Genomic DNA, 144,179 nt, shown 5'->3' on the forward strand with positions numbered 1-144,179 from the left:
AAAGGTAGAATTGTTCCATAATGATCCACAGGTCGGATTATTTTTGGAAGATCGGCCAAAAGTGGGATTATTCCTGGCAAATTTTCCTTAAAACGATAGAGATGAGTACTGGAGTTGTTGACGAGCTAAAACTTAATTCATCTTTCCACATGGAAAAAGGACAATAGAATTTAAAAAATCCTCTTCATTTGTTTTTGTTCCAATTTATAATCTAAACGAGTCAGACATACACCCTAGTACATGTTACATGGCACTAAGGGTATCCTCGAAGCGTATGGAATTTCGTCACATTTCTGAATGGGTTATCTTGTGTTTCTAATATTTAATCATTTGATAACTACAGTTAATCTTAATCTACGTTCATCCATTACAACAAAATTTTATAGCCAAAACAATCTTTCAGTTACATATTATTTCCCATCTCTCATGTTATAACTAAACAAGGAAAAAATTAATCCCATTGTTTCCTTGTGCCTCCCACTGAATTTTCAAATACTCTAAGCGCAGTAGCTAAACTTGTGATTAAAGTTGGTGCACCATAATAACTGTAACTCCCGTCTCCCTATATGAGAACATTCGCAAAATAAGTTTTTTGAATAAATAATCTGACCATGTAATTATCATATAATAATTAATGGTCTCAGCATTTAGTACCGTGTCAATTAAAAATTAGCCCATGATTATATTTTCCTATAATTCTTGACAGAAAGCACTCCATATTTGTTTAAGTTGTATCCACTCCTAGAACACCATCTTCGCTATTGCATGAAACTCATCCATGCACAACCCCATCCACCATTGCACCGGGAACTCTGCAGGCTCCCACTGACTGATTCACGAAAATGTTCAAGAAGCTGCAAATGGCCTCATCAAGGATCTCCATTGCACCGGGAACTTTGCAGGCTTCTGGAGGCTCACACTGATTGATTCACGAAACTCTTCAAGAAGCTTAAAATGGCCTCATCAAGGATCTCCATGATACCATGCTTCAAATTGATAGCCTTGTCACCACGCAATCACAATTCGGGTTTATCCCACAAGGCCAAAAATGCTCCTCAAAATGCCTGCAAAACACATACAGGAAACAAAGCAGTACCAAACCCAGAGTAGATAGTCGGGCCACAAATTTCATCACAAATGCGAGGGAAACAGCTGTAGAACCAGATTAATCAAGCATAATAAGTTTTAGGACTTCGCTTGTCTGTAGTTTTAGTACTTCGTTTGTCAGAGATGCATACTATACCTAAGCATAGAATACTGAATGTTAGCAGTAACCTCTCAGCTCAGAAACATGTAGTAAAGGTCAATCAACATGAATGAGTATAATGTCAGCTAATTCGAATCGTTTAATGTTTTGTAATAGACCAAAAGATGTGTGGATCACTTACAATCCAAATCAGTAGACACCAAACATATAGAAACTCCACTTTCCATGAAAAAAAACACTTAAGCTTCTCAAATAATTAGTATACATAAGGCCACACATGCAAGCTCATGAATCAAATGAATATATCCTCACAAGAGGTCAGAAGATCATACAATCACTCGTGTGTTTAGTAGGGTTATGTGTTTCACTCAAATAACTTCAATAACAGCACACTACAATAGGCTTGCAAACTCCCTTCATTTCTACTAGTAGGACTACCTGTTCACTATAGGTTATAAGGTCTTGGATTGATTAAGAGTATAAGGGGCACAGGATATGCGGTGGTCGATTGGAGAAGTGAAGCACACTTATTTTCAACGATAAAGCATATGCGAGATCAACACACAGCTTCAACTCCCTCATAAGAACCAACTATGCATAATTATTCCCCAATAGACTCTCCCTTTTATCAGCAAAGACCTGCTAATCTTCACAAAACTTTTTTCAATATTTTCTTTTTCCGGTTTTTTTGTTCTTTTTCTTCTGTTTAAAAGAGAGCAACTAAAAGCGAGGGGACAAAATTAGAGATGGAGCATTAGCGATGGGGAAGAGTACACCTTATGCAACCAATGGGCCAAAAATAGAGATGTATATCCATACCAAACGACCAAGATGAACCACCAAAGCTACCCAATTCATCCACATAAAAAAACAACAAGTCCCAAGTTCCTAAGGTCATGGAAGTATAATTAAGAGGTAACGGAGTAGAAGAGTGGGAATGGTTTTAAAACTCGATGGGATCAATAAAAGGGGATATTAATGTGGGTGGCTTTTGGCTACGTGGCTAAAGCAAATGCAATCTTCAACCCTCCCTACACTGCACAAGTGTCTGTTTAGCCTCGAAATAGAGTGAATGCAAGTTCTAGAGTGAAACCATCAAGAAGTAAGCACACATGCAACAAAAACTAGAATTGACGAAATTATGTCACTCATAAGGCTCAAAATTTCTCACCAGTTTTTGCCTATTCACGCTCATAAATTTGTAAGTAGTGCCACAAATCTAACCAACTACAAGGATTTAAGAATGAATTTTCAAACAAAAGTGGAATTTTCTCTATGTTTGGCTAACTCAGCACATCAAGGGGATTTAAATAAATGATATCATCATAGCACGAGAGCAAAAACTACTGTGACATACATCAGTGAATTCTAAAATATAGAAGGAAAGGCCGCAGATTCCCTGCTTTTTCTCTTATTTCTTTTTAAGGGCAAAGGTTAAGGAAACTCACCAGAGCAGTAAACATTAAACACTAAGAAATGAATATAGAACACACCAAAACATTACATTCTAAATCGAAAAGAAAACACTCCTAGAAACCTAATTACAAAACAAAAGCGCTCAGTATCAAACAGACACAGGAAAAAGAAAATCCTACTCCCACCAAAAGAAGACCCCATCTAACTACAAACTACCGAAAAACAGGCTAACTTACGTGCAAAGGATGGGGAAGAAAATAGGAAAGTAGGACAACTAGTTCCTAGGAGGACAAGGTGCTTGATCATGGGGTTGTGGGTAGTGTGGGTCAGGGTATGGTAGAGTGTTGGGGTTGATATGCCCCTGCTGGACATGCCAGCTGTATATGGGGTAAAGCATTTGATCGAAGTGGTCTAGGCGTTGGTTCATGTATTGTTGAGAGGTATGAATATCTTGGATTCCAGTACGGATGGAATCCAAGGAAGCTTGCAAGGCAGCGAAGTCACAGGGCCGAGGCGAGGGCCGTGGAGTGGGCTTGAAGGGGGAACCACCAGCATGTCCATCATGTATAAAGAGAGGGGAGGGGTTAGTTTGGTTTTCTCTCTCATAGTTTTCATCATTCCTCTCTTCCTCTCCATCAGTCTCCAAAGTTTTAGAAAATTCCCAATTAGCCTGGTTCCTCACAGTTGTGAGGTCAGGATTAGGCAAAAAGAATGTGGGTTTCTTATCCACTATCCACCTATACCTATCACCATCCTCATGCAACCAACGCATAACCACAAGTTTTGGAATATCAAGGGTGGGGATAGGACCAACCGATTGGATTTGATCCAAAGCAAACCCCAAGGAAATTGCGATTGGAGTAATGAGCCCACCAATAACAATCGGGCTCTTTTTCTTGGACCTCCCAACAGCATGAAAATGCCGTGCTATGTAAGAGGCAGTACTCAAATGCACATCAGGAGGATACAACATGGTCTGTATCATTTCCACTTCCCACTCCCTTACAGTCCCTTGACTATCATGTCTCCCGAAAATAGTACTTGCCATAAGCCTTTGCAAATATCGAAACACGGGGTTATGAATCCTTGAAGCCTTAGCAGATTGAGGATAATAATCACTACACCCTGTGATTTGTCTCCAAATCAAGCTCGGATCACTATTATAATACATAACACTACCACCTCTCGGCAATCCATAAAAGTCCCCGAATTCATCTAGAGTTTTATCAAATTCCTGGTTAAACATCCTAAACCGAACACCCGGTACCTGTCCCTTAGGAATCTTAACAGTATTTTGCTGAAACGAACTCAAAAACTCCAATGTAAGTTCCGCAAAGGTACGATGTTGGTTCATCATTAACATTCTCCACCCGACACGGTCGAACAACCATTCTAAATCAGACTTTATACCCAAAGCAGTAATACATTCATCACTTATAAACCTAGTAGCTACAATTCGTCGGACCTTTAAACATTTGAAGCGACTAAAATGCTCAATGTCACGAAACTTAATATGTGGAAAATCCTCATCTTGAAGCTCAACTTCACAAGGGTTACCTGCTGGGTTCGGGTTCGGGTCCGGTTCTGGATCCAATGACGGCTCCCTATCCCGTGATGAACATGGTTGTACACGTGATTTTTTGCTCTTCCATGATACAGACATTTCTGAAACCTTCAAACATCAAAAAAACGAGGTAAATACACAATATCACAAAATCTTTATTAGAAGTTAATGGAATTGAAGGGAAAGGGTTATCTACCGGAACCACTCCTGAGTTCGGGTCCGGGATTGGGTCAGGTGTCGGGTCCTGTTGAGGGGATAAGCTTGGATGTGTACGTGCTCTTTTGCTCTGCCGTGTTGCAGACATTTTTTTAATGGGTATTGTAGATCAGGAGGTTAAGATGAGTAAATTGAAGGTTTAATTTAGTTATGAGAGGAGAAAATGGTGGAAGTTTTAAAGAAAGGTGTGATGGAGGAAGAGAGTTTTGATGAGAGAGAAAGTGAAGATGCGGGAGGTGAGTGATGACGGCCGTGCAAAATGAGTGGGAAAAGTAGGTTTATAGTTATAATCTGAGATGTTGATTATAATTAGTTCGTTGAATTAGCTAATAACCTTAAAATGTTTTAGATGAAATATGTGATAAAGCTGATAAATGTGTTCCAAATGGAGTAGAAAGAGGAGATGAATGCTTTTTTTTTTTTTTTTTACAACAGGTAAAGACATTGTCATTAAAATTTGAATAACATAATTTGCATTTAGCCTTTTCCTTGCTTCTAGTGCTAATCTATGCGTTATCTTTATATATATCCCATTCATCCTCTATATTTTCACCTATTCACACAAAGAAGCCCAAAATCCAACATTATCTATTACTATATTTCTAATTGCTACTGGGGTAACTCCATCCATTTTAAAAAGTTGATTACATTTACAGACTCTATGCTAATTCTAAAATTCGACCCCAACTTGCATGATTGTCTTAATGCTTGCAGAATGACTAAGAATTTTATTTGCAGAGGCGAGTCAGACCACACTTTTCTATTCTTGTGGAATTCTTTATCGCCATATCCCCGCGCACGCAATGGCAGCTTTACTTTGCCTCACGAGGGCTTTTTGATCCATTATCTTCCATGCTTTGTCTGCTTGTTTGTCAACAAGTCCATGACCTAAGTCGAAATTTCCAAACGTCCAAACTTCTCCTTTCTCGAGCGCTCCTTGCTTCATCATCTCTTTGTTGCCTAAAGACAGCTTGCTTGAATCCTTAGAAGCATCAGCCGCCCACCACCTTCCCAGATTTTCCTTTTCTAGTTGAAGAATCATAAGTGGATTGCATTGATAGTTGTAGAAATGACCTACGCGATGACACCAAATGCTCCATAGTACAACCACAAAATGGACATGAAGCTTGTTTTCCCGAGGAATAACATGTTATTCGACACCTATTGGGAATGCCTCTTGGGATTCAACTCTGAGTCCTAAGTTTGGAGCTGCCAAGACATGTTTTGCAATTGCATGATCATGGAATAGGCGTCCATTGTTTAAACCCCTCTTAGGCAGAACTTACACATTGGATCAACTCGAATGCCACAATTCTGTAAAATCTGACTTTTCATAATATCTTATAATTTGAAAAATATTTATTAAAAATTCAATTAGTTATTAGAAACTTTTTTTTTTTGGCCAAATGCAGCCCTTCAGAGTGGTCACTTTGTTGATTGCTACCTTTTCATTGCAATCTCGTCAATTGCAGCCTCAAATAAACTACACTATTTTAAGTTGCAGCCTAAATCCAACCTATCTTCACGCCTTTTAGGCTGCAACTTAAAAGTGTTTGGTTTATTTGAGGCTACGTCCTTCAAGAGATTGAAATGTATGGGCTGTAATTAACAAAGTGATCAATTTAAAGGGCTGCATTTGACACTAAATTCATGAAACAATTAATATATATTAAAAATACAATTAATTATCAGGTGTAATTAATTGAGATTTTCGAAAACGAGCTTTGAAAATGCAATTATTTATCATGATAATTAATTGAGTATTTTAAAACTGGGCTTGGAATAAATAAGTAGACGTTATATTCTCAATTTTGAGCTTAGTTTTTAAGATTGCTCTTCCTTAAGTCCACACCAATTAGGACGAATGTATATTTCATTATAAGGTACTAAAATAGGGAGACACAATTATGTGTTTACATAGTGCTTGCATCTCTTCTGAGCTTTCCGTTTTATTGAATAATCTGGAACATTCCCCACAAGCAAGCAAATTAGTTATATTAACAAACCAAGGAAGTTCTTTATCTTGAACGACATACAAGGTATCTTCTCTCAATGAGTATTTAATAGATGGGTCATCCTCACATCTCTACCATTGTGTTAACCAAGATAGGTGGTCAGCTACATAATTTTTCGATCCCTTCTTATCATCCCTTATCTACATTGAATACTTGAAGAAGAAGTATCTACCTAATCAACCTTGGTTTTGCTTCCTTTTTGGACATGATATACTTCAATGTTGATTGATTGATTTACACAATAATCTTGGAACCTATTAGGTAATTTCGGAATCCCTCAAAGCATGAACCATGATTACACTAGTAGAAAATCATCGTATTGCTGTTGTTTTAGCTATATGCAGCAATAGATCGCGTAATAAAAAAAATATTCAAAATACCTATTGCTACAGTTTTTTCAAAAAAAACTGCAGCAATATATTAAAACATTGTTTTTTAGTTTTCTATTGCTGCAGTTTTTTGTGGAGACAGCAACAATAGGTGCTTGGTTAGTATTAGAACTTGTAGACACATAATCGTGTCTCCCCATTTAAGGATCCAATGATGAAACATACCGCGATATTAGTCGGCGCGATCACGAAAGAGCAGTCTAAAGAACCACTCTAAAATTGTGTTTCTAAATGATATTCTAAAGCCCAATTAATTATTCATGACAATTAATTGTACTTGAGCCCAATTCGTTGAAAAGCCCGATTGATTGATAATAAATTGATAAATTTTAATAAACAAATATTTTCAAAAGATAATTTTTACAAGAAAAATTCAGATATACGTAGTCAAAAGATAAAATAAATCTTCTAAAAACGTGTTTTACATAATGCTTCCAAAGGCTCGCCAGGCTGGTGCGCCTGGCGCAGGTCTGTTCACCTATGTCAGGTGCATTAATCTACACCTGACACGTGGATTCCTGACTCATTTAGAGTCTTGCATCAAGCGCAGGTCTCTACGTGAGTCGCGAAGTTTCTTTTTTTTATCTTTTTCAAAAGGTGTCCCATGTGTATGCTTTTTACTAGGCATGCCGTGTCATGCCCTTGACACGCCAGTTGTGCCAGGCGCAGTAGGCGCGTGAGGCGCAGTGTCATTCTGCTTATAAATACTCGTGATTTCCCGAATCAAAGGAGGGTTTTTATGATTTCTTTTACGGATACAAAAAAATCCTTAGGAATACTTACAAACACAAATTGTCTCAAAACACTCAAATACTTTCAATCAATTCTTAAACACACTGCGTTCTTAGTTCTACGATTGCTCCGCCTAAAGATCATTGTGCCCTTCAATCTAAACCGCAAAGGTATAGTCTTGAAGATTCTTGAATAAATTCTCTATTTTTATATTGACCTTACTAATTGTTTCTTTCCTGATGTAGATCTTTAATTTAAAAATCGTGCCTTTGTACATTCTAATCCATTTTTTATACTTTATTTTATATTCATTTATTCATGCCTTTTGTGTTCATTTATTCATGATTGTCCTGCTTCATTGCTTTTATCACCCACGTGTTATTATTGCTAAATAAGACATAAATAATTGTTCTAACATTAATCAGATTAATGTGAACAACCTGCTAGGTTTCCTGTAATATTATATCACTAAAATAGTCTTTGTATGTGTAACCTGAACTAACTTTGGCTAAATATTTTTAGGGTGTTTAAAACATTATATGATCATTTTGTGGCATAAAATCTATAATGAATCGATATTTAGTAGAGGCCAACTTTCGGCGAATCTAGTTCATTATGACTATATTTGTAACATTAATCAGATTAAACGTGTTGAAGTCGCCAAAAATTCTTTAAAGGAAGAATCATAAACCTAATTGGATATAGGCAAATCGTAGGGACAAACTAGGGACTTATCCAATGTATATTTGACGGGAAAATATACATTGGATAAGTCCCTAGTTTGTCCCTACGATTTGCCTATATCCAATTAGGTTTATGATTCTTCCTTTAAAGAATTTTTGGCGACTTCAACACGTTTTCAATACAAAAACTTTTACAGTGAGGTTGTCAAATACAATTACGCGCTCATCCCGCGGCAAAATAAAAACACGCTTATAGAACTTTTACGGTTATAAGTTTCGCTGAGTTAGTATACCAGGCGTCGTTTTACTTTCATCATTAACATCCTCTCTCTCTCCTCTCACTCTCAATCTCTCACATTCTTCTTCTTTGCACCTTGCACCTCTCTCATCTCTCATCTCTCATGCTTTTCTGTGCACCTCTCTCAATTTTTCGCAACTCTCAACTCCTAAAAACGCATCATCATTTTTTGCCAGCTCGACTTCGAACTCGCATCATCAATGAACATTCTCGTCTCACATCATAAATGAACATCATCTGCCGTCATCATTGTGCAATAAGTCTGCCGTCGCCACCCGCACCAAGTTAGTCGTTGCCGTCGCCGCTATCTCCACCAGGTCCGTAGTCACCTCGTCATCATCCTCGTTGTTGTATATTTACTTTGAGCTACATTAAGGGGCTTGGACATGCACACTAGTGGAGAAAAATTTATATGACACAAGAAAACTGATCCGGTTCTTCCAAAATCGGATCAATGAATACATGAAATTATGGGCGCACAATTTTGGGCCAATTAATTCGAATTCGGTTAGGAGGAAAACCATATTAGTTTTTATTAACTGATCTGGTTTGTCCTAACCGGATAAGTTATGACCCCACATGGTAGGCGCAAACGAGCATTCAACTGCTCATCTCCCCCAAATAACCAGCCCATTTCTCCCAAATCACCAACCCATTTCCCTTAAATCACCAGTCCATTTCCTGTTTAGTATATCAGCCCCCTCTAAAACTCAACCCCCTATCTCTCACCCTCTCACCCGCCTATTTTTCCTCCTAACTCCCTAATCTCCCTAACTCCTCTGATCTTCTCACCCTAAACCAACCAACACAACCATTATTCACCTCCCCTTCATTCTCCTCACGAACCTCCTTTCTCTCTTCTCTCTTTCCTCTCTTTCAACCCTAAAGCTTCGATGAACCACCGTTGAAGCTCCAATCGTGCCACCAACTTGTATAGTTGGGACGTGGATTCGCAAGAAGCTGCCCCAGTTAACATCTTGGCTAGTCGTCGAAAATCCGGTTTTGTTCCTGTCTCGTCGTCGCAGATCGACTTCTTTTCCAAATTCATCGTCTTCTCTCACACTCGTCATTGATTCGCTCGTCATCATCTCTTCTCGATGATCTTAAAGCTCTCATCATGGGCAACAAGTCACGCCGTCGTCGCGTTTAAGTATCCTCTTGCCGCCGTCATGTTTAATTCTTTGCTCATCGTTGCCTTCCCCTTCGTCATAGGGTTACAATTTTTGTTTTCTTTGTAATTCAGTTTTACTTATGTTCGGATTTTAGGGTTTTAGCTTAGATATAATTTTTCATTTTAGTGTTTGGAATAAATTCAAATCAGGCTTTTGTTTTTTCTGGTTAGTTTTTGTAATTAGGCTTTTCGTTTTTTCGAATATTCTAAGAACTTTATTTTTTTTTTAGGGTTTGTTTCATTTTTCGTTTTTGTATTTAGTTTCAATGTTTGATTTTGTAATTATTTTAATTTTCTATTCTCTCTTATGTTGGGATTTTTGTGTTAAAATTTTTGGATTTTCTTTTTTTATATTTTATGTTATTTAGTGTAATTCATGTAATATTATTTATGTAATAATTTTATTCGTTTGTATATTGTTGGTTTATGAATTTAGGTTAGTTTGTAATAACAATTGTGGTGGTGTTGAACTTTATTGAGTCGTTGAGTCGTTGTAATGGAGGATGTTGCAAGCTGCGGATATCGCAAGCTACAATATTTTTTTTATAAAATTTAAACTTAAGTTACTGATCCGGTTGTGTTGTAAGAACGAATCTGTTAACCGAAATAAATGATCCGGTTGTCAACCGGAGCAATTAACATTTCATAACTGCTACTACCCTAACCGATCAGATCAATTTCTTGATTAGCTATGCCCATTTTGATCAAATCAGTTATAGTTTTTTCACTAGTGGTAGTATATGACATGAAGATTTCTATCCATTGTTTGCCCAAGAACCGCTCCTATAGAGCGATAACTAGAGTCACACATGAGCTCGTATGGGAGCTCCTAATTTGGCGCTTGCACTATGGTGGTTGAGATGAGAGTGTTTTTCAACTAAGGCTTCCAAGCACTTGTTATTGGACACAAAAAAATTCGGTTTGCTTTTTAAGCAATGTTGTCAAAGGGGCTTGGTACTAAAGGAGAAATCTTTGATGAACCTTCTATAAAATATGTCATGCCCAAGGAATGATATCACACCCTTCATTAACTTTAATCACTAGTGGGCAAAGCTTCTCAATTACTTTAATCTTTGCCTTGTCGACCTCTATCCCCCTGTGTGAAATTTTGTGCCTCAAAACATGTTGGAACATTTATGGTTAAATGTATCTGTTGGGTTTATATGATGATATTACGTTTCAATGTTGTGGCATGATAGGGTTATCGTGCACCTGTCAAATAATAAATTTAGCAAACCTCCTAACAATGTAGTAAGATAATTAAATAGATACATGGAGATGGTTATTTTTAGTTCAGTTTTCAAGTTTGGAAAAACTAATCAAAGTCAAGGATTTGGGATTCAAGTAATTAAATAATAGAAATGATGATAATCAAACAAAAAAAGATCTAGGGCGATGATTCACCAAGTTTCTAGTTCACAGTCAATTAATATATCATCAACAATTTAATCAGTCACATATTGAGAGCAATTGTTAATCCTACGGTCGGATCTTATCGTCTCAATTCAACATATGTAGTCCGGTCGCTAACATAATCAAGATTGCTAATTGTAGATAAGCCTCTAAAAATCCGATCTTTCGATTCTATCCCTCGTTAGCAAGATATAGGCGAACAATTGATCAGGTTGCAAGATTAATAATAAAAACCTAATGAATTATAGATATGAATGACCATTAGATTATCAATAAATATTATTAATTATTCATAGTATAAACATAGATTCCCAAAACCTTAGAAAATAAACTAATCGAACATAAATGAAATAATGAAAACTAAATATAGAAACGAAATAATAATTCAAAGCAATAAATAAATACAAAAGAGAAAAGAAGAAAATACATGTAAAGATTTCATTAAAGGAGAAAAAAAGAAGAGAATGTAAAACTATTCTAAAGGAAAATAAAGCATAACAGAGAAAATAAATCCCCTTTAGAGTATTTATATTTTCCTCTATCAAAAATAAAAATAAGTAAAAGAAAACAAATAAGAAAATAAACTAATACAAGGAAGCTATATGATTGGTCAATTATAAAAATTAATGATGTTTACCGACAACAAAAAAATGCACGACCATTAGTCGACAAAACGAACCCAATTGCGTGCACAAGGCTGGGCATAATTCCCATTGGGTGCTTGTAGGTCAGCGGGCTAGGCAACACTACTGTAGCAAGAGCGAAGATGCAACCCATTAGGTGCTCGGTCATCTTTCGAAGGCTATATCGAGATGTACGTGGGCGTGTCAGCTCTCGTTGTGAAGCTCTTCAAGTCCAATTTCCAACTCAACTTGAATCACTTCAATCATCCGATCCGTAAAACTCAAATTATGATTAAAAGAGTGAACATGTGTCAGTTCTTATCACTTTGCAACTAATGATTTCTTCATTTTCAACTCAAATTCACTCTTGAAGGATATGTCGCGATACTCATGTAAGCTACTTCACTTTGTACGATTATAAGGATCAATAAAAAATTCATGATCATATACTCATCTATCAAAAATCGCAATTCGCTAACTTTCATTGCAAGAATTATCCAATTGCTTGAAAGGAGTCCAAATAGCTATGAAACTATCTGAAACATTTAGAAAATACAAACGAACCGTTACAAAGTAAAAAAATAGATAATTTATGCTAATACACCTAAAATGTCACTATATGAACTAATATGCTCTAATAATGGAACCTAAATGTGCCTAAAAACTTTATATGAAATTAATTTATCAAATTCCCCATAACTAAACCATTGCTTGTCCCTAAGCAATAAGATACAAACATTGAAAAAGAAAGATGACCTACAAAATGGGACTACGATAGGGTCAAACCCTTAATCAAAAGCACGAGAGATATAATCACTACACAAACCAAGCATCGAAACAAACCCGAACAAAGCCGCATAACAAGTCATGTAACACAATCGACTCTCCAACCATACCTCAAACCATCTCCCCCAAGCCGGACATAACTAAACTTGAAAGACATCACTATAGTTATATCATTCTAATCTCTCATGCATGTGTTTAAGGTGTAAACGATGACACACAACTTAAATCAAGTCGACTCAGATTAAGTACGTATTTTTTAACTTTGACTTTTTGACTCATTTTTAATTTAACAACACAATAAACAATCAGTAAGAGGAATGAAAACAAATATTATTAATGATTCATAGCATAAGCATAGATTCCCAAAATCCTAGAAAATAAACTACTCAAATATGAATTAAATAATGAAAACTAAATCTAGGAATGAAAACATAATTCAAAGCAATAAAGAAATACAAGAGAGAGAATAAGAAAATACATGTAAGGATTTCATTAATGGAGAAACAAGAATTAGGGTCATGGAGGAAATAGAAGAAAACGTAAAACTATTTTAAAGGAATATAAAGCATGAAAGACAGAGAGAGAGATAGAGAGAGAAAATAAATCCCCTATTGAGTATTTATATATTTTCCTCTATCTAACCTAAAAATAAGTAAAAGAAAACAAGAATACAAGAACACTAGATGATTGATCGATGATAAAAATTAATGATGCGTGACAACAACAATAAAACCGAGGACGTTTGGTCGACAAAACGAACCCAATTGCGTGCACAAGGATGGGTATAACTCCCATAGGGCGCAAGTAGGACAGTGGGCCAGGCAACGCCGCTGTAGCAAAAGCAAAGAGGCAACCCATTGGGCGTTGGGTCATCTTTCAAAGGCTATATCGTGAGTTCTAGATTTCTATGCACGTGCCAACTCATCTTGAATCACTTCAACCCAATACGTACAACTCAAATTAAGATCAAAAGAGTGAACATGTGTCAGTTCTTATCACTTTGCAACTAATAATTTCTTCGTTTTCAACTCAAACTCACTTTTAAAGGATATGTCATGATTCCCATGTAAGCTACTTCAATTTGTATGATTATAAGAATCAAGAAAAACATCCATGATCATATATTCATCGATAAGAAAATCACAATTCTCCAACTCCCATTGAAAGAATTATCCAATTCATCGAAAATTACTTCGAAAGCATCCAAAAAGCTTCGAAGATCGAGATTTTCTTAGTTTTTCATCGAAAACGAAGAAGACCGAGAATGTCAACGTGATGCAATGGCAATTACAATGGGAAGCAAGGCTGTAAGGCGGAGCGAATCTAGAAAGATTGCCTCAGTTTGGAGCGCTTTTGCTACTGAGAAAGCGAACGGTCAGCGCGAAGGTTAAGCTGTGAAACTACTGAAACATTAAGATAATTTATGCTAATGACACCTAAAACGCAACTATATGAACTAATCTGCTCTAATAATGCGCCCTAAATGTGCTTAAAAAGTTATATAAATTTATTTTGGCGTTAGATGAAACATGGCTAGAAAGAAACGAAAAGAGCATGATAGGGCGTTTGGGGTGCCCGCACCTCACACACAATGGTGTTCCTGCACCTCACACAATGGTGCACTTGCACCTCAGACAACGGTGTGGCCGCACCAACGATTTTGGAACTCGAGTTTTTGAATTAGTAAGGCTGGTGCTCTCGCACCATATTGGACTGGCGCGCATTTTCACTAATCAATGTGTGCCTCTTCGTGTGAAATGATGCATGATTTCATTTATTTCTTTTGTAATTCTTCCATCATATATATAGGAGGATGTCACATATGGAATGAGGTTAGATTCATTCAAATACTTGTGATGCAAGAGCATCTACTATGAACCAAGGTCTTCTAGTTCAACAAGAGAATCAACGAAAAATGGTGAAAGAAGTCCAATTCTTAAGCTTAACAAGTACGGTTTTTCAAAAAGTACTTCTTAAGCACCTTGATTAGGCTAATCCTTTCTAATCTCCCTTTAAGCAAGCTTAATTAATGCTAATGATACCTTTAATCATCATTAAGTATTGTTAATCAAGCTTAGTTGGTGATAAATTAGTTTAATTAGGGCGATTAGCTAAGCTAATCTCGATTAAGCAAAGCTGATTGTTTTTCCTAAGAAATTCAGTTTTGTTAAGGCCTTAAGGAAGCTTATTTCTTAAAATTGAAGGCCACCTCATGCTTGAGGTGACCTCATGGATGATTAGAAAGGCCATTTGATCTTTACATGGGCTTAGAAGCAATAGCAAATGAGAAAGGAGAGCTTAAGGTTGAAGAATGCTAAACTGCAGGCCAGGTGCCACACGTCCTAGCAACCTTTCTTTTTTTAGCCCTGTGCAAGGCTTTTCCCTTCATCAAATAACTTGAAATTGTGAAGATATTTTATTTAATATATGTATTTTTATTTCCTATAGGCCATTTTTCTATATTCCAACGTCCTATAGGGTAACTTAGCTAATGATTAGGAGAGGTACATAAATAATGTTCTTTTATGCTTCTCTTATTTTATTGCTTTAATTAGGACAACAAATGACGTCCTTTTGAGCTGAGTTTTGGACATGTTGTAGCTTAATATGTATAGTTTGTAATTCAGTTGGAATTAGATCATTCTAGTGAATATTGAACCATTTATGCTAAGTTTACTAAGTTGTGTTCCTAGTGTAACTCTTGGCCAGTTTTTACCAACTCTTAAACCTTTGCAATTTTGATCATCTAATCATTGAAGTGGTGATTAAAACTCAAAGTATACTTAAAAAAGAAGCTCATTGTTATAGTTTAGTCTTTATTGGTGGTACATTGGATTGTGGAAGTGGTGGTTGTTCGTTCATTCGAACCGGTTTGATACAATTGTTCTTTCATTTGTTCTTTGTAATTTCGAATGCTCTTGTTGTATAAATCTTTATGTATTATTTGGTATCCGATCTTGAGTTTGTTTAAGAGCATTCAAATAATACTATAAACATCCTAAATAGATCCCATAATCCCAAACAAAACCACCCCCCAAAATCGAACCTATTCTAAGCCTAAACACACTTCTTTTCTTTCTTTCTAGCCATAATTCATTTTGGTTATATCAACCCTGAGTAAAGGTGAATAAAATCAGTTTAGGAGAGGCATGAAAATGAATGAAGCAGGGTTGGTTGGAGTAGTGAATCAAATGGCCACCTTTTCTAAGCAAATGGCTAATATGATGGTTGTTCTTAGAGATGTGGGGTTAAGAGGGCAAGTAAGAATGAGAAATGAGGAGGATGAAGATGTGGCGTATGATACTAGTGACAAAGTCATCTCTGAAGCTTCTAGGACAAGGACATCAAAAGGCCACAAAAAGCAGATGATTTTCGTGACATTAAGTTAGATATTCCTGAGTTCGATGGAAACCTTAATCTAGATGTTTACTTGGAGTGGGTAGCAAGGTATGATTGAATCTTTGAACTTAAGGAGTATGATGATGCTAAGGCTTTCAAGGTTGCAATTACTAAGGTAAAGTGGTATGCATCCCTTTGGTGGGAGAATGTTGTTCTAGCAAGAGCAAGGAAGCAAAAGCCGAAAATCAAGAGTTGGATGAAAATCAAGAAGAAAATGAAAGAGAAGTTTCTACCTTGCACTTATACTCTTGATTTATATAACCAACTATCTGATTTATCTCAGTATCACAAAGGTGCCGAAAGTTACATTCATGTTTGAGAAACTGATGATGAAATTAGATGTTCAAGAAAGAGAGGAGCAAACTATGGCTCGATTCTTAGGTGGTTTGGAGAAAGACATTCAGATGAAGTTGGAGCTGCAACCTTATTTTACTTTGGATGAACTTTTCAAGCTAGCTTTGAAGGTGGAAAAACATCAAAAGAAGAAGAAAAAGAAGGCGTTTGTTAAGGGGACTTCTTACACCAAGGGAAGTTAGAATGTGAAGCCATCTTATGCATCTTGTTACACCCCAAAAGGGTATACTTCGAAGGCCATTGAAAAAGGGAAGAAAGTGGTCGAAGAGTCGTCTAAGAAATCTGATGTAAAGTGTTTTAAGTGTCATGGTTATGGTCATTATCAAGCTCAATGTCCAAACAAAAGGGTAATGACTCTAATTGGCATAAAAAACATTTATGAAGCACATGGATTTCAAGAACAACTTGAAGATGAATCCAAAAAGGAAGATGAACTTGGAGAAGAAGTTGAGGTGGGAGAAGTAACTGAAGGTGATCATTGAGGCCTTATTATAAGAAGGTTTCTTCATGCCAAGAAGGCCGAACTGATTCCATCTCAAAGGGATCAAATTTTCCAAACAAAGTACTTGGTTGGAGGGAAGATTTGCTCGATGATTATTGATGGTGGGAGCTGCACTAATGTGGCATCATCTACCATGGTGGAGAAGTTCAATCATCCTACTTTCAAACATCTTCAACCATATCAGCTTCATTGTCTTAATGATGGCAATTGTGTGGAGGTAACAAAACAAGCTTTAATTAGCTTTTCGTTTGGTGATTCATATAAAGATGAAGTTCTTTGTGATGTTTTGCCTATGGATGCATGTCATATATTGTTAGGAAGACCATGACAATCTGATAAAGAAACTGTGCACAATGGTAGGTCTAATACTTGCACTTTCATGCATAATCGAAAGTAAATTATGTTTAGTCCTAGTAAGCCATGTTTGAATGGACCTAAACCAAAAACAACACAACCTAAAACACAAAACAAAAAAGCCTTAATCCTTTCGAAATGTCAATTAGATAAAGCTATGGAAAATTGCGAGGTTATGTATTTGTTGTTGTTGTTAGACGAGAATGATGTTAATCCTATTGAAATACACGATTGTTAAGCCATTAGTGAGGGAGGTTGGTGATATTTTCCTAAAGACCTTCCATTTGCTTTACCTCCTAGTAGAGGTATTGAACATCAAATTGACTTGAAACCTGGAGCACCATTACTTAACAAGCCAACTTATAGATGTAATTCTAATGAGGCTAAACAGTTAGAATGCCAAGTTAGTGAATTGTTAGCTAAAGGGTTCGTACAAGAGAGTCGTAGTCCATGTGATGTGCCTGTTATTTTGGTTCTAAACAAGGATGGTTATATGCGTATGTGTATAGATTGCAGGGCCATTAACAATATTACAGTTAAGTATAGGTATCCTATACCTAGACTTGATGATTTTCTAGATGAATTACATGGTTCAACTATATTTTCGAAGATAGACTTAAGAAGTGGCTACCATCAGATTTGAATTAAGCACTAGTAGAATAAATGGCTATTGATGCGGTTATTAAGTGGCCTATTGCGATGGTTTTGACCGCGCAACAATTAAGGGGCCAGCAATAGGTAAAAAATATATTGCTGCGGTTTTTAACTGCAGCAATATTTCAACATATTGTTGCGGTTTCTAGCGTAAACCGCGACAATATTATTATTTTATATCAGAAAAATCCAATATATTGCTACGGTTTCTAGCCAAAACCGCAACAATATTATTATTTTATATCAGAAAAATCTAGTATATTACTGCGGTTTCTAGCCAAAACCGCAACAATATATCCTGCAACAGATAATAATTTTTTTTTTTTTTTGCCTTTGCCAATGAAATTTGAAATATTAAAACCAAACCACTATCCATTAAATTCGCAGACAAATTAAAGATAGAATGACATGAATCTCACTTATATATAAAAATGAAAAATTTAATTACATCAATATTAAAAAAAAATGTAAAATGAAAAATCAACTTAAAACAATCTAAAAAAATAATAAACAAATAAAAAAAAACAATCTAAAACTAAAAAAAAAACAACAAACAAATCTAAAAAACGAAAAAACTATCTAAAATGAAAAAGCAAACAAAAATAGATCTACAAGGGAAAAAAAAGCTAACAACCAGATCTTAAAAAAACCGAAAAAAATGAAAAAAAAAACAAAAAAAAGGAAAAAAACTGAAAAAAGGAAAAAAGAAACAGAAATCTCGAGATGATGCGGCTGAGAGAGGTGAGAATGGAGGCTGAATTTCGCTTCGTCGGAGGCTGAAAATGACTCAACCAAAAATTTACTCAACGAAAATGATCTGTTGCAAGTACACCTTTTCGTGCTACTAATCTCTTGTAATACTCATTATCGAAAATTGATGAAGTTGAATCCAAGTAATACCCTGAATTTCGCTTCTCCTTGAGCTGCAGGTTAGCAAAAATGAAGTTGAGCTTCAAAGGTAGAAGATTCGAACAAGAATACTGATAGTAGATAATGTAGGTACTTACACTATCAAACATGACGAAAAACCTAAAAGGGGATGTGTGCATCTTAAACCAAACATTGTTTCTAGTGTCTTGAACCCCATTTTAATCTTGCGTGTGACATATTAAACCAAAATCTCAGTCACCGGTTCTTAACTTGTCGAAAATGTAATTAAAACGATAGAGTCGAGCTTCAAAGGGAGAAGATGTTTATTGCGTTCGATGCTGAGAGAGAGGAGAGAGAGGATGAGAGAGGATGAGAGAGGATGAGAGAGTGAGGCATGAGATTTGAAGGGGGGAAAGAGGCGCCTACTGCCCAAGAGAGATGAAAGGAGGAAAAAAAAACCCTAAGTGACACGCTTTATATACTAAAGGGAAAGAGGCGCTTATTATTTTTTTTAATGAAATTGCTGCGATTTTTGTTAAAAACCGCAACAATATATTAAAATATTATTTTTTTTAACATTATTTTAATATATTGCTACGGTTTTTGTCAAAAACAACCGCAGCAATATGTCTGGTCAAATAGTCAACTTTTTTAAAAAAATTTCCTCTTGACACCATATTGCTGCGGTTTTAGGCCGAAACCGCAGCAATATCTTTTTTTTTTATATATTTTACCTTTTTTTTACGTGATATATTGCTACGTATGGGTAAAACCGCAATAATACCACCGCAACAATAAGCAATGATTCTACTAGTGAAGGAAGGTGATGAGTGGAAAATAGCTTTTAAAACTAAGAGTGGTTCGTATGAATGGCGTGTGATGCCATTTGGTTTGACAAATGCTCCTAGTACTTTCATGAGACTTATGCATGAGGTACTCATGCCCTTCATTGATATCTTTCTTGTTGTTTATTTTGATGATATTCTTGTGTATAGTCAAAGTGAGCAGGAACATCTTGTGCATATAAAGAATGTTTTCCTTAAACTAAGAGAAAAGAAGTTGTATGCAAAGATGGAGAAGTGTGAATTCTTCACTTCTAGCGTAAAATTTCTTGGATTCATAGTGTCTTCTAATGACATTATTTATATGGATGAATCCAAGGTGGAAGTAATAAAGTCTTGGCCAGTTCCTAAAACTATTACTGAAGTTCAAAGTTTCGATGGTTTAGCTTATTTTTACAGTAGATTTATCAAGAACTTCAGTACTATCTTGGCGTCATTGATTGAATGCATCAAGAAGGGCTCTTTTATTTGTACTCCAGCAGCACAAGAAGCATTTGAGCAATTGAAGAGTATGCTTAGTAAGGCTCCTGTTCTAGCCTTACCTGATTTCAAGGAAGGATTTAAGGTTGAATGTGATGCTAGTGGCGTGGGCATTGGAGCTGTTTTACAACAAGGTGGGCGTTCCATAGCCTATTTCAGTGAGAAACTTAATCAGTCCAGACTCAAGTACAACACTTATGACAAGGAGGTCTATGCTATTGTTCGAGTTTTATCTCATTGGACTCATTATCTCAGACCAGGTTAGTTCGTGCTTCACTTAGATCATCAAGCCTTAAAGTAAATTAATAGCCAACACAAGCTCAGTCCTAGACATGCAAAATGGGTGCAACTCCTTCAGTCCTTTGATTTTGTTTCAAAATAGAAAACTGGAGTTTCTAACATTGTTGCAGATGCTTTATCAAGGAGGCATTCTATGCTTTATTTAATGGAGGCTCATGTTATTGGCTTTAGTTATCTTAAGGAGTTATCCAGATTTCTCTCTATTATTAGAAGTATGTAAAGATGGATCTCATGGAGCTTATATAGTTCAAGATGGCTTTCTATTTCGAAACAACAAGCTATGCATCCTTCAATCATCATTAAGGGATTTGCTTATCAAGGAGGTTCATGGAGGAGGACTAGCAGGACACTTTAGCATTAACAAAATTGTTGATGTATTGCAGGAACATTTCTATTGGCCGGAACTTGTAGGAGATGTTCATTCAGTTTTAGCTTGATGTTCTATATGTCAAAAGGCTAAAAGCTCCTTTCATCAAGGACTTTATACACCTCTTCCCGTTCCAGTTCAACATGGGAAGATGTGAGCATAGATTTCATAGTGGCTCTACCTAGAACTCAACGTCAAAAAGATGCAGTTATGGTGGTGGTAGACAAATTTGCAAAGATGGCTCACTTTATTGCTTGCAACAAAACAGATGATGCAATTCATGTAGCTGATTTGTTTTTCAAAGAAATCATTAGCCGAAGTCTATTATGTCTAATAAAGATGTCAAATTTCTTAGCTATTTCTGGAAGACATTATGGAAGTTATTAGGTACTAAGTTGTTGTTTAGTACTACTGCACATCCTCCAACTGACGGCCAAACTGAGGTGCCCAACAAGAAATTGACTACACTGTTAAGGACACTTGTAAACAAGTCACAAAGAGATTGGGATTTGATGCTAGCTCATGCAGAGTTTGCTTACAACAGATCTTATACTGATGCTACTAAGTGTTCACCATTCGAGGTAAATTATGGGATTAATCCTTTAAGTCATATTGATCTACTTCTTATTCCTGTTGAAGTGCAAAACAGTAAGGAAGATGAAGAAAAGGGCAAGGAAATGAAGAAACTTCATTAATAAATTCAAACCATAATTTAAAAGGTGAATGAAGCATACAAGGTTCGAGCAAACAAGCACAGAAAATAAGTTATGCTTTGGTATTTTCATTTTAGATGTTCTTAATCGAACTTTGAACTCTTTTATCATCCCCATGAATCAACTTAATTTTTAGGACAAGATATTGGGTAGAAATTAAGGGATCCTTATATTATGGGATTTTTGAATTCATTGGATCTTTTAATCAATTTATTAAACACCATTGCAGAGAAGATTTAGTTGATTGATTAAACGGTCATTCGAGAAAGGAGTACATTACTTTAGAGAAAAAAAATCTTGCAGAATTGTCGCCTTTGAATCACAATTTCATTAATGATCGTTGTTCCGCTTTAATTTACACTAATAACCCTAACTAGTGTATTCCTTATTGATATTTCATCTTGTATTTATTTGCTAGTTCTTTGATAATATTTAGTCATTAGTTTTTACCAAATCATTCAAAACCCCCAAAAATCCTTCAATTAGGTAATCTAGACTTATTATACTCTCATTAATCCAAATTTTCTTATGGATCGACCCTTGACTTGTCTTTACTACGTGCTTAGTGATTTCTTGTCAGGTGTTACAAATATTGTTTGAAAAGCGATTTTTAGTGCCTGAACAATACACTAAAAACCTCTTATCAAAATAGCGCCGTTGCCGCGAAAATTATGCTATTGGTTGAAGTTTATCTAAGTTTCGGGTTGCTTATTTGATTTTTCTTTTATTCAATTTTTATTGTGGTTGTTATTATTTGCTAATCCTTTTCTCAACTTTATTGTGTTACATGAGAAGAAGTGCTCACGGTTCACCCACTTTGCCTCCAGATCTAGAAATCGACCGAACCTTGTGAAAACTTTGGAGAAATTTGGAAAAATGTCTTTGGGTTCTGAACCATCTTCGTCTGTCTCAAATACAACATGTGAAGTTCAATCGAATATGAGTGAAGCAAATGCACAACTATTCAGGGATTTAGGAACTTCGGGTTCCTATGTTCTACAAGGTGGTATTAAACTCCCCACTACTACTATTACTACTAATTTCAGCATTCATCCTCAGTTCACTCAGATGGTAAAGTAGAAAAATTTCGTGTGGGGTCAGGTAAAGATCCTCTTGACCATCTTGATACGTTTCTTGAGATAATTTTCCATGATAACTACAAATGACGTCTCTCAAACTACATTAAAATGCATCTGTTCTAGTCTTCTGTTACCTGAAAGGCAAAATCATGGCTCCAGAGATTACCTGATAATTCCCTTACTACTTGGGGGAGGGCACTAGTAGAATAAATGCTTATTGTATGTTGCGGTCATTAAGTGGTCTATTGCGGCGGTTTTGGCTGCGCAACAATTAAGGGGGCAGCAATAGGTAATTAATATATTGCTGCGGTTTCTGGGTAAAAACGTAGCAATATAATTATTTTATATCAGATTTACAAAGCATATTGTTGCGGTTTCTAGGTAAAACCGCAGCAATATGTTGTATTTAACAATAGGCATATTGCTGCGATTTTTGACCAAAACCGCAACAATAGGTCATAATACAGCTAATTTTTTTTTTGTATTTTGTAATCAAATTTGAAATAACATATTATACTCAACAACAAATGAGTAGATAACTTATAATCCAATAAAATAACTAAAACATGAAAAAAATAGACTATAAAATTATATAAACTAACATAGAATTTCTGTTACATAGCAACAACAATGATTCTGTAACAACAAGCGATTCCGTAAAATTACATAGCAATAACATAAATAAAATAGGAATGAATACAGAAGTACTAAAAGCTCTGACCGCAACAATGAGATACGAAATTACATATACTTTCGTACTTCTGTAATTTTTTTTAGCAAGATCTGACAGACGATTTTGTGTACTTCTAGTCATTCATATACTTTCATAGTCGTTCACATACTTTCATTAAACTTTGTGAGAGGAGCGCAAAGCGTCAAGGAAGTGAGCTTCAGTAAACTCAGGTGCTTGAATTGGGATGAAATAATACTCAGCTAGGGCCAGTGGCCATATCTTCTAGGTATCTAGAGGATGTACCTGTCAGGATTGGAGAATTCTACATGCTTATGGATATTGTAGGTAGACCTTTCCTATGTACTGTAGGTGCTGTTACTAATGTAAAATCTGGCCCACTACTTTAAGTGTTGGTGATGATACTGTTACTTTTAAGTAACAAGTGCTATTATGTCTCCTATAATTGAGCACACATGTTGCAGAATTGATGTGTTAGATAAGATTTCTGGAGGTGCTTTTCAATAATTTTTGTCAGATGACTGATTGGAGACAAATCTTGATCTAGATGACCTTGACATTGATGAGGTAGCAGACTATAAGGTAATGAAGACTATTTGCTCTATTTCTGAGCCACATGTAAGGAAGTTAGAACTTATGCCTTTACCTTCTCACCTCAACTATGCATTTCTTGATGATAATGAGGAATGTCTTGTGATTGTTAGTACTAAATTCACAGATAGCCAGCTTTCAGAGCTTCTTACCGTGCTTCACATGCACAAAAAGGCTATTGGGTATAGTATTGATGATCTAGAGGGTATCAGTCCTGGTTTTCGTATGCATAGAATTAACTTGGAAGGGAATCACCATCCTTCCATACAACCCGAAAGACGTTTCAATCATAATATGCAAGAGGTAGTGAAGAAGGAACTAATGAAACTACTTGACACGGGCATCATCTACCCCATCTCAGATTCTAAGTGGGTGAGCCCAGTTCAAGTTGTTCCTAAAAGGGAGGGACTATTGTTGTTAAGAATGATAGGGATGAACTAATTCCTACTCATACTATTACATGTTGGCAAATGTGTATTGACTATCGCAAATTAAGCACAACCACTTTGAAAGAACACTTCCTCCTCCCTTTTATTGATCACTTCCCACTTTGAAACATAACTTTCTCTGTTATTTGGATGGATATTCAGGTTTCTTTCAGGCCCATCCACCTAGAAGATCAGGAGAAGACGACGTTCATTTGTCCCTACGACACTTTTGCATACCGCATAATGCCATTTGGTTTGTGCAACGCCCTCCTACATTTCAGAGATGTATGATGGCCATTTGTTTTTGTTTCATCGAGAATATCATGGAGGTATTATGGATTGTTTATGTTCTGACTTTGATGTGTGTTTTCATACTCTCTCTAAAATTCTAAAACGCTTCTATGAGGTTAATTTGGTTCTTAATTGGTAAAAGTGCCACTTCATGGTGAATGAAGGAGTGGTAGTTAGACACCTCAAATCAGAACGTGGCATCCAAGTGGATAGAGCAAAAATTGAGGTGATTGAGAAAATTCCTCCTCCTGTGAATTTCAATGGAGTGAGGAGTTTTCTGGGTCATGCGGGATTGTATCACAGATCTATAAAAGACTTTTCAAAAATTGCAGAACCTCTTACTCAATTGTTGCTCAAGGATGTCATTTTAGATTTTACTGATGCTTGTGCGGAGTCTTTTGACAAGCTTAACAAAGCATTGATCATTGCCTTTATCATACAACCTCCAGATTTGAGTCTACCACGCTATCTCCTATGCCAATAAGACATTGGATGAAGCCCATATCAACTATGCTACTACAGAGAAAAAGTTATTGGTCATTGTCTATGCTCTTGACAAATTTCTGATCTACCTCATAGGTTCGAAAGTGATTGTCCACACCGACCATGCTTCACTGAAGTATCTCTACTGGCTAAGAAGGAAGCCAAGCCACGACTTATTCAATGGATACTCCTATTACAAGAGTTTGATTTGGAGATCCGCGACAAGAAGGGTGCTGAGAATGTAGTTGAGGATCACCTTCACAAATTGAGATTTAAGTCAAGTGTTGATGGTCCCATAGATGATTCTTTTCCTAATAATCATCTTTTTGTTGTATCTACTCAATGCCCATGGTATGCAAAGTTTGCTAACTATTGGGTTGGTGGTTATCATCCTCATGATTTGACTTACCAACAACGCAAGAATTTTCATCATGATGCTAAGAATTACTATTGGGAAGACCCACTTCTATACAAGAAGTACTTAGATGGCTTCTTCAGAAGGTGTGTGCTGCAGATTGGCAGATAGTTGGGATCCTATAACACTGTCATAATATGCCTTGTAGTGGTCATCTTAGCTCACATGCCACAGCTTATAGAGTTTTCCAAAGTGGTTTTTACTGGTCTACTATTTTCAAAGATGTTTGTGCATTTTGCCTTTCTTGTAATGAGTGTCAACGAACGGGAAATATTTCAAAAAGATAGGAGATGCCACATATGGGAATTTTGGAGATTGAGCCCTTTGATATGTGGGACATTGATGTAATCCCCCATAATTTTAAAGGATTTTATAAATATATCTTAGTATTTATATATTTATATTTAAACATAGTTTAGTTTAAATGATTTGACTATTTAAAAAGGTTGACTATTTTAAAAGTCAAATGAAATTATTTTAAGGATTTAAGAAAATTAAAAATATTTTATTTAGGCATGCTTTGAAAAACATTTGAAATACTAATTTGACTTGGAAAGGAAGTCTAAGTGGGCTTGATGAACCTAAAATTCTAAATAGATGAGGAAAAAGGAGTTATATTGACGATAGGAGTTCTATTTTATTTATCCTATTGATCATCAAACTTTAAATGAGCCCAATCTCCTTTTTCCTAAGCCCGAAAATAAGCCTCCTTATAAATATTTTAATACCCAATTATTTTATTTCCCACAAAGATCATTTTCTCTCTCCTCACACTCAAAAATTTCGGCCCTCTCTATTCTCTCTCTCCTCACGATTTTCTTTCCATCCCTTCATTCGTTTTTTTCTCTCACTTTAATCTGATTGTCCAGATTTCTCATAGTTTCGTTCATTTTTAGCCAAAACTTCCTTCTTAGAAATTGTAGATCTTGAAACGTTATTGAACTTAGGCTCAATAATCACTCAATTGCGATTATTATTCTATCTGTTATGGCCTCTCCAAGTTTCACAAATTTGCTGCCATATTTCACTCGTGATTTCGGTATTTCACTCCTTTTCTCCCTTTTTCTTTTGATTCTTTTCCTCGTTTTCTTAAATATTAATTTCAAATATATTGATTGAATATTTTTAAGTACTATTTTGATAAATTAGTGTTTAAAGATTGTATCTTTAATTATTTTAAATTTTATGTTTCATATTATAAAGCAAAAGAATTTCAGATTTATAATTTATGTTTAACATGAGATTTAAATATTAAGGTCTTGATTTTTGAGGTTTTGAAAGCCTATTTTAGTAGTACCATATTTTAAGGTTTGAAATATATAATCTTTGTTGTCAAAAGAATTTTAGAAAAGGTTTTGACACGTTTTTATGTGAAGTTTTATTGCTGTAAATTTATTGGTATATTGATATACCAATGTTTTGTATTTTGTTAGGCGGAGATTATTCCCTAGGCAACTTTTAGAGTAGAAAAGTGGCCTCTCAATTTGTCTACACAAGGTATGCACATACCTGTGTGCTATGTGATTAGTTTCATGATTTAAGGAGAAAGAATTATAGTATCATGTATAACAACTTATTAAGTTCATATGTGATTTCTAGCATGATTGGTTGTTACATGTTTTATGCCTGTGTGCAAGCATGTGATTTTGAGATTTATTTTGAGTAAAGATTTTCATGTTTGTATGGAATAATTGATGCAACTCCGCCTGTGAGTATCTGTGTGGCATTCACTGCCGGTCTCAAGCCCGGATAAAGGAGGAGAGTTGCGGTTGTTTGGGGCGGCCATCGTAAAACATAGCCCCATATCATGACATGAATCGGCAAATGAAAAACGTGGGGGCGTCCCCTACTCAGCGACGCGCTGCACTTCATAGACCCGGGTGTAGTGATAAGTATGCAAGGGTTTCTAGGTCGTTGCCCGGAAGCGGCGCGCCATCCGGCGCCCAGGGGTGGTGTCAAATATGCAAGGGTTCCCGCATCAGGGACGGGTGCGGGTGAAGAAGCTAGTCTAGGGTAGTGGTTGTGGTAGGGGTAGGGGTAGTGGTAGGGGTAGTAGGATGCGCTTTGGAACATGGAACATTGGCTCTTTGACGGGAAGATCGGCGGAGGTGGTGGAGGTCATGAGGAGGCGAAAAATTCACATAATGTGCCTTCAAGAGACTAAGTGGGTTGGTGGAAAAGCAAGAGAACTAGCCCCGTGGGGTTATAAGCTGTGGTACTCTGGAAAGGATAAGAGTAGGAATGGAGTAGGCATCATTATTGATAAGGAATATATTGATGATGTGGTGGAATTTGAAGAAGAGTGACCGCATTATGAGTATCAGGCTAGTATTAGGGAGCGAGGCGGTGACTATCATAAGAGCATATGCGCCGCAAGTAGGATTGAAAGCATTTATTAAACAACAATTTTGGGAGGATTTGGAGGAGGTTTGCAACGAGTGCCTATTAATGAAAAATTGATCATTGGTGGGGATCTTAACGGACATGTGGGCACTAGTCGAGTTGGCTTTGAGAGCATTCATGGAGGTTTTGGGTATGGGGAGAGAAATGAAGCTGGAAGCGGTATCTTGGATTTCGCATTAGCCTATGGTCTTAGTATTATGAACAGTTGGTTTGATAAAAGAGAATCTCACCTTGTGACATATAGGAGTGGAAGTAACGCGTGTTTTTAGTAAGGAATGCTTGGCGGAAGAGTTATACAAACTGCAAGGTGATACCGGGTGAGAGCGCAACCACCCAACATAGACTAATCGTGCTTGATTTTCGGGGTAGGGAGTTTTAAGAAAGCGAAAACCCAATGTGGAGCCGCGAATCAAGTGGTGGAAGCTCCAAGGGGAGCACAAAGAGAACTTCTTAGCTAAGATGGCTAGTAAAGATATCTGGTCTTGTAACACAAAAATGGAGGTAGATTCGACATGGACAAAGATAGAACTTAGTATAAAGGAAGTGATGAAAGAGGTCCTTGGAGAATCTTAAGGAATTGTACCACCAAGGACACATCTTGGTGGAACGAGGCGGTGAGACAAGCGATAAAAAACAAACGAGAAAGTTATAAACTTTTGGGAAAAGATAGCAGCGATGTGAATTATGAGAAGTACAAAGAGGCTAGAAAAGAAGCCAAGAAGGCAGTACGAGAAGCTAAAGCACAGGTAAACAAAGAGCTTTATGCAAGATTGGATACGAAAGAAGGTGAAAAAGACATTTATAGAATTGCGCGTATGAGGGACAGGAAGACAAGAGACATAAGAAAGGTAAAATGCGTCAAGGTGTGGACCAAAGAGTGCTTGTGGAGGATGAGGAGATAAAGGATAGATGGAGATCATACTTTGATACCTTGTTCAACGGTGATAGAGCACAAGCCATCGGGGATGTACACATCACGCCAAGTATGTTAAATCGTGAGTTTATGAGGAGGATTCAAAAGGGAGAAGTTGTTGCAGCATTAAAAAAGATGGGATTGAAGAAAGCTACGGGGCCAGATGGTATACCTATAGAAGTTTGGAGGTGTTTAGGGGGGAGAGGAATCGAATGGTTGACAACATTCTTCAACATGATTTGGAGACACAACAAAATGCCATTAGAGTGGAGGAAGAGTACTTTGATTCCTTTGTATAAGAACAAAGGCGATGTACAAGATTGTACCAACTACCGAGGAATCAAACTAATGAGTCATACTATGAAACTCTGGGAACGGGTGATTGAGCAAAGACTTAGGAAACATGTAAAGATATCGGAGAACCAATTTGGATTTATGCCTGGAAGATCGACTATAGAGGCCATCCACCTCATAAGACAAACAATGGAACACTACCGTGATAGGAAGAAGGATCTACATATGGTTTTCATTGATTTGGAGAAGGCATATGATAGAGTACCAAGAGAAATACTTTGGTGGGCGTTGGCAAGGAAAGGTGTTCCACTGAAATATATAGATATCATCAAGGATATGTATGAGGGGGCAACTACGAGTGTGCGGACTACGGTGGGGAGGACAGAAGAGTTTCCTATTACGATCGGAGTGCATCAAGGTTCTGCACTTAGTCCCTTTCTCTTTGCTCTAGTCATGGACGAAATAACGAGGTCAGTTCAAGATGATATACCATGGTGTATGATGTTTGCGGATGATATTGTGTTGATTGATGAGACAAAGGAAGGTGTTGAGAGTAAGTTGGAATTGTGGAGGCATACATTAGAAGCCCGTGGTTTTAGATTGAGCAGAAGTAAGACGGAGTATATGGAGTGCAAGTTCAGTGGGGTTACAAGCAGCGAGGCGGGGGCGGTCACTTTGGATAGCAAAGTGGTTCAAGGATCGAACGTCTTCCGTTACCTAGGATCCATTCTCCAAAAGGATGGAGAACTGGATGGAGACGTGGCGCATAGAATTAACGCGGGTTGGTTAAAGTGGAAAAGTGCCACCGGATTCCTTTGTGATTCCGGCATTCCCCAAAGATTGAAGGGAAAGTTCTACCGCACTGCAATTAGGCCTGCTTTATTATATGGCACCGAATGTTGGGCGGTAAACAATGCCACGTTCATAAGATGAACGTGGCGGAGATGCGTATGTTGCGGTGGATGTGTGGCCACACAAGGAAGGACCGATTAAGAAATGAAGTGATCCGGGAAAAAGTTGGAGTTGCATCCATTGAAGAAAAGATGAGGGAGAATCGGTTAAGATGGTTTGGTCATGTGAAAAGGAGATCAGGAGATGCACCGGTGAGAAGAATTGAAGAGTGGAGGAGTAATCAAATTGTAAAGGGTAGGGGAAGACCTAAGATGACTTGGCTGAGGGTAATTGAAAGTGATATGAGGTTACTTGGGATTGAGGAGAGCATGACGTTGGATAGAAGTGGGTGGAGGGGTAGTATCTATGTGGAGGAAGGGGTCTGATTACTGCATTTATTTATTTTTCTCAATTGTGTTGGTATTAAAACCTTTTGCTGAAAACCTTTTCTAAACACTTTTTGGTGTAAACCTTGTTTTCAATTAAAAGAAAAACTTTTATCACTCTTGACGATGCCATCTCCTCTGGTCACGATTCTAGTTGACGATTCATGTTAGCCGACCCCAATCACCTTGGGAATAAGGCTTAGTTGTTGTTGTTGTTGTTGTTGTATGGAATAATTGATGCAAGCATGTAGAAGGGAATTTTATTTATTAATTCACATGAGGAATTAATATATGTTATAGAGATTAAATCATGTTATTCATGTGTTCCCTTACAAGTATTATTTTCACTACTTTATAAGGATTGTGGCCCTTATTTGGTAAGTTGATAAGTTATGCCTTTTTAAAGGTAAGTTTGATTGTTGGCTAGGTTCAACAAATAAGAAAGGTTGAGATTAAAAGAAAGTAAGTCTTGAGTTGTAGGTTGTGATCACTTATTAAATCCTAAGATAAAAGAAGTTCAATTGTGCATGGTTGCTTTGTATTTCTTTGTTGCTTGTATGTGCGTCATAACAAGTAATAACATGTAAATAACGTAAAGTGTAACAAGGATAATTATAGACTTTAGACTGGTGCACGTCTAGAGTTGGACATTAGGAGTTGGGGTTCATGGTGAGCGTGCCATGGCTTTCCTGGGGGTCGATTGATTACCATTCCTATTTTAGAAAAAGGTTCCTCGATATCGTAGGTCATTCTGGAATACGTGGTAGCTCCCGTATTTTGTCTTCTTAGTGAAGGAATTAGTAGATAAGACAGCTTGGGTCCAAGTAACTATTCCATTAAAGTAATAAAAAGATGTTTAGAGTCTAGTTTAGTTAAAGTTATCTACAGAATATTGTATGATTATATTATTATTTATCCCTACATGTTACTTATCTAGTATCATGTTAGGAATGCTTATGTTTTAGTATGTAGTACTCAGCTCTGCTGATTATGTACTTTGTTTGTGAGTGTGATCATGGCTTTGCCTTATTGATGATGTGATGACCCATTTTGGTGAGCAGATTCAGTATAGCATTTACATTACAGGTTCGCAGATGTGCATCATTGGGAATCTGGAATGGAGAGAATGTGTAACTAGAATATTTTACTTTTCTGCATTATTAAGAACGTATTTCATTAAGTTTGTTTTGAGTAGACTTATTTAGATTGTTTGGTTTCTAAATACTTAGTTATTTATTTATAATAAAAGTTTAAAGTTTAGTTATATGTTTTCCGCTGCAAAATCTGAATAAGCCGATACGTTATCACACAGGCGATAATACTTGGGTAATTCTCTACTTTTATATTATAAAGGTATTTCAGAAAAGCGAGAATTATCGGGGTGTTACAATAGATTTCATACGACCTTTCCCTTCTTCTTGTGGGAACAAGTATATATTTGTAGTCGTGGATTATGTGACTAAGTGAGTTGAAGTTGTGGCTTCACCTACTAATTATTCTAAGGTGGTCATGAAGCTCTTTCAGAAGATTATTTTTCCATGATTTGGAGTCCCGAGAGTCTTGATCAGTGTTGGGGGTCTCATTTTCATCAGAGAACCTTTAAAACTTTACTGAAGAAATATGGAGTCACTCATAAGGTTGGCTTGGTTTATCATCCTTAAACTAGTGGCCAAGTTGATGTTTTCAATCGTTAGATCAAGTGCAACCTAAAGAAGGTAGTCAATAGGTCAGGGAAAGATTGGTCATATAAGTTGGATGATACTTTGTGAGCACTACGAACTGTTTTTAAGACACCTTTAGGAACTACCCCCTATCGGTTGGTCTATGGAAAAGCTTGTCATCGACAAATTAAATGGAGTATCTCTCAGCTTGGGTAGTCAAAGAAATTAACCTGGATCTAAAAGGCTTCAGGTGAGGCAAGACTTCTTCAGTTGGATGAGTTAGATGAACTTCGATTGGAAGCATATGAGAACCAGAAACTTTACAAGGAGAAGACAAAGAGGTTCCATGATAAGATGATTGAAAAGCGTAAGTTTCATGTTAGTGACAAAGTTTTATTATACAATTCTAGACTAAGGCTATTTCCTTGAAAGCTTAAGTCAATGTGGTCTAGACCTTTTGTTGTCACTAATATAAAAAAAATGGCACCATTGAAGTGGCCAATGCAGAGGGGACAAAGTTTAAAGTGAATGGTTGATATGAAATGGAAGTCGTTATATAGAGTTCTAATTTTGTTAGGATTCTATGTAAATTAGGGTTTTAATTTCAGCTTTATTTTAATTAAGTGTTTAAGTGATAAAGGAATTCTATTATACTTAGGAGTCTAATTCCTTATCAACGTCTAATTAGGAGTCTAAAGTAAAGTAGGAGTAGGATAAGTTTATGTTTTTCTAGTTAAAGTAGAATAAGTTGTACCCTATATAAGGGAGCTGATTTTCGTTCAATAAACTTAGAGTTGTTTTAGTAATTTTCGATCTTCTTTAATTGTGTGCTTGTATGCTTACAATTGAAAACCATTAATAACTTTTCAGGAGTGATTAGTTCTTAGTGTTAAACATCTTAATTCCAGGAGTGGTTTAAGAGTGTTTAAGAGTCTTTAATCAAGGTTCAGGAGTGTTCTTGATTAAATTCATATCCCTTGTTCGAGTACTTTGAGTGATAATTCGAATTCTTGGAGTTCATAATTTGATTATTAGACTTCTTGGTTAAGTAATCATATCAAGTGGTATCAGAGCTATAAGAGGAATTTTTGCGTGAAAATTGGTGGACAGGAAGTAGACATCTATGAGAGTGTTGTGTTAAAATTTCATTGAATTTGGACGATAGACGAAGCCGCAACAACCATCTACATCAGACGTGAATTCCTGGCAGTTTCGCGGAAATTTAATGTAATCTTTGAACGCCTCGATCTCCCTGTGAAAAACATCTTTTTAGGTGATTCTTGATCCTACATTGGTCTACATCAAGTCTAGTTTACTGTCGTAAAATTTCGTAAAGTTTAGAGTTCGTTTGAGTGTTTGTTCAAAATTCTTGAAGGTCATAACTTGCTTATTAGACTTCTTAGGTTTAGTAATCATATCAATGGCTAACGTCTGAAACTGTACCATAAGGGCACTTTCGTAGCTGAAGTGAAGGTTGTTTAATTATGTGCTTCCCGACTTTGAATTCTAAGGTACTACAATCATTTGGGACCTTTCTAAACCAGCGTTTTGCAGGAGGCAACCCGTCTTTACTTTTCTTTTTCTTTACTAGATTAGATTACTTTTTTTATTTTTTATTTACAGAGGCGAGATAGAGTGTATTGATTGTTGGATGAGCTTAGTCTGTGCAGGGGGTCAATATCACAATATGGGAAAATTTTGATAGAAAAATAGCTGAAAGCTACGTCACCCAACCGGGCTCGCAAGTAGTTTTGGTGTATTTATTGCCCGGTCAACCGGGCGTAAATGCCTAAGAAGAGCAGTTTTGGAGTTTGCCCAACCTGGCAAAACTACCCGACCGAGCGGCTGGACATGACTCCATGAAGCATGTGCCAGCGCTGCGAAGAATGGAAGAAAAGAATTTTCGCCAAGTTGACCGGGTGGTTGCCTAATTGTCTTGTTTTTATCCGCCGAACCCTTTTCTTTTCCCCTCTTCACTTCTTTCATTCTCTTTCCTTCTTCACCCTGTCAACCCCCCCCCCCCCCGCCCCTCTCTCTTTCTCCTCAAAACCTCTATAACCAACTTTCATCCTACTTTTCTCCACTCAAAAATTTCATATCCACACACAATTTTCGTCATCTCCCATCACTTTTCTTCATCTTTCTCACTCAAAACCTCCATCTTTTCTTCATCCCACTTCAATTCACTCCCTCATAAAAATTTCATTTTTCACCATGTGAAAGCAAAACAAGAGGAGGTAAAGCACAAGAGGGGAATCAAGCAACCAAATTACACCGGATCAAACTTACGATGAGGTAATTAATATTTTAGAGTAAAAACAAAAATTTTAAAAATAAAAATTTTGGAATATAATCCCCACCCGCTTTGTTGATAAAAATTCTTTACGTGCTTTGCGTATATATGCTGACACTAAGACTTTACTTGAGAAATTGGTATTGGAAGCAATGTTTGGCATGTTTTTCTGGACATACAAGCATCTTACACTTGAATTTTTGAGTTCACTAGAAGTAGGGAACAAAAATCAAGTTACTCGTTTTCGCCTTATGAATGAGCATCGATAACCAACATTAGGCCAATTAGTTGCTATTTTCGGCCTCCCTATTAGTGATGACCATCGGCCCCTCCCAATATCTACATTAATACCTTATGTATAGCATTTACAAGAGATAAGGAAGTTAACACCCAGCATATGTCTGCAGACCATCTCCATTTTCCCACTTCACTACTTGTAGCGAATTCTGGGATTTGCTCTTTTTGGGCGTGCTGAGCCCCACTCCTGTCAGAAACAAGAGATTTTTCTGATGAGTAGTTATTTGTTGACCTAGGTTTGATTACTCTTTGTGCCTTCCCTACCTGTTTATATCCCAACTGAAGTAGACTGCAGCTAATTTGCCTACCTTGTTTGATGATGCTAGTGTTTGGGGTAACCTATAATCTTAGGTGGCCTCATTACCTCTATTGATACTCGTTTTGGTTACTAAGAAGGAATTTATCCTTCTCCTTAACCTGCTAAGACCCGCCTAGAACCTGATTTGCGGTCGTACCTCCTTCCTATACGTGGTCAACAACCCATTGCTCGACGACCTCTGCAGACCTACCACAGCCTATGTATCCTATGATGGTGGTCCTTACCCTCCTTGACTAGGGACAACAGTCCCTTACCTCACAAATGGGCCGCCTTGAGCTTCGTTAGGCTACCATCCGAACTCATCTGACTTCCTTGGACACACGGTTGACATACCTGGTGCCCGACATGCGTCATGCCCTGTACACTATCTACCATGGCTACTTTCACCAGGGGCTTGTTGCCATAATGCCACCCATCCTTCGTGGTACACACCACAAGTACCTAACTCGATTGATCATGCTGGGGATGGTACTTCTAGTCAGGCTATTTTTGGTGATGCAGGTATACCAGAGGCGGTTTTATTGTGGATACGTCTGATGTTGACGAGGGAGTCTAATCTTTGCCTCTTGCTGCAATGAGGCCATTGCCGAGTTTAGCTTGGGGGCAGAATTTCTGTAAGTACAACCCTCTTTTTGCTGCTTTTTAATGTAGTTAGTTTAATTTCATTCTTTCCTAGAAAAAAAAGAATTGTAACAAGCAAAATCAAATATTGCTAAAAAATACCAAAAATACTATTTGACTGGATTGGATTGATTGTTTCCTGTGTCCCGTGATGTTCTTCGAAAGTATAATTTAGCTCTTTATTTGGATAGTTGGGCACTTGAGATTGTGATGCTGGAATGTTACCTTTAACTATCTTGACCTTGAGTGGGTTTGGATGATAACGCGCTTACTTTCATTGCATGCTTGAACTGGTTAGACTGTAAGGATTCTTTCTTTACCATGGATATTTCTATATCCATTCTATTCTTGTGTGTTAGTTCCTCTCTAGCGTTTCTGATCTTGATTTTGACAAGGTACTTGTTGACATTTAGCATCATTTTTCATATGTTGTGATAGAGGCGTTCTTTTGAAATGATTTTTAAGCCTTGAATTTGATTTTCAAGATTTTTTTTCCACTCTAGCCCGCTGAGCCTAAGGACTTTTTCCTGGTTACTAAACCGTATTACAAGCCTTGAGCCCTATGTTTGATTACTATCCCAAGCCTAGCTTGGGGGAGCACTAGATTATGATGGCATTGTGATGATAAGTTGATATTGGTGGTTTGTTGGAAATAATTGCAAGTTCAAAGGTCGGAAAAAGAAGAAAAAGAAAAAGAAAGAAATAGATTGTGTTTATTAGTTCAAAGGAAAGTATAAAGTGTGAAAAGTTGATAAGTGCATTTATTCCTTGTTCTTTCATTCACACTGATCTGAAAAGAAAAAAAAATACATCATTAGAAAATGAACTGAAAAAAAAATGTTGTGTGTTTGCTGATGTTCCATAGTGGGATGATAATTTGGATGTGTGTTAATATCTTGGGAGCTGTTTTAGACCTCACTTGGTCTTGATTAATAGTGTTATTTGCTCCTCTTTATTGGCTTTAATTTACCATCACATTTCCTAAAAATTTTTTCCCTACCTTAACCCAAGCACCATTATAACCCATAAAAGACATGTTGAGCATATGTTCTTTGTTTGCTGAATTGAGACGTAGTCAAATTGCCAAAGTCAAAGAGTACGTTCACTACTTGAGTTGACATGAATAGGATGAGTGACATTATACCTTTTTAAACATATGAAAGTGTGAGTGGGAAGGGTTATTATGGTTAGGTTGCTAAGCATTCGAACATATTTTATGCCTGCCACAAAAGTTTAGAGGAGTGACACCCTGGCGAGCACCATTTCGATATTTGCCTGTCACGTAAGGCAGCAGCATTTGATTGCTTGCTTTGGCGATTGTTGATTAAAGTAATCTGAACAGTTGAACTTGATTTTTGCTTGCTTGAATGATTTTGAGCTTTGAAAATTTTTTTATCTCTGTTTTAATATCTAAAGGGGTGAAGCAATCATATTCGTATTTATGTCATGCTCTACTTGAGGAAAATCAAAGGTTTAGCTTGGGGAATTTTGATGTGTCTATTTTATATAGCTTATTTAGCACATTTTGAGCTTATTTTTTGTGTGATTTGATATGCTTGGACTTGTTTCTGTGTGTGTGAGATGTTTTTATGTAGATTAGGCTTCTAGTGCCTTTATTCGAGTTGTGGAACGAAATTCCAATGGTTACATGTGATGTAAAGAAGATACAAGGAGTTGCACAAGAGGTGCGGACAAATAATTTGCGGAAGAAGCCAAGGAGCAGTGTCCTCCCGGTCGACTCAGGCGGTTTCGCTCGACCAGGCGAGACGAGAACTCCTTCAGCATACAAGCCAAACAGCCCGGCCAACCGGGCGACAAAGAGGCGTAATTTGCAAACGCACTGACCAGGCGGCCTTGCCCGCTTGACCGCGTGAAATTATTCCTTTGCTCTTAAGTTCATAACACCGCCGTCTGACCGGGTGGTTTGGCCCGCTCGATCGGGCAGTTTTTCAGGAATGTTAATTTTTTCCTTTTTTTATCCAATTATATAAAACCTATAAATAGGTTTTTAGTATTTTCGGCTAGGGTATCTTTGTTCAGCGTTTTTAGATTTATACACTTAGTTTTCTCTCTCTACTTTGGTATTTACTCGCTCTTTGCTTTGAAGATTATAAAGATCGTTGATTTCGTTTTCATTGTTCTTCAATCATTCAGTACTTTATTTAGTTTAATGAATTCTTATATTTGCATTATGTTTATTAAGCTTATTATTGTCATGAGTGAGTAGTGTTTTTCTAGGGCTTAGTGAGGGAAGCCATTTTTATACGTGATGTTGGTTTAAAGTTCTTCGATATTTGGATTGAATTAGAGTACTTCCTTTGGATTTATTATGCTTGTTTAATTCATGTAATGGCGCATAAGCATTGAGGCTCATTGAGGCTTGTTATAATAGGTAGGTGTGATTATGTTGAGCGACCGTACTAGCATATGTTGATCTAAGAGTTGTTAAGACCCGATCGTAGGATTAATATTCTAATTATTTGAACCTCAATCCAAGTATTTTTGAATTATATTGTTGTCAATAAATTGGCATAAGCATGGTGGATCAATCAATTGTTCTAGGTTTTTAATTGTTTGATAAACTTCTATCCTTTTGTGTTCTAGTTTAGTTATTAATTATTCAATCAAATTCCTCTATTGAAGTAGTTAAATAATTAACCAAAAATCTTTAGAACTCCTCTTCATCTGGACCGACTCGTATTTGCTAATTTCTGCTAAACAGACACCGTGCACTTTGCGATATACATTTTAAAACCCATCATTCACCAAGTTCTTCAATGTGATGAAAGACCTTCAAATCAACATTCCTTTCTTTGAGGCTATGTCTCAAATGTCATCCTATGCTAAGTTTTTGAAGGAGATCCTTTCCAACAAACAGAGGCTTGAAGATAAGGTCATCACTTTCTCATACCAAGTAAGTGCTCTAGTGCAACGTGCTATGCGCAAGTAGCAAAGAGACCCTGGAAGCTTCACCTTGCCGGTGAAGATAGGTGATTTAGAGCCTAAGGTTGCATTCGCTAATTTAGGAGCAAGTGTGAGTTTGATGCCACTATCCATAGTTAAGCACCTTAACTTTCCTCTTCATCCCAAATGGAAATCTCTTCAATTGGCAGATCGAACTATGAGAGTGCCACATGCTGAGTTAGACGATGTGCCAATCCAATTTGGACATGTGTTTGTTCCTTGTGATTTTGTGGTCATAGATCTGGAAGAACATCTAGAGACTCTTCTCACTCTTGGAAGATAAGCACTTAACACATTGGGTGTCGTGATAAACTGCAAAAAATGATATAACCACGGTTAAGGTAGCCAATAAGCAGGTTGTTTTTGAGTTCTCTTAATCTTTGAAGTGGCCGCTATGATATAGAGAATTTGTCGGGTCAACCTAGTGAAGAGTGAGATGGAGGATTTTGAAGGAGTGGTTCAATCGGGGATGAGTTTTATGCTTCTATTACCGATGCCCCGATCTTAGACATGGAAGAGGTGAAGGTATTGTCCATGCTTCTTGACAGCACTGCCGTTGGGGAGATACAGGATGAATCATTTGAGGTTCTTGCTACATCCATTGATTAATAGGAGAGTTCTAATCCTCCTCCCAAGGTATAGTTCAAACCCCTTTCCTCCTCTCTTAAGTTTGTTTTTCATGATGATGCATGTACTTATCCTGTTACTGTCAACTTGAGTCTTGATGACATCTTTATATCCAAATTGATGGAGATACTGTAAAAATATAGAGATGTCATTGGGTACTCGATTGATGACCTTACGAGATAAGCTATTCCCTTGATATGCATTGTGTCCTTTTCATCGATAGTAAGGCCTCCTCCATTGTGCATCAAAGAAGTATCAATCCCAACCTCAAAGAGGTTGTGAAAAAAGATATCATGAAATTACGTGATGCAAGAATCATCTATGCTATCTTAGATAGCAACTAGGTGAGCCCGATTCATGTGTGTTTGAAAAAGAGAGGTATGCCTAATTTCAAGAATGAGAAAGTAGAAACAATCTCTACTAGAACTGTTACAAGGTGAAGGGTTTGTGTTGATTGTAGGAAGTTAAATAAATCCACCCGTAAGGACCATTTCCCTCGCCCTTTCATTGATGAAATGTTGGAATGGTTGGCTCGTCATTCTTACTTTTGTTTTCTTGATGGTTATTCCGGATTCTTTCAAATCCTTATTCATCCGGATGACCAAGAGAAAACAATCTTTACTTGTCCTTATAGGACATTTTCATATCGAAGGATGCCTTTTGGTTTTTGTAATGCCACATCTACTTTTCAAAGGTGTATGACAATAATCTTTTCTGGCATGCTATAGGATTCTATTAAGGTATTCATGTACAATTTTAGTGTGTGGAGTTCGTCTTTCGACATATGTATTGTTAATCTTGAGTGTGTTTTGAACAGGTGTCAAGAGACAAATATCACCCTGAATTGGGAGAAGTGTCACTTTATGGTCGAGGAAGGCATTGTCCGTGGACATAAAGTGTCAAATAAGAGCATTAAATTAGTTATGGCAAAGGTTCCGATTATTGAGAAGCTTCTGCCACCAAACTCGATGAAGGGAGTTCGTGCTTTCCTTGGTCATGCGGGTTTCACATGCGTTTTATCAAGGATTTTTCTCATATAACCAAACCATTGACGAATCCACTTCAAAAGGATGTATATTTTAGCTTGGATTAAGGCTATTGAGACTTTAAAGAGGGCCCTCATTTCTGCCCCCGTACTGCAATCTTCGAATTGGAGCTTGCCTTTTGAAGTGATGTGTGATGATAGTGTAATACTCCGTATTTTTTTTAGTAAGTTAATATTTATATTTTTATAAAAAGTTTTAGTTTTTAAAAAGGTTTTATTTACTAAAAAGGCTTATTATTTATTAGAAAGGCTTTTATAAGAAAGGTTTTGGGTATTTAAAAACAAATTTTAGCCCAAATAAATTTTGGGCCTAACTTTCCTAAGTTTTACATTCAAGTAGTTGTTTCAAAATAAAATTAAGAATGTTTTAAAGAGAATCTAAAAAAGTTTAGAAAAGAAAAGATTAAAAAAAAAAAAAAAAGATTTAAAGAAAAAGGATTTTATAAAAAAGGAAAAAAAAAAATTCAAGGTTGACTTCGGCTTTTCATCCGCCAGATAGCTAAACTTATTGATCAAAGTTTAGTTACTTTATTTGTCTTTATCTTTTGGTTAATTAAGGATCTAGACTATTTATCTTATGGAATATTCCTCTATTCAAGCTATATTATCATAAAAAGATAATGTATCCTAGCTAAAATTAATTATCTTTTCTCTAAAAGTCTATCTTTTAGTTTCATAATCCTTTTCCGATTCTACTTTCCAACTACTATAAATAGGGGTCTTCACCCATCATATTCTTCACACCAAATTTGAGAAATAAATCTCTTTTCTCAAGTTTAAACCCTCTCTCCCTCTTAGCCTACATTTTCTCTTCTCCCTAGTAGTTATTATTATTCAAGGTGCGTGTATTTGTAGATCTTTAATAATTGTTTTGCAAGTGTAGTATCATGTTTTTAGGAAAAATATATTAGATTGAAGTGCATGTTGTTTGAGTTTAATATGAACAACATGATTTTTTTTAGTTGAACTAGTCGAATATTATGTTTTATAATATGTTTGAAGTCGGCGTAGGTAGCCGCAGGATTATTTTAACAATCATTATCACATTCTTTGTTTGAAATTCCATATCATCTACTAGTATGAAAATTGTTTAAAGTTTTCATATCATACACTAGCATGAATACTGAAGAGCAACGTGATTAGCAAGACCAAAATTATTATGGTTTTATGATTATTTTTAAGAGTTTTCAAAGTTATTCTACGAACAAATTATTTATGCCTTTATATGGCTAAAGTCTTATATAAGAATTATTATTCTTTTTAAAGGAGGATTATTTCCGAAAGATTTTTATTAGTTATATGATCTTTTATGATCACAATTTATAAAGAGGCCACGGCTTGTTATTTATTAACAAGAACGGTAGCTATTATATTATTTACCCATGTACTTTTTGTATAAGTCATGTGGACAAGGTAGTTCCCCTCGTAATAGACTCAGTAAGGAATACTAAACTTGGGGGGTGTGCACACTTTAGGCAAGGTACCTAGGCAAGGAAAAAGGATTTTTATCAAGGTTATATACTTTATATTATATAAGTATTATCAAGTATTCAAGAAAGGTTTTTTGAAATTAAATATTTCAAAGGTTTAATTAAATAAAGTGTTTAATATTTCGCATATACATGTACTCAGTATTTTTTACTGACACGCGTTTTGTTTTGTTTTATGGCTTTGTCCCTGTGATGACCCTTTTGGTGAGCAGAATTCACAGGTTGATTGATGCATACTTCATCTGGGGGAGCTAGTGAGGAATCATAATTAGTCAAGGAGTTGTTATTTTATTGTCTTTATTTCCATTGTTATATAATTGTACAATAAAGTTTATATTTATAAAGAGAAGTTAGTTCAGTTATTCCGCTGCATTAGTTTAAAGTTTCAGTTAGTGTTAGTATTAAAGCCTTTAACGTTATCACGTGGCAGTAATACTCTCAAGTTTCTCAAGGAGTTTTATATTAAAATGAGTTTTCCAAAAGAGAGAAATTTGGGGGTGTTACAGATAGTGATTTGCAGTTGGCGTTATTCTCGGGCAACGTAAGGAAGGAATGCTACATGTGATACTTATGCAAGTAGGACCTGGGATGATGCTCAACGAAATTATGCAACTACGGAGAAAGAGATTTTCGCCGTACTCTTTGCTTTTGACAAATTTCGGTCCTACTTGACTTGAAATAAGGCTACTGGGTATACAGATCATTCTGCGGTCTGTTATTTGATGAGCAAGAAAGATGCAAAGTTTAGGTGCATTAGGTGGGTGCTAATACTTCAAGAGTTCTACTTTGAGATGAATGAGATGAAAGAGACAAAACATGCGGTAGCTTATCATGCTTCTCGTCTCCCTCTTGATGATAAGATATTTGATCCTGATGAGACCCCTATTGAACAAGACTTGTGATATGAAGCCTTATTTGCCATTATTAACAATGAGATTCCATGGTTTACCGACTTTGGGAAATATTGACCTTGTGGGTTTAAACCTTATGGCTTAAATTCTCAACAGAGGAAGCGGGTTTTCAGGAGGCTTCAAAGTTATATTGGGATGACCCTATCTTTTTTAACAAGTGCTCCGACGATGTTTTTAGGAGATGTTTGCCTAATCATGAGATAACATCAGTGCTGAACCATTTTCATACCTTGGCATGTGGAGGGCATGGTGGGACAAGCAAAACTATTGCTAAGGTGCTCTATTGTAGTAATCTATGTCAAAAAGATGCATGTGAGTTTGTTTTGAGTTGTGATAGATGTCAAATAAGTTGTGGCATCACGAAAAAGACATGTGTTGCCTGAACAAAAGATTCTATACGTTGAATCTTTTGATATATGGGGAGTTGATTTCATGGGTCCTTTTGTCCCCTCTTTGAGCAACATGTACATACGTATGGCGGTTGATTATGTAACTAAGTGGGTTGAAGCCCTCGACTCTCCCGCCAATGACCAAAAGGTTGTCACATAACTTCTTAAGAAGATCATCTTCCCAAGGTTTTGAGTATCGGGAGTTTTGATAAGTGATCTATGGTGGTTAGTACTTTACCAAGAAGCAATTTGAGGCACTTTTGAAGAAATATGGGGTGAATCAGAAAGTTAGCCTTCCCTATCATTCTCAAACCCAAGGTCACGTTGAATTTTCCAATCGCAATGTGAAGAATGTCCTTGAGAGAGTGGTAAATAACATGAGGAAGGATTTGTCATTGAACCTTGATGATGCTCTTTGGGCTATTCGCATGGGTTTCAAGATACTTATAGGGACCACTCCCTACCACCTCATGTATGTCAAAGCTTATCATCTGTCGGTTGAGCTTGAGCACAAATTTTGGTGGACAATAAAAGAGCTAAATATGGATCTTTATTTAGCGGGTGAAGCTTGAAAGGAAAAACAAGTTGAGCTCGAAGAACTCCGGTTTGATGCGTACGAGAGTTCGAGATTGTACAGGAGCAAACAAAGAAGTGGCACAATCATCGAATTCAACAAATAGAATTATGGGTTAGAGACAAAGTCCTTTTATTCAACTCAAAGCTAAAGCTCTTTCTCGAAAAATTAAAAATCCAAGTGGTCAGGGCCATTACAAGTGGTGAAATCTACATCTTATGGAGCCTACGAGATTTTACGCGATAATGATCCATTTTTTCTGAACGATCAAAGATTGAAGCTCTACCACGATCATCATGTCGTCATTCTATTGGTTGTTTGATCCTTAGCTCACCCGAGCACGTACCTTGAGAAACATATCCTTTTAGTCAAGCTAATCAAATGAGAGGCAATCCGTTCCTCTCCATCTTTTCGTTTTTCGTACTTTTTATTCTTTATTTTACAGGCTAACCATGAGAAGAAATTTGAGTGCAAAAGAAAAGAAATTTGCTAGGCAGTCTATTTGGTGCTCTGCACCTAGTAACGTGGTGCGCTGGCAACAAACAGACAAATTAACAACTTAATTTGTCAGTAAGTTAGGTGCCCTCACATTGTTCAAAATTTTCCAAAAATTTTGAACGTTGCGCACGCACCTCACAAAGCAGTGCGTCGCACCTCGTTACGAGGTGCGCCCTCACCATTTAAAAATTTTGGATTTTTTTTTTGAATGGTGCGCCCCGCATCGACCCTAACTGGACTAAAACACCACGAATACATGGTCTTTTTTTTGGCACTCTTTCATGTCTCTCAACATCTTCGATTCTCTTTCATCCCTCAGTCACCTTCTCTCACTTCACTGTCTCTACATCCGACGACTTTCGGCCACCACCTCACCGAAAACTTCAATATCTTCATCTCTACATCACTCAAATTCATCAAGTCCACGAGGTTCTGAACATTGGGGATTTTCATCTCCAAATTGGTGATCTCTTTTCACACTCTTGTTTTTCATTTACAATCTTGTTTTAAGAATTAAAAGTTATTTTTTTTTATTGGATGCTTGTTTTTCTTCTAGTTGTGGGTTGTTCATGAATTTTCGCCCAAATTTGTGGTTTTTGTTCAGATGAACTAGTGTAATTTGGGTTCTTTGAGTAAATCTTATAAATTATTTGATTTTTGTGAGATATATGGCACTAGTTGTAGTGAATTATTTCAAAATTGTTGATTAATAAGTTGTTGGGATTGTTTAACGTGTGAGTTGATAAAGTATGTGAGATTTGAGAATTTGGTGTAGGTTCAGGTCCTTGATTGTTAGCAACTTTGTTGCTATTGATTGTGGGACTTGTATGCGAGTTGATTTTTCTAGGTTATTTTGTGTCTTTATTAATGTGGTGATTTGCTTGTATAGGGTCTTAATTTCTGCCATTAAAAAGGTTGCGTCCATGTTCTTCCCCTTTTGATACGTAAAATTTGTAAAACTTTCTTATGTTTTCAAAATAACACCATGGGAAAGAAAATGGACGATGAGGGTACCTCCTCCAGAACTAATAAAGGGAGTAAAGGGCCCTCCTCGCAGGCCCTTATTCTAGCTCTAATCCCCCAGCCCTCTATGTTCTAGAGTTTGCAAATGCATCACAACACAAGATTTTGACACGGCTTTCAAGCCGAACTCTTCGCCCAATGAAGTTTTATGGCTCTAGTACTTGTCATCTCCTTCATATTGATTGGATAGTAAGGTAAATGGCAACTAATATAGGGTTGTTGGACTTTATTAACATACATGAGCCTACTTAGAATCAACTAACTCTAGAATTTCTGAGTTCGTTGAACATAAGTAAGGATCAGGACGATGCTCTAACTATACAAGACCGCCTTTTAACAAATGTCATAACACTGTCTTTTGAAGAAGTGTGTGATGCATTTGGGATGGATTCTAGTGCCCAAAGCTAGACTCCCTTAAAGGGGATTTAAAAGGGGTATGATGAGCAGGGAATGGTGGGCCAAGATAACTGATGGCACCATGCAGTTTAGGAAAAAGACGTCCAAAGCCTCTGAGATCATCCATCCCGCTATTCACTATTTTATACACAGGAAGATCTTTTGTATCTATCGTTAGCCACTTATGTGGTCCACCATGGAGTCTGAATTAATTTTACCTATCTCCTCTTTCATCGATTGAAGGAGATTCGGGATGGTACTATGGTATCTGGGGAGATCATTTGTGGTGGATTGATCATCAGGATAACGACGTACCTCCACTAGTAGAATAAATTATTATTGTTGTGCTGATATTGCTGCGGTTTTACCCATACGCAGCAGTATATCACGTAACAAGAAAATAAAAAATATAAAATAATCATATTGTTGCGGTTTTGGCCAAAAACCGCAGCAATATAGTATCACCAGGAAATTTTTTGAAAAAAAGTTGACTATTTGACCAGACATATTGCTGCGATTTGTGTCAAAAATCGCAGCAATATATTAAAATAGTATTAAAAAATTATATTTTAATATATTATTGCGGTTCGTGCCGAAAACCGCAGCAATATCATTTAAAAAAAGTATAAAACATACATGTCATCAGTTAAGGTTTCTTTCCCCTCGATCACTTTTACCCCTCACAAGCCGTTACTTTCTATCTCTCTCTTCCTCTCCCTCCTCTCAACCTCTCTCCCCCTCTACAGCGTCGTTCTCTTTCCTCTACAGTCTACAACATTCTCTTCCTCTACAGTCGTTCTCTCTTCCTCTACCGTCGTTCTCTCTTCGTCTACCGCAATTATTTGTCGACTTCTCTCTTCCTCGACCGTCGTCCTCTCTTCGTCGACCGAAGTTATTCGTCACGCTCCTTCCTCGACCACAAGTCATTCGTCACGCTCCTTCCTCGACCACAAGTCGTCGTCGGCCGTTGTTTCCTTTATTTCTTATATCCAACAGTTTCACCCTTTAATATACTTATATACATCTTCCCCTTTAACTAAATCGCATCATACCCAAAAAAAAAAGCTTAATTTTTTAAGAAATTTGTTTACTTGTATTGATGAATGTACTTTCGAATATAAATTACTGGGTTTTGGGATCTGATTTTATCTTTTGGCTGCTTAGATATAAGAGAAAATAATTCTTCATGTTTTATGTAATTTGGATATGACTTCAGTGAAATGAACTTCAGTTGGGAGGAATTTGTTTAGTTAGTTTTATACTATATTTAACCATTCAAGTGTTGAAGATTGCGCTTTTCTCTAACGTCAATAGGTTAGTAGGTTTTCATTATATTGCATTTTCACGGGACAATGTTTTTTTAAAAGTGGAATATAAGGTTGTTCATTGTTGTAAAGACTTTAATGGTTTTTTTTTTTTTTGGTTTATCAAATGTTTGATTAAGTAGTATCCCTAGTGATAATTAATGTTGTCTGAGATTTGGATTCACCAGACGAAGACTATTTCTTCACTCAACCTCGTCACCGGATGTATTCTTTGTTTTCTATATTATTCTTTATTTTTTATTTTTATTATCGATTTAGATCTAACAATAACTTCTGTATTTTTTATTTTCTTCATTTTTTTTATATTGTTATGATTTCTCTAACAAGTATTTTCGTTGGTTGATATGATCTGATGTTTTAGTTACCTTTAATTTCTATTGCATTTTAAGTACTTTTAACATTGAAGATTTTAATTTTAAAATTTTTTTTTTGAAAAAGTGCACCTATTGTTGCGGGTGTAGCCCAAAACCGGCAACCTGTGTACTTTTTTAATATTAAAAAAATACATATTGCTGCGGTTTATGCTAGGAACCGTAATAATATGTTGATATATTGTTGTGGTTAAGAACCGCAGCAATATATTAATTACCTATTGTTGCCCCCTTAATTGTTGCGCGACCCGAAACCGCCGCTATAGGCCACCTAATGACAGCAGCAATAAACATTTATTCTACTAGTGCTCAATTTGGATCAAGACCTGGCATGCTTAGAATCAAGTGTGCCTTATGTGGGTCAGTCCAACTCATCGGATGGTGCGGCTTTGCAGTATTTCTGCGTGGTTTTAGGAGGGGCCACTACAACGGCCTTATGTGGGTCACTTCGAACCCGCTCACTAGTTGTTCTAACTGATGGCGAGTTCCTCCTACCCCCATTGACCGTCGACATTGGTCCGAGTTGTCCTACCTTCAGTCCACCACCATGGAGACGGTACTAAGGGATCCAAGGCCTGACCGCCACAATCCTGTGAGTGAGGAGGCCGATCCTTCTTCCTCGTAATCCTTCGATATGGCCTCCGTCATGGCCGCCATATCCCAGATGCAGGTCACTCAAGTGGCCAATCACCAGCAGGTCATATATAGTCTTCGGGGTATCTAAACCGACCTAGACCATGTGTCTAGGGTGGGTTGGCGAAATTATCTAGACCCGGTCTGGACATGAACCAACCTTCCCTATCCACCCCACTACCCTCGTGAAGGGCCATTCAGGGAGCCCCTTCCCACCCCAACCCCTACTACCCCCTTACTACAAGGCGGGTATTTGGTTGGGTTCTATCCTCCTAACCCCCCTCACTCCTGATGGGGGAAATGGTGGGTACTACTAGGTGCTCTTTTTTAACCCCCTCCACCTCCAGTTCCCTACTTTTCCAACTTCAAGGGTGGAGTTTTGCTTAAAATTGTTGGACCTTTCATGTATGTATGCCTATGTTTATGAAGTTTAGGTTCCTATGTGGTTAGTTATGTGGGCATTTATTAGTCTTGGTTGTTAGCATAGTGATTGGTTATTTTTTATTATTCCTAATGATTCTATATGGTCTTATGCTCTTTAATCCAAATCCCCTTGTATAGCTTGTTTTTATTTCTTTTCTTTTTATCTGGTAGGGGTAAATAAAAAGTTAAAAAAAAAATCGCAAAAAAAAAAAAAATCGCAGAAAAAAAAATTCGCTTTTTTTTCTTACGTATTTAGGATAGCTTGGTCGAATGCATGATATGTTACTAAGAGTGTTCATAACTTGATTGGGATACCTTCATTTGACTTGATTGTTTTGCATGGAAGTTGTGTTGTGATTTTAGGTGATCTTTGAGATTGGTAACTTTTGGTAGTGTTTTTGAAATTAGGCGAGTTGGTTGATTGTATTGTCTTATCCCTTGTGTTATGACCCCTGAAGGAGGGCCACAAACCTCGTAAGACTCATTTATAACCATCACCATTGGTCGCCTAACTTGTGACTTGCATTTTTAGCTCCCCAAGATTGCATATGACCGAGCTAATAGAAGAATAATGATTTATGGCGTTTCATTTTGCTAGAATTAGGAATTTAAAAGCCAAAAAACCTTTTATATATTCTACCATAATTAACCGCTTGTCAACCCATTTGAGCCTTTATATCCTATTTTCGCTTACCCCTCATAATAAATCATGGCAAAACTTTCCTCAAAGTGGACTTCATGTCTAGTTTAGGTTGAGTTGAGTTGTTTTGGTACCAAGATTTAGGCTGAAAGTAAGTTGATATACTTGTATAATTGCAAAAGATGAAGAAAATTGCGAGAAAAGAAAATAAAAGATAAGGAAAGAAAATAAAAGAAAGCCCTTATTGTTTCATTTGGTTTTCTATTGAAAGAAAAGAAAGAAAGAGCAAATTGATGTGCAAAATGCAAACTGATGTTAGGACTAGTTTGGGGGAGTCTTTTTCCCTTAGTTTGTACTCCGCTTTACCCTTTTTGCACCATATTCCCAAATTGATATCTATAGATACAGAATCATGTCTCCCCATTTAAGGATCCGATGATGAAACATATTGGTATTACCCAAGGGGAGAGCAGTCTGAAAATCCATCCCAAAAATATTACCGAAAGTGTTAAAAGTCCTATTTTAACGCGTAATTAATTATTCCTGATAATTAATTTCACTTTAAGCCCAATCCTTTGAAAAAATGTCATTGATTAATTATTCATGATAATTAATTGTTATATTTTAATTAAATATTTTCAAAGACATTTTTATAATTAAAATCGGATTTTCGAACTTAAAAGATAAAAGGAAATCGTCAAAACGCGTTTTATAAAGGAGCTATTAGAACATGTCAAAAGCATGTCGGTGCACCTGGGGCACATGTTCAACTATGTCAAGCACACCAACCTGCGCGTGACACATGGCATTATGTGTCACGCAGAGTCGTCAAACGCACTCCTCTGCGTAACGGGCATTATTCTTTTTTATCGTTTTTAAAGCGTGTACAACATTTAAGTAGCTGATTGGGTATGTTACGTCATGCACACCAATGTGCGCCTTACACGTGTCATTGTGCATCATACAGAGATGTGCGCCTAGCGCATTCTATGCATGACACGCATATTGTTTTCCTATAAACATGTCTTGATTTCCCAAAAGAAAGACGATTTTCCACACTTTTACTTTATGACTTTCATACTTTCATACTTTACGAATAACTACAAAAGCCTCTTTAGAAAACTAATACATACAAACACACACACACATACATACACGTTTCCAATTTCAGGCTTCATGATTGCTTGTCCCGAAGGTTGTTAATATCGCAGACTTAAGCCACTGTATAATCCTGAGTGTCTTTGAATATGTTGTTTATTTATATATTGAAGTTACTAAATATTTCTATTTAATATACAAATCATTCCTTTGTACATTCTAACCATATTTCTCTTTTTATTCATTTATTGTTAGAATGGGGATCATTTTTTTTTTTGTGGGGTTTTCGTATTCATTTATTGTAAAAACATGGAATATAAATGCATTTTCCTACAATAAACAATGTAAATATTCAATGTTTTGTGATTCCATTTCAGTAGATACACTTGATTTAACGATTTGTAAATACATTTCAGCCATGTAAGAGATTTGTAGATCCAACGTTTTAGCATAAATGCATTTAAACAAGGGGACCATATGGTTGTACAAATTATTATAATTGAAATATGGTTACAATAAAATTGCATTGTAATGGGTTTACTATTCATTTATATGTTTCCTGAATGTCGAGGGCGTAATGTGTCAAGCACATTAAGTTGCACCTGGTGCACCACTCGCGCACCAGACACACAGTTATGTGTCAGCCGCAGTAATGCTGCATGGCACGTAATTTGTGTGTGCATGATTTTCACCGATTTAGTCGTCATGGTGATCTATCTTATATTCGGTCCATCTGTATTCGCGTAAAAGCATGGTCACTATAGGGTCTCACCTAATTCAAGTATACAAACAATCTGTTTTTACATGTAAGGTCAAGTCTGTCATAAAAAAGTGCATCTAGAAAATTGGTCATAGTATAGTTCGAAACATCATGCATGTCTACCATCTCCTTGTTGCACAACTAACCTTCCCTATCAATCATACCTTACCATATTCAATTAATTTAGAAAAACTTACATTTTCAAAAACAATCCTATACCCTCTTCTGTTCTACCTTTTTCAAAACACATTTACTATTCATCATACCACCTATTCAACAAAAAAAAAATATTTCACAAGTAATCAATCATCTTTTCCTAACAAAAGATAAAAACATGAGGTTGCTTTCAAGAAGCGAATTTTGAAAATTCTAAACCTAATCCAAAGACCTTCATTTAATACAATAATCCAATTCAATTGCAGTCACTTTAGGCCCATATGAATTAGAGTCAATTTTATATTCATATTAGGTCCATTTAAATTTGAGTCCATGCATTTATATTAGGCCCGCTAGCATTAGAGTCAATCTTAGACCCACTAGCATTAGAGTTGATCTTAGGTCATATACGTCTAGTTCATGTCAAAATTTAGGCTCATTTGCATCTGTATGTGAACCGTAGTCTATGTCAAGCCTAGTCCGAATCTAATCAAAGTACATTTCAATCAATTTCCAATGTCAATCCCATGTGCATTTTTAAGTCTAACTTCGAACCAATATAGGACTAAGTCCAAAATTAAGTCCATATAAAGCCCGACTCATTTATAAAAGCTAATCAAGTCCATTTCCAAACCCATGTAGGACGATGTCCAAACCCTTTTAGCCTAGCGAAGCTATTATCCCTAAGACCATATAAAGGAACCCCCGAGTTTAGCGAATCTACTCACCTTTAAAACCACAATGGCACCCTTTAGACCTAGCAAAGCTAGTTATCTCGAATATCATAATGGCACCCTTTGACCTAGTAAAGCTAGTCAGTCCCAAGACCGTAAAGGCATCCCTTGAGTTTAGCGAAGCTACTCACCTTTAATACCATAATGGCACCGTTCAAACCTTAAGGTAGTTATCCCTAGACCATAATGGCACTCTTTTGACCTAGCGAAGCTAGTTTATGTTAAGACCATAAAGGCAGCTATTAAGTCTTGCGAATCTAGTCACCCCTGAGACCATAAAGGCACCCTCTTAGTTTAACGAAACTACTCCTACCCTACATCTAATAGCAGTCCAAGTCCCCGAGTTTAGCGAGGCTAGTTCACCTAAAGTCCATAATGGCCCAAATCCTTTGAGTCTAGTGAAATTAGTCCATCTTAGATCCATTAAACCCCATATCATAAAGTCTAGCGAAGCCAATCACCCAAAAAATCAACCTGTTAAGTCTAGTGAAACTAGCACAAAAGCACAATCATTCAGTCTAGCCTGCTTGCATAGTCCATTCCAGTCCATGTCGACATCTGCATATATTTAGGCCCATGTCTCCATCACGGTCAAGCCCATACTAGTCCAAAACCATACTCATTTATAATTGTATCTATTCATAATCATTTCCTATTTTCATTTTCATTCTTTCATTTCCCATTCCCAATTCTCATTTGCATTTCTCATTTCGAAAACATTAGTTTTTTAAATTTACGAGGTCCATTCGATTGAGAGTATAACTTGGCAACGTCCAACAAAGAGGCAACAAGGTCGACCTACTCCAGACTAGTCAAACGCATCCTCACCTTTTGAGAAGCATCCTCCGAGACTTCTAAATCGTCATCTAAAATGGGGGACACTAATGAATAACTTAGTGCTATCATGGCTCTACTTCAACTGATGAACTCTCGTTGTGAGGAATAAGACAAAGAGATCAAGGCACTAAGAGAGAAACTGACAAATGAAGAAGAAGAGGAAGATACTCCACCACCGCCACCCCCATTCAAGTCTAAGATAGAATTGAGGTTCGAAAAGCTCGAGCAATTGATCCAGTCCATGGTTAAGAGTCAGGCTCATGGCCATGACATCACTGATCCTGAATTGAGGAAAAGCTCCCTAAAAATGTAGCATTGCATGACCTCTCGAAATTAAATGGGGTTGAAGACTTAGATGATCACCTGAGAGATTTCTCCATCTCTATAGCTTTCAAAGGCATGAGCAAGGACCTCTTTGCTTATGTCTTTTCCTTGGCCTTGGATGCACATCTATCCAAGTTGTTCAGAGAAGCTAAATGACTGAACTATATCAAAGAAGAGTTATGCAAGCAATACATATACGACACTCAGCTTCCTACTTTGTGAGTTGGAGTTAACTATGCAAAACTCCAACAAATATTTTTTTCGCCTTCCTTAACAGATCGAGGGAAAAGGCCGTGTAAATCACTGACATGCCATCTGAAGAATACTAAGTCTGAATGGTGATCTATAACCTGCAGTCTAGCACATCAAGTTCCAACCTATATAGTCTTTCACGAAAATCTATAAGGTAGGCTTGCTGATTGAAGAAGAGGTGCATGCCTCAAAGAATAAGGGTTATAACAACAACTCTTTTAAGAAGAGTTACAACAATCCTTCTAGCTCCTGAGGCATAATTTGCTTCATATGTTTAATAGTATTTTTGATTGAAAATACAAAATATAAGCAAGTTAGAACAAAATATAGTCCATTTTAGGTCATTTTACTTGAAAATGAATGAATATGTGTAGTTTGAAGTTAGTTTATATTATAAACACCTCAAGCATCATGTATGTACTTTATTCTATGTGTTAAATAGTAGTTTTGATTGAAAATACAAAATATAGGCAAGTTAGAACCATATATAGGCCATTTTACTTGAGAATGAATGAATATGAATAGTTTGAAGTTAGTTTAAGTTATAAACACCTCAAACATCATATATATATACATTATTTTATGTGTTTAATAGTAGTTTTTACTTGAAAATGCATGAATATGAGTACATTATTTAACCAAATGCAATTGGTGGGAAGAACAAAGGAAAAGTGCAAGGGTTGGGTCAGAGAGATCATTTGCACTACAACTCTTCATCTGGGCGAGGAAATGGCTCTTCACAACCATATGAGCCATCCATTTTTTCTCAGCTTGAGGTGCATGCAGAGGCAAAGGTCGTTGCATGGATGGAAGAAGTGAAGGCAAAGGTCGCAGCACGGGTGGAAGAGTCAAACTGGCCCCTCCAGCAGGAAATGATGCGGAACATGTCTAGTTTCGCCACATGTTCTCAGGTTGCAACACATCCCCCCCTCCACAGCGCAAACCAGAAGATGACCCAGTGTTTGGTGGTGCTAGTCGTGCTACAGAGACACTCGCGACAGTGTAGTTTATTTGATTTTGGCAACTAGGTAACTAACCTATAGTTTCTCTATAGTTAGTCTAACTATATGCATTTACTATCTATATTTGTCGACATCTAGCTTTGTTTCTAGATGTGTTAGTATATTTTTTTGAAACCCGATTTCTACTTCATTTACCGACACCGGGATCTATTTTGCATACATATATTTAATCTAGGTAGATTGTCTAACTATAGACATTTAATGTCTATATTTATCAGCATCTAGCTTATTGGTTTCCAAATTTGTCGATATATATTTTTGTAGAACCCGACTTCAACTTTATTTCCCGACACCGAGATGTATTTTGTGTACGTAAATCTAAACTATATCATGTAATTATATAAATATCTACACTTTTGCAATATATATCAAAATTGCATATATATATATATATATATATATATATATATATATATTATATAATAATATATATATATATATATATATATATATATATATATATTTTATTTTTTTGAGTGTTGAGTCATTTGGTGAGATTTGTTTAAGGTAAATGTTGCGTACATATTTTTTAATTGAAAATATTGAATGTGATGGAGGAACAGGTTTAGTGTTGTATATTTAGGTGCAGGTACAGGTATATGTTTAATTATAATTTGGAACATTATTATCTAACTAATGTAATTTCAAAAAACAACGACAGTTAAACAGTCGTCGTAAAAGAAAATATGATGTAAATGCCAACGACTGCTTATGAATATGAGCGACTGATTTTTGCCGTCGTAGAATCAACGACTGTCATAAACTGTCATTAATACAACGACTATTTTAAACTGCCGTTGAATTAACGTTTGTTAATAGCCATCATTGTTTCAGCGACAACTCTAAACAGTAGGTGACATATTCTCAACGTTGGGATTCAAAATAGTCACTGATATGTAAGAAAACCGTCGTTGATATTGGTACCGACGGCCAGACAGAGGTTAATTCCTAAATCAGCGGCCATCGATGCAACCTCTGTCAGTCAACATCCATTGACCGTCATTGATGGTTCCAGCGACCATTTTTTAGTGTGTTAGCGACGGTTCTAAGAGGCCGTTGATATCGTCTTTTCTTGTAGTGACATATCTTCACTGGTGATCAACAAGCAAATATTCTGACCAAGCCTCTTTCAACAGCCTCACCTCGATGGTATGTTATCCAAGATCGACCTTGTTGACAACTCGTTCATCTTGCGGGGGCATGTTAAAGATAACGATAAGACTTATATCTTCGGTAGATACTTGTATAAGATATACTACCTCGTTTTTTTTTCTTATTGCAACAATGGGTTTGAGTCCGGTCTTTAAGTGGAAAAAATGGATAGTTTAGCATTAAAGTACCCCTTTAATTCATTAGAATTTTAGAGAAATTAATTCTTAATGAAGTAAAAGCAACTTTATGAGGCAAAGTGAATTATTAATGATGGATTTAGTCACATAAAGTAAGGACAATATTGTGAACTAAAGTTTTTTATTTACCAAAAGTGAAATTGTTGCAATAGATATAAAACTACTCAAAATAGTAATTGTTGCAATAAAAAAGAACAAAAAAGGTAGTAATTATCATTTGTATAGAGGTTCTCTCTCCTCGAACTGTTGTACGTACTTTACGTAAATTAGTTTCTTATTCTTAGCATTAGCTTATCATACTTATCTTTTGCAACTACTTATATTATACTCCCTTTGTTTCATTTTAATTTACTCAATTCACTTTGGGGGAGAATCAAGGAGGAAGTACAAAAGTATGAGAGAGAAACTGAAATGGTAGGGAGAGAAACTGAAAAGTGAAAGAGAGAAACAAAAGAGTGGGTCAAAATATTAAAAAGTGAATGACATGGATGGAAAATGAGCAGAAAGTATATGTGATATGCTATCAAAAATAGAAAAAACAACAGTGAGTATATTAAAAAGAACGGATTAAAAAGTAAAGTATATAGATTATAAAGAAACGGAAGGGTATATATATATACTCATTACTGATAAGAGCAATTCCTTCCAAACTCTACATCTTCTGCGTCTGGAAAGAGTGGAGTGCATCTCATTATCAGAAAAATGCTAGTCCAACTTCAGTGTCAGTATGCGGTACTTCGATAACAGCAAACTAGCAAAGGTAGGTAAGAAGTAGATCACCTTCTATGATAAGTACTCAGAAGAAAGAATATGCCAAAAAGAACATTATTCAAAAATTAATTCAACAATAAACCAAACAATAAATTTTTAATGGGACCATTCATTTCCTCCCAGTCTTTTTCACATTATCTATCAGCGGTCTTCGAGTGCACAAAAGCACAAAAAGTGATGACTTTCCTCCCTTATCCTTCACACATTTCTCTCTGTATCATCCATAGAAATTTGATGGTTTGCCAAGCACCAGCTAGGATGCATCCAAATTCTATGTTCATGGCAGTTTCTCCACCTCATAAACTTTTTCCTTACCACAAAATCAACAAATGTCTTATCCTAATCTTCTTGAAGCACGCACTTGCTTCAATATTAACCTGTATGTTAACACTTTAGCATATCATCTTTATTTCGCATCAAATCCCTCTTTTAACTTTTCCTATTTTGAAATAACACTTAGCCAAAAAGTAATGGCAGCACCTGAGTCAAACACTCACCTCCTAGAAGAGCTAGAACAGCTCAGCCAATCCCTTTACCAGTCTCACATTTCTGCAACCCGCAGAACTGCATCGCTTGCTCTGCCTCGGTCTGCAGCTCCTCCAATACCTACTGCAGATGAAGCTGATACAGCTACATATGAAGACAGCAGGCCCAGCCTCAAGTCCAGGCCAAGGAGAATGTCCTTGTCTCCTTGGCGTGCTCGAGCCAAGGATGATCAAGCTCGTGAAAACGAACAGCCGAAGAAAGAGAAAGATATTAAGCTATTTGATCATGAGGATGCATCATCAACAGACAAAAAGGGAATATGGAAATGGAAGCCAATGCGAGCTCTGTCGCATATTGGAATGCAGAAACTGAGTTGCTTGTTCTCGGTGGAAGTGGTTGCAGCTCAGGGTCTTTCAGCTTCAATGAATGGGCTAAGGCTCTCAGTTTGTGTAAGAAAGAAAGAAACAAAAGATGGGGCAGTAAATACAATGCCATCTAGGGTATCTCAAGGAGCAGCTGATTTTGAGGAGACATTATTTGTTAAATGCCATGTTTACTGCACACAAGTCAGTGACAAACAGCAGCTGAAATTCGAACCAAGACCCTTTCTCATTTATCTTTTTGCAGTTGATGCTGCGGAGCTAGATTTTGGAAGGAGCTCGGTGGATTTGAGCCGGCTTATTCAGGACGCGCTACAGAAGACTGCAGAAGGTTCTAGGATACGTCAATGGGACACAAGTTTCGATCTTGCAGGAAAGGCAAAGGGGGGACAACTGTTGCTCAAATTATCATTCCAGATCATGGAGAAAGATGGAGGAGGTGGACTGTTCAGTCAGCTTGAGGGATTGAAGTCGGGAAGAGCAAGAGCTTCTTCTTCTACATTTGGACGGAAGCAGTCAAAGTCATCGTTCAGCATACCAAGTCCCAAGTTGTCGAGCAGGGCAGAAGTCTGGACTCCATCTCACACAGGAACGGCTGCAGATATTCAGGGTATAGACGATCTGAACCTTGATGATGAACCACCTGTACCTGAACCTCAGAAGCCAAAAGAAGAAGAGGGAACAGAGGAAGTTGATCTTCCAGATTTCGAAGTGGTGGACAAAGGAGTGGAGATTCAGAAAACCGAACAAACCAATGAAGATGAAGAGCTTAATGACAAAGCTGAAGACGGTTCTTCAACCAGTGAGGTTGTGAAGGAAGTGGTACATGATCATGTTCACCTGTCAAGATTAACAGAGCTGGATTCTATAGCCCAACAGATTAAAGCACTTGAATCAATGATGATAGAAGAAACAGTGGATCAAACACATGAAGAAGAAAATGAAGGAGAGAAGCTTGATGCTGATGAGGAAACTGTAACAATGGAGTTTCTTCAGATGCTTGAGGATGAGGAAACAGGTGACCTGAGCGAGTTTCAATTTAAGACGCCTGCTTCTAAGCTAGATAAAACTCAGAAAACTGCAAATGCTGAGTCAGGAGTTTTTCTACCAGACCTTGGCAAGGGTTTGGGTTGTGTAGTTCAGATAAAAAATGGAGGGTTCTTAGCTGCCACAAATCCTTTAAATGTTGAAGTGTCAAAGATAGAAACTCCAAAGCTTGCAATGCAGATATCTAAACCTTTTGTTCTTACTTCAGACATGTCTATCAATGGGTTTGAGCTATTTCAGAGGATGGCTGCTCTTGGGGTTGAACAACTTAGCTCCGAAGTGCTAACTCTGATGCCCATAGAAGAGCTGGTAGGCAAAACTGCAGAACAAATAGCTTTTGAAGGAATTGCATCAACAATTATCAGTGGCAGAAAGAAAGAAGGTGCCAGCTCAAGAGCTGCTCGTAGCCTTGCTACCATTAAACAGATTGCAAGCGCCATGAGCACAGGCAGGAAAGAACGGATAACAACAGGACTTTGGAATGTTGGTGAAGATCCACTCACAGCTGACGAACTCCTGGCGTTCTCCATTCAGAAGATCGAGGGTATGGCAATTGATGCACTGAAAATACAGGCAGATATGGCTGAAGAAGATGCTCCTTTTGATGTTTCTCCACTTGGTGGGAGGGCACAAAGCAGCGGTCAAAAAGACCAAAATCACCCTCTTTCTGCAGCAATTTCACTTGACGATTGGATTAAAGATAACGAACTTAAAGAGTCAGAGACAATCACATTGCTGATGGTGGTCCAGCTCCGTGATCCATTAAGGAGATATGAGCCTGTTGGGGCACCTGTTATAGTACTGATTCATGCAACTCCTGCTGAGACAAAACAAGGAAAATATGAACAGACAAAATTCAGAGTAGTTAGTTTACATGTTGCGGGCATGAAAGTTCAAACAGGCCAAAAGAGGAATGCTTGGGATACTGAGAAGCATAGACTAACTGCTATGCAATGGCTGATAGCATATAACATGGGTAAGGCAGCAAAAAAAAGAAAATCTCCAAGCTCAAAGGGGGAAGATCTGTTATGGAGCCTTTCATCAAGGATAGTTGCAGATATGTGGCTCAAGTCGATAAGAAATCCAGATGTGAAATTCACAAACTAACAGTAGCATTTTGTACTTCTATATACTCGAAAACTCTTGTAAGCATATTGATTATTTTTAGAGCACGTAAAATGCTTCCTATTCCACCTACAGCAAATATATTTTAGCAAGCGCAACAAAGTGATCGCTACAGATCAATAAAGGAACGAGTCTGTTGGTGTCCAAACAGAACATTTATCAACTAGCAAAGCTACTTCGCAATTATTTGGCGAATTAGGTTCATTTACATTTCAAATTGCAAATATGAATTAGGAAACGAAATGGCCTAAATGATACCAACTATAGCTTAAGTGTAGGGAGCAGCACAAACTATAGCTTCCACAACACGAACTCTGGTAATGGGGGCACGCATTGACAAGAGGATAGTGAAAGGCCGTGATTCTATAAAAGATCCTAGAATCTTCTTTATTATATATATATGTATATATATATATATATATGAATATATATATATATGTATATATATATGTATATATATATATATATATATGTATATAGAATTGGGTTCACTGAGAACTACCTTATGGTGAGAACCACCTTATGAACCGTTAGATTAATGAGATGAAGTAACTCACAACCGTTAGATCACCTCGACTTGTACGCACAAAAAATTTCCAATTTAGGGTCGTGCAACTTCTTTCCATTTTTCTCATTTCTCTTTCTCTCTCCTATTTCGCACTTTCTCTCTCCTATTTTGCACTTTCTCTCTTTCCTAATTCACAGTAAGTTTTCGTATTTCTTCTACTTTCGTTCGTTTAGTTGATTTTTGATGATTGTTGTTGTTAATTTCGCACTTTCTCTCTCCTATTTCGCAGTTCATTGGAATACATGATAGTAACTTCTTCGTTCTCTGGTTAACTTCTTCGCAATACGTAATCTTCTTCTCAATTTCTTTGATTTTTTCTTTAGATCTTGTGCATTTGTTGTTGTTTTCTGGAGATCTAAGGTTAGAAATTGTAAATTGAAATGTTAATCGTATGGAATGTTAAATTAGGGTTTGCTTGTGTTAGTTTTTGCATGATTTTCGCATGTTTTTTTACTTTAATTGGCATTTGCTGTTCTTTTCTTGACCGAAATGAAACTCAGTAGTAGACCACGAAAGTTTCGGCCTCCTTTGACTACGATTAGTGGTGGTTCAAATCCTATCCATGTTTTTGGGGAATAAAAGAGAAAAAGAAAACGACATGGGAAACCCTTATGGGTTGTATCCGAAGATATGGAAAGAGATGTTTTTATGTCAGCAACAGAAGCCCAAGCTCATGGAATTAGCATGTTTTTGAGTCTGAATGTTACTCAGCATGATAGCTTTCAAATTTCCTTCATTAGCTCCTTGGAATGACTTCTAGTCCTGTTTTGATGTGTAATATTCACGGAAGAAATTTAGTTTTTCTGCATCCCTGGGATGAATTAACTTTGTCACATCTTTTACAAGAAGATGTCAACTTTCCCGAGTGCCAAGTGAAGGAATTACCTGATGTGAACTGTGAAGGATTTACCCTGTCTGTTTTCAGTTTCTCTGGTTTTCTTTTCTAATTAGCATAGTGATTTGATTTCTAATTATGTTGAATCTCGCTACTCACTATCAAATAAGTTCCCCAATCAACATATTGCAAGTGGTCTTTCCTGCTGATTTTAGGATTTTCTGGTTTCAGTGAACTGTGATGTGATAATGGTGCAGAAGAAAGGGTCTTTCTGAATGCTTCGGACTGATGTACTTGTTTATAGAAATCTGCTGTCTCTGGAATACAAGCTCTTCAATAGTCTATTTCCGGATTGTGTCATTTCATTGCCCGCCTCTCTTTTATTGATTCCAATTGAAGCAAACATCACAATCTACATGCAGCAAGACTAATACATGGAATCTAAAAGGAGTCTCTACTCATATGTATCTTTGTGGTATAAAATCAAGACTTGATTTTGTTTCAGCCTCTGGAGGCACTTTAGCAGAGGGGTGAAATTGCTGTGAATGGATTAATGTCTTTGCTTAATTCGTTTTCTAGTTGTGGATGGATCCTTCATACAATTATGGGATGCATAGAACTCAATGTACTTGTAGGCTTGCAGCATTGTCTAAATTGTGAAGTAGCAATACCTAAATTGCATCACCTTTGCTAGACTTCTTGCTTGGCTAGAAGAAGTGAACTGAATCACTGAATTTTGGTCCCAGAAGATGGGATCACTTAGTGTCTTGATGATGCAAATCCTGTATTTTCTTCTGAATAGGGAAACAACATGGCCTTTAGATGGAGATTTTTTTAAGAATTCATGTTGTGTTCCAGCACACTGAAGCTCAATAAGTATCCATCATCATGCAGCACAGAAATGGCTACTGTTCAAACTTTTCCCTCACACTTCTCTGATGTAAAAATTTTGTAATGTTTGTGGGCGTGGCACATGCCTTATTGGTTACCTAGGCGTCTCAGTTATGTACTTCTGTTATATAATTAAAATATATGGTTGCATACTTCATGATGCTATGCTTCTTGTCCAGGGTTTCCTGCACATAGATGAATACCCGCCAGATGCACATCATTTGATCTACTAACAGTCTAACACTTGTTAACTTAGGAATCTGATAATTATTGCAAATTAGTTTATGAGATTATTAATTGTAAATAATCCCAGGCTACTCTCACTAGTTATTCAATGGTGTCTCGACAAAAATTGTTGCCTTTTGGAGCAATGTATACCTCTTTCTTACATTCTCCTATTATATGGGTCTAACTTCTTTTCTCTAAATTAGTATAGTACCAAATTAAATATGCTACAGTGATGCATTAGATTTTTTGTAGTATGCTATTGAAATATTCTATTGTCAAAATGTGCTTTCGACTCAGGTGACTAAATACTAACTATTTGAAAAATGATTAATAGTTTTACATACCTAATTGGCTTCACTAGAAGTACCTTTAGGCTATAAAAGAATTACCTCTATGCTATACAAGAAGTACCTCTACTCTAGAGGAGAAGTACCTCTAATGTATACGAGAAGTACCTCTACGTTATACGAGAAGTACCTCTATGTTATACGAGAAGTACCTCTACTCTAAAGGAGAAGTACATCTAATGTATATGACAAGTGATGGTGTCCCTAAAGTTATTAAAATCGCGATTCAAATCTTGAAATCTTACGATTTTACGATTCAAAATATGGTAGACGATTCGATTCGCGATTCTAGACGATTCTATACATTTCTATTGACTAGCGAAAACCTCGCAAGTTTAAATCATGCTAACAAAGAAAATAAGAGATATATATTGTTAGTTATTGCCAATATAGTGGGTAAACTACTATTTTTTCCAATTTTTAGGTCTTTTAACTTATAATTTTAGCATATTCAATGAAGATTGAGTGCAATATCTTGATTATACATGTTTGTAGAATCTTACGATTCTACGATTCGATTTTACGATTCGATTCTGAAGGTTGTTTTCGATTCAAACTAGAATCTCGATTTTAAAAACATTGGGTGTCCCCTAGAAAATTGAAAGGATTTTTATTTTTATTTTTATTATTTTTCTAAAGATATACGAGAAATACCAATAGCCTTCACGAGAAGTACATGTAGGCTATACGAGAAGTACCTCTACGCTATACGAGAATTACCTCTAGGCTATAGAAGAAGTACCTCTACCCTATACGAGAAGTACCTCTAGGCTATACGAGAAGTACCCCTATGCCATACAAGAAGTACCTCTAGTCTAGAGGAGAAGTACCTCTACGTTATACGAGAAGTACCTCTATGTTGTACGAGAAGTACCTCTACTCTAAAGGAGAAGTACATCTAATGTATATGACAAGTGATGGTGTCCCCTAGAAAATTGAAAGGATTTTTATTTTTATTTTTATTATTTTTATTATTTTTCTAAAGATATACGAGAAATACCAATAGCCTTCACGAGAAGTACATGTAGGCTATACGAGAAGTACCTCTACGCTATACGAGAAGTACCTCTACGCTATATGAGAAGTACCTCTAGGCTATACGAGAAGTACCTCTAAGGTATACAAGAAGTACCCCTATGCTATATAAGAAGTACCTCTACGTACTCTAGAGGAAAAGTACCTCTAATGTATACGAGAAGTACCTCTACGTTATACGAGAAGTACCTCTAAGCTCTACGATAAGTACCTCTACACTATACGAGAAGTACCTCAAGGCTATACATGAAGTACCCCTATGCCATACAAGAAGTACCTCTAATCTAGAGGAGAAGTACCTCTACGTTATACGAGAAGTACCTCTATGTTATACAAGAAGTACCTCTACTCTAAAGGAGAAGTACCTCTAATGTATATGACAAGTGATGGTGTCCCCTAGAAAATTGAAAGGATTTTTATTTTTGTTTTTATTATTTTTATTATTTTTCTAAATATATACGAGAAATACCAATAGCCTTCACGAGAAGTACATGTAGGCTATACGAGAAGTACCTCTACGCTATACGAGAAGTACCTCTACGCTATATGAGAAGTACCTCTAGGCTATACGCAAAGTACCTCTAAGGTATACAAGAAGTACCCCTATGCTATACAAGAAGTACCTCTACTCTAGAGGAAAAGTACCTCTAATGTATACGAGAAGTACCTCTACGTTATACGAGAAGTACCTCTAAGCTCTACGAGAAGTACCTCTACACTATACGAGAAGTACCTCAAGGCTATACATGAAGTACCCCTATGCCATACAAGAAGTACCTCTAATCTAGAGGAGAAGTACCTCTACGTTATACGAGAAGTACCTCTATGTTATACAAGAAGTACCTCTACTCTAAAGGAGAAGTACCTCGAATGTATATGACAAGTGATGGTGTCCCCTAGAAAATTGAAAGAATTTTTATTTTTGTTTTTATTATTTTTATTATTTTTCTAAATATATACGAGAAATACCAATAGCCTTCACGAGAAGTACATGTAGGCTATACGAGAAGTACCTCTACGCTATACGAGAAGTACCTCTACGCTATATGAGAAGTACCTCTAGGCTATACGCGAAGTACCTCTAAGGTATACAAGAAGTACCCCTATGCTATACAAGAAGTACCTCTACTCTAGAGGGAAAGTACCTCTAATGTATACGAGAAGTACCTCTACGTTATACGAGAAGTACCTCTAAGCTCTACGAGAAGTACCTCTACACTATACGAGAAGTACCTCAAGGCTATGCATGAAGTACCCCTATGCCATACAAGAAGTACCTCTAATCTAGAGGAGAAGTACCTCTATGTTATACAAGAAGTACCTCTACTCTAAAGGAGAAGTACCTCTAATGTATATGACAAGTGATGGTGTCCCCTAGAAAATTGAAAGGATTTTTATTTTTGTTTTTATTATTTTTATTATTTTTCTAAATATATACGAGAAATACCTATAGCCTTCACGAGAAGTACATGCAGGCTATACGAGAAGTACCTCTACGCTATACGAGAAGTACCTCTAGGCTATACGAGAAGTACATCTAAGGTATACAAGAAGTACCCCTATGCTATACAAGAAGTACCTCTACTCTAGAGGAAAAGTACCTCTAATGTATACGAGAAGTACCTCTACGTTATACGAGAAGTACCTCCAGGCTATACGAGAAGTACCTCTACACTATACGAGAAGTACCTCAAGGCTATACAAGAAGTACACATATGCTATACAAGAAGTACCTCTACTTTAGAGGAGAAGTACCTCTAGGCTATACGAGAAGTACCTCTATGTTATACGAGAAGTACCTCTACTCTAAAGGAGAAGTATCTCTAATGTATACGACAAGTGATAGTGTTCCCTGGAAAATTTTGTTAAAAATTGAAAGTATTTTTAATTTTATTTTTATTATTTTTATTATTTTTCTAAAGATATACGAGAAATACCTCTAGCCTTCACGAGAAGTACCTCTAGGCTATACGAGAAGTACCTCTACGCTATATGAGAAGTACCTCTACTCTAGAGGAGAAGTACGTCTAGGCTATACAAGAAGTACCCCTATGCCATACAAGAAGTACCTCTACTCTAGAGGAGAAGTACCTCTACGTTATACGAGAAGTACCTCTATGTTGTACGAGAAGTACCTCTACGTTATACGAGAAGTACCTCCAACTTAATTATTATCATATACTGAACCACCAACGTAATAATTGAGATGAGTGCATGCATACTTGATACTTATATAATAATCTAAATTTTATAGTCATAATCAAATATTTTAAAAGTGATATGAAATAAATCTTGATATGTCACGAAACATTAGTGCATAAGAAGACACTTTAAACTCAAATGTTAAGATCAATGATCGACTATAGAGTAGCCCGTCATGGCCTTTAAACTCTAAATTACTCACAACATGTGCTCTACTCCTCTTCACTTGAAAATGAGCCCACATGTTATGACATTGAATGAGACGAATTTGGGGTAATCTCTCCACCTTTCAGATCATTTTTCCAGACAGCTATGACAATGGGGTAAAGTTTTCCCAAAATTTGATGTGTCTTGTTTTTGCCCACATATTTTCTTCTTTCTCTCTCTTCATCAAAATATGATCAGACTACATTAAAATAGTAACTGTACATAGTGAAACATAGTAGTTGGGTAGACACACCACGTATATACCATTATTGAGCTTAGGAGTAATGTACTTCTAGTGGTTTGAGTAGTTATCATCATAAGCAGCAATAATTTGAATATTTAGATTAATATAGACTACATAAAAAGTAGAATGTTCATAGTTATATCTTGACTATGACGACCAAATTTAATGCTTCAAGAGTGCTATAAGAACATCTGCTTTAACAACGTTGTTGTGATCTAGAGAAGCCATCAACTCAGAAAGTGTTTCACTCATGCCATCTACTTCCAAATGGTAATATCCTGCACATACAAAGAAAAAGGCCAGTTTCTGAGCTTAGATATTAAAAAAAATACGGAGAGCATGCACACATACTAAATTACTAACAATATGTTAGATTTCTTTCTGCAAAATTACTATTTTGGTGAACATAGATACTATGCAGTAATAAACATGTTAATTAACACTAGAATGAAGAAAACGCGAAATAAAAAACATATATATTAAGATAATTAATGAAACAAATTAAATTTAACGGATTTATTAAGATAATTAATGGAACAAACCTGCAACTGATGAAAACGGTTGAGTATCAATGTCACAAGAAGTTGTCTTTCTTTTTCAGTCACAACCCTTTTTTAGTCTCCATAAATCCTCAATCTCCAAATTCCCAACAACGTTATTCAATCAGAGAATGTCAAGGGAATGTGTTTAAGAATATATGATCTACTAGTTGGGCATTTCAAAAGTATTTTGCTCCATAGAGTTTAGCAAAACGAGTGCCTTATCAACTGCAAAATACATATTATTACTTCCCACAAAATGAAAACATGAACAAACACATGAAGACAAACAATATTTTCTTGAACAGTAATGAGTGGGAAAGTAAAAGTTCTAAATACAAGAATAAGAAGTTCAAGTCTTCACTAAATCAATAAATGGACTACTATGGAACCTTACACAGTACATTAGTGAAAGGCAAGATTGTCTTATGAGATTCTATATTAGGTTCAGTAGAGCCCGCCCTTGATGGGGCAGCCCGCACATACTGATTTTATCGTATGGTACATAATTAAGGTATATTTGGATATTCTAGTATTGATGGCCTTCTAGAGGTGCCTACTGCCTAATATCGATGGCCTTATATATATTCCGAAGTCATAGAACAATACAACATAAAATCTCCAAGTTCAAAACTTTTTTTATAATTAACTGAGAAACATACTAAAAGATTTCAACATGTAAATGAGTTAGAAATCCAACAACACCTCAATAATAGGTGCCTAGTATCGATGGCCTTATATATATTCCAAACAAACCTATCATAGAGCATATAGAGTAGTACTGCAAGCCACAACCAAATTGATATTACTATACAAATATAGTCATTTGATTCATAAATTAGCAAATAATGACCATTGTATAACCAACTTTAAACATTCATGCTTAAACAAAAAGTCCATAGATTAACATGAAAAAAACACAGCATTATATTCATAGTTCAAAGTCATAGAACAATACAACATGAAATTAAATCTCCAAGTTCAAAACTTTTTCTAGAATTAACTGAGAAACATACTAAAAGATTTCAACCTGTAAATAAGTTAGAACTCCAACAACACCTCAATAACAGGTACCTACTACCTACCTACAATATCAAACGTATAAGCTCATGAGTCATGACAATATAAGCTCTAATTCCACGCAATAGGCTACAGATAGCAAAAACAGGCCCAATTCCTCAAAAGTGCCAAAATAAACTACAAAATCCATCTCCTAAATAGAAAAATAGTTAGTTTTGCACCTCTAATTCGAGTTAGGAGAAAAACCAAACATATAAGCTCATGAGTCATGACAGTGAATTCTTTGCACCTCTAATTCCACACAATAAACCATATAATTAGAGAAAATAACACCGCATTTTCGAAAAATCGATATCAAAAAAAAGTAGGAGAGAGAACTTGAAGATAAATTCAGCAACAGATATGCGATTCAGCAATAAAGATCATGAGTCCGATTTACTATTGATTTTTAGTGATATGCGATTCAATCATCCGAGAATTCGACAATTTAACATCGAGTTCAGAAACAAATTGAAGTATTTGAAGATAAATTCAGCAACAGATAAAGAAATTCAAAATCTACAATTTAAACACAAAGTTTTGAAATTTCTTACGCAAACAAGCAGAGAAGTTGCGTTACCGACAAAAAGTTCAGAATTTGTTCTTCAATTTCTTGAAAAATCCTTGATTTCTTGTTATATGTTCATGGAATTTTGAATATAATTTGGTGTTCTTGGAAGATCGAATGAATCGCGAGGATGAGAATTGCACGAGGGAGAAGAGAAAAAATGAGCTTTAAACCCTGTTCACTTTGTTGCTGAATTTGCATTATTTTCGGGCTTCAATTTCTAGATCAGAATTTTTGGGCTTTCTTATATGGTATAGGAGAGTTCTCACCATAAGGTGGTTCTCACCATAAAGAGGTTCTCACTAGAACCCAACCCTATGTATATATATATATATATATATGTATATATATATATATATATATGTATATATATATATATATGTATATATATATATATATATGTATATATATATATATATATATATATATATATATATATATATATATACATACATACATACATACATACATACATACATGTTAACAATCATAGTATTGATCAATACATTCTTAGAGAAAGAGAAAAGAGAGGGAAAGATCTTTTGTATTGAATGAAAACAATGAGAGAGTTAGCTATAGTATTTATGTAAAGAGAGCTAAGAACTTCAGCTTGTGATACAAGCTAGCTAACAAACTAAAAGTAACTCTAACAGAAATGTTACAGTAATAACAGAATTTAAGCTGAGCTGGACATAGCAATATCTTCTTCACTGGTGAGTCAGCATTGTGAGCAAGACTATAAGTATTAGTCTTAACATCCCCCCCCCCCCCTCAAGCTAGGCATGGGAGAAAACATGCCAAGCCTGGACAGTAACTAATTGAATTGTGCTGAAGGAATAATCTTAGTAAATACATCTGCCAATTTGAATTGAGCAGTAGTAGGAAGATAAGTTAAAGAGATGAGACCCTCCATGAGGTTTTCTCTTGTGAAGTGGCAATCAATATCTATATGCTTTGTACGTTCATGGAACACAGGTTCCAAGCAATGTGAATCGCTGACTGATTGCCACAGTGTATAGCAACAGGCCGTAATTGAGTAACACCTAGCTCAACCAAGAGTCTGACCAACCAAGTGACTTTAGTAGTAGCATGAGCCATGGCTCTGTATTCTGCCTCTAAAGTGGACTTTGATATTATGGCTTGTTTCTTGGACTTCCAGCTAATAAAGGAAGAACCAAATAAAACAAGACAGTATGAGATGGATTTCCTTGAATCCGTAAATGCTCCCTAATCTGAGTCTGTAAATGCTTGAAGTGTGAGCTTATCATCACCTTTCATCGAAATACCTTGACCAGCAGTCTGATTCATGTATCTTAAGACATGCTTTAAAGCTAATATACGAGGAAGTAGGTGAATGCATAAACTAATAGAGTGTTTGAACACAATAAGCCAAATCTGGCCTAGTGTGTGTAAGGGAATTGAGTTTACCATGTGAGAAGTTCTTTGCAATGTAATAATCTTAGCTTAAGAGAAAGTTATGGAAACACGAATATTAAAAATAGTATAAACTAAATAAAGTTTTAGGCCTAGGATAAAACTATATTTATTACCTATCATATTTTAGCATGAAGCTTTATTATATATATTGTAATGATGTATCAAGTTATATAATAATATAATATAATCTACACATATAATGTATTGATTAAGCATTCTCTATTAGGTCATTATATAAAGTAGGTGTTGCAGCTCTCCTTATTTCACATATATTATTTTGTAGTTTTTCTATCATTTTACACATTATACTTCCGCTGTCTCCAACAAACTTGGTATCAGAGCTAGAATATGGCTACAACCAATTCAACCCCAACTTTCTCGTATTCACAACCAACACTTCCTATCTTTGATGGAGAACATTATGACTATTGGAGTAGTCAAATGCAAACCTTCTATATATCTCAAGACTTATGGGAGCTTGTGGAAGATGGCTATGAAGACCTCCCTGAAAATGCTAATGACGCACAACAAAAGTTATACAAGGAAAATAAGAAGAAAGATGCACTTGCATTACGATATATTCATGCAACCATGAGTAAAACAATATTTCCCCGCTTATACGGATTAAGAAAATCCAAAGATGCTTGGGGTACATTAGAGAAGGAATTTCTCAGAAATGAAAAGGTCGTTGCAATTAGACTGCAAACCTTATGGACAGATTTTGATAAGTTGGAGATGAAAAGGACAGAAAACATCGAAGTATACTTTTCACGAGTCACAAAGATAGTTAATCAAATAAGAAGTCTCGGTGACATCATATAAGAAAAGAGAGTTGTTAGAAAAGTATTAAGAAGTATGACTGATAAGTATAATTCTGCCGCATATATAATAGAAGAGTCAAAAGACTTGTCATCACTCACAATGCATGAGCTAATGGGATCCTTGGAATCACACGAGCAAAGATTGAAAAGAAATACAAATAGTGATCAACTTGTTGATCAAGCTTTGCAATCCCAACTAAATGCATCAAATAGAGAATATCATGGAGATTCAGAGAAACCTGGAGGAAACCAAAGAGGGTATCAACACGGAAGAGGTCGTGGTATCCAGAATTTTGGTCGTGGCAGAGGAAGAAGCCGAGGAAGAGGTCGCAGACAATACCAAAATTATCAAAATAGGTCAAATAATACTTGTCGTATTTGTGGTAAGCCTGGGCATCAATCAACTGAATGTTATCATAGGTGTAAAAAATGTCGTAATCCGCATCATTCTCAAAAGGATTGTTGGCATCAAAATGGAAATGGTACCAATGAGGCAAATTTCATCGCAAATGGTGAAGGTGACGAACACTTGTTTCTGACGTGCATGGATGCACAAAATAAATCCGACAATATGTGGTTCTTGGATAGTGGATGCAGTAACCACATGACAAGAAATAAAGATTTGTTTGTAAAATTGGACATGGATGCTACCAATCAAGTCACCTTAGGTGATGGTAAAAAGGCAAATGTTGAAGGAAAGGGAGTCATTGTTGTGAATAAAGATTCAAATGATACAAAATACATACATGATATTCTATACGTACCAAATTTAGCACATAATCTTCTTAGTGTTGGGCACCTAGTCCAACGAGGATACTCAGCTAATTTTGACAATGGAGAATGCATGATCTTTGACAAGAAATCAGGTACAACATTAGCAAAAGTATAAATGGCCGAAAATAAAGTATTTCCAATTCATTTACCATAAAATAAGAAATTGGCATTGCAAGTAAATGGTAAGGACGAGTCTAGTCTATGGCATTTACGGTATGGGCACTTAAACCAAAAAGGATTACAGTTATTGAAACAAAAAGACATGGTTGTGGGATTACCACTTATTGATAGAAATCTTCAAGTCTGTGAAGGATGTATGTATGGAAAAATGCATCGCTTGCCATTTCCAAAGAACTCATGGAGAGCTAAAACTCCTCTTGAATTAGTGCATGCAGATATATTTGGCCCCATAAGAAATCCTTCAATCCAAAGCAAGAGGTATTTTTTGTTATTTGTTGATGATTATACCCGTATGATGTGGATATATTTCATCGATCAAAAGTCGGATGCTTTCAATATTTTTATTCAATTTAAAGCATTAGTTGAAAGACAAAGTGGATATATGATAAAAACATTGAGAATTGATAGAAGGGGTGAATTTATATATAAGCCTTTCATGGAGCATTGTAGAAATGAAGGTATTAAAAGACAATTGACTGTCTCTAGAACACCTTGGCAGAATGGTGTAGCCGAAAGAAAGAATCGCACAATTGTTGAAATGTCTAGAAGCATGATGGAAGAAAAAGGATACCTAAGAGTTTCTGGGCCGAAGCAGTAAATACCTCTATCTACATACTCAACTGTTCTCCAACAAAAGCAGTTCGTAACAAGACTCCTTATAAAGCTTGGAACGGTAGAAAACCTGTTGTTAGCCATTTCAAAGTTTTTGGATGCATTGCATATGCCTTGAATAAAGATCAAGGTAAAGATAAGTTTGATCCCAAAGGAAGAAAATATGTTTTTGTGGGATATAATGATGAATCAAAAGGATATCGTCTCTTAGATCCTGAAGCGAAAAAACTCAGTCTCAAGAGATGTTATATTTGACGAATCGGCAAAATTGAAATGGGATGATGAAACATTTCAAACCCATGTGAATGTACCTATGCAAGAAGAAGCTACCAATGCACATAGCACATCTTCAACAACAATAAATGATGTTATAAATAGTCCTTAGGGATCTCCTGTTTCTAATACACAAAGAGGAGAAGCATCATCCTCTCCGATCTTGAATCAACCAGGAAGAGTTCGAAAGAGGCCTTCTTATTTAGATGATTATGATTGCTCATTAGCCATAAAAAATTACATGGCTACATTCGCTTTATTTGCATCTGAACCTTCTACATTTAAAGAAGCATCAACAAAACACGTTTGGATAAAAGCAATGAATGATGAGATTTCGATGATTGAGAAATTCAAGACTATGTTGAACATTGCAAATTAAGAGGGGAATTTGTGAGAAGTTCTTTGCAATGTAATAATCTTAGCTTAAAAGAAAGTTAAGGAAACACCAATATTAAAAACAGTAAAAACTAAATAAAGTTTAAGGCCTAGGATAAAACTATATTTATTACCTATCGTATTTTAGCAAGAAGATTTATTATATATATTGTAATGATGTATCAAGTTATATAATAATATAATATAATCTACACATATAATGTATTGATTAAGCATTCTCTATTAGGTCATTATATAAAGTAGGTGTTGCGTTGCAGCTCTGCTTATTTCACATATATTATTTTGTAGTTTTCTATCATTTTACACATTAGACTTCTGTTGTCTCCAACATACCCACCATGCATCTAAATTTTATCGGATCTTGTAATGGCACACCATCATGTAAGCATAAGGTTAATAGGCAGAGGAGTGACAGCAAGATTAGTAACATGAAGAGCATAGTTGTTCAAAAGTTCCTTAGTGAACTTCGCTTGAGTAAGAGCTATACCCTAGGGTAGATAAGATACTTCAATACCTAGGAAGAAGCTAAGCTTTCCTAGAACTTTGACGCTGAAAAATGTGTCCAAGCGATGCTTAATGTGATGAATAGTAGCTAAATCACTCCCAGTCAGTATAATATCATCTACATATACTACTAGGATAGTGAGAAGAGAACCATTAGATTTCAAGAACAAAGAATAATCATTATTAGACTGGTGAAATCCTTGTTTAGTAAGCTCAAGACTAGCTTAGCAAACCATTGTATGGAGGCTTGCTTTGAGCCATATAATTGTGAGGGTTAGCGAATCACTCAGGGAGTTTCATATACACTTCCTCATGGAGATCTTCATGGAGGAAGGCATTATTAACATCAAGTTGATAAAGTTTCCACCCATTGTAGTTTGTATGTTGCCAAGGCAACAACACCTCTGACAATAGAGAGCTTGTCAATTGGAGAAAAGGTCTCCTGAAAATCAACACCATATTTTTGTGTATAGCCCTTTGCAACCGACCTTGCCTTATATCTTTCAACCTCCCCTTTTGACTTGAGTTTGATTTTAAATACTTGTTTGCAACCAATACTTGTTTGCAGCCAATAGGACTTTTATTAGCAGGAAGATCAACAACATCCAAACTGTTGTTAGAAGCTTGTCCATTGCTGCAACCCATAAAGGATCTTTAGCAGCTTGAGCATGAGTAGTAGGTTCAATCAGAGAGCCAGAGTGAGAAAGAAAAGATTGGTGAACAAATGGAATAGAGTTATAACTCACTAGATTACACCAGTGAGGAGTAAAAGAAGAGGTGACATATCAAACATAGTCTTGCAAGTATGCTGCTGGATTGTGATTTCTAAAAGAATGTCTAGTTTGGAGAATAGGGTCATGTGTAGAAGTAGAGTCAGCAGAAGATGCAGAGAAAATAGGTGGAGAAGAAGAGTTTGAAGGTGGAGTAGAAGATGGAGAAGAAGAAGTGGTGGATCAAGAAGAGGTAGGATCTATGTGGTGTGATGAGCTCGGATGAGGAACATATGTAGTAGGAGTAAATGGATGATAAAAGATGTGATCATGATTAATAGTGGCAAGGAAAATTTGGAAAGAAGATTGTGAATTGGAGGAAGACAAATGAAATGGGAAATGGTGCTCATGAAAGACAACAACCCTTGATATAATTATTTTCTTTGTGGTTACATGATAGAATTTGTAGGCTTTGAGGGTATCCAAGAAATACATATGCTTCTGCCCTTGAATCAAACTTGGATTTACCAGATTTTAAGGTGGAAGCAAAACATAAACAACCAAAGCTTCTGAAATGAGACTTATCTGGTTTAGCACCATGCATCTGCTGATAAGGAGATAGGTGATTAAGAGATGAGAGGGGCATTCTGTGGATAAGATAAGCAGCACACAACACACTTTCTCCACAAAGATTAACCGGTAATTTGGCTTGAAAGAAAAGATACCTTGTTGTTTCAATCAAGTGCCTCTGCTTTCTCTCAACAGTGCCATTTTGTTGAGGAGAATCAGCACAACCGTTCTGATAAATCATGCTCTAGCCTTAAATGCTAGAGTTTAATATCATCAGCAGTATAGCAAGAAGTAAGAGAAGTAGGAATATATCTCATATCACCAGAGTGTTGATCTTGACATGAAACAACAACAGTAGAAGTAGTAGCAACAACAGCTTCGGAACTTGAAGGAGTGAGATCTTCAACATAGTAGAGACTAGAGTAGAATTTACTAAGAGTTATTGGCCTTGTCAAAGAAAGCAATAATTCCAAAGAAATCCTTTCACAGCTTTGGTACTGAAATCAGATTGAAATGAAATCCAGGCACATAGAGCACTTGTTTAAGTGTGAGAATATCATTTAGAACAATAGTACCAATGTGAGTGATCTGTATCTTTCTACCATCAGGAACTGTGATAATGTTGTCAGGAATATCAATAATTATTTGGTAAGAATGAAAAAGGGAAAGATCATGGCAAATGTGATATGTTGCCCCACTGTCTAGAACCCATCCTAGTCAGCACTTAGACAGAATTTTCCTACAAAACAAGCATTATCGGCATCAGTGCAAGCATTAGATTTCTAAGTTCCTGATTGGCCCAACATATCAAGGAGCTTCTGATATTGGTCCATGGTCAAAGTTGGCTGAATCACTTCTAAAGAAGATGGTGAAGGTTCAACGGGAAGATCTTCACCTTGAACAGCAGCAGCAAATCTCTTTTGAGAAGGTTTATAATAAGTTGGATATCCATGGACTTTGAAACACCTTTCAAGGCTGTGTCCAGGAATTTTGCAATGTGTGCAATAATAGTGAGATCCCCTCTTGTTACCAGCAACAGATTTGTTCCCAGAGTTTCTATCATAATACTGAGATTTAGAAGAATTGTAGCTAAAATTTGAAGAGGATGGCTGTTTATAAGTGTTCCTATTCATGGAGGAGAATCTTTGCCTATCTGCAGCAAAGGCCATTGATTCAGATAAAGAAGCATGAATATAACTGAGTTCTTGGTTCTTGAAGAACTAGCCTATAGGCTTGAGACAAAGGTGGAAGTTGAGGCATCATAAGAATATTTGTTCTAACTTGCTGATAACCTTCTTTCAGCTTCATTAAGAAGTGGAGTAGCCTTTGATCTTGTTGAATTTTAAGAAATTTCTTAGTCAAATTACACAGCAAGGTAAATGATTAGATTATCTAACTCATCCCATAGGACTTTCATTCTGGTAAAAAATACAGCAACATCATCATTTTCTTGTGAAATATTAGCTAGATCCTGCTGAATTGAGTACAGCTGAGCAATGGAAGATTGGCCAAACCTATCTTCAAGATCTTTCTAGATTTCTCTAGCTGACATCAAGTGCAATACACTTTTGGCAGTAATAGCATGTAATGACCTTAAAATCTATCCTGTAACCATATTATTGCATCTCTCCCATGCCTTAAGCTCTTTACACTCAGTTATAGCAGATTTCTCAAGACTTCCATCAACAAAGCAAGCTCTGTTTTAGATGAAAAACTAATATCATCATTCGTTTCCAGTCAGCATAGCCAGTGCCATTAAAAACAGGAGATACTAGTTGTACTCAAGTATTATCAGATGGATGAAGAAAATACATACTAGTAGAATCTTGAGTCAACTCAAGGTTGTTACTGTTACTCACAATTTCAGGCATTTTGATCAGAAGATTAAACAGAATTTTAGAAGAGTAAACAGAATTTTCAGTGATTTTGAGAAAAAACATTGAGATTTCGGAATTTTCAAGTGTATAGAGTAAGATTTGATGATTTTAGAGAAATGAGAATAAGATCAATCGAAAAATGAATCTGTTTCTGCCTCGAAACTAGTCAAAAGAGTAATGTGTTTAGGATGAGAGTCAAATCCCGAGTAAATTTAAAATCCCGAGTCTCGTAGTCTCCAATCTTGCAAAACAAGGAAAAACTGGCCCGGGAGTGTTCCCGGGAAAGCCCCTCCGACGCTCAAGTCAGTTGAGATTGAGGTAGAGAGAGAAAGTAATCTAGTCTAGAGAGAGATGCTCTGGTTTTGTTAGGTGAGAATTGAATGCATGTTCATTGATGAGACTGTTGGTATTTAAAGTGTTGGGGATTTCCCAGACAGGAATCCCTTTTTGGGGAGCATCCCAATGCCTTGGGGAGTCTCCACCTTTTTAAGGTAATCTGCTTTGTTCCCTAAAAGCTGGTGAATCTTCCTTGATATGTGAGACCTAGGCTTGGATGAGGTGCCTTTTGATATTTTATTGGGCCAGACCAAGGGCCCAAACAGAATCAGATAGGAATTTCAGAACAAGATTTGTGGATTTCAAAGAAAAGAAGAATGAATAGGATGAATTTAGTTAGGAATTTCAGTAATTTTGAGCTTCTAATTAGAAAATTTCAGGAATATCTGCAGATTGATTTGCAAATCAGAACAAAACATATCAATCAATTGATGTAACAATCGAACAATCAAACAATCAGAGAAAAAAGTTTTTAGTAATCACAAACTAATTCATACGAAATAGTTTAGAGAAATTAGAAATTCAAACTAGAATTTGTGAGATTATCGGAAGCATCAGGATCGAAAATCAGTGAGCTCTGATACCATGTTAATAATCATAGTATTGATCAATTCCTGCTTAGAGAAAGATATTTGAGAGAAAAGAGATGGAGAGATCTTTTGTATTCCTAGAATAATATTGAATGAATATAATGAGAAAGTTAGCTATAGAATTTATGTATTGAGTACACATGCAGTATTGAGCACCTTTAGGTAGAAAGAGCTACTTCCCCTCAAAAACAAAAAAGGTAAAAAGAGCTACTAGTTCATTTGTTTTACTTGTATCATGAACAATCAGAAGGATTCATTGAAATCATAACTATAGGTTTAACATGGTATCAGAGCTCACTATGATACAAAAGGATCAAGGAAGTGAAATAACTGAGACTCACAGGTTAGGCAAAGTTCAGAAAATACTTTCCTTAAGGTAATAACACATGGCCTTTGTTTCATATAGAAAATTATTCTTCTATATCATGGAATTATATTTTTTTATATGCTTGAATCTGAGAGGTGCCTGACTTCTTTCACTAGCTAATAATAATTAGATGATTCCTATCAATAGTACATCCCATTGCCAGTGATCCCTTGAAAGTCACAACATTATCACAAATCAAGATGGACCATTATAAAGTTATTATATACTTTTTGTCTTTCCTCATTGTACTTTCGGAACGATTCGAAAAACGAATTAGTTGAAGCCTAAGGATACATTCTTAAATAAAAGGAGGTGGAAAGAGATGGAGAACGGTAGAATATGAATTAGGGTAAAGCTTGCCTTCTCATTAATCATCATCACAATATATATTATACAAGAATTAGGAAACCTAACAAGAAAACAGTACTAGCTTTTGGCAACTTCCTAAAATATATCTCTACAAGAAGTCAAGAACAGAATGGGAGGAGAATTTTTTTTTTTTTTCCTTTTTTCCTTCTTTAGTTATACGCAACAAGAAACATGTTTGCAGCATAGCAGTAAGCAAACATGATAAATAACATATATAATTTGAAAAGAGAAAGACAGCAGATTTGAAAAAATATGACTACTGAAAGTGGAAAGTCTTCTTACCCGAAAGCGAAGGGAAAGAAAAATCACGTTGGCCAATGAAGAATACACAATTACTGCAGTTGGAGCTTCAACTGCTTGCCACTAAACCAAAATCATTATCTTCTTTCTCAAGATCCAGCAAAACTTCGATATTTACATTGCTTTTCACATATTTTATTAGAGACAGGCTTTCTAACATGTCATGAATATCAGCCATTTGTGGGTGGCTACAGCAATTTGCAGTGAACACATTCACTTTCTCATGAATCTCAATCCAGCTACATCCACGATTGTTTTGGATTCCTGTTTCTCTCATTATTTTCCTGACACTAGCTACATGTTCTGATTTCCCTAATTCTGAATATGTGTTAGCCAAAAGAGAATAACTCCCTAATCCTTTTACATCTAGTTCAAGCAATTCTCTCAGAGCAAATTCTACTACTTCTGTGTCTCTATAACTATGACAAGCAGCAAGAAGAGCCCCCCAAATATCAGCTGTTGGATTATAAGGCATTTGAGTTATAAAAGTGAAGGCTTGCTCAACAAGTCCAGCTCGGCCAAGCAGGTCCACCATGCAAGCATAATGCTCATGTGTTGGACAGATACCATGAATTTGTGTCATGGAATTGAAATAATGGCATCCTGCACGCACTAGTCCTGCATGGCTGCAACCTGTTAAAAGTGAGACATAACTTATCTCATCAGGTGCATAGTTAAGCATCGTCATCGTTTCGAACATCTCAATTACTTTCTTTCCTCGACCATTTTGAGCATATCCAGCGAGCATTGAATTCCAAGATATCACATTTTTCAGAGCTAAAGCCTCAAAAACCTTCTCTGCTTCAGTGATCTGTCCACATTTGAAATACATAGTGATTGCACTATTTGCAACTGAAATGTGTAAACCAAAGCCAAACTTTTCAGCTTGAGCCATAATTTGTGTTCCCAGTTTCAATAATGCGTAATCTGCACAGGCACTAATTGAAGTTGCAAAAGTGATAGAATCTAGCTTAATCCCATTTCCTATCATTAATATATACAACCTAAAAACCTCTTCGCAGAACCCGTTTTGTACATACACTTGCATCATTGAGTTCCATGATACAACATTTCGCTCAGGCATTCTATCAAAGCACTCACGAGACTTTACAACATCACTGATGTGAGAAAATGCAGTGATCATTGCTGTCCATGAAATTATATCTTTGACGGGCATCAAACCAAACTGAATTTCTGCATCCTGGACATTACCAACCTTCGAATACATTGTAATAAGTGCATTTCCTGTAGGTATTGAGGAATCCATCCCTGTCTTCTTTATGTATGCATGAAGCTGCAGCCCCAGAGTTCTGTCCTCGTGACTTTTACATGCTCCGATGACGGTTGCAATTGTAAATTCATCAGGAGCAAGAGGAATCTTCCTCATTTTGTTGAAGAGTGTTAAAGCTTTCTCTTTGAGATTGTACTGCACATAACCTCCTATTAAAGAGGTCCACGAAACCACACTACACTTAGCTAAGCCATCAAATACTCTTCTTGCATACTCCAAGCGCCCAAATTTAGCATACATGTGGATAAACGCACTACCAGTGTATACATCAAGGCCAGTTTCCATTCTGAGAATCCGAGCATGCAAATGGCAACCCCAAGCCAAGTACTGCAAACTTGTACATGCGCCAATAACACTAGCATATGTCTTGGAATTCAGTTTGAAGCCTTGATCACACATGTCAATAAACATATTCAGAGTTTGAGCTCCAAACCCATGTTGAGACAACAAGGAAATGATAGTACTCCATGAAACATCATCACGTTTGGGCATCCTATAGAACAAATCAAGAGCACTTTCAACACCATACGATCTCGAGTAACCATAGATCATACTGTTCCAGCAAAACAAGCTAGCATTCAGCATCCCACTAAAAACTTGATCAGCATAATCAATAGCACCACATTTGACATACATATCAAGAATAGAAGCACTAACTGAAGTATCATTACATAATCCATGTCTCACTGCTAAACAATGCAACTGATTTGCCAGCCTAAGGCATTTTAGACTAGAACAAGCCTTCATAGCACACAAGAAAGAAAAAAATCCAGGAGAAATAATACAATCTTGCAAGAGTGCAATAAACACCATGATACTATCCCCAGGTCTTCCATTGTTGAAATAGCCAGACATCATGCTGTTCCATGAAACAACATCTCTCTGAGGCATTTCATTGAACACTTCAGCTGCATCATGAATCCGCCGACATTGCGCAAACCCATTGATCATAGTATTCCAGGTAAAAGTATTAGGGAACTTAACCTCGGAGAAAACACAGAAAGCATCATCAACCAAACGCAGATTGTAGTACAAGTGTAGGAGATTATTTTGGAGGAAAATTGAGGAGTTTAAGCCAGTGGAAATCATCTGGGCATGGAGTTTTCGAGAAATGGGCACAGAATCAACAGATGAACAAGCTTCCATTGCCTCGAAAATTTTCTGAGATTTCTGCATATATGATTGTTGAGATGAAAGAATGTGGGCGAGAGTGAATATTGAGAAGTATTGTTGGGTGGTGAAGAAACGAACGGAAAGGCGAGAGGGAAAAGAGAGGGAGCTCCATGGAAAGCCTGTGAATTTGGGTAGCATCCAAAATTGATTGAAACCTCTTTCTGGTTTTGCTCGTCGCATTTAATCATTATTGGTTTTTAAGCTTATTAGCATCCAGCAGTGAGAGGTTTTTACATGCTGATGACAAATATGCAGAGGACTGGGGAGATGCAGATCTTATCTTACATCTTACACCTTTTAAAAGTTGTAGTTGAAGACACTATTCCTTTCAATAGTGTTATGAGTGACAAAAGGTTGAAATTTACTATTCATTTCAAAAACATGTGCTGCTCACATGTTCTCACTCCCATTTCACTGCACGCTTCTTTCACGTGATGTAATGCTTCCTTCTCCTCCTCAATCTCGCAGCTTCTCAGTTCTCAAAATTCAATCCATTTCTGCACTTGCTCTTCCTCTCTCCTCTTTTTGCGATCTCATCTTTTCTCTCTCCTCTTCTGCGCCTGCAATCAGATCTTCTTCCCCATATGAAGGCTAATTTCACAAGCAAGCATCATCTAAGGTATGAGTTGTTTATTTTTTTTATTTTTTTTTTTTCCTGATTTTCGTTCATATGGGAAAACCTAGAAATGGATCTCTTATCTAGCTTCTTCATGTTTTGGTTTGTTTAAGTTTGATGTGCGTTTTGCAATTATTTTTTGTTCACTTCTTGATTTGATTTTGGGTTCATCAAATTTATGAATCTTTTAGATCTATTGTATGTTTTCCTGAAATCGAGTGGAAAATTATGTGAAACTTGGATCAACAAAGCAGGTATTGATTGAATTTCACCCTTTTGAGTGAATTGTGATTGAATTTTGAGTGAATTTTGGGGCGACCAATCTGAAATTGAGTACTTTTACTGTTGATGTGCAATTAGGGTTTCGGATTTTTTAGATCTAGGTCACCGAAATTACTGTATGGTTTGTGTTTAGATCTAGGTCACCGAAATCATTCTTATTTTACCTTTTTAATGCTCAATCTCCTGTTCTTCCATCAGCTTCCATGGATGGCGACAAGGTAATTATTCATCTTCTCTCTCTTCCTCTTTTCTTATTTTACTGTATGGTTTGTGTTTAGATCTAGGTCACCGAAATTATTCTTATTTCACCTTTTTAATGCTCAATTCGACATAAAATTTGTTTGTTTTTACGGTTTCTACAATCGCTGACTTCTTTGTTACAATAGGATGTTCTGAAAATCTGGCAATAGCGATTTTTGCTATGGATTCTTCTCAGTTTCTACAATAGGATGTTCTAAGAATACAATCCGGTTGATGAACAAAGACTGGCTGTCCGATCCTCTTGGTTTCTTCATCTTCGTTTGAGGTATTGATTGAATTTTACTGCTTAGTGTTTTTTTCACTGTGAAATTGGCGAGTTTGGATTTGGATCTTGCCTATTTTCAAGCTCCTAAATTTTCCCCTTTTTCTTCCCCTTTTAAATCTTAATTGTGAATAATATCTTTGATGTTTGCTTTAAATTGGATTCTAAATTGTTCCCAGTAACTTTCTTTTGTCAATCTTGAAAACCCATATGACATTTGTGCATGATTTTGAGGTTTACATTTTCAATTCCAATCAATTAACCTCATAGAAACTTTGTGTATTACTTTTAAAGGATTGTTTGTGTTGCAAGATTGTATTTTGTGATGATTTCTGTCAAAGTTAGATGCTCTGTGTAATTGGTTGCTGTGTAGTTTCTTTCTGCTGCCTGGTGGTTATTTTTTGATTGTATGTTTTGTTTGTGGTGGAAATAGAGGTGAATTAGATTTTCCCACTAGGCTTCGCATCGCACTTGGATCAGCTAAAGGGCTTGGTTATCTCCATGAAGATTGTACGTTCTTATAAACACTCTATATCTCCCTAAATATTGTTTTTTGTTACGAGGCAATAAATTTTTCTAATTATTTGTAAGCTTATTCTAAAGTTCATTTCCTACTGGGAACAACCTTTATTGCATATTATGAATGTTATATTTACTTGCAGGTCACCCCAGAATTATCCATCGTAACATCAAAGCTTCCAATATTTTGTTGGATGAAAACTATAAGGCCATGGTAATATTCTTCAATCTACATATCGAAAATTCATAATAAGCTACCACTTTCATCCAAAAGTATTGCACATAATAAACCCAGTTGTATTCTTCTCCTTTTACACATGCTCATTGTTCAAGGATATATTTTTCCTAATTCAGGTTGTTGACTTTGGACTTGCTAAACTTACCACTGATACAAATACTCATGTCTCTATTCATGTGATGGGAACTTTTGGGTAAGTGACTCTCCTGATTATTCCAACGTAATTCTTCTTCTTCTCTCTCTCTGTTTCGTTTCTTACATACTTTATCAATAATTTGATATGTGTTCAGCTAGAAATCCTAATCATAGGAACTTTGTAGTTGAAGGGGTACTTATCCAAAAGTTTCGAAATTTGATACTTGGGCAGGTGGAAATGTTGAAAGTCACACCTTTCGTGTCTATTTTAGTGAGTGTTTTTATTCGCCTACCACTCTTTTGCTACTTCCTTCCTGCTACTATTGGCTTATGTGTATGGCTGTGTATTAATCTCGATGTGTTGGTTGATATTTTGGGTAAGAATCCTTCTTAATCTATAAGTTTCAGTTTTATATGACAAATATATAACCCAATTGATGATAACCTACATGTAGCATGGAGAATTATCGAAGCAGGTTATCTCTTGATGTCCTATTTATGTGCATGGATGTCCTTAGTGCTACATGTGGCCATCACTTAGATTATTTCCATTTGCCAACATTGTATTCACAGGATTCTTTTCTCTAATTTTGATTTAGAACTCTCCTCTGATGGTGGGCTACAAGCAGTAGCACAACGCTCGCTTAGTGACGTTGAGATTGAGCTACGAGAGATGAGGCTGAGTTTGTTGATGGGGATTGAAAAGAGGAAGCTAGCAGAAGAAGCTCAGAGCATGCAACAACAGTGGCAAATTCTACGAGAGAAGTTAGGGGCTGTTGGATTGGTACTTCCAGCAGATCTCACTACTTTAGCGGAGGAAATTGGTTACCGTCTATTTTTTCAAATTCAAGTTCTAATCGGTAATATTTGATAATTTACAGTTTTTATACATCGATATGATTGATTCGGTGTTCTATGTGTGGTTTAATTTGTTTTTGCAATGTCTAGAGTTATTATTATTATTATACTATTATTATTATTGTTATTATTATTATTATTTCTATTATTATTGATATTATTATTATTATTGTTGTTGTTATTAAGGTGCCCATATCATACATTATTGTTGCTGCCATTATCCCAACATTTGTGTCCATATAAGAAATTATACCATTACCGAGTAATTAGTGTTTTTGGGTTACAATTTGTTAATTGAGTAATTGTAGTCTTTGTTCTTGGAAACTTTTGCTTACTTTTGGACATTTTCTGCCAACTATTCAAACTTTTGCTTACAATTTGTCAAGGAAACTGTGTTTCTTTCTCTGTCTTTGCATCTGATTTCCCTCCACACAACAACAATTTCTCTTTCCTTTTTCTCTTCGTTTCTGAAAAGAAAAGTTGCACTCATATATATTTATGCACAACTTCTACTTCTCTACTTCCCGTACAATTGCTATGCTCTTTCTAATTAGAAGTGAGATAAATTTGATATAGTGGGAGTGGGAGTGAGACAATACTGATTTTCTTTTATGGTTGTAAATCTGTAATTTCTTATGAGGCTATGTTCTTATAGCTTGTTTAGTAAAAGTTATGATTGACTTTCTTTCATGATAGCATCATACTCCTATGAGAGGGGAGGAGAGTAACAACATGAACAGTAGCTCAGTATGATCCCTCTATAGATAAGGTCCAAGATAGTGTAGATATATGCATTACATCTCTTTATCTTTTATAATACAATAGGAAAAAAGAGAGAGGAAAAAATGAGAGTTGTTCGCCTTCACAAATTTACTTATAGCCAGTAGCCACATAATACAATAGTAACTATCTCTTGTGTTTTGGTATCTAGGAACTCAACTGGGAAGAACCAGCTGGTGCAGGGGGCCCAAATGCTGAGCGTTATATCATTGATGCTCGTGCTGCTGTTGTAGAGCGACGAGCAGTTGTTAGCCGGGAAAGACTTATCCTTTCTCATTGCCTTGTTCTGTCTGTTCTGGTTGTGCGGACAAGTAAGTGTCCAGATACTGTATAGTTGTTAATAACTTGTATATGTGATTACTTGCTTATAGGTTTTCTTTGAGCTTCTGGTATGTGTGCTAGCAGTATTTGTATTTTGTTCCCTATTTTCTACATTTCGTTTCGCTCACTTGGTGTACTTACTACTTAATTAAAGTTGCACTACTCTAGGTACTGTAATGTTGGCTAGGTACTGCTATCATGGATGCTTCTGTATTTTGTAGATCATTCTGCTTTTTATTAGCAGTGTATGTTTAATGATCATCTGTGTCACCTGGTAATAGGGACCTGCTCTCGACCTCTGATGGTTGGATCTTGCCACCAACAAAAAAACTAACAATTGGAGGCCCATATATAGGCCAATAAGTCAGGGAATTGCATTTTAAGTTCCTTAAGAATGTTTGCTATATAATATATGCTCCCCCCCCCCTTACTGGTGGGTAAGTTCGTAGTTGTGGTAACGCTGGTGGAAGGGGTGGAGGGGTTCTTTCTGGCTCTTTTTAGGTCAGATGAAGGATGGCAAGGATGGCTGTGTTGAGTATTGGGTAGGCCAGTGGAGGAGTAAGGTTAAGTGTGGTTGTTCATGGAGTGCGGGCAGAAGAGAGGGAGATCTGGGATTTTGACTAATTTGTTCAATTTACAAGATATTGGCAAGAATTAGTCCATGAGTCACACTCCTCCTCCAGTATGTTGCCCAGCAACTTGAACAACGAAGGCTGGTTTGTTTCTAGGGGATTTAGTGTCGTTCACTGTTGGTGGCTGGTAATGGGGGATTTGGGATCAGAAGTGTCTGTGACAAGAGTTCTATTATTTGTTATTATTTTTCCTTTAGTTTGATTTTTCTAAGAAACCCGATATCAATCAACAACATTCAGATACATTATTTAATGGAAGAACCAAAATGCTCACCCTGCTCTCTAGGTTCTCAACTGTTGTGACCAGTTTGGAACCCCTGGCTAGATTTGGTCATATGTCTCTAGGAGTTAATGTTCTTTTCTTCTTTATGTTAAATTTTTTAACTTCTATTATTTCGTTGTTACTTTTAATTTAGTTTGCCAATCATAGTTGGTCTATTTGTCCTATTAGCTGATTTACTCTCTGAATAGATGGATTAAAGAAGGCACTTGAGCACGTAAAAGCTACCTTCTTCTTTGCTTAGAGAGGTGGTGGATCATTTTTGGGTAGGTGTACAAAGTACAAAGTTCTCTAGCTTTTGGAGGTAGGTTTAATGTTGATTTCTAAATGAGTGCAACTTTTCTTTTTAGTCCATTGCATGCTTGATGCTTCTGTGAATTCTCTTGATTACTTATTTACAACATGGTAAGTTGGGGATCAGGAAGAAGTGGAAATCTATCTACAGCTGAGATTGAGCTAACAATAGCCTTTAGTGTTTAAAATGACATACTTTGGTGTCTGCAAGTAAGCAGAGCGACGTTTAGGGATACATTATGTTGGAATTTTGCTATACTTGTATTAGATAGAAATTTGACCCTAGACAATAATAAGATCAATAATCTAATCAGCCTATCTTTTTTGTTTACCTTTATCTGCTTCCTAGCATAATTACTTAATCAAATACAACAATAATAAGATCTTCTCAGAATGAAGTGGGTAATGGGTTGCCCGTTACTGATTAGGAAAGAATTAGTGTTGATTTTTGAAATGCGCTTGTGGATTTTGCTACAAATCTTTATTTTTCACAAGTGACCTCAATTCTCATAGCACTTTGCTTGTCTTTTTCTTTTATGAAAATCTCTTTTAATGCCACTTCTTTGTTTTTTACATCTACCATTTCTGGGTCTGTTGGTTTGAGATGGGAAGTCTTTTGTCTCATATTTCAAGACAGATCTCTAGAACTTGGTGATGTTAATCTAATTTTCTTTTAAAGTGGATTTTATTCTTATATGTATGGTTTATTAATTCTTATATTTATTTTACTTATTTTTTGGTTTCTATCCTTGTTTCTGACTTAGTTCTGCCGTTTGGATTTGCTATTTTCCAGATATGCATCAAGTCCGTTGCATTTTAGCGATGAAGAACGAGACGCCTTCCACCGTGTCGCAGAAAAGGTGTGTAGTTGTGTAAATATGGTTTGATCTAATCTTTAGATTTCAATAACAATTCCTTATTTATAATAAAAAGTGGTCTACTATATATTCAAAGCTATATGGACTCATGATTTCTTGAAGGCAAATGTGTCTATAAACAGAGGGCAACGAAAGGTCATACTTGGTTATGAGAAGGTTCCATGCTTTTTACTTGTGTTGCTTACATTTCCTTCTCACCTACCAATCTACAATTGTGTTCTATGCGCTTCATATAGCTTTTGAGGTTGGCTGTTGCTGCAGTACATGGTAGGTGACTTTATCTCTTTGTTTAGAACCCACTAATGGATGCTGAGGAATGTTGAAGGAAAGAGTTAGATGTAGTGCAAAGGAGTGGGGAATTGTGAGGTGGAGACTGGTAGAAGCATTTGTTTCGGGCCAGGAGTTCTAGGTAGTGAGTAATAGTGTAGTTGGTCATCTGATGTAGGCTCATGTGTTGAAGCTGTAAGGTGCTAAAAGCCTGGAAGTTCAACTAAAAAATGTGTGCATTCAGGTGAATTGTGAACTGCAAGTATTTTAGTACTTGAAGGAAAATATTTTATATGGTCATTTTGAGGAATTTTGAAGTTTGGATTATTAGTTAGGGTGAACTGTGTTTAAGTTTAGGGTGACAAGATAGAATAATTTTGAATTGTGTTTAAGTTTAGGGTGAACTGTGTTCAAAATCCGGATTATGCTGCAAACTGAACTGTGTTTAAGTTTAGGGTGACAAGATAAAATATTTTTCCCCACACCCAACCAAAGGGAAATTTATCTTTAATTGTGTTTCCTACTGAAAACGGATTTCCTTGGAAAATCAATATCCATTGAAAATATTTTCTGCCAAACTAAGGTGCGCTCTAATCTTGCAATTTTTTTTCGATTTAACTTTCCAGATTAAACAAGCACGCTCCTGGGGAAGCAAGGAGCTGATACAAGTCATTAGTGTGTCTAGCTAGGGAACATATTGGTGTTTTTTTTTTTGAAAAAAGCTACTGTAAAATTTTCATGTATATATACAGACATGAGGGAACCTCCTGGTTTAGATTACATGAAATCGTAATTGTTTCGATGTTGAAACGGCCTTAATCACATTTGTGCTTGCATTTCTGTGTGTGATTGACCTTTTATGCATTAGCGTCTCCCCAAATTTGAACTTAATGACACGATATACAACTCCGGAAACTATGCTACTTTGAGGTAGGTGCTTGACAGTGGGGTATGTGTTTCCCGAGTTATAGAAGAAATCCAGCCTCGAGAAGATGTCAGACCCCTTAATATCTTGTGGTACTCTATATCCATTACCCTTCATGATTTCTACCCCTCTCCCTTTTAAAAGCACAAGTATAGATTATATATGATAGGTGCATCTGTTATTGGATCAAGTTCTACAATTTCACTTTTATCTGTGTTCAGCTTAATAGTGGTTTAAAGCGCCAAAAAAGGAAAAATGGATCAGAATACCCCCAACTTTGGCCCATCCGCTTTTATTACCTCCACCTATGAGTTATTTTTAAATACACCCAACTATTAGGTAGGTTTGTCAAAAATGCACCCCTGACCTAAAATAACCGGTTTAGCAGGTTAAAATGACACGTGTCATGCTCTTATTGATTTTACTTATTTTTTTTGTTTTTCCTTTTTATTTATCACACCACCCTACCATTTTCTAACCCTACCCCACTGTCACCCCTCCTCTTCCTCCTCTTCATCACCAGTCCCCCTCCCCTTCCTCTTTCTCCCTCCTCACGTACCCCTTCCCACCGAGAAAACCCCTCCCCTTCACACCACCCCCGAACCGCCCCACCTACGAAATCACCCCACCCCACCACCCACTGTCACTTTCCCTCACCCCCACTACCACCCTTCCACACCCCAACCCCCAACAACCCCCAATCACCACCCAACCCCCTACTCCCTTATCCCTTACCCTAGCAACCCCTACTGCCCCACCACCCCTTCCTCACCCCGCAACCCCCCCTTCCCTGCTGAATCGACACAAACCCATTCTCCCTCCCGTCACCCTCCCCTTCGAATTTCGTTTTATTTTCATTTAGTTGTGAGTTTCGGCGTTTTAAAGTTGTGAATTTGTTGAAAATGATTGATTTGGGGAGGATTTCAGATGAATTTGTCGAAAATGGAGGTGTAGGGAGGATTTCACGTGGGTTTTGCGAAAATTATAAGGGGTTTGCGGGGCAGGGAGGTTGTGTGGGAGGAGGTTGCGGCGCAGGGGTTGCGAGGGAGGGGAGGTTGCGGAGCAGGGGGTTGCGAGGGTGGGGGAGGGGTGTGAGTGAGGGTGTCTAGATTTGCTAGGCTGAAGGCGGTGGAGGGACGCGGTGGATTCGGGGGTGGTGGGAGTGGGGAGGGGGCCTGGGCTGGCAGGAGGAATTATGAGATGGGTTGCAATGGGGGATGAAGAGGAAATAAAAATAAAAGAAAAAAAAAAAAATGACCTTGGTAACAGGTTACAAGTCATCTGGGTGCATTTATGGCGGACCTCCCAATAGTTAGGATTATACAGGAATAACCCATAGGTGGGGGTATTAAAAGCGGATGGGCCAAAGTTGGGGGTATTCTCATCCATTTTTCCGCCAAAAAATGGTTAGTTTATGCAAGTGGTTGTTACCGTTGTTAGGGATAAAGCATGTGCTTTGTGAAGCTTGATTCTTTTGTAATAGAAAAATGCTTTGTTTTCCAAGAGTTTAATATGATCAGTTTTGATCCTTTAGAATTGGAAAAATGCTTCGTTTTCCAATAGTTCAAGCAAATCGGTCATGTGATATTAGGGATTCTATTAAACTTACTCCTGTTTTAGAAAAATGCTTCATTTTCGTATAATTGAAGCTAATAAGTTGTGAAAATTTGTAATCGCCTTTCCCTTTTTTTTCGGGAAAAAATACGAAGTTGTGGTAGCTTTTCCTACTAATTTGTCTTGCTTAGTTTATGCTTCTAAATCAATAGAGCTTCTATGTAATTTGGTTCACTAAATGAAAATTCTTATTTGGTATCAATTTTCTCTGTTTGGTGCTTTTTATAAAAAGTATTTTGTTTATTCTATATCTTTGGTATCCTACGTAATCAAGTGTTTTTCTACATTAAATTAAAATTACAAGTGCAAGTATAAAAAATCTAAGAACAATAGCTTCATATTCAATATGTTAATTATATCTACTAATTTGAGTATCGCTTTTACGCCATATAAGTTGAGATGCAAATGATTGTTTTTCTGACAATAATTTGTATCGGAATTCAAATTGCAAGCAACTGTTATTAGTGCGAGGAATTGGACATCACTTTAACTCTATATCAATTTTGTGGATTTTGGTAAATAAGGACTCTGTTCCTAGGTCTTGGCAAATTTTGTCAAATATTAGTGTCGTACGACACAACATCAACACGAAATACAGGTCAACGCAAATATCATATATCTATACTCTTAATATTCGGCTGATAATAACTGGATTTTGTCACTGCAACAACACTAGGGAGATACTATCTAGACACTACTTGAAGCCTAAAGTATATGCAAGCTGCATGAAGTGGTCGATCCTTGCTAAAAAGAAAAGTGAGTCTTGATGCCTTGATTGCGTAGGCCAATCTATTAGACTATTAGTTCCTCTCTGGCTAACTTGAATCATGAGATTTAGAGCGCAACTATTTGAATTTTGGATCAATTTTCGAAATAAAATCCTACCATCAAATATATCTGCGCACTCTTGCATCAACGCCCTTCACTATTATGCTTCTTTTGGGTTGAAAAATGGTCTCTATTGTCAGTTTATTATGTTATCTAACACAAGTATATATGATTTCAGAACAAATACAAGGTTTAAGATTCCAAGTGGGTTGCCGGTTGGTGCAGAGTCTAAATTGGTCGAGTGGGGAGGAAGGGAGCCTGTGGTTTGCTCTGTTTTGGTCATGAACAAAAGCACCTGCAAACACATATCTTGTGTGACTAAGTGATATTTTGAGAGCGTATTATCAATGATTTGCTATTTTTCCTTTTAATGTCAAATCCTTGTTCATGCTCTTCCTCATTTGGTTGAATACAGAATGATTATTCATGCAAAGTCCAAATGAAATAAACTTTCTCTATTTTGTGGGAAATATAATATTTCTCAAAAGTGCACACATGTCTATATATTTCTAATTGAACGTTAGGTAATTCTATTTTGTTAACATCTACTTTCCATTTTTATGTTAACAAAACAAACAGTTGGATTTCTATAGGAAAAATTAGTGATGCATATAGTGTTGATCATATCAGCCTTCATTTCTTAACAATTGTAACATATTTTTGGACGTTTCACAATATATGTGCGATTTTTTTTTGAGGCGAGGTTTATCTAAAGAAAACCTTATTCTATTATAATTATATGGGTGTAGTTCACGCTCTCCCAATGATTTTTGCGCCATATTCATAAGTTCCAGTATTATAGAACGAAGGTGATATACTTCGTGATGTATTTTTAGTTTGTGGATTCTTCGAGTTTCATCGGCCAAGGACGATTGTTGTTCAGGAATAATTCAAAGATCTTTTTTAAGTTTTCAGGAAAAAAAAAGTGAAAGATGGAGAAAGGATAAGAGGGGAGGGAGTAAGAAGGCGGACGAGTAGGAGTTGACTTTTAAAAAATTGAAAAATCATAAAGATGAGTAATAGAGAAAGGGAAAGAGAAAAGAATACCTTTTTCCTTTTATCGTAGAATTATAAATATTAACCTAAAACCTTAGATATCTCAAGAGTCGACGCTCAAATTTCCAACTTCGAATAGCTGGAGATAAGGAAGACACATACACTTACGAAAAAGGTAGAACTACGTTATAAAAAAAGGCGATATTATCTAGAGCGAGGTTTGACTTGCATTACTTAAAATTTATGTTTTTGTGTTTAACAATTTAACCATTTTGGAAAACTATGTTTTTTTGTGTTTGATTTTGGGAAAACAATTTAACCCTTGCCATTACGATATTTTGGGGTAGCGTGCGCGTAGCGCACGGTGCAACAACTAGTTCCTAACAAAAAATAAAAAAAATTTACTTGGTTGCTAAATACCACCTTTGTTTTTTCTTACTAACATCGTGTATATATATACTTCGAATGTATTTGTACTCACACCCATTCCCTCACTCTCTCTCACTCTGCCACTTTCATGCATTCTAACTCTTTCACTCTCATACTTCCTCACACACTCTCACTCTCTCTCATCACCCAAGAACTTCTCCGGCCACTTCTTATATCGATTTTCCGGCTACTCTCTCTCATCACACATTGAATGAGGTTGAACGGCATCATCGCGCCGCCACTCCTGCAGTCACATTACATGTTGTTGGGTATATGGTTGATACGGATGGGAGATGGTCACCAAGACAGTGTAGGTCACGGTTAGCCAGACTGTGCTAGCCACTGTCCAGGAGTCCTAGTTCTATTAGGATTCGTATGTAGTGTCCTAGTTCTATTAGGAGACTATGTATTTTAATTGCTTTATAAGTATTTAATTTTAGGCGTTTGAGTGATAAAGGAATCGTATTATGTTTAGGAGTCTAATTCCTTTGTCATTGAGTCTTGTTAGGAGTCTAAGTGAGCTAGGATATGGTACTTCTTATCTTAAACATGGATAAGATTTATCTTAGGAGTGGATAAGTTTATTTTAGGCGTGTGATTAATTATAGGATAGGATTAGCTTGATTCTTATCTTGTTGTTAATTCTTATCCTAGGTTTATGCTTATCTTTTGTCGAACATATACCCTATATAAGGGACATTTATATCTCATTAATAAAAGGAGTTTTTTTTGTTGAGTAAAAGAAAGTGCGTAATTGCATATGTTGAGCGTAAGCTAACAAGTTGGTTTCCGAATAGTAAACCAAAAACAAACAACTGAGACTTGTTTGTCTATGCTCTTAACGGCGACTTAAGAGTTATATCCCTTTAGTTGCATAGTTAGTTCGTTCATAAATCACAAAACCATAAAAAGAGTTTGAAACAACCACGAAAATCACATCAAGTGGTATAAGAGCAGGGTTCATTGCGACGGCGCGTGAGGGCGCGTGCGGTGTCCAAATTGTGATTTTTTGGTTCTGTAGAAAGCAAATATCCTATTTTGGCGCGAAGACGGTGAGTGAATGTTCCAAGAAGTTGGAGGACGATGTTGATCTCCTAGGAAATAAGATGTTGCAGTTAGATGCTAGCCTCAATTCGGTGGTTGATACTATGAGGGAGATGCAAAGGGAACTATTGGGATTGAGAAACAAAGTTGATGAACGTTCCTACAACTCCTATGATCGGCAACCACGCAAGGAGGAGGATATGAAACTTAGAGAACGTCCGGAATTTGATGGTACTTTAGAGCCTGATGTTTATTTGGATTGGGAGAGGCGTATGCAGCGCATCTTTGATCATAAGAAGGTTAGTGATGCGATGAGTTTTTCGTATGCTACCCTTAAATTCACAAAGTACGCTTCTTTATGGTTTGAAAGCATGCAAGTGAGGCGAGAAAGAGAAAGGAAGGAATCCATCTCTACTTGGTCAAATTTAAAACTTAAACTAAAAAAACGTTTTGTTCCACGTACTTATAAGCAAGATTTGTTTGTAAAGTTTAATTCTTTGCAACAAAATCAATTAACTGTGGCACAATATGTACAAGAATTTGAGAGGCTTTCAATGGCTTGTGATTGTAAGGATGAAGATGAGCAAAAGAGTGCCAAGTTTCTGATTGGACTCAATACCCTTATTGCAAATCTCGTGGAACTTCAAGTTTATCATTCTTTTGATGAGTTATGTTCATTAGCAAGCAAGGTCGAGCTCCAACAAAAGGAGGCTAAGGGTAAGAGTACTCGATTTTCGTCTGCTCCTAAATCTGAAGCAACATTTTCTTCACCAAAGTTTGAGGCTTTAGATAAAGGCAAGGCTATATATGCAACGGTGATGGGGGATTTAAAGCCAAAGCAAGAACCTTTGACTCCAGGGCAGGTGATCATGAAGGGTAAGCAGTGTTTTAAGTGCTAAGGACATGGACACATAGCTCGACAATGTCCGAACATGGTTCTTGTTTCAGTGGAGGAGCACCATGCACTTTTCATGGAGCAACAAGAGGAGGAAACGAGGTTGTTTGCTAATAACAAGGCTTCTATTGATTTTGAGGAGATGGAGGTTGCCTTGTTTAGTACCAACTTGGTGCATCCGGAAGAGGAGAGGGACGAGAGGAGGAGCATGATCCTTAGGCGTGCGTTGGTGGTGCAATCTGTCGAGGATGATGAGCATGAGCAACGTGAAAACTTATTTCAATCAAGGTGCTTGATCAATGGTAAGATGTACAATTTTATTATTGATTCGGGTTCTTGCACTAATGTTGTTGCTCAATCTGTTGTGAACTCCTTAAAGATACCTACGCAAATCCACCCTCGACCTTACAAGTTGAGTTGGTTGAATGATGATGGTGGTGTGATGGTTAATAAACGAGCATTAATAGGCTTTAGGGTAGGCACATACATGGATCAGTTGTAGTTTGATGTTATCCCTATGAGTGCTTGTGATTTATTGCTTGGGCGTCCATGGCAATCAAATCGCCAAGTGATACACCATGGTCGAGATAATATCTATTCGGTGGTGAAAGATGGAGAACGTTTTAGTCTCAAACCTTTACCTCCTAAGTGTAAGATGGTGCCTCGAGCTGCTGAAGTTGCAACCAAGGTAGATGAGAGTGTCGGCCATGTATGCATAAGTTTGTGTAGGGATGAGGAGCTAGATGCCGCAAGCAATAAAAAGGAACGATGAGCTAAGTTGCTGCACCTTCGTTAAGATCCACATATGAATGAGGGAGATTATGTTTCTCTATCACTTAGTGCTCAAAAACTACATTTAGATCAAAAGAACGATGAACCTATGGATGAGGGACCGTTTAAGATTGTGAAGAAGCTTGGCTATGCAACGTACAAAGTCATGTTGGGCAAGGGGGTGTGCGCCACACTTGGGAGTGCGGATCTTGTGCCATGCTTAGAAGACCCTTGAGGACAAGGATCGTTTTCAAGAGGGAGAGGATGATACGGATGGGAGATGGTCACCAAGACAGTGTAGGTCACTATTAGCCAGACTGTGCTAGCCACTGTCCAAGAGTCCTAGTTCTGTTAGGATTTGTATGTAGTGTCCTAGTTCTGTTTATGTATTTTACTTGCTTTATAAATATTTAATTTTAGGTGTTTGAGTGATAAAGGAATCCTATTATGTTTAGGAGTCTAATTCCTTTGTCATTGAGTCTTGTTAGGAGTCTAAGTGAGCTAGGATATGGTACTTCTTATATTAGACATGGATAAGATTTATCTTAGGACTGAATAAGTTTATTTTAGGCGTGTGATTAATCATAGGATAGGATTAGCTTAATTCTTATCTTGTTGTTAATTTTTATGCTAGGTTTATGCTTATCTTTAGTCGAACATATACCCTATATAAGCGACGTTTATTTCATTAATAAAAGGAGTTTTTTTGTTGAGTAAAAGAAAGTGCGTAATTACATATGTTGAGCGTAAGCTAACAAGTTGGTTTTCGAGTAGTAAACCAAAAACAAACAACCGAGACTTGTTTGTCTATGCTCTTAAACGCGACTTAAAAGTAATATCCCTTTAATTTCATAGTTAGTTCGTTCATAAATTACAAAACCATAGAAAGAGTTCGAAACAACCACGAAAATCACATCAATGGTTCATATGGAGCTCATGGAGGTGTATGGATGTGAAGATGAGGTTGCGTACAAGGAAAACGTCGAAATCGAACTGAATGGGAGTTCGCCCGATCGGGCCCGCAACGAATTACAAATCTGGACAGTTTAAGCATTGCCCAATGGCATCGGGCCTACACGCCCGATCGGGCCAGGTTAGCGAATTACGACGCAGGCAATAATTGCTCGGTCGGGCACAAGACAGATTTCCTTTCGGCTTTAAGTGCCCGATCGGGCAGGTCTCGCCCGACCCGATCGGGCAGGGTGTAATTTTTCTGGTTTTCGTTCCGAAAACGCGTTTTTCCCGAGGGGGGTATAAATCGGTGCCCTAGTACGTCTATTATTCTATTATTTATCATTATTCACATATTAGAGAGAGAGCGCTATAGAGAGAGTTCTTGAGCGCTTTTATAATCTTTCTTGAACATCGATTCCTACTGCATATTCGTGGTTTTTCTCCTAGTTCTTGGGTTTCCACGTAAAAGTTCTTGTGTGTCATTTATTGCTTTGTTATTTGTTGTTCTAGTATTGTTTGCTATTTTTTTTAGATTGATAGTCAATAGAACTTACAAGTGGTATCAAAGCTAGGTTGGTTTATTGTCTAGATCTAGAAGTAATTAACATTGGAGGATGCAAAGATCAGAATTGAGAAGTTTGATGGAACAGATTTTGGATATTGGAAGATGCAAATAGAAGTCATCTTATATCAAAAAAAATTGTATCAAACCTTGTCTGCAAAGCCAGATGACATTAAAGAGGCTAAGTGGTAGGTTCTCGATCGACAAGCACTAGCGGTGGTGCGGTTGACATTGGCTTGGACTGTGGCGTTCAATGTAAAGGATATCAAAACAACGGCGGAATTAATCAAAGCACTGTCAGATATGTATGAGAAGCCCTCGGCAATGAATAAGGTATATCACATGCGCCGTTTATTTGATTTAGAGGTGAATAATGTTAGTTCTGCTGCTGAACATATTAATGAATTTAATTCAATAATAAGCCAGTTATCTTTGGTTAATATTGTCTTTGAGGATGAAGTGAAAGCCTTAATTTTGTTGTCCTCCTTATCTACTGCATGGAAAACTGTTGTAACTGCTGTTAGGAATTCTTCTGGTACAGAAAAGCTAGTATATGATGTTGTCTGTGATCTAATTTTGAGTGAGAGCATTCGAAGGATGGAAAGTGGAGAATCATCTGGAGTGTACAGTGCAGAGGGTAGAGGGAGGGGAAAACAAAAGGGAAAAGGGAAGAGTTTTTAGGGGAGATCAAAGTCCAGGGGTCGAAGTAAGTCCACTAGTAGAAAAAACCTCAATTGCTCCGGTTTTTTAGGCCGCAAATGCTCCGTATTGCACGCGTAGCAGACGCCATACGAGCATTTGAGACTTTTGCAAATGCTCCGGTTGCAACCGAAGCATTTGGCAACACAAATGCTCCGGTTCTCCTTAAAAACCGGAGCATTTGTGCTACCAAATGCTCCGATTTTCAAAAACAAAAAAAAATTTTGCTTTTTTTACGCTAAATTAATACATAATCTATTATATATAGGTAAAAAGTTATAATTCTAATATTTTTGTTCCTGAATACAAGAAATACTACAAATAAACAACAATTGCAAATTATAAGAAATACAATTATGGGTTCAAAGAAACACAAACACTAAAAATTTTTGGAGTGTGGATTGTCTATAGATGTCTTCATATTTTTGCCTTTCTTCCCACCCTTGTCCACCATCGGATGTCCTTTACCAATACTGTAAGTGACAAATAATTTGTTAAGAGAAAAACAGGAGCAAAGAACATGTAAGAAGAAATAAAGTAGTAACTAGCAGTTGATAATTAGCATTTAGCGAAATGCACTAGCATGTTAGACTCGTAGTCTACAGATGTGTACAGAGAACTTAGGTGAACTAGCTGTATGACTCTATGACTGAGAAATTCCAAATTGGAATATCAAATAATGGAGGAAAAAATAAGCATGAATCCTTATGCATTCCAGACCTTTATAAGCACTTGTGCTAGAAGGCTCTACCAAAATAAGAAGGATGATGAATTTGTTGAGCAAAACCAATAAAGAGTGACGAGCTAAAATCATACCATATAGATGGTCTTCCAATGATCCCAGTGGCATATACTCGTACACAAGAAGCCTTTGATCTCCATCAGCACAGTATCTAATTAAGTTAACAAGGTTTGGATGGTGAAGTAGGCTGAGCATTAATACTTCAACGGGGAATTCCCTATTGCCTTGCAGCCCATTATGATCAAGTCGTTTGATTGCAACAACCTGCATCAAGATTCATTGTCCTAGAGGTGTTCAAAATATATATAAAAAACTAAAAGTAAACTTCACATAAGTTGGGGTAGATTCAACTTTCAGTCATAGATACACACACAAGCTCAAATGTTCAATTGATCATGCAGGAAACAATAAATCAAGAGGATAAACCAAACACGTGTTTACTCTCTTTGTTTCATTGCTGAAAAGAGTATGATGCATGCTTCATTATTGTTATCATTGCACCAGTTATGAAGGAGGATGACAAAGCAGTTTACTCTCTTTGTTTCACTATCTTTATTCAAGAGACAACCACAATCCTACTAGTCAAAAAAAAAAAACCACAATCCTATATTGGTTAGGACTTGCATTTTCTGAAGTTTCATCAACTATTGTGGTGGACCTGAGATTTTGCATCAAGTGCTTAACTGATCAAATCACGTGTCACTATCAACGCAAACAACAATTTTCCATTTTGTTCTTCATACTAGCTAACCAAAACCAACCATTCACATGATGTTTATAAGAAAATGAGACTTGACAACATTTAAGAAGTTTAAGGTCTTCCAAATGATCCAAGGAAACAACAAAATCTCCTAGATTAACATTAGCGGACTCTTTTGGCCCATGCTTTGAGGTGTGGTAACTATAGCAAGTAGAAGCCATGAATTGATAGCTTAACATACTGCTAAGTCGATAGTGCTAGATGCTACATACCTAAGGGAATATCTTACCTTGTTCCTATTGCAGGATTTCTGCCTAGCCTCATATGGGTAATCGTTCTCGGTATCAATCCCATGGTTAGATATAACAAACTGATAAGCATAGTCCATGAGCCCTCCCTCACAGCCTTCATCGTAGCCTCTATCGCAATCGATCAACTCCTGCTCAGAAGGCTGACAAGAGAGCCTGTAACAATCTTGTTTATACCTTCAATCGCCCCTGTTGCTGAGAACGACCAGCAAGCGCCTAAACAAAAGAAAAAGTTATTCAACTATAAGCTAGTTCACAGTAGTAAGTAAGAAGAGCATACACTATAAAACAAGTTTCCCTCCAGCGCAATCCTTATTGCCACATACACCCATCACATTTCATTTCTCTAAAAACAAGTTTGACCAAGTAAATACACCAACTAGCTAGCTAAGCCAAAGTTCTTCTGGCAGGCTAACAACTTTGGTCAACACCACCACGAATGACAGCTGCCAACTTTATAAATGTTCACAGGTAGAACTAGAAGCTTTAGATACATTATGAGATAACTAAATTTCTGTAAACCTAAATAAAATGCTAAGCTGAGTGCTTAAACATAATAATCAAAATAATTTTCAGTTTCATAACATAAAAGGAATTTACTTACTATGTTCATGCAATCTTATTAGTATCAGCCTCAATTTGATCTCGTCCAACAAGTCTGGCCAATCCAAAATCTGCTATTTTTGCATTCATATTTTCGTCCAATAGAATGTTACTCATTTTAAGATCTCGGTGGATAATCTTCAATCTTGAATCTTCGTGAAGGTATAAAAGTCCTCTTGCAGTTCCTAATAAGATATTGTACCTAATAAGATATTATACCGAGTCTCCCACCTAGTGATGGCTGCCTAATTCTATCTGTAATATATATTTCACAAAATTAGCATGTTAATTATAGCTATGTAACACTAGTCATTGATCGAAATTATGTGATAGGAATGTAGTGGGCTTTATAATTTTATCAAAATGAAGTTGATGATTGTTGTAGTTGTTGATTGAAAGTAATAATATGGAGATACAAAGGGAGAGTTTACTTGTGAATTCATAATTCCCTCACTATTACAAATTTACCGCTACTGCTTATTTATAGGGCACTATGTCTTTGATACATTTCTTCACAACTTTTCTAATTTACCGCCACTGCCTGTACATATATAAGCTTCATATGTAAGGCCCACAAATTAGCTCATCTATGTGCATCAAGAATGAAAACAAAAGCACCTCAAAAAGCATAATAACTGATTTTCTATCACTCTTCTACACATATATCCACTTGATGCACAAGAGGACATATATGAAAAGAAAATTATAGTATTGAACACAACTTTTACCATATCCAAGACAAAACTATTTCCCTAAAATGCATTTAGAAGCTTATAAGCTACACATTAATTTTATCACTAGGCGTATAAATGTCTAATGCGATTTAGATACTTCTAAATAATAAGAATTCTTGTTCATTGTTTAACAATGAAGTCTGCCATCTCATTTATTTAAAATATGCTATACAATGTGAGGTTCCAATAATTAAAAACAGAAATTAAAACTTGGAGTGCCAACCTAAAATGGAGTAAAATTTCCATATAAGAAGACCAAGTTCAAACCATCATTGAAGCTCTTTCTCGTGCCAATCCAATCTTGTTATTACTAAAAAAAATCATTTCAAGGTTGTAAGCTACTAGATTATTCTTTCTTTCTTTATTTTGATTAGAAAAAAGATATTGACTACTAATTTGCCCATATTCATAACCAGAATCATTCCCAAATTCAAGAAATTATACAGTCAAATAATTGAACAATAAAGCAGAGCCCCAGATCAAAAAAGAAAAGCAAAAGAAAAAGAGAGAAAGATCTAAGTACCAATCGGATTTTCAGATTGACTATCAACACATCATAATCTCACACAACAAAGATAACATATAAGAAAAAACTTCCATAAACAAAATGAAAGGACTTACGAGGCAATTGGTTTCAGGAAGCGAAAGCCACTGTTCAAATCACTCTTGCGCCAGGTAAGGATTAGGTTTGAGAGCCAAAGGTGAAACCTCGTGCAATTTCAAGAGATCAGCATCAAGAGATGTCAAATCTCCATTAAAATCCATCTTGATTATTCATAGAACTACGAACAAAGCCGAATGAAATCTCGCAATAAAAAACCGATGAAATTGTCAAACCATAGACAAAACAAACACTAGTACAGAAACGACGATTTGCGTCGGATCTGAGGCGCCCATTTGCGTCGGACATGGGTGCGACGCCAAAGGCCTCGACGCAAATAGCCCAAACATGATCTGCGTCGTTCAGCATACGACGCAGATATATTAGCAATTTGCGTCGCACCGTATATACGGTGCGACGCAAATGACCCATGTAAAAAATAAAAAAAATGCAGTACCAAAGCATGAATGCTTTAGTACTGCATTTGAGGACAAAAAACAAGACATACAAATTGTAAAGAAATAACAGAAACGAAAACGCAATTGAAGAAACGAATTGTCTTGCATCGATTAAACGAGATAACATAAACGAAATTAAATGCAGTAACAGAAACGAAATTAAACGATATAACATACAAATTGTCTTGCATCGATTAAGAAACGAAAAAAATCTAACAAATATCAAAAATAAAAAAATCCAGATCTAACATACAAGAAAAAAAACGAAATTAAAAAACTAAACCTAAAAAAAAACAGATCTAAATTCGCCAAAAACCAATCTAACAGACAGATCTAAAAAAACAAAAAAAACGCGAATGGAACGAACGAAATTCGCCAAAAACCAGATCTCGTTCTTCAATCTCGTTCTTCAATCTCTTTCTTCAAATCGCCAAAAACCAGATCTAAAATAAAGAAATCTCGTTCTTAGATTTTAAAAAATAAACATAAATATGACAAAACAAAGAAATTCAGAATAAAATTTGAACTAAAAAATACCTGAGAAATTCGCTGCTCTTCGAACGAACGAAAGGTGTTTTTTCAATTTTCATCGGTGCTCGTTCTTCGTTGTTGGTGTTTGAAGCGGAGGAGTTTAAAAAAATCTGATGTCGTTGGTGTTTGAAGCGGCGGTGTGAGGCTACTGCTACTACGAAGATTCAAATCGAAGGCGGTGTGAGGCGAACGTTGAAGGCGAACGGTTGATATGAGAGTTGAGAGAGAATTCAGAGAGTTGAGAGAGACTTGAAGGCGAACGGATTTGAGAGAGAAAGAGGCGCTGAAGAGAGGCGCTGAAGAGAGAAGGTGAGAGAGAGGGTGAGAGAGAAATTTAGGGTTTGAGGGAGACAAAAGTGTGAGAGAAAGAGGCGCTGAAGAGAGAGAAGGTGAGAGAAATTTAGGGTTCTGCTGTTTGAGACCTTTTAAAAGACATTAAGTATTTGAGACCAATGTGCGTCGCATGCTCTACAGGTGCGACGCACATTAGTAATGTGCGTCCTATCCTCCGTAGGTGCGACGCACATTGGTCTAAATATTTCTCAACACGAGCGCGGTATATGCGTCGCACTCTCCTCACGTGCGACGCACATTGTTAATTTGCGTCGCATGTGAGGAGGGTGCGACGCATATTTTTGTGATTTGCGTCGCACATCTTCACACATGCGACGCAAATCCCAACTGTGCGTCGTTTCCGTTTCTGTGCGACGCAAATGAAGGGACGCAAATCGTCCTTTTTCTACTAGTGAAAAAACGCACAAACCACAACAATTTTCCTTGTAAAATTCGACTGCGAGTCACAATCAGCGATGAATTTGAGAAACATGAGATAAAAGAGAAAGTTTCTGAAACCCTAATCACAAATATCATGAGGGAATCTAATACTAGAATGGCGAATCGAGGTGAGAAATAAAGTTTTGAATAAGAGAAAATCCTTAAAAAACCAAAAAAAAACCTACCTTGACATGCGTTCGAAGGAGCGGATTTGAGAGTGAAGAAGGAAGAGAGAGGCAGAGAAGCAGTTTGAAGGAGAGTGAAGGAGAGAGAACGCAGAATGAGGGAAAAGTAAAAACACTAGAGAGGGAAGGAGGACTGATGAGGAGAGTGAAAATAAACACTGCTACTTTTAGTTTTTCACAAATGCTCGGGTTGATAAATCAACTGGAGCATTTGATGTCAAATGCTACGGTTAACTAATCAACCCGAGCATTTGTGAATTTTTTTATTAAAATTTTTCGCAAATGCTCGGGTTGATTAGTCAACCGGAGCATTTGATAAGTAGCAAAAGCAAATTTTTCCACTAGTGGTCAAAGGGTAGGATTGGTTTTACCTGTTGGAATTGTGGTGAGAAGGGTCATCCAAAGAGGATTGTCCACATCCTAAGAAGAAGGGTGAAAATCTGACCATAGTGAGAAATAGGAGGATAATGACAACTCATCGATATTTTCTGAATCGAATGAGGTTGAGGATGCTCTGATTTTGAGCGTTGATAGTTCTATAGAGTCGTGGATCCTAGAGTCGGGGACATCGTTTCACTCTTCACCCATGAGGGAGCGGTTTCATGACTTCAAGGCTAAGAAGTTAGGAAAGGTTCATCTGGCTGATGATAAGACCTTGGATATTATAGGGAAGGGAGATGTGGTTGTCAGGACTACGAACGGAGGAATATTAAAACTACATGATGTTGGGTACATTCTAGGCCTAGCAAAGAATCTGATTTTTGTGAGTCAATTGGACTCATGTGGCTACGAAACTGTGTTCTATGAGGGAAAATAGAAGATTTCCAAACGTTCTATGATTTTGGCTAGAGGCACTAAGATGCAAAACTTAATACACTATTGCAGGGTGTACAGACATGATTGCTGCAGCTAAAGTGGATGAGACCAAGTTATGGCATACTAGACTTGGTCACATGAGTGAGAAGAGTATGAAAATTTTAGTTTCGAGTGGTAAGTTGACAGAGTTGAAATTAGTTGACATGAAATTTTGTGAGTGTTGTGTTTATGGCAAGCAGAAAAAGGTGAGTTTCACAAAAGCCAAGAAAGAGTTTATATCTGAGAAGCCAGCATTAGTGCACACTGATTTATGGGGTCCTTCCCCAGTCAGATCCCTTGGAGGCTCACGGTATTTTGTTACTTTCATTGATGACTACAGCAGGAAGGTATGGGTCTATTTCATGAAGAAGAAATATGAGCTTTATGAAACCTTCAAGAAGTGGAAAGATGAGGTCGAGAATCAGACTGGAAAGAAGATTAAGTGCATTAAGTCTGATAATGGAGGTGAGTATGAGTTGGCAGAGTATACAAAATTTTGTGAGCAGAACGGCATAATTCTGAAGAGGACAGTTCCAGGGAAACCTCGACAGAATGGTGTTGCAGAGAGAATGAACATGACATTGACTAAGAAGGCTATAAGTATGAGGTTGCATCCAGGGCTACCTAAGACGTTCTGGGGAGATTTAGTTAGTACAACATCTTATTTGATCAACAGAGGACCATCAGTTCTATTGGAGTTCAAGTTGCCATAGGAGGTTTGGAGTGGAAAGGAGGTAAATCTTTCTTTTCTAAAACTATTTGGTTGTGTTGCATTTGTTCAGTCTGAGAAATGTGACAATTAGACCCAAAAGCCGTTAAATGTTATTTTATGGGGGTATGGTTATAAGAAGTATGGATATCGATGTTGGGAACCTAAAGGTAGGAAGATTTTGAGACACTGTGATGTCACATTTGATGAGACTAAGTTGTATAAGGATGTATGGTGATAAATCTGAGAATACTGAGATAGTGGGAGTTCAGGAGAAGGAGTTTGTGGAGATACGAGGCATTGATGGAAGGAATGTCATTGTTCCAGAATGGGTTGAACGACATAGAAATGAGGTTCACACTCCTACAGTGTCTGATTCTGATGAGTCAGATATCTCACAACCTGGTAATTCAGAGGGTGCTATTGTCATACAACCAAGAAGCTCCAGTTCTAGTACAGGGAGAATAGTCTCTGAAGTTAACTTGAGAAAATCCACAAGGGTGTCCAAAACACCTGTTCGATATTCACCTTCTATTTATTATTTGCTAGTGAGTGATGCAGGTGAACTAGAATCATACAGGGAAGCAATAAATTCGACTGATTCATGTAAGTGGGAACTAGCCATGAAAGATGAGATGCACTCCCTGGAAAAGAATTAGACATGGGAGTTGTCTGCATTGCCTGCAAGTATGAGAGCACTTAGCAACAAGTGGATCTTCATATTGAAGAAAGAGCATGATGGAAGTGTCAGGTATAAGGAGAGATTGGTAGTAAAGGGGTTCCTACAAAAAGAGGGTATAGATTATAATGAAATATTTGCTCCTGTTGTGAAGTTAACTACTATTCGTATTTTGGTAGCTATTGTTCCTGCTGAAAGTCTGTTCTTAGAACAGATGGATGTTAAGACTGCGTTCCTACATGGTGATTTGGATGAGGAGATCTGCATGAAGCAACCAGATGGCTTTAAAGTTCAAGGAAAGGAGAACTTGGTGTGCAAGCTCAAGAGGAGCTTATACAGATTGAAGCAGGCTCCTAGACAGTGGTACATAAAGTTTGACACTTTCATGTGTAGCAGTGGGTTCAAGAGAGCTGATAGAGATCATTGTTGTTATTTTTCAGAGGTATGTAAATGATTATGTTTACTTACATCTGTATGTTGATGATATGTTGATTGCTGGTACAAGTATGGAGGTGATAAATGGTGTGAAGGGAAAGCTGTCACTAGTATTTGAGATGAAGGATTTGGGTGAATCTACACAAATCTTGGGCATGAAGATTTTCAGGGACAAGTCTACTGGTATGATGAAGTTGTCTCGGGAGAATTATATTCTTAAGGTGCTGAAGAGGTTTAATGTAGGAGATGTTAAACCTAGAAATTCACCGCTTCCTAGTGATCTCAAATTGACAAGGGAGCATTCATCAACTACATAAGCAGAAAAGGAGCGGATGGCCACTGTTCCCTATGCTTCAGCTATTGGGAGCTTGATGTATGCCAAGGTGTGCACACGTCTAGACATTATTTTTGCAGTGGGAGTTGTTTGTAGGTTTGTTTCTAATCTAGGTGAGAAACATTGGGATACTATAAAGTGGTTACTAAGGTATTTGAAGGGCATTTCAAGAATGGGGCTTTGTTTCTGGCAGAAGGGAGTAAAGCTTGAGGGTTATGTTGATGCTGATCTCAGTGGAGATATCGATACAAGCAAAATCAAGTTAGGATATGTCTCTACTGTAGGAGGTACTACAGTGAGTTGGATGTCGAAGTTACAGAAGTGTATCTCTTTGTCTTCTACAAAGTCTGAGTATGTGGCTATGTCTAAGGCAGTAAGGAGATGGTATGGCTTATCGGTTTTCTTGAGGAGATGGGTATTGAACAGGAAAAGGTGATACTTTATAGTGATAGTCAAAGTGTATTGCATTTGGCTAAGAATCTCATGTATGTAGGACTAAGCACATTCGTATGTGCTTTCACTACATCAGGAGTTTAGTGGAGGAGAATGAGTTGAGTCTGGAGAAAGTGTTGGGTGCTAAGAATCCAGCAGATATGCTCACTAAGAGTGTGAGTTGTGATAAACTAAGGTTGTGCAGGACCTTAGTTGGTCTTCGTTGATTGTTAGCGAAGATGGTAGATTAGGTGTAATATCCCGAAAATGTAAACTTGCCTAAATTAATCAATAATAATTAGTGATTAAAATTTTCCTTTAATTATAAGGTATGACTAAATTTTGTTACTCTATATCCAAGTAAAGTAATAATTAATTCGTTAAATAAATATATGTTGGTAAATAATAACAAGGTATGTTAGATTAGATAATTACATTAGTTAAAATAATAATAAACAAATTAACTAGTAAAACTTTACAAGTACTCCTAATTCAATGTGGAACAAATTTGTTAGTATTAAGAATAAAAAAAAAAAGAAAAAGAGAAAATAAAAGAAAATAAAAGAAAAAGGAAAACTCAAAATTAGATTTATGTTTCAACCCATCTCCATTTTCTCTTCACAAACAACCCAACAATGGAGTTTTAATTCAACTCATGAATTTTTATACACAAACAATCTATTCTTCAATTAAAAATCTCAATCCAAATCAAACCCACCCAAATTTCAGTTTTCTTCATCAAATCAAACCCACCCAATTCATAAAATTTAACCCCCCAACTATGCTTATAAATATCTATTATTGCCTTCCTCAATTCAGCACCATCACCCTATCTTCGTCGGAATCCAACCATCCTTGCCGGAGAAACGCTACCAAAAACACCCCCCAAAACCTCTGTTTTTCGCAACCCACCACACTCTCCCTCCTCTGTTTCGGGTCAGCGACCACGCACTGGTCGGTCCTAAATATACCTAAAATACAGCAAGTGCACGGGTCAACTAAAGTAAATATAGGGTAAGCAAGATATCGTTTCCCACAAGAAGGTATAATCAACTACCAAATTAAGAGACACTAATATTATCTAGATGATCCGGAAATAGTGATTGGTGGTGATAAACTAGACTAATAAAATAACAACTATACTAATTCTAACTCTAACGACGTTAGACAATAGGTGTAAATCAAGTATAAGAAATGGTTATAGCACTTAGATTTCGTCAATTACCTTCTACAATGAAATTAAACTAGTTGTCGAATTAAAAGCTATTGTATTGCAGTGATCGAACTTCCTTTGATATATTATCTCCTCTTCCAAGGTAGAAAATGTGTATTTATACTAATCTTACGCCTACTTCCTTGGTCATAACAATTAATATAAACCCATTATAAACAAGAAATTCATGTAAACGACCACCCCAAGTGCATAACTATTCCTAAAATTATACTACTTGAAGTTTAATAATCCTACGAACTAATATTGAAATTTCACTTCCGCTAATAATCCAATACCTTAAACATATAATCAACTGGCCAAATCAATTATATGAAAACAAACCAAGATTATCAAATTGCAATAAAAATAAATCAATCCAAACAACTTAGTTCAACTCATTGATAGAAAAATAAAATACTACATCTAGTCCTAGAACATAGAAACATCAAATATAGCAAGACATATAAACTAATAAATTAACCCAATTGTATAATAAAAATCTGAAATTAAACATAGTGATTGAAATAAATCAGGGAAACAGAGAAACTCAAGATGGATGAATTTCGCCTAATATGGCTCTGTTCTTCGTCCTTCTTGGTCCGCGTATCCTCTAATACTGCGTTAGGTTATCGTCGCCTCCAATTATGTTGCTGCTCTTCCGCCTTATGCTCCGTCCTCTTGCCGCTACTGTTCTACTCTCGTTCAATGCTGTGTGTTTCCTTTGGTTCACGTCCTCAATGCTGCCTCATTCTTCTTTTTAGTCTTAGGTTTTTTTTTTCTTTTTTTTTTTCAATTGTTGTTGCTGCGTGGTTTTTTTTTAGTTTTGGCCCATGATTGTTGTTGGTGGTAGTGCAGTCATACTTCCACTTTATTTTTCTTTTTGCAAATTTGACCTACAAACAATTCAATAGAGTAATGAGCTTTAAAATGAAATATTTACGTAACAAACATATACTACTATTATAAATTAGATATAATAAATTAGCATGTATGAGTAGTATAATTAACGCATTTTTTATATTTTAAATCAATTTCACAACTCAAGCAACTCAACTGTTATAACATTAAAATCTAATAAGAAAACATATTATAAGTCTCTAAACTTATACTAAAAAGTAATATATTAGGCAGAAATCATCTATAAAATAGAGCATTATCACGCACCACCCTCGCATCGCCGCTGCACTGCCGCGCCTCCTGTGCGCCACCACATCGCCGCCTTCTCCTTCCTTCTCTCTCTCTATCTCGCCCCACCTTCGTCTTCTTCACACTGCAACCACTGTTGCACCAGACGCCACTACTCGACTGAAGCCGACGAACCACCACCGTGCCGCTACTGTCGGAGCCCCACCACATGCCAACCGATCTCCCTCCTTAGCTCCCTTATTTTCGGAGCCCCGCCACATGCTAACTTTGTTTTCATTTTATTCTATTGTTTAAATGACCTAAGCCCAAATAGATTAGGCCATCTTACTCACTCTACTTATTAGGCCAACAAGCTGATTTTTAATTTCAATTAAACTAAACTTATATTAAGAAAGATGGTTGGACTAATATTGTAATAAAAACGAAACTAAACTAAACTTATAGTTCCACTCAAGTTTCTAGTGAATGAATTATTAGCAAGAATAACAATTAAAGTATAATCACACAGTAGCAAGTACTTATATAGTTTAGATTACAAGAATGAATTAGTTATAATATGGAGCCCTTGATTACGAAATTAGTATAAATCATGAACCACAAGACTAATGGTCACTGCTTTTAAATTATAAAATGGCGAATATGTTTAAAAGGATCATGTGACTAGTGGAACAAAGTTTCGAACTAAAGGTTAACAAAAGTATAACATGATATTAATGTTCAATTTATAAAATACGAAATGGTTATAACAAGACGTTCATACTCACAAATCATGAACTACGGCTTAACCGCTAAGTTGTTAAGTAGAAAGAATGTCTTTGACTTTTATCAACCACCAAAGATATCAATATATTGAACTCCTAAGTACCTCCTACAATGGGCACATGATGGAAACGGATCAAGAAACTCAAAATTTAGAATAAAATATTAACAAGTCTTTTTATTAATCCCTGAATTGATTAGATTAAAAAGGAAGAGATATTACAAGCCTCCCCCGGCTATCAAGATTGTTAAGCAGAATTCAAGGTAACATCTATTGCTGACACCCACGATCCCCTTCGAAATGTTTTTGTGAAATGACGTTTATAATTATGTTGAGGATTTTGCGATGTGATTCTTATATGGATTGTGGGATTAAATTATTTTCGAATGATTTTCCTAAATGATAATCTTATGAGTTATTGATGCTCAAGTATGATTCATGAGAGACTATGGCGGATGACGATGAATGCTAAACAAACAAAACATGATAAATAAAAGTTAAAGTGGTTCTGGCAGTATAATGTTACGCTTATTTACTTTTTCGTCGTGCACGTATCTTCGCACCCGCCGTACACCCGAAAAGGGAGTCGGGCTCCTTGAGGGGTACCGCATGTTACGCTACTACTCTATTATGGTGCGAGCGGTGTATCCAACAAGGGAGCTGGGCTCCTTGAGGATCATCGCATGGTGGTGTATCCGACAAGGAAGTTGGGCTCCTTGAGGATCATCACATGGTGGGAGACGTCCCGCATGTCTATACTCGCCAGTTACCATGTTAAAAGATGAATAGATAAGGGGAACTTATGAAGTATCAAGATGCTATTTATAATTGTTTACTTTGCTATTATTTCATTACGATTTTGAAATATGTTTTACTATATTCTCTTCTCCCTGTTTCCATATAAAATGAATTGAAATGCATTTACGTTGTTAGGAAAGTATGTTACTGAGCTTCGGCTCATGATCTTTTGTTTCTTTTTTTAGGTATGATCATAGCCATTGCTAGAGCGCTGTTAATAAGGAACGTGTTCAAGGGAAATTGTGCAATATCTCGTGTTAGAGAAATTATTATTATTATTTGAGTTGAGTATTTATGTATAATTATCAAGGACTATTTAAGGTTGCCTTGTATTAGTGGGCCATATCTCACAGGCTTAAGTTCCATTTTTGCTGCTAAGTATGAGCGATTGTGTTTAATTAAGGTTATGAATTTTCGGGCGGTTACATTAGTAGTTGAGATGAATGAGAGGATGATGAAAGTATGAAGTTTTCTTCACTTACACCTATCTCCAAGTGGAAGATTGTTGGGTATATGGTTCATATGGAGCTCATGGAGGTGTATGGATGTGGAGATGAGGTTGCGTAGAAGGAAAACGTCGAAATCGAGCTGAATGGGAGTTTTCCCGATCGGATCGGGCAAGACCAGCCGATTGGGCCCGCAACGAATTACAAATCTGGACAGTTTAAGCATCGCCAGATGGCATCGGGCCATGTTAGCGAATTACGACGGGGGAAATAATCGCTCGGTCGGGCCGGAGACAGATTTCCTTTTGGCTTTAAGTGCCCGATCGGGCGAGGTGTAATTTTTACGGTTTTCAATCCGAGCACGTTTTTCCCAAGGGGGGTATAAATAGGTGCCCTAATGTAATATCCTAAGTTTTACTTTTATTTAATTAATAACTAATCTTAATTATTAAGCTAAAAGTGAATCAATTTTAGTAAATAAAAATTTCTAAGATAATTTCTAAGTTATTTTGTTTAGTAATTTTGGGATAATGAAGTTCATAAATGAAATTACTAAACCATAGCACCAATCTTGTAAATGATGTAAGACTTAAGGTTAGTAACAAATGTTGTTGGACCCAATGCCCAAATTCTTTGAAGCCCAAACAAACCAAAATAGCCTAGCACGATTCTCCCCCAAAATCAGAAAATAAAACAAAAATTAAAAGAAAAGAAATAACTCCATCTTCTTCCTCCTCCATACCTGGAAGGACAAGAATGGAGATTGATCAACAAAGTCAAAAACCACCTCAGTATACTTAATTGAGATTTCACTCTCTCAACCACCCTTAATCCACCGGATTTTTTCTCAAAACCCCTGAATTTAGCCACTTGTTTTCTTGAATTCTATGGACTCAAATAGTTTGAGGATTTTAAAATTCTGAAAATCATTTACTGAGATGGATATTTCTCTATAAATAGGGAAGAATGAATTGTGTTTTTACATCACAAAATCAGCAAACAAGTAATCAAAATTAACCAAAAATTCAATCTTTTCCTTCCTCTGTTTTCGGCCACCATTACAACCACCATACAACAACCATAGCCCCACCTTTCTACCACCATCGGCGAGCCTGTAGCACCGCCAAGGCTGCCGCCCAGTGGCAGCGGCACCACCCCCACGCCGCACCTCTTCCTCGTCGTTCTCCCACACTCGTCTCTCTCTCTCTCCTCCCCTGCACACCACTGCCAGACCCATCACCCCTGTTCCGCCTGCTACCACGCACTGCCCCACCCACCTGTCGACCTTTCCTCCGCCGCGGAACGCCATCGCCCAGCCGTGCCACCAGCACCATCTCCCCTCCCTACTCGCATCTTCCTCGAACCCCCTGCACGCAGGGGCGGATCTACTAAGTAACAAGGGGTAGCATATGCTACCCCTAAAAAAAATTAAAGAAAAAAATAGGCTGGGAGAAAAAAAAATTATAAACAGAATATATACAAGATCTAGTAAGGTTTTACTGATGTATTGTGCTTGGCGCGGTGGTAAGTGCATTATCTTGAAGACAAGGAGGTCTCATGTTCGAGTACAGGTATAATATTTTGTTACTTTTAGTTTTCTCTTTTGTTTATTTTCTTTCTTTCTTCCTCTTTCTTTTTCCCTTTTTCTTTTTTCCTTTTCTTTAATTTCTCCTATGTCCTAAATCTTTCCATCTTCTACAATTATACTTGTAAATTTAAATAATATAATACTTCATATAATAACAAACTTTATTTTAATTATAGTTGTCTTTCATTATATTATAAATACATTACACTCCCCTAATTTCGAATAAAAAGGTTCAACCTTTTATAAATCACATATTATAAAGGGAATCTTTTTTGATAAAGTATCTATGTATTTTTCCATTTTCTACATTATGTTCTGAATATATTTTCATTTCAAATTGTAGCTTTGAGTTTTATTATTCTATATTATACCCCTTTGTTAAATTAACGGTAAGTTTTTCATTAGTTTCTTATTTTTAGTTCTTCAGACTTACATTATACAGGAGAGAAAATTCTTCGGCTTTAAAAGGGTTGGATACGATAAAGTAGTAGGGTACGTAGAGTTTTTACGGGAAGAACTCTCTCATAATATAAGTCTAACGAATATAGTGCTATGAACCATATAATAATATAGTGTCGTACAAAAGGGTTATAAGTGGAGCTGTAGGTTAACGTGAATTATATTCTACTATTATGAATTGTTATTTGGTTAGTTATATTATGCTACCCCTGATTGAAAATCCTGGCTCCGCCACTGCCTGCACGCCTATCTTTCTCTCTCCTCTGCGCGACACCACCGCACCACCACACATCGTCACTCGCCCTCTCTGCCGCCGCCCCTCTTCCGCCCACCGCAGGCCCTCCGTCGTGGTTTAAAGACCCACGTCTTTCATCCCCTGCTTTTTTCCTTGTGCGTGAGTGTGTGTTGAGAAGGAAAATCAGTTTTCCTTATTTGGGTAAGTTCTATGTTTGTGAAATTTGTTTCTCAACCTTTTATAAATGTATATGTAGGTAGTAATTTCAAAATGGCCCACTTAATAATGTTGCTCAATCACTCATATTTTTTTTATAAAAAAACTAATATGAACCTGGTGCACACTAATTAGTGTGCACCCGATCCATATCACGTGAGTTTATGATAGTGTATATTGATATGATATAGTGTATGTTAAAATGATATAGTGTATGTTAAAATGATATAGTGTATATTAAAATGATATAGTGTATGTTACTGTGATATAGTGTATGTTAAAATGATATAGTGTATATTAAAATGATATAGTGTATGTTAAAGTAATATAGTGTATGTTATAATGATATAGTGTATGTTAAAATGATATACTGTATGTTAAAGTGATATAGTGTATGTTACAATGATATAGTTTATGTTACAATGATATAGTGTGTGTTAAAGTGATATAGTGTGTGTTAAAGTGATATAGGGTGTGTTAAAGTGATATAGTGTATGTTAAATTAATATAGTGTATGTTAAAGTAATATAGTGTATGTTAAAAGTAATATAGTGTATGTTAAAGTGATATAGGGTGTGTTAAAGTGATATAGTGTATGTTATAATGATATAGTGTATGTTAAAATGATATAGTGTATGTTAAAGTGATATAACGGGTCACGTGTCTGGACATGGCCCACACTATTTTTAGTGTGAACCGGGTCCAAGCAAGTCGGATTTTTTTTAACTAGTTGTTGGACCGCGCGCTATCGCGCGCGGCCCCCCAAAATAGCAATAATAATTGCGGACAACTAGATGTTCGTCATTAGCATAATCATTTTAGAAAAACAAAGGCATCTAAACTTGGTAGTTAATAAGAACATAAGCTACATAGATTGCATTAGCTCTAAAACGCCCTTATTGTGTAGATAACATGTCACAATGATTTGCGCATGTTCTTCGACTTAGATAACCAAACCAATAATATCTAAATAATCACAAAAGAGGTGACTGAGTTTGCATCAAAGACACGAAAGTAGCAGCTAATCCAACTTTAAGAAACAAATCCACATATATGAGAGTATCCAACATAACTCACTAAAATTGTTGATGAGTGATAATTATGTCACTTATAGGGTAAAAACTTGTGCGTGATTATAGTTGTTTTATTTTATTTTTCATATTTTTATTCTTTGTTATCCTTCTTTTACTATTTTGTAGCTTAATTAGAGTAATTATTTTTTTCTTTTAGTTTTTAGCTCTTAGTTCCGTAAGCTATTTTATTTTACTTGTTTTAGTCATATTGATCAAATTTTCATAATTTATTTTCTACTTATTTCCTTTTAGTTACTCTTATTTTTATTATTTTTTTTTCATATAGTTTTTATTTAATACGTCTCATTTCTCCGTCGTGTTTTGATTTTGCTTGTAGGAGAGCGTTTTGGAGTTATAAACTTCAATTTCCCATTATTCGATACATCTTCAAAAACTCAATCCCCTCATAAAATAATCTTTAAAAAATCAATCGAGAAAATAATTCAACCTAACAAGTTTTCTGCATCACAATCATGCCTAGCATATCTATCAAAAAGCCTATTGTGTCGATGATTGTGTTTAAGGGCTTATTTTGATTGCAGATCATGTTTTAGTTTTGCTTGTAGGAGAGTGTTTTGGAGTTATAAACTTCAATTTTCCCTTATTCGATATATTCTTAAAAACTCAATTCCTTTAGAAAATAATCTTTTAAAAATCAATCCAAAAAATCCTCCAAACCGACAATTTTTTCGCATTAGATTCATGTTTAGCCTTACTTTGAGATATTATGCCTTGCATATCTATGAAGAAGCCAATTCTGTTGCTAATTGAGTTTAAGAGCTTATTTAGTTGGAGGTAGCAATTAGTATTTTCCAAGGGAGTTTTACTTTTCTGCAAGTTTTATTTCACAAGTGCAAAAGTTGTTTGGCTGATCATAGAAAGTTCTACTTACCTAAGATACCTAAATAAGTAACTTTCTCCATTTTGTAGGAAGTAAAACTCCCTGAGAAAAACAACCTCCTACATTTTTGTTAACCACAACTTCACCTTATCTTACTTTCTAAAAAGTTACTCATAAATTTTTATGTCAACCAAACAATCCCTTAATATGCAACTTGACGAAAGACATCAACCTCCCTACCTAAATAAATCACATTTTTCAATAAGTTTCACTCTCACACTAATTTCTCTCATTAGTACTTAATCTTAAGCCCAAATAGGCGAATACAGTACCTGATTCCCAGTTCTCACATAGTCTAGTTCTGCATGTAATCTCTCCTCATTTTGTCTCACTAATTTCTCCTCGCCGTTGCGATCTTAAAGCACATTCCACTACAAAAAAAAGCTTATATAGCGACGGATTTTTGGAGACGGATATATATCCGTTTCTAATTTAGAGACGGAATATTGATAATCCGTCTCTAAATTAGAGACGGATTTTTAAATCCGTCTCTAACTTTAGGGACGGATTTTAAAAATCCGTCCCTAAATTAGAGACGGATTTTAAAAATCCGTCTCGAAATAAATTTAGAGACGGATTTTGAAAATCCGTCTCTAACTTAGGGACGGATATTGATAATCCGTCCCTAAAGTTAGAGACGGATTTAAAAATCCATCTCTAAAGTTAGAGACGGATTTAAAAATCCGTCTCTAAAGTTAGAGACGGATTTAAAAAATCCGTCTCTAAATTTACATATGAATATTTTATTCCACGTATTTAATTTAGAGACGGATTTTCAAAATCCGTCTCTAATTTAGGGACGGATTTTTAGAATTCGTCTCTAATTTAGGGACGGATTTTTAGAATCCGTCTATAATTTAGGGACGGATTTTTAAAATCCGTCTCTAAATTTAGAGACGGATTCTAAAAATCCGTCTCTAAATTCAAATATGAATATTTTATTGCACTTGTTTAATTTAGGGACAGATTTTAAAAATCCGTCTCTAAGTTAGAGACGGATTTTAGAAATCCGTCTCTAATTTAGAGACGGATTTTAAAATCCGTCTCTAATTTAGGGACGGATTTGAAAATCCGTCTCTAAATTATGGACGGATTTTTGAATCTGTCTCTAATATTTCTTCTACATATTACCAATATTATGTAGAGAAGTATACATGTTGTATTTGGTGTAGTTGGTTGGAGCTTCTTCTCGTTTCTTTGACGTTACAAGTTCGATTCCTACGAACAGCGATTCTTGCGACTGTGGAGTCTTCTTATCCTTTCTCTTGTAGAGCTGAACCGGGTTTACTTAAGGGATATTCCTAAATGGAATGAGATCAACTTGAACTAGGTAGGTAATAATAGGTGATTAAATATAATCATGATAATATTAGGAACTATCGTGTTGTTAATTTCGTTTATATATTTTTTATATTTTCAGCGAATTTAGAGACGGATTTCCAAAATCCGTCTCTAAACTTAGAGGCGGATTTCCAAAATCCGTCTCTAAACTAGAGACGGATTTCAAAATCCGTCTCTAAACTAGAGACGGATTTGCAAAATCCGTCTCTAAGCTTAGAGACGGATTTCCTAAATCCGTCTCTAAGCTTAGAGACGAATTTCCAAAATCCGTCTCTAAACTTTAGAGACGGATTTTTAAAATCCGTCTCTAACTCGAATTAGCGACAAGGGTTTTAAAGAGGGACAATATCCATCTCTAAATCCGTCTCTAAGCCCATATAGCGACGGAATTGACCTATTTAGGGACGGATTTTGTCCGTCTCTAAATGGACTTTTTTTTGTAGTGTTCAAAAAGCACTCGCTAAACAGTTACAAATAGTGTATTTATTGCAACATTTATTCTGAAAATATATGAATAATATCTAAATGACCAATACTAAATTAACTGCAATACATGCAATACATTCAGCATCTGAACAGCAAAATCGACTCAGATATATAACTAATAACTTCCTCTATTCTAGGGTAAACCAGCCAGTAACAGAGCAGACTTAGGGATATAAATGTAGTTGTATACTTCTTCAATGATTAACAATGATTTTTATCCTCCTTGAGACCTTTTCACCGATTGCTTGCTGTTCCAGAATATCACTTAGCATCTTTGGTGACCCAACGATACCTGCATTTCATTGGTCATCTGCAACATCCCCCCTCTCAAAAACAACTGCAGCTCCCATACCAGTGCCTAAAGTTGCGGGTGAATTGATAACATCAATTATGATATACATCTATCAGTGAGTGTGTTTACAAGTATGCTTTCAACAAGCAGGGAAATGAGAAGAGTCAATACGTATACTCATGGGTATAACTCTAAAACGGACAGTCTTTACCATGGCATTTCATCTCATGTAACAAGGTAGCAACACCACGGGCACCTGAAACAGAATAAATAGCACAGTGACTACATAAAGCATAAAGCATTGCTTCATCTAAAGAGTAATATGAAGATTATTTTGCACTGGAATCAAGATCAATACAGATCGATCTCCAAGATAGGCATATAATAATTTTAGACTATACCAAACCTTACCACTTCCTAAAATTAGAAAGTTAAATTAAACAAATGGATCAATAAAAGTTAAATTAGTGAAACCTTGAAAAATTTCCCTAAGGCCTTGAACATGTCGCCTATTATTTAAGGATAGATGGAGTACTATATATTGGCATACTACTGATCATTACAAGAACACTCTTCTCAACTATATGCTCCTAACCTATGTTACCTTAACCCAGGTTATGCGTCCGACTCGTCTTCTCGGCTTTATACAAGAAATTTAGATAATGGCCCAAATGATGTGTCTAAACTCTCAATATCCACACCTGGAACTCCAACATCATATATCGGTACTTGAGGTAAATTGATGAGTACAGGTAACATCGCTCTTAACATAGTTAGATCCCAGCCAACATCTTCATATTATGTCCCCTTAAAAATTTTAAAAACAAGCAATCAAGGTTTATGCCATAAACATTTACTTAGACTCTATTTCTAAGAAAAGAACCAGGAACTCCGAGGGTTCATGTCAAGCCCATATCAAATACAATCATATATCATTTTGAGTTAAACAACATAAGCTAAGAAAATGTAAAGACCTTCTTTGGAGAAAAAGCTTTGGAGAAAACTTCTTCAATAATTGCAAACAACTGAAGGCTGCCAAATGCAGACGAAAATACATTAATCACCATAAATCATACACAGATTGCGATAACCATAGGGAAAACAAATGTAGAAACCGATAGCCTTGTTTTGTGGATCTGGAATATCTTTGAAGACTTGGATGGAGAAATCAGGAATACATTATATGACATATAGATAAATGGAAAGCGGCAACAGTAGCGTCAAGTAGAGGAGCATCAATAGGCTGACTCAAATTCCGTAACTTTTCTGCCGCCACATTTGATGATCGGAAAAAGCTAACAGCAAACCCTAACCTTAGAAATTAGTCGATGAAATAGTTGGGTGAATGAAAAAAGCGGCAAAAGAATATCCTCTTTGACAATCAATCTCGCTTCATCAAGCTAAAACCCTAAAACTTGAAATAAAAAATGAGAATCGACATAAAGATATGAGAGGAAGAATTTGTAACGGAAAAAAAAAACTGAAACTCGAAATTATAAACGACATTAATGATGAAAGCTTACCACATAAATGAATGAAAAAGAGAGGGAAATATCAAAGAGTTGGAAGAGAGAAGAGTTGCAAAAGTATATTAGATCAGCAAAAAAAAGGTTGTGTTTGTCGTTGCTGTTGTTGTCTTCTCGATGCTGCTATTCCTGGAAGAAGGGAAGAAGAATGGCTTGGAGGGTAACCAGGAAGAAAGAGAAGGTCTGAACTGTGAATTGAAGCAAGGGGAAACATGTTCAAGCAAGGTTGGAGGACACTAAGGGCAGAAACGTGGAATCATATAAGAAGAGGGGTAAAGACGTGGCTATTGAATGACTCATTAACGTGGCCCTTGATTTCTCCATTGTTTCGCCAAATCTCTCTCTTCAATTAGAGAGAGAAATCAGAATTATACAGAAGAAAGAAAGAAGATGATGCGAGAAGAAGATGTGTCACACAATACTACCATTCATAATAATCTATGTTTAATTTCATAAATAAATTAAGGTTCAAAATTGACAAAATTATGAACTAGAATTTGCAGAAATTGAAAACCCATAAAGTTAATTTAATGAATTACCAAATGAAATTCGAGGTTTCTTGATAAATTTGAGGAATAATCAATGTGTGGCCTTGACAATATACCATTTCCTGCAAAAATGGAGAAAAATGCACAGAATTTGTACAGGAAGAAAATAGGAATAGAAATCCTTTAACCAAATCCAGCTTGCGATTATAATACGATGAACACATTCGAATCAAACCACCAACTAAAGAAGAATAAAAGACAAAAGGGGGGAAATAATTGAAATGAAACCCTAGAAAATCGATAAGGAGGAAATGAAATTCCCGAAAAAAAGGAGAAAATGAAGATAACAGGAGATAAAATTTGATGATCACGTTAGAAATGAAGAGAAAGAGAGAGTATGAACCAGAATTTGCAGAAAACGAACTAAAATCGAAAACCCATAGAGTTAATTGAATGATAAACCAAATAGTATTCGAGGTTTCTTGATAAATTCGAGTAATAATCAATGTGTGGCATTGAAAATACACCAGTTCCTGCAAAAAGGGAGAAAAATTAACACAATCTGTACAACAAAAAATAGAAATAGAAACTCTTTAAACAAATCCAGCTTGTAATTCTAAAATGCGATGAATACAATCGAATCAAACAACCAAGAAGCATTGGCGGGCTAATAATAAAGGGTGGTGAATCATCAACAGGAGGTGGCAATTTTGCACTATGGTTAGAAACAAGAAAAGGATTTCCATCAATGATGATTTTAACACCAGCATTGAATTTAGGCAAAGGAGGCTCAAAATCGTTTTGTGCTACATCTAACAATGTCAAAGACTTCAGCTGAGTAATGTTTGCAGTTATTTGGCCAGTTAGATGGTTTCCTGCCAATCTAACTTGACGCAACAAATCTAAGCTACCAACTGAAGGACTAAGAGTACTACTAAGATTTCTATTAGGCAAATTAAGAGCAGCAACTTTGGAGTCAGAATTGCAAGTCACACCTAACCAAGGTCCTTCAGAAGGATCATTACCAGACCATTTAGAAGTAAGAGCAGTTGGATAATTCAAGCCACCAATAAAATCAATAAGAGCATTAACTTGTGGTGCACATTGAGCTCCAAGAATTGATTGACAAAATGAATTGAACTCATAAGAGAATTACCAGATTTGAACTTCAGAATCGAACCCATTAACATATTGTTGTTCAAATCCAATCTCTCCAACTCCATCAAAGCCAAGCTTCGAGGGATCGGTCCAACAAGCTGATTCGTATTAAGATCAGATTTTTCAATGAGATCAAATTTCCAATACCTTCTGGGATAGTCCCAGTAAAGTGAATCCTATTAAGTTTCAGACATAGAATTTCAATTCAGAGCAGAAAGATAAGTTCAATCCAAAGACGGTGAAATAAATTCATTCTAATGCTAATACAAGTTCAAGTGGAGTTGAGGGCTAACAAATATAGGAGTCTTCAAGTAAAAGGAACATGACATGAGTTAGCAAGCTGGCAAAGCCACCCCCTTGGTTAAAGGAAGAAAAGGTTTCAGGTATGATCAAGGATGAACCATAAGCAAAGATGAGAGTTCGCTTCTCAAAGATATATGTAACACAAGGCAATTGACTTAAAGAATATAGCAAGAGGAAATTATCTATTGGGAGCATGATATAGAGACATTTCATAGTTAAGATAATCACAATTTTTTTGCTGAAACAATGTCCAGCCAGCATTCACAAGTGGCATCAACAAACACTGAAACAAGATGTACCATCTAATTCAGAATTTTTGTAACCAAACTATCACACAACATCAAATTCTTTAATGGGTAGCATGCTCGGGGATATAATTTACGAGATAAGAGATCACATAAAACACCAAGCATCCAAGATAATACTGCATAAATAAAATCACAAACCAAACTAACAAAAACATAATTAATTTAGCCAAAGACATGAGAATAGAATATGCACATCACAAGGCTACGAAGTTTGAACATAAAAGAAACATAATTATTGTACAATTCAGAGAGCAGTGTGCTCAGTTCTCAAAGAAATAGTTAAAAAGTCAGAAACTTCATTGTAATTCTGCTTAATACTAAACCAAGATAATCAATTATTAGAAAATAAATCAAACTTAAACCTTCAATAAACTTCTGTAAACAGCAAAATTGCTCAAATAACGAAGAGGGTAATACCCAGAACTACGAAAAACACAGCAATATACAAAAATTAGCAATTGTACCTCAAAATTACGGTACCCTAACTAATAAAATACAAGCTTTGATCCATCAATTGAGCTTCAAAAATCAGTGTAAATTGTCGGAATTTCTATCTGGGTATTCTAATAACGTGGAATTTCAATTGAGCTTCAAAGATCTTGGAAGGACAATGATTAGAGATAAGGAAAAGAAATAAAAAAGTAAAGAAAACATAGGACCATGAATCAACCAAATTAAGTTATTAGCAACCAAATTAAACAAAGTGAGGCTTATGAGCAGGTTTATTTCATATCTTTACAAACCGAATGTCGTTCTGCCTAAATGCGGTACCACAACCAGCGCACTTCCTGAGCCGAATTTACAGATTTCATAGTATTCATTGATTGTAGAAAAGATTGCAGCACTCTACAATCACAATCTACATGGAAAAAATTCTCACTTTACATGTATATTGAACCGAGGATTTGGATTTAATAGAAATGCAGAATAATTAGAATATTTAGCAGATTATGATCATAGGATTAACAATGCCTTCTCCTTAGATCGTAGAATAATAACGATAAAGCTAAGAAGAATAGACTTCCGTGATTGAAGAGGAGAGAGAGAATCAGACCTCCGTGAATTTGATGGCACTTTGAAGCTTGGCGACAAAAGAAGCATCGCCTTTAGCAATACCTTCTGGGATGATGTTTCAACGATGATGTCGATTTCATAGCAATTAAAAGAGGACAAAGAAAGAAAGAAGGTGTGTATTTCATTGAATTCATGAATTGCCTTCAAAATCAGCGTGTAAAACAACTGTACATAAAATTATGAATTAAACCCACATATTTATATACAATTATACAAAGATAAAACAAAATTCAAGAAATATCAAAGCAAAAACTATAATTTCATATACCTTCGAGCTTGTAACCGAGCTCGTCGGACATTAAAGCACTCAAAGCAAAGTAATGGCGTGTAGAAACAGAATAAATCTTCATTTTAGCTTCTTCTTCATATCACAAACTCAATTTTTGTAAAATTCAGATAATTTCCCACAAATTAACGTAAAATTCAACAAATTACGAGAGAAAGAAGAAGAAGAAGAATAGATCAACTTCCGATAACTTGAGCTAGGGTTTTGATACAACCATCAATAATTTCATCACGAGTTAGCTAAGGATCAGGAGGTTCAACAACAACAAGAAAATGTTCGTAAAGCATTGTAGACAAACCTTGAACTTTTTTACCCGGTCCTGATTTTTTAAGAAGATAAGGTGCTAATTTTGCTTCAAATTCTTCAATTTCATGGTCGATTATGAACTGGGTTCAAGTAAAATGCTATATAGTAAGTGTAAATACTCAACAAGAGCATAAATGCAAAGAGCAACAATGGCAAAATAGCATATCAATGAATATTAAAGCAGGGAAAAGGGAATTTCTTGATCAATTGCAAAATAGAAAAGAAAACTAAATTCATTGGTACCTGTCTTACCGTCGAATGTCTGAACAGGGACAACAGGAGGCGCTAGTCGAAGATGAATTGCTTCATTCGAAGATCTTCATTTGCTCACTGATTTCATGGCTCCTAGTCCCACCGCTTGAATTGTTCTTGCACCAAAGCCTAAAACGAAAAAGAAGATTTAGAAAAAATGGTGAGGAGAGAGACAGAGAAGATTGAGAAAGTGAGAATGGAGAGGAGAGTAGGAGGCGTTGGTTGAAAATGAAGGGGAATTATCTAGGTCAAGGAGGATTGAGGAGGATGAAGATGGAGGGTTCAGAGGAAAAACGGGAGGGGAAAAAAAGAACGTGGTAAAGGGAGGGCAGGGAAGTGGTTATGGGGAGTGTAAAGGGCATGGACGTCAAAGCACTGTTACTAAGGAACAGTAGCTTGAACTCCCCACTTTTTAATAGGTATGGAAAAAAGACTTTACATGATATACTCCCATGTAACATATTTCTAATTGCTAAGTATTGCCAAGATTATTATACTCATGTAGTAAATAGTTAAACCAAAAACCACTTATAAATTATAGGTTACCAAGTCTCATGTTATTTAAGTTATAACATATTTTAACATATACTCCTAAATTAGTTTAAAAGTTATAACACTTATAATTTTAATAACTAACTCACTTATATGAGTACAACTACTAAATTCTAAGCTTTTATAGCATGGTAATATGACTAAAATATGGATAATACTTTTAATTGATTTATAAGTAATATCTATTGATTATTATGAGATAAGTATAAAGGTTGTGGGTAAACTATTATAACATCAATATATTATGTAATCGCTAAATAAGTTAGACTATATAACTTATATAATCAATACTATAAACTAAGAAGCATACTTAAAGAGCACTTATATTAATGTTTTCTATTAATTTCTAACTTATAAAAATACTCGTTTTGAAACTTAAAAGAACTCGTTCCTCAGAGCTCAGTAAGGACGTATCAAGGACATAAGAAGAAGATTATTATTATTATTATTATTCTGCAATCAAGGTAACAACTACTACTGGTACCCGCAATTCCTTTGAAATGCGTTTTTATAATATGCTACTGAAATGATGATTTATGAACATATGTTTTTGAGTTGCGGGAATATTATTACATGCTTTGATTACGTATCCTGAGATGTATATAATGCTAAAAGACTAGAAGATACTGAGCTACAGAGGTATATTGATCACTGATAATGATATTGTTTATGAAATATTAATGGAAGTCACTGAGTTACTGAAATACACTAATCACTTTTTTTTTTTTTTTTTTGATTAGGAAATTAAGTCAGCCCAAGGGCTAACCCCTACCAAGGCTACTAGCCTTGTAGGAACTACCAGCACATTGGCTGGTAAAGCATGCAAAGCATGCTAAGGAAATACCCCAACATAATGCTGGGAATAAGGATCGAACCCCTGACCTCAAGGATCAGAGGGGAGTGCTCTACCACATGAGCTAGCTCCTCATCCTTATACACTGATCACTGTTAAAATAAAAGAAACATAACATGATAAAGTAAAGTGAAAGAACTGGTTGGTTGTACCTACTGACTAACTGAAGGTCGTGCACGTACCATACTGTTTACCGGGGCACTGGCCCGCTACTGTTTATTGGGGCACTGGCCCACTACTGTTTACTGGTGTAGGGTAATGCCCGGGGCCAAGGCTCTTTTTGCACAGTGGTGCATACACATACTGGGAGACGTCCCAGCACCGACTGATGTACATCAACCAGAGTAAAAACTGATGAAATGGAATCATAGAATATTAAAGTGAATTGAATGAATATTGTTTTTCATAAATGTTTGAATTATTCTTTCTCCCTGTTTTGTAAATAAAATGAGTTGAAATGAGTTTACGTTGCTAGGGTAGTTTGTTACTGAGCCTCGGCTCATAACGTTTTATATTTATGTTTTTAGGTACTGCTGGGGACGATGGTACTTCGTAGTGACAAGGATTACCACCTTATTAAATCATCTAGTAATAGAGCTACTAACTTGTAAGGTTAACTTAACTAGAATGTAAGACCATATACTTCAATATAAGTTATTATTGTTATGTCAAGTAACGTTAACGTTATCTACTTTAATATAATATAAGATGTTTAAGTTAACACTATTATATCTCTTAATGTTTAAATATGTTGTATGATTGTAGCCTTGCACCTTCCTAACCGAAGGTGCGGCAGTAATGCCTCGACTAAATAGGTATTCCACTGCTAATTAGATTACCTTAAATAGTGAATTAGTAGTCGGGGAGTTACACCTAATACGTCTATTATTGTATTATTCACACATTAGAGAGAGAGAAAGCTATAGAGAGAGTTCTTGAGTGCTTTTGTATCTTTCTTGAACATTCATCGATTCCTAGTGCATATGTGGTTTTTCTCCCAATTCTTGGGTTTCCACGTAAAAGTTCTTGTGTCTCATTTATTGCTTTGTTATTTGTTGTTCTAGTATTGTTTGCTATTATTTCTAGATTGATAGTCAATAGAACTTACACGTGCAACTTTTCCGGCCACATTATTGCATTATTAATATTAATGAAAATTATACTTCATTTAATCAAAATAAGATGGACTACAATGACTTGAAATTACGAAAAAGCACCCAAACATCTATCATAGACGCATATCTATGGTTAGGCGCCTATTTTGAGCACTTGTACCTATATATACTAGAATTTTTTGCACGCGATGCGTGCTTGAATTTTTTTTCGAAACAGAAACTCGATTTTCTTCGGCATAAGAGTCAAAATTTGAACATTAGACATACGAAGTATAATTGTTTTTAGTTGCAAAATTTGATTGGTTTAGTTTCTATCACTTAAGTCTCTCACCATTCTTTTTGTTTTGTTTTTTTTTACTTTTGAAAGTTAAATTCTATGAACAAAATAGAAATTTTATTGAATTTATTTATGATTTCTAATATTATAATTTTTTAGTTGATTTTGAATTAAATACAATACGTCATAAATTGTAAAGAAAGTGGCCACTTTGATTTCAAAACAATTTTTTCATAGGTTGTAGTTTGTGAGTGATTGTTATAATTATATTTTTGGTACTTTTTTTGATGCCTCCTTTGATTTGTATGTGAATTTGTAATTTAGAATGAGAAAGGGGTAACATAGTCTCTTCATTCGGGGACATCATAGCTCCCCTCTTCCCTTCTATAATAGAGATATGTTGTACTTTAATTCTTGAATGATATTTTACATAAAGCTTTTTACCTTGAGAATTAATCGCTATTATATAATAGTAAAAGATAGGTCCAAATATATGTAAAAGTTTTATTATATATAGGAAACACTATAAAAAAATTATTATATTTTTCCTTGTCTAACTTCTAAATTTTGATTTCACTACAAATACGCCTCTATTTTTTTTTATCATGGCCCACCATTAATTGTGAATGGTTCTTGAGAATAGTGATTTGTAAGTAAACTTTTGTAAATGTTTTTGTATGTATTGACGTTTTAGGTTAGTAGCTTTAGTTTGTATGTTAATTTTAAGTTTTAATAAAGTTTCCTGATTATTTGAGTGATTTGCGTGATTTTTATAACGTGATTTTCTCAATTGTATGAGTGATTTGTAAAGTTTCTTCCTTTCGGTGATTTGTGAGTGAGTGTTGTAAATTAATTTTCGATAGTTTTCTTTGAGTCCCGATTTTGATTTTGACATTCCTTTTGTAATTTAGAAAGGGAAGGGGGCAAAATAGGCATTTCAAAAGAGGACACCATTGCTCCCCTCTTCCCTTATATAATAGAGATTTTCTTCCTCATATAATCTAGCATATATATGTTTGGGCCTAATAATGCCCAATGGGCTACTACATGTCCCAAGCTGCTTGCAAGCATGGCAACCTTCCAGTGGGACCCACCCACCTTAAATCCTGTGCCAGCATGGCAGGGACATTCTTCACATATTCCAACATCTATAAATAGGGGGTAGATCCCAATTTATTGAGGTAATAACTTATAGATAATCTACTTCAGAGATCCCAATTAATACATATCAACTGAGTTGATCGTCGGAGGGGCGATCCCGGATCCACCCCCGGGGTAGTCTAACTCTCGTCCTGTGCAGGTCTCCCAGCAATCTTCGAGCATCTGGATTTCATCATCCTTATCTCGATCCATCCCGCATAATACAAGTTTTTACCCGAAACAGGTTGGCGCCGTCTGTGGGAAGTATCGAACTAAATGCCATGGCCATCACTCGGAGAAACTGGGGACTACAGAGGACTCTCATCCCCTCTCATCACTCGGGAGCACCATCTCATGAGGTGGCTGACGAGATAGTGGAAAACCCCCGGCAGGCCCATATCCTCTCGTCTCGCCACCAGCACATTCTCGAGGAATTACACCTTCGAGAGGCCACAAGTGCAGTTAATCTAGGGGCGCCTCGAGCTAGGACAGCTCAAACCCCAGCATACCCCCCTCGATATGATCAGACTAGCCCTAATCCGGTCACTCAACAAGATCTTCAACAGCTCACTAATCGTCTCAGCGATAATTTCGAGCGCGGCCTCCGTGCTTTGATATTGAACTTACAGGCTGGAGGAGAAGGGACCTCGAAAAGACCCCCTCTGCCTTCCGTGCCTTGGCTTGTTATTGGTCACAATCAGGCAAGAAACCTCGACCAGCCCCAGGTCATAGCCCTCGATTCGCCGAGTTCACCACAGGTATCTCGAAGGGCAGCTCAGGTCTCCCCCAGCAGAAGAGACGCGCGACATGTGATCAACGAGCGCCACCTGAGAAATGGCAATCGAGACGCCCGCGATGTCTTAAACAAAAAACGGGCGCAGTCCAAAGCAAGGGATATGCCTCCAGCCCTAACCGGGAACAGAGGGAACCTCGAGAGAGGGAACCTCGAGAGAAAGAACCTTAGGAACAGAGGGAACCTCGAGAGCCGGAACCTTGAGAGAAGGAACCTCTAAAGAAAGAACCTCAGGAGCAAAGGGAGCCTTGACATCGTTGGGGTCATCGAGAACGAGCATCCAACAGCTCTGAGTCCAGCCACGAATCAGAAGTTGAAATAGGCAATCTGGGGGTTCGTAACTCCCTTCGGGGTGAATCTTATGAGAGCCATCACCCCTCGCAAGGTCAAGGTTCCTCCCATCGACCACTATGATGGAACAACAGACCCCATCGACCATATGGCGGCATTTAAGGCACAGATGAGTGTGCAAACTAGCAGCGAGGCTGCGTGGTGTAAGTTTTTCCCAACCACTTTAAAGGGGTTGGCCTTGACCTGGTTCACGGAGCTGCCCTCCGGAAGTATATAATGAGGTTAGAATTCTAGATTTGATAGACCTATAATGACGTTAGAATTCTAGATTTGACGGACTTTCAAGGATGCTAAATTCCTAATGTGCATGAAACTCTAGTGGGCCTAGACTCCTAAAGTGAGTGAAACTCTAGTAGACCTAGACTCCTAAAATGGATGGAATTCTAATGGGTTTAGACTCTTAAAATGAATGGAACTCTAATAGGTTTAGAAACCTAATGATGGAAAAAATTCTAATGGATTTAGACTGCTAATGATGGACGAAATTCTAATGGTTTTAGAGCTATGATGCATGGACTTTCTATGGATTATAGACTTCTAAGATGGATGGAAATCAAGCAAATGAAGAATCCTAACATGGACAAAGTTAAACGGGGTTAAGAACTGTAAATGGAGTTAAACTAGATGAATCTAGACATTTAGGTCAGACAGACTTCTAGTGCAGTTAGAATTCCTAGGTAGATGAGGCTTTTACAACAAATTGGATACCAAAAGGAACCCTAGATGATGTACACAAATGATGGATAATATACATAGAAATATAGGATAAAGAAAAAAGGATGAATTTTCGAAAAAGGATATGAGATAGGAAAAAAATGTGGAGTCTTTTTTTTTTGAAAAAAAAGGTGGAGATAGAATTTTTGAAGTAGATCGAAGATTGAAGATGGGATTAAATTTTGAAAAAGATAGGAGATAGAAGATGGGATGATTTTTTTTTTTAAAAAAAGGATATGAGAATAAAAAAAGATGAGGATAAAATAAATTAATAAAAAAGATGGGAGATCAAAAAACCGATGGGAGATATAGTTTGATAAAGGATGGGGATAGAATTTCAAAATAGATAGAAATAGGTCTTGAAAAAAAATATGAGATAACGTTTTCGAAATATAATTAAAAAAAGATGGAGATTGGGACAAAGAATGTGGACTCACGCTTAATGTGTTGATCGCAGTGATGACGCGTGGCGCGCAGGACGCACAAGAGAGAGCGTGCAGATCGTGACAGTGGTCGAGGGATGCAGCCAAGTTGCTTCAGACACTGATAGCGTCCGCCAAACGCAACTTAAGCCTTTTGTTCTTCGCGATCATTAGTTCGAACAAATTAATGACATGCACACACAAATATGCACGAGTAGGATAATAGTATGCACAATTCTCAACCTAAAGTCCAGTTCTACATTCAACTACGGTCGGGTTTAGGTTAAGGCTGAAAAGGGTCCATGACTAAGAGATTGATCCTACACTTTGGACCCCTGCTTAAAGAGGTGGCCACGTGTAAGACGTGCTCCAGTTCTAAAGTCAGGAACAAGAGAACAATGCCATTATTGGGTAGGTTTGCTTATGACTAAGATCCAACACTATCTCTCAAGAAGCTTTTTGGATGGACAAAACGCAAACCCCCCGGGGGTGACCTCACACATAAAACATGTGCTAATGAGGCAAGGTAGATTGTCCTTATGGTGGTTGAACAATAGCCATGCATATGCAAAATAATATATTATTGTAAGGCATAAAAGGAGAACAAATCACATTTTTCAAGTTTCACCCACTCATTTAAATTTTTTTTTTTTTTAAATCCTCCTCAGTGGAGTCGCCAAATTGTAGGCGTGGATTTTTCATTCCTTTAATGCCTACATGCGGTGTGAGCGCGTGTATTTGACTATCCCGTTGTTAAGTTTTTATTAAAAATATGCTTTCGAAGTCGCCAACAATTCTCTAGAGGAAGAATCATAAACCTAATTGGATATTGAAATGGAAGGGACATCTCAGGGACTTATCCAATAATGTAGATTTCCCCGTCTTGACTTCATAGAAGGTCAGGAACCAAAAATTGAGTTCGGAAGTGAGTATACAATACAGTTAGGAACTATAGTACCCATTGCGGGAATCTACTAAATATCGATTCATTACATATTTTATATAAAAGAATAATCAAATAACGTTTTAAGCACCCTAAAAATAATATCTAGGTTGGTTCGAAAAACACATATAAGTCTAATTATTTAGTGACAAATTATTGTACAATCATATTACAAGGTTCCTAACAGGTTGTTCAAATTATCTGAATTAACTAGAACAATTCTTTAGGTCTTGTTTAACAATAAATACAAAGTGATAAATATTGTAATTAAGCATAAAAAAATTATATGTTCATGAAAAGAAATAAAAATGAGAAAATAAACTATGGCAGGGAGTTAGTATAATATGTACAATACTTACAATCGTAGGAATATATTAAAAACCTACATCATGAATAGAGTGTTAGCAACTTCAAGAAAATAATAAAAATAAATAAAGAAAAAAAATAAAGTTAGTTAATTTAGTTAACCCTCAGAAATTATATCACCGTCCGAGGTCGTTGATTTGTACGGATCTTGGAGAATGGAATTATATGAGTCTTAAAAAAATTTGTGTTTCGTTATATTATGTATTAGGCGTTGACTTTGGATTTCAAAAGAAAAGTTTACGGATGGTGATGAATGGATGTGGCGCATAAGAGCAGCTCCAGCGGACAATAATATGTCCCAGCTTGCAAATATCAAAGAGTTGGAGCTACTAGCTTTATTGTTGGAGTGAAAAGAAACGTGTTGCTTTGGGAAGCCAAATAGCTCCACAAAGCTACTTGCTTTGTTCCCTCTTTTAAGCTCCACTTCCACTTTTCACTTTCAACTTTTACTTTTCATTTCACATTGGTTGTAGTTTTCCATTGGGAAAGGTTGTAGCTTGGCAATGTTGTGGTTTGGAGATCTGATGTGGCACACAAAGCTACAAGCCTGCAAGTGGTTGTAGATTGCCATTGTAGTTGCTCTAAGGATGATAGGTGATTGTGAATGCTGATTTTCTTTGAGTGATCAGCATGGAATTGATATTGTTGAATGTTGGTCAACGCAAGTGAGATGATGGTGGAGGTTGTGTGTCGAGCTATATTATTGTGTGAGGAGGGCATGCGATATTCAGAGGGTTATGTTAGTTTGTGAGTTGGCCGAGAGACATTAGAGGTGATTCTGTGATTGTGAGGCTTTGAGAGTTGCCAAGTGTTAAGCGGTTTTTTCCTTAAGCCTCTGTGCAAAGAGCGATGTGTTACATAGTGTAGTTAGGTAGTCGAGTCGCAATAGGTTTCCACAAGTTAGTAGGTCTCTAAAAGATTTTTATCATAATAGGTTTTAGAAAAGAATAAGATAAAAGATATTTAAAAACACTTTGTAAAAAGATTGTTTTTGTAAAAGATATTTTTATTAATAAAACTAATGAATAAAATTAATTAACTATTAATTAAGTTGGGCTTAGAAATGATTTTAATATTCTGGCTTTTCTAAAACTACTTTTAAAAGGTTTTTCAAATATGGACTATTAAAAACTTATTTTAAAACGTTTTAGGAAGTGGACTTAGTAAAACTAATTATAAAGATGCTTTTCGGATATGAGTGAATAAAACAAGTTGGGAAATGGTTTTGGACTTCAAATATTTTAATTTCGACTCGCTCTTTATTCTTTCCTCGATCATACCAATTGGAGCAGAGTATTAGTCATCATAGGGAACTAAATGGAGACACACGATTATGTGTCTACAATAAGTATGAATCATGTTTGAATTATGTTTGAGTATATTTCATAATTATGAGGTATTTGAAATATGTTTAAGTACTTTTGACAAGATCAGTTAGTTATAAGTATTGTTTAAGATCATTTTTGTTTAATGGGGAAAAGAGCTGCGAGAGCTGCATGAACAACTCTATTCCACAATTAAATGAGGCATGATCTAAGGGTTGGTATTTCTTCTCATTAAACAACTCTTCTCATTAGGTCCTATATTTTTATGTGATCATTGGGTTATGTTCTGTAACTGTAGTATTACCTTATGTAGAAGCTATAACTTGTATTTCTATTTTATACCCTAAGTACTTAGCTTATGTTGTAATAGTTATTTTAGTAATACATTTGTATTATGCTTGATATTGTTGGGTTTCCTATCTTTCTTTGATTAGAGAAAGAGCAAAAGTCTGCCCTAATAGGCTCTCTGATTAGTGGCCTAATTTTGTAATTAGCAGTATGAGGTCTTAATTAACCTGCAATTTAGCAAAGGTTTTTACACTTTGTCTCAGAACAAAGGTTTCAAAATCCATAATTAAGAATTTTTGAAATTATACTTTCAAAAATAATGACTAAAGAACATATATTTTCTTAAGAAAAGGAAAACTAAAAATAATTTTATACATATATATTTCTAATATATTTAAGAATATGTGGGTGGTTATGTATGTGTGTAGGTATGTGAACAAAGATGTGTTTAAGATAGAGTATATGTGTTGGTGTGTACATTTATGGAATTTTGTGTAGATGAACTCAAGTAGCAGCAGTGATAGCGTAAGTGAGAATGTGCCTTATGTGAAGGAACCAAACACTTAATCACCAACATGTAAATGGTGCAACGACACTGTTGATCACGCTAATGAGGTGTTAGGTCATATTCTGGAATGGAATGAAGTTATGGATTATGTTAGTAATAACCACTACTAGCAAACAAGAATTCAAGCATACGCAATTATGAACACATTATCATCTTGTGAGCCATAGGCTAGTTTTCGTAGGGTATATTGGCTCTTGTTGAGATTAAATGTGTGGCTACTGGGGCAATACAATCACATGGAGTAATAATGGAGAATATAGACAAGAGCCTTCTTAGGTAGGAAGGTGATGTTGAGGACATTTGATAACAGATGGGCTACCCTAGAACGACATAAGTAGGGCTAGATTTACTAACACGATCCTCATTGGGAATCAATATAATGTATTAGCGAATAACTCGTAGAGAGGAGGAGAGAGAGTTCGGGAGGTATAGAGGTAGGTCTGAGTCGTCTAGCAAGGTATGAGCCATTCTAGTTCGAGAACCTCGACTGCGCCTAGTTCGAGTACCACCTTCGCATCCCGTTCGAGTACTACTTTTGATTATGAGGAGAAATGTAAGACTTATGGCCCTGATTATGTTCCAAAGACTCCTCTTATTAGCAGCGATGATAGTGGATAATAGTACTATCTGTCCAGGTTGGATTGAGGAGTGACTTGAGAGGTTGAAGTGAAATTGTGAAGTTAAGAGGAAAGAATCTTGTCATGTGTATGTTTTATTTTCTGAAACTTATGTTTAGTACTATACCTTAAGTATAATAATGACCAGTGTGTTTGTATGATATGTATGATAAGTAAGCATGAATAGGAGAAGAGAAGTATCTCATTGGTATTTGTTCGTGTGATCATATAATGATTACGTTGGTATTATTTAAGAAAGGGTATTTGTATAGATGTGGGAATTGATATGATTGTGTAAATGTAGGATATAGTTGTAAGGGTAAGATGCTAATAAGAGTTAGAACTAAATACTGTTATTGGAAGTGTAGAAAGATAACCAGTGAAGTAGATACTAAGGATAACAAGGATGAACTATTACAAGAGATGACAGAAATGAATGCCTGATGTTAGCAATACTTGGAACACAAAGGGTAAAATAAGTCTGAAGATGAAGTAAAATGAATTATTATTTTTGAAGCGGGCGAGATGATTGTTTTAGAATAGAAATCTAAAATTTTGGATTAATTATCGTGATTTGGGCCTGATTTTGTAAAGTAATGAAAGAGTGAAAACCATGTGTTTCTTCGAGGTTTTGAATATTAAGTATCTGAAGAGAATTGGTTCTTATTCAATCTTTGAGGAGTTATATAATCACGCTCTTGAGCAAGAGCCAACTGAAATGAAAGATGAAGAATTCAAGAGGACAAGAAATAGAAGAAATTTTAAAGATGGGGAATTCAAGAAACAGAAGACAGAACTGTCAATGCCGCCCAAGTTTAAAGGGCAAGCTAGAAACGTTAAAGGACGAAGGTCTGAAATAGAAATGTAGTAATTTGGGAAAGAACCATTATGGTAGAGATTGTGTAGGTCGGATTATACGTTTCAAGTATAAGAATATAGGACATAGAATTAGTGAATGTCCCATCTTGTTGAATGTGAGAAGATTTAGAGGAAATATAAGCCTGGTAGCATGATATTACAAGCTGTAGGAGAAGGTAGTTCAGGTTGTAGTGAAAATGGAGTTAAGCCTGTTAATCAACAGAAGGTCCAGGAGAAAATTTTTGTTATTAAGACAGAAGTTGGGGTTGCACCAGAATTACAGAAAATTCAAGGTAATATGATCTCTTATATGCAAAGTTGTAGCTCATGTGTTGTTTGATTCTAGAATATCACACTCGTATATTTCAAATGCATTTACCAAAATTCTGCAACATAGACCATGTGTTCAACCTTTAAATGTAGAAATTTGTATGCCTAATGGTGAATCGATTTGTTGTAAAAGGATACTAAGAAATTGTGTAATTACAATGGTGGAGTTAGAATTGGATGTGGATTTGGTACCCTTCGATTTTTGAATATTATGATGAAATTTTGGGAATGAATTGGTTGATTAAGCATAGAGCGATCATCATGATGTATGCAAAAAAAAGTTTGGTTGAGATCATCATCTACAAGTAACATAGTTTATCAGGGAGTATCGTCGAGCTCGGAGGATAAGAGTAAGGTGATGAAAGAGGACGCTACAGAAGCGTAACTGAAGGTATAAGTTATGTGAGTCAGATAGTAGAATATCATAAAGAAGTGATAAGGATTGAGAGAAAATTCCATATTTGTTTCTTGAAGATTTATTGGGTTTGACACCGCATTAAGTGGTTGATTTCCATATTGAACTTATACTAGGAGTTATACCTATCTTTTCAGCTCCTTATAGAATTGCCCCAACAAAAATTGCGGAAATTGGAGCAGTTATGCATAAAAGATTGACCTATTACCGCGAAAAACTTAATAGGGGTATTTATAGGGAAAAAAGAAAGAGGAAATAAAGTAAGTGTAATCGTGAAAAAATCGTTACCCCACACATCTGAAAAGTTCACATCAACAGGAATGAGAAGAACATAATTTTGGTTAGGAACAAAGCTCGACCATACCAAAATTCTTCCGATCTGGCAATTTCACAAAGGATGTATTTTCACGTTCCTTTGAATAGCATCCAATAGTTGATAACTTAGTGTTAGCTCTTACTTGCTTTCTCGCTAGGTACTTGCCAAGTATCAATAAGTTTCGTCTATAAAGACTCCATGTCGAATTTATTCTACCTCGCTTTTTTGTTTTTTAGGGTTTATATACATTTTTCCTTATAATTGTTATCAAATAGAAAGCTATATTGAGATATTTTTATTGTTGTTTATTTTTCTCTACAATGTACAATGTTTATCATATCGGATGAATAATTCACCCGATGATACATCATGTTGCTGCAAGTCTGTAGTGAGCTACCTAATCCACCATAGGGTTTTTGGGCGGCAAAGCAATATCCCTAAATATGTTTACTATTAATGTCGTGTACGTATTATATTATAGGAACAATTGACAATGAGGGTCTGATGAACTTTGGGTGATAATGTGTAGAAGGTATGAACTATTGATTAACCCATGTAGGTCCTTACTTTAGGGGGTCTTAACTTTTACTGGGCCTCGGTGACTTGAAACTGACGGATTTCGTTAAAAATCTCATGTACTTCCTACTTCTCTCCTTCAATTAACCCTTGTAGTGGGATCCACATTTAATGAATTATGACTTATTAACCCTGTTTAGAGTCACTAAGGTCCACTAAAAATTGAGACCCACTAAAGTAGGTACCTACACAGGTTAATCGATCAATAATTTAGACCTTTTCAAAGATTATGACCCAAAGTTCATACCCTTATTATCAATATTTCCTATATTATAACATCCCCTCTAAACGATTTCTAATCCATAAAGTATGGGATGGCAACTGCTTCGTTCAAAATTTTATGTTTGAAAACCCTAAAGGGATGAAAATAAATATAAGTGTATAGTTTTTGTTTGGATGTACCTATATGTTTTATGCATCGCTAAAACCTTGCCAAGAAAAACCTAAAGGATATAATCTTGGATGAAGAGAAAAATAGTAGTGAACATATGAAGTACCCCGTTAATATAATATTTATTCCGAAAGCGGTGCATACCAGTCAGGTGCATAAGCTCTTGGAATGTATTGGCTGGTAATGCCTTCGTAGTAGGTTAGCTAGATTGTTGCAGTGATTGAACTTGTGTAACATTGATCGTTCCTTCCGTTTCCAAATAATGAGTGAAAAGAATTTAGGATCAATGTACTTTTTTCGGTCACCCTTGATATAGACTTCTTTAATTTGCGCAATGCAAGCAGTATTATATATCTTCATATATGATAGTTGGACCTTCTTTGTTTCTTGAAAAAGTTGATTTTAATAATCTAACTTTTGGATGGTTCGCTGAATAATACTACCTTTTAAATATTTTGGATAATCCCAACTGTGGAAGATAACTTCTCAAAATAATCCGAACTTTAATATTTCTTGCATACAATATACCCAAAACGGATTGGTAATGGCAAGAAAAATAAATATTTGGATTATTTTGAGAAGCTTCACAAAAAAATTGGGATTAATAAAAGATAATTAGTAGATGGGATTAAATTTAGTGAGCCACTTAGAGGTTGGATTATTAGAATCAAATCTACCTTGTTTCTTTTAATTTATACTCATTTCTATGAGTTTGTGATGGGTCAAAGATCTCAACCATACACATTCTTCACCAGCTTCATAAGTGCGATTAATTCAACTTGATTTGATGAAGTTGGAGTTCATTTTGTTGACTTTCAATTCAAGAGATTGTTGTCTTACCATAGCTGAAAAGATAACTCGTTTGTGATTTTGCCTTGATTGAGTCTTATAAGCAGCCTTGCATTAGAATATCGTACAAGTGTAAGATTTCCGTCTCTTGGCTAAAGTAATCCTACATCCATTATCCTGTGTGTGTAGAGGAGTGTTTTACTCCACTCTAGTGCCCATTTGCAGGTTCATAACTATATCTTGATCGAGAATGCGGTGGCCAGTAACATTAAGGCTTCGATAGCACTTAGGTACGATATTTTAGGTCTAGGACTAGGAAAGGATCTCCATCAAATTTTAAGCAACAAACAACCATAGGTGAATAAATGGGTGTACTTTGTCCAAGTAAAATCTTTTTAGTACTTTCTCAACATAGTTGGACTGGTTAACAAGGATCTCATCTTTTGCATGTTCAATTTGTAATCCCAGACAAAATTTGGTCCTCCTGATATCGTTCATCTTGAATTCCTTCATCATGCATTAAGCGGTCTCTTTGATTTCATTGGGTGTCCCAACATGTTTAAGTAATCAACATATACCACAATTAGAGGTGTGCACCTGTCTAGGACCAGACCTAACCGGAATTAGTTGGACCAGTGGATCAAAATCTGGGAATTCTATGAACTAGAACTGTTGGACCGGAATCTGTAATGTTTTTAAAATAAATCTTTTTGTTTAGATTAAACATATTTATAAATGACAAGTGTAACACCCCTCTGGGGACCACGAGCCCGCTAGTAGATATTGTCCTCTCTGGGCCCTAGCCCGCAAGGTTTTGCTTTGAGTGGGAACGGCCCATCCAAAAGGCCTCTACTAGGTTGAGGTATCCACCTCTATATAAAGAAGGCTTTGTTCTCCTCAGCTTCCGATGTGGGATGGCTTTTACTCCCTTTCCCCACCCCCCTTAAAGGGTGTCTGCGTCCTCGAAGGCACGACAGAACATCGAATCGGGCCCTGGCTCTGATACCACTTGTAACACCCAGGAAAGGGAGTAAAAGCCATCCCACATCGGAAGCTGAGGAGAACAAAGCCTTCTTTATATAGAGGTGGATACCTCAACCTAGTAGAGGCCTTTTGGATGGGCCGTTCCCACTCCAAAGCAAAACCTTGCGGGCTAGGGCCCAGAGAGGACAATATCTACTAGCGGGCTCGTGGTCCCCAGAGGGGTGTTACAAGTGGTATCAGAGCCAGGGCCCGATTCGATGTTCTGTCGTGCCTTCGAGGACGCAGACACCCTTTAAGGTGGGTGGGGAAAGGGAGTAAAAGCCATCCCACATCGGAAGCTGAGGAGAACAAAGCCTTCTTTATATAGAGGTGGATACCTCAACCTAGTAGAAGCCTTTTGGATGGGCCGTTCCCACTCCAAAGCAAAACCTTGCGGGCTAAGGCCCAGAGAGGACAATATCTACTAGCGGGCTCGTGGTCCCCAGAGGGGTGTTACAACAAGTATTAAAATTTAATAATTTTAACAACAATAATGTAAAAGGTAATAAAGAGTAGGTTTTTATCTTTATAACTTTTTTTAACAAAATTAACCTTTAATTTTTTTTACTAAAAAATAAAAATTATGGTCCACTGATCCAAACTTCGATCTGGTATGGTCCAGTCTAGTTTATGGTCTAACCATATGATCTTTGCACAACCCTAACCATGAATGTAATAAAGTCATTTTCGGTATTGTTTATGAAGATACATGGACAAATTCGGTTGTTAGCCTCCATTATGGAGGTATCCACTAAGATAGTTATACCACATCCTTCTGGATTATTTTGAACCGTAAAATGATTTTTCAATTTTATGGAATGTAAATTTCGAGGTTTTGACCTCAAGATTTCGGGTAACTCAAGTACAATTGTGACTCTCATTTAGATATTAGTATCAAGTGATCCATAAGGTTATCTTGTCATGACATCCATGAGACGCATTTGTAGCTTTTTGTATGTAGATAAGACTTATAAGGAATCTCAGTGTCGTGGCATTTACCATTAAAGCGTATGTTTCCTCATAATCAATTCCAGGTCTCTCGGAGAAACCTTGGGCTGCAAACCTAGCCTTGTATATTACAATCTCATTTTTCTCATACCGTTTTAGCACAAACATCCATTTGTACCCAACGGGTTTCACTCCCTATAGGTTATGGGCCAAAAGACCAGACACTTTTCATTTTATGAGAGGTTTTAGTTCTACCTCAATGGCCTCTTTCCGTTTAAGTTAATTACTCTGTCAATATTCATCCACTGATCTTGGTTCGGTGTCCTCATTATCATTGATAATTTATATGCTAATTGAGTAACCAAATATTTTTTAATTGGGGTTTTTACTTTGTCCCATTATTTTCTAGTCTAGACAAAGTTTATTCAAACTTCATGATCATGGTTGACGCTCGCATTTTCAACCCCTCCCCCTTTAAAAGTAGCATCAGATTCTTTGAGTTCACCTCAGGGATTGATGACATTTTTGTCATTTCGAAATTGTTTCACTTTATCTAACGAATCGTCACTTTTCTCATTGTTTGTCTCCATTCTCTAAACTTCCTCGGTTTGAAATCTTTGGCTGAGAGTGGTCTTTCACGCCTTTTGCGTGTTGCATATTCAATTCCAAGTGGATTTTTTGTTCAATATGTCTGAATTTCAATCCTTTCAGGAGCATTCAGAACCAGTATATGTGACTTTATCACTTCTTTTTGAATCAGTTAATGCATCTGGTAACTAATTAGCAATGTTTTGCAAGTGTATGCTATTCTCCACTTGTTCCTCAATCATATTTGATCTACGATTAAGATATGATCAATTTCTAGCATTATATGATAGTTCATTCCAAATGGGCCTACTTTATCTCCTTCTAAGGCTGGGAAAACTTTCTTATAAAAGTGACAATCGACAAATCTAGTAGTTAAGAGCTTACTAGTTAGTGGTTATCATATGATGATGGAAGATGATTGCATATCAAACATAGATTCCGAATGTTGTTTGTAGGCCTATCTTAGTACATTGTGATGGTGCTATTGGGACATATAGTGCACATCTGAATTTTTGTAGGTGTACAAGAATGGGTTCCTTTCCAACCACTAATTGTAGTGGGAATAGATCATGCTTGGGTCCTGGTTTCAATCGTTGTAAGGCCGCAACATGTAATATAGCATGTCTCCATGTAGAAGATGGAAGTATTAATTTTATGAGTAGTGGCCTAGCGACTAATTGTATTCGCTTTACGAATTCTCCAAGAAGGCCATTTTGTGTTTAAACATGGGCTACTAAATGTTCCACGTCTATCCCGATTGACATGCAGTAGTCATTAAATGTACGGGATGTAAATTCTCTGACATTATCAAGTTTGATTTTCCTGATAGGACAATCTTCGAATTGAGCCCTCAAAAGCATAATTTCTGCGAGTAGTTTTGCATAAGCGACATTTCTTTTTATGAGGTCACATCGAACCAGTAGGTTGATGCATCGATCAACACCAAATAATATATGAAGATATGGTCCATATGACGGGTGTATTGGTCCGTAAATGTCTCCTTGGATTCTTTCCTGGAACTCATTATTTTCTTCTTGAAGTTTAATTTTTAGAAGGTTGTATGACCAGTTTGCTGAGTTAATAAGCATTGTAATTATGCTCATTTGATTGTGGGGTTCGCATGCTTTTCAACGAATGCTCATTTGAGTTTCAGACGACTTTCGTCATCATGCTTGTTCTTAAGTGACCTGATTGCTCGTGCTACATATTGATATTTTCTGGTTGTCTCTACCTTATGGTGAGACACCAAATTTGTTCAGATTAGACTAATATAAGTAAAATACTGTCACAAGAAGTATGCTGCCATCTTTTCAAAGATTATTTTCTTTCCAAAGTCACATTTAGTGGTACATGTACTCCTTTCCATTATAGTTAATGGTTTCCATATGGTAGCCATTTGTACGCATATATTTATTTCAATAGATTTCTTTGATTTTATTTACTAGAAAATAATACATCTTTAATAGTGAGTTGTGTTCCTTTGGGTAACATTACGCATGCTTATCCTGATCCCTTGACCATATCAACGGTACATGCAATAATGTTGAGGTTGACCTTTCTTGGCTTGAGTTTACTGAAGTATGACTTATTACTCAGGATGATGTATGTGTAGTGGCGCTATCAATTAGGCATTATTCAATGCCTTTGTTTTTTAAATTTCAATAAAACATAACTTTGTCAAAAATAGGACATAAAAATTTATTCATGAAATAGGTGCATTACATGAAACAAAAGAGATGCAAACTACATGAGACATCTAGAAAAAGAACAGATGAGATTGCATGATATAAAATGGAAAAACGACAATGTAAGTCAATCTAGAAAGAATGAGAAGGGCTAGGCACTAGTGATCTCTTCGACGAGGTAATCTACCACTTCAAAGTTGGGGAATGAAGGAGTTTCGTTGACGAAATTTGTTTCAACACGTCTCCCGTGACTCCTAATAGAAGTTATGTACAAATCCACAAGTTGTGTGGGATTGCGACATTGATTTCCTAATAACCTTGAATGCCACATTTAATTAATTATTCTTGTGGTCTTGGACAAAATTGTTGGAAGTTTCTTTGTCTCCGCCCTCTGTTAGGGTGCTAATAGTAGCGTCCTATTTCTCTTCCATCACTCTGATCATTGCCCCTGTTTTTCAATTGGCCATTGTGGTTTGAATTACGCTTCCACTTATTTCAGTATTTGCCACCTCTAGGCTTTAGTGGCATTTGTTTCAACTGGTGTGCTAGTACCTTGCTGGGCTTTCATCATAGAGAGCAAAACTTTACTGTTTTGTTCTACGACCAAAAGATAGCAATTAGGTTGCAGAATTTTTAGCAACACATTTCACGGTATTGTTCTTGTTGGACAACATTGTTGTTGCAAAATGGAGATGGTTTTCTTAATCATTGCTCGTTCTGACACAAGTTCTCCACACAACTTTAGCTGTGAGGTTATGCGAAATACTCATAAATTGTACTCGTGTACTAATTTAAAATTCTCGAACCTTAGTAATGACCATTTATGTTGGGCCCTTGGAGCAACGAATCTTTGTTAATGCTCAAATCTATCCTTGATATTATCTCATAATTCTTTTGGATCCTCTATAAGAATGTACTCAGATTTGAGCTCTTCATGAATGGTGTTTCAGATACACAAAATCTTTTGCTTGTTCCAAGAAGGTAAAGGCACCACCATCGATAATGGTGCGATCGAGGCTATGTGATTTGAGGTAAGCTCTCGCATTTACCGTCCATTACAAGTATCTTTGACCTGAAGCTTCACAAATTTCGTAATCTCTGTTTGCAAGGCTAGCCATTTCTAATTGCAGTTGAATTCATAACAAGGAAATTAGTACTTAAGATTTTTATTATTGCTAAACCATACTTCCTATATGTCAAAATACTTGACACACTTCTCTAGACATACTTGCCGATACATATGTATTAATATCTCTAATTTCCTACATGAACAAATTATAATAGTTGATATTATGACGTATATATCGAGACGAATCTAGCAAGATCACATGTGATTATATTTTTCATCATGTAAAAATCACAAAACAAGATCAAAGGATAGTTTGTAAATAGTGTAAATTAAAAGTCAAACAGTTTCATCTATGTTGAAACAGTGGTAGTATATTATGAAATGGAATTGTAACATTATTTGGGATATCTTGGACATATTGATTTTAACAAGAGTACGAAAAACTGAACATAATTGATTCAGGGAAAAGCAAACAATAGAAGATAAATTGCTTATGAGGACTAACCTAGATATTGCTATGTTATCCTTAAAGTAATGGCCCACTTTGAAGTCAAGAGCGCGGGGAGCTGTCAGGGTAAAATTGGTATTGACTTGCCTCCCTTTGCCCCATTTAGAGGCCATGTAAAAATCAACATGGTGTTTTGTTGTGGTTCAATCATATGCTCAATGGCCTAGTATGCCACACTTATAACATTTTGGACGGGGTTCTTGAAAATTAAATTTCATTTATGTCCCCATTTGGTTTGAACCATTACGTTTCGGGCGCCAAAATTGATGCCGACATCTTCTTTTATTATTACAGTTCCTATCTTGGGATGACCTGCTACTTTTAGGAAGACCCACCTTTATATTCCAGTGTTTACCGCTTTTGTTAGATTGCTCCAAAGTGCACGCTGAGGACTCTTGGTCTATGATGGTGATGAAAATTTGGATCTGAATGTCTATATGTGCCATCTCTTTTGGTAAAGAGAGCAAATTGAACGTGATAACGTGTTGTAATATAGAAACCAAAATAGAGAGGTTGTTATTGTTGTTGTTTATTTTCCTCAAGAAAGCAATGTACTAATAGTGTCAGGTGAATGATTCACCCGGTGATACATCATATCACTATATGTTCATAGTGAGATGTCTAATCCAATCTATGGTATTTGGGTGGTAAATTAGTATCCTTAAATCCATTCAGAATTTATACGACATACATATTATATTATAACAAAAGTACAATACTTGATTTTGTTTTTTTCTTTTGAAATAAGGGCGGAAAAAAAGGAAAGAAAGAAAAACACAACTCACAAATGATGGATAAATAATTCATACATAGTCATAGATAAGAGTAGATAAATACATTCCTAAAAAAAACCACTTGAAAGCTCCATCATCCATACACCAACAAAAGTTGCACCACCAACATCTTGAAAAACCATTTATATTCTCTAAATACATAAATAGTGTAGGTCTACTAAGCCACCTAAACTATTTTCTCCGGATCATTGCGTAAATTAATTGTAATTGGAACTATTTTATGTTAGACCAATAGGCCGATTTTTTTTAACAAATTGAAAGAGAAATTTCATTAGCCAAATGACATCTTCAATAGATATTAAAGAAAAACAAAATTCAATCAAACAGGATTATATCAAATTTGTCTTTAAAAAGACTACAATGAACCAGATCGAGCAATACAATGCAATCCCCTTGTATTTGTTGAATCAAACAACTATTGATGAGTAAGTCTATCATTATGACATAGTTTGGAAAAAACATTCTTGATCGAGCCATGTTGACCGCATTCGAGATTCCAATACCTTCATGTTGAGTGTCGAACTACCATCAATGAAATACCTAAAGACAAAAGAATCATACTCACAACTCTCATAGGAGAGAATAGATCTCCACAATCGAAACTAAAAACATCTTAACAAGATTTGAGAAAATCTCATAAAAAGATACTACTTTATTCAACAAAACAAGAAATAAATGAATTAAAAATTGAAAATAAAAAGAAAATAAGTACTTACTTTTTTCTATCTCTCTGGTAAAGGTTGCCAATCGTGAGGATCACCCAAACATTTTTCTTCAATGATTACTTATTCTTAGAACATCCATCGTTTTCAGCCATCTTTAATTTTTGCAAACACAATTGTCCTATAACTTTACTTCAACTTTAGTAGTAATTACAAATCTACCTTAAAAAAATGACCTCTCCTAGTCCATTTTCTGCAATAAGTAGATGTTGGACAGAGGTGTAGGATGAGCATCCTACACCAGCTCCAAAACGCAAGACAAGAAGAATAAAACGCACTATTCAACATGCAAAAAGTAATTGATTTGACAGCCAAAGTCATTCCCCTTACATCCAGTGTACATGTCGAAAATTCAAAAAATAAATGATTTGACAGTTACTATTCACCATTTAATAACTGATTTGATGTCAA

General features: G+C 36.3%; 4 protein-coding genes and 1 non-coding gene across 22 annotated transcripts; 2 read left to right on the plus strand and 3 right to left on the minus strand.

Moving 5' to 3' along the window:
• Nucleotides 1-2,583: 2,583 nt before the first annotated feature.
• Nucleotides 2,584-4,887, minus strand: LOC104900936 (hypothetical protein). The gene is made up of 2 exons (XM_010688471.4): nucleotides 4,384-4,887; nucleotides 2,584-4,295 (listed from the first exon to the last, which is right to left on the minus strand). Exons 1-2 carry the CDS (start codon nucleotides 4,489-4,491, stop codon nucleotides 2,898-2,900), a joined length of 1,506 nt encoding a protein of 501 aa, XP_010686773.1. The 5' UTR covers nucleotides 4,492-4,887; the 3' UTR covers nucleotides 2,584-2,897.
• Nucleotides 4,888-56,211: 51,324 nt separating this feature from the next.
• Nucleotides 56,212-61,505, plus strand: LOC104900921 (protein PLASTID MOVEMENT IMPAIRED 1). 2 transcript variants are annotated; one of them, XM_048645564.2, is made up of 3 exons: nucleotides 56,212-59,758; nucleotides 59,852-59,908; nucleotides 60,689-61,505. In XM_048645564.2, the coding sequence occupies exon 1, from the start codon at nucleotides 56,346-56,348 to the stop codon at nucleotides 59,034-59,036; it is 2,691 nt and encodes an 896-aa protein (XP_048501521.1). In that variant the 5' UTR covers nucleotides 56,212-56,345; the 3' UTR covers nucleotides 59,037-59,758; nucleotides 59,852-59,908; nucleotides 60,689-61,505. The 2 variants fall into 2 exon arrangements, with proteins under 2 accessions (XP_048501521.1, XP_048501525.1); XM_048645568.2 differs by lacking the exon at nucleotides 59,852-59,908.
• A 4,041-nt stretch (nucleotides 61,506-65,546) lies between these two features.
• Nucleotides 65,547-80,800, minus strand: LOC104900909 (pentatricopeptide repeat-containing protein At2g13600). 10 transcript variants are annotated; one of them, XR_007274732.2, is made up of 4 exons: nucleotides 67,790-68,014; nucleotides 66,856-66,931; nucleotides 66,154-66,378; nucleotides 65,547-65,889 (listed from the first exon to the last, which is right to left on the minus strand). XR_007274732.2 is itself a non-coding variant. In XM_010688441.3 (3 exons), the coding sequence occupies exon 1, from the start codon at nucleotides 80,535-80,537 to the stop codon at nucleotides 77,943-77,945; it is 2,595 nt and encodes an 864-aa protein (XP_010686743.1). In that variant the 5' UTR covers nucleotides 80,538-80,800; the 3' UTR covers nucleotides 65,547-65,889; nucleotides 66,154-66,378; nucleotides 77,876-77,942. The 10 variants fall into 10 exon arrangements, 1 of the variants encoding a protein (XP_010686743.1); XR_791125.3 differs by lacking the exon at nucleotides 66,856-66,931 and adding an exon at nucleotides 67,181-67,235; XR_007274731.2 differs by having other exon boundaries at nucleotides 67,764-68,014.
• Nucleotides 80,801-80,825: 25 nt separating this feature from the next.
• Nucleotides 80,826-90,781, plus strand: LOC125497852 (uncharacterized). Of its 4 annotated transcripts, XR_007274735.2 has the most exons (10): nucleotides 80,826-80,976; nucleotides 81,642-81,781; nucleotides 82,212-82,288; nucleotides 82,441-82,511; nucleotides 82,652-82,728; nucleotides 83,270-83,530; nucleotides 84,460-84,619; nucleotides 85,733-85,845; nucleotides 86,629-86,695; nucleotides 87,607-87,799. XR_007274735.2 is itself a non-coding variant. In XM_048645554.2 (4 exons), the coding sequence occupies exons 1-3, from the start codon at nucleotides 82,816-82,818 to the stop codon at nucleotides 84,504-84,506; spliced, it is 540 nt and encodes a 179-aa protein (XP_048501511.1). In that variant the 5' UTR covers nucleotides 82,753-82,815; the 3' UTR covers nucleotides 84,507-84,619; nucleotides 84,911-85,721. The 4 variants fall into 4 exon arrangements, 1 of the variants encoding a protein (XP_048501511.1); XR_007274736.2 differs by lacking the exons at nucleotides 85,733-85,845; nucleotides 87,607-87,799 and adding an exon at nucleotides 90,526-90,781 and having other exon boundaries at nucleotides 80,827-80,976; XR_007274734.2 differs by lacking the exon at nucleotides 85,733-85,845 and having other exon boundaries at nucleotides 80,828-80,976.
• Nucleotides 90,782-96,940: 6,159 nt separating this feature from the next.
• On the minus strand, nucleotides 96,941-107,897 carry LOC104900887 (uncharacterized). Of its 5 annotated transcripts, none has more exons than XR_007274726.2 (6): nucleotides 101,381-107,897; nucleotides 100,406-101,286; nucleotides 99,052-99,235; nucleotides 98,429-98,663; nucleotides 97,514-97,703; nucleotides 96,941-97,170 (listed from the first exon to the last, which is right to left on the minus strand). It is a non-coding gene; the product is annotated as an uncharacterized LOC104900887 (transcript). The 5 variants fall into 5 exon arrangements; XR_008968192.1 differs by adding an exon at nucleotides 100,008-100,094 and having other exon boundaries at nucleotides 100,406-101,938; XR_008968189.1 differs by having other exon boundaries at nucleotides 99,052-99,305; nucleotides 100,406-101,937.
• Nucleotides 107,898-144,179: the final 36,282 nt, after the last annotated feature.

Source organism: Beta vulgaris, chromosome 1 (assembly GCF_026745355.1).
Source record: "Beta vulgaris subsp. vulgaris cultivar EL10 chromosome 1, EL10.2, whole genome shotgun sequence".
NCBI lineage: Eukaryota > Viridiplantae > Streptophyta > Magnoliopsida > Caryophyllales > Amaranthaceae > Beta > Beta vulgaris.

Bases quoted from the DNA above. Each gene is read 5' to 3' on its own strand.
- LOC104900936 (XM_010688471.4), bottom strand. From the start codon at position 4,491: ATGTCTGCAACACGGCAGAGCAAAAGAGCACGTACACATCCAAGCTTA. The intron at 4,296-4,383 runs GTAGATAACCCT...TGATGTTTGAAG, and splicing joins CGAACTCAGGAGTGGTTCCG to GTTTCAGAAATGTCTGTATC.
- LOC104900921 (XM_048645564.2), top strand. From the start codon at position 56,346: ATGTCTTATCCTAATCTTCTTGAAGCACGCACTTGCTTCAATATTAAC.
- LOC104900909 (XM_010688441.3), bottom strand. From the start codon at position 80,537: ATGCGACGAGCAAAACCAGAAAGAGGTTTCAATCAATTTTGGATGCTA.
- LOC125497852 (XM_048645554.2), top strand. From the start codon at position 82,816: ATGTGTTCAGCTAGAAATCCTAATCATAGGAACTTTGTAGTTGAAGGG. The intron at 83,048-83,269 runs GTAAGAATCCTT...ATTTTGATTTAG, and splicing joins TGTGTTGGTTGATATTTTGG to AACTCTCCTCTGATGGTGGG. The intron at 83,531-84,459 runs GTAATATTTGAT...TTTGGTATCTAG, and splicing joins TCAAATTCAAGTTCTAATCG to GAACTCAACTGGGAAGAACC.